This window comes from Mustela lutreola, chromosome 17 (assembly GCF_030435805.1).
Source record: "Mustela lutreola isolate mMusLut2 chromosome 17, mMusLut2.pri, whole genome shotgun sequence".
NCBI lineage: Eukaryota > Metazoa > Chordata > Mammalia > Carnivora > Mustelidae > Mustela > Mustela lutreola.
The window spans coordinates 43,787,712-43,909,901 of record NC_081306.1 but is presented as its reverse complement, the minus strand read 5'-3'; the positions used below and the strand labels follow the sequence as shown (position 1 = coordinate 43,909,901).

Here is a 122,190-nt window from a genome sequence, read left to right as displayed (position 1 = left end):
AGCACCAGGAGCCCCGCCCCGCCAACCTGCCAGCCACGCACAGCGTTCCCGCAGCCGGGGGCCGTTTCATGGCCCTGCGCGCCGGGCACACCGGATCTGGGGAGCACGGGGCAGGAGAGAGCCACCCGTGACACACGGAGGATGGCTGACAAGGGTGCTCCGCGAGGGGCACCCTGTCCGCCTCCCCGCCCGGCAAGAGCACTGGCGAGAAGTCCACAGGGCGAGGCCTGGAGGAGGGGCTGGCACGGGAGGCCTGCCCCGTTCTCCAGGAGACCAAGGAGCCCCGCGCACGACAAGGGGCCCCAGCGGGTCCTACTGCCGTGATGGCCCGGAGAACAGACCTTGCACAGGCTAGTGGCCCCACATGACCCCCAGAGCCGGGCAGAATCTGAGAAGAGGACAGAAGGAAACAACAGTATCTTAAGTACTTGTGAGAAGAGCCAACTGTAAGGAAGGCTTTAAAGCAACAGTCAGGGTGGGGGGCGGGGGGGGCGCTGGCTGGCCCAGTCGGTGGACCGTGCGACTCTGAATCCCAGAGTCTTTTTTTATGTTTTGTTTTAAAGATTTTATTTATTTATTTGACAGAGAGAGAGATCACAAGTAGGCAGAGAGGCAGGCAGAGAGAGAGGGAAGCAGGCTCCCTGCTGAGCAGAGAGCCCGATGTGGGGCTCGATCCCAGGACCCTGAGATCATGACCTGAGCCGAAGGCAGCGGCTTAACCCACTGAGCCACCCAGGCACCCTGAATCCCAGAGTCTTAAGTCCAAGCCCCATGTTGGGCGTAGAGTTTACTCAAAACAGAAAAATACAGAAACCGCCAGGTCCAAGAACGCGTAAGGGCCACAAGGGCACCGGCTCACTGCCCACAGGATCTGTTCCTCGGGAGTCTCAAGCAGGAGCTCCTTTAGAGGCTGCTGGAAACTGGCGCTTCTCCCCCAAGTAACGACCAAGTAACCTCCTTCAGCCAGGCTCTTCCTGAGATCCTGAACTGGGAGCAGAGGCCCAGCCACAATGCCGGCACCCTCCTGTCACCCGAACGCACGCCTCCTGACCCCTCTCCTTTCTGCCTCCTGCCAAGACCTCCCTGAACAAGACGTTTCGGTCAGGATGGGAAGCCCTGGCCTCTGCAAGTTGGCTATGCAAGCTTCTCCTCTCCTGGGACTTGGAGAAACCACCTGGCTCCTGACAAGACGGGCTCCGAGGTAAGAACATTCTCAGAAACCTGACACCTTATTAAAATGGCCCCGCTTGGCATCCCAGTCCATCTGGCTTCTCTGAGGGCAGTTTAAGAACAGCGACAGGGGTACCTGGGGGGCTCAGACGTTAAGCATCTGCCTTGGGCTCAGGTCATGATCCCAGGGTCCTGGCATCGAGCTCTGCATTGGGCTCCCTGCTCGCAGGAAGCCTGCTTCCCCCTCTCCCACCTCCTCCCTCTGCTTGTGTTCCCTCTCGCTGCGGGTGTCACATAAATAAAATCTTAAAAAATAAGAAAACCAAACAGCAGGGACGAAAAAAAAAAAAACCACCCCAATGCAGAGGGAAACCTATCTCCGGAACACTCATACTGTGCGCAAACTTTTGTGAAAATGAACCCATTTGTTTAGGTGCTGATTTGGGCAAAGATGCACCCTCCTCTCTCAATTCGGCTACTTCAGGACGGGAGGCGGGTATTAAGCTGCGTCTGTAACCCCGAGCACAGCACAAACGCCAGGGCCCAAGGGAAGGCGCGTGTCCAGACCACACCCACGGCGAAGTCACAGGGAGAGAGGGAGTCAGACAGCCGGGCGGGAGCTGCGCTTCAGTCCTGAGAAACCTCTGGAAACCCGGATGACCCAAGGGTCCGAACCCGCCACAGGCCCTTTAGAGGTGGGATCCAAGTTAACCTCTGAAAAGAAGCCACATCGAGCTGGGCTCCGAGCCTCCGGCCAGCGGCCCAACCACAGGAGGGGCAGAGGGTTTTTGGTCTCGGGGACCCTCTCCCTTAGAGAAAACACCAGCGAGCATCAGTCCTCCAGGCTGGGCAGACCACGCGGACAGCCGCGCGTGCTCTCACCACAACAGGGCCTGCCCTCCCCGCCCTCCCCCTGCAGGGTAAGCCGCCGTCAAGGCTCGTCAAGGCTCACCTCCCTTCACCGTGCCAAGTCCTCTGGCAGCACCCTCGCCACCAGCCGGGCCTCTCCCGGACACGGCAAAGCTCTGCACCTTGTCCCCTGGGCCACAGAACCGCCCGGAAGCGCCCCCGCCCCCGACAACCTATCACCCGCTGGCCACGAAGTCCCCAGAACTTCCGCTGAACACAAGCAGTTATTCAAAGGGACCCCTCGTGCAGACAGCGGACTTCTTCCATTCTGGGCAGAAACTGCCTTTAAAACCTAATCAAACACCACGGCCACACACCTGTGCACGCAAGGTCTCTGTTCAGGAAATCACGTTTTTTGGGAAATGAGGAGGAAAAAAGGGAGACCCCGGTGTGCTGCTTCTGATCATCACCGGCTCTGAAAAGAATCTCACGATTCCTCCAAGTTCCCAAAGCAAGAGGCGCTTGGCTCGCGCACCGCAGCCTGTGCTGCGAGACTCGGCTGTCGCTTCCCGACTTTAAGACGGTGCAAATTGCACGTGGAGGGCAGCTAGAAAGAACTCAAAAATAAGGACAAGCATTAAATATTACGTAAGGTTTTCTTTTATTTAAAAGATCATTCACAAAATACCATATCCATAGATTTCCTTTCTGTCATATAGCTGAATGTGTGAAGTGTTTGGAATTCTGTTCTTACGTTTAAAAGTCAACCGGGTGGCCCAGAAGTTTAGATGATTTTGTTTTGTTCTTAATCTTTTCCCCACGGAAGATGTAAGTAGGTCATCTGAAAGCATCGGGTTTGACTACGACCACATAATGCATGTCTTTCGTAAGTTAAGTATTGGCGTCACACAAATGGTTCTTATTTCAGAAGCAGAGAGGCAGGGAAGAAAGGACAGGAGAGAGAGTTCTGTAACTGCTGAGACCCCGGGACAGAGCCGCGGCAGGGACGCGCGGGGCTCTCCCCCCGGGGCTCCAGCCGCCGGCCGGCCCCGAGCCGCTCCCCGCGGCCCAGAGTGGGACTGGGCGCTGCAGAACCGAGCTGTTCACACGCAGGCTTTCCAGCTCCAAGGCCACGGCCACCCCCTGCCCCCACCAAGTGCCGAACTCACTGTGTGGGGACAAGCAGCTCTGCCCCCAGGAGGAGACCTGGTGGCTGAGAGCCACCTACCGGCTACCCGGACGTCCCTGTCGGCTCTGCATAGTAAAATCCTCAATTCATCAAGTAAAGTGCCAGACTGTAGGCCCATTTTCATTATAAAATCCAGGGAAGCTGTGAAGCACAGGAGCTCGCTGCTACACCAAGGAGCAGAGAGAAACACAAGGGAGAGATGCGGGCTCCACACACAGCGGGGACCAGAGGAGCGGCCGCGTCCACGCGGTCAGGGCAGCCCTGTGTGGCTCTGCCACCGCCGCCCTTCGGTCCCCCCAGAGCACCCTGGCCGGCAGAAAGGAGGGAACCGGCCCGCACAGTGTGCTGAAGGCACCCCAGTGGGTGTGACCACAGCAGTGCGCTCGGCGGGTCCTCTCCGGCTCGCCGCGCTGCTACCCCTTCTTCTGGGTTCCACGGTTGAGCGGAGAGCCTCTTCTGCTCGGGCCACCTGCGCAGGGAGGGAGCAGCGGAGGCAGGGCTGCTTATAAATAGGGACAGGAAGGAATTTTGAAGGATCAACGGGTATTTTATCCTTGTTTTGGAAACAAGGTGCCTCAAATTCTGTATATGTTGATCACAGCGGAATAAAAACGAGAAGCTATCCAGTCTGTGACTTCCTCCCTGGTTTTCTCCTCCCCCCCTGGAAGCCACAGCAATACAGAACTCAACATGCAGGTCAGGAGAGAAGCGCCGAGAAAACTCAAAGAAACAACCGGGTCTGGCCAATGCGTCTGAAGGAAAGAGAGAAAGCAAAGGAGAGAGACGGAGCAGCACCTCCAACCAGAGGACGCCCACGGCGGCTGCCTCCGTCGCCCGGGAGACACTCGGGTGCGGGAAGGAGAGAGCACAGAAGGGAGAGAGGCAAGGAGAGGCAGAAAAAAAAAGAAGGAAAGCACGAGACAGGCACTAGATAGGTGCAGCAAAGCCAAGAATGTACTAAAAACCACTTGTTAACTGCTGACATGCGCTCACAAGCTCTGAGTTTCCGTTGTACGAGAGGGGACGGGGGTCAGGCGCAGGACCGCCGGCCCGGGGGGCTGGCCAGGCTGTGGTCTCGCGCTAACTCCCCCACACCCCGCTCCCTCCCCGCCGCAAGCTCATTCTTGCTCCTTCTGAACGACTTCCTCTCTGGGCCTGGCTCCCCCGAAGATAGCAGAGTTGGGGTTGGCTACTTGATTGAGGGGCGTTGCGACCGTTCGAGGCTTCAGCTGGAGCCGTGGCCTCTGTGCTCTTTCCTCTGCGGGAGAAAAGCCAACATGGTTTATCGAGAACGGACCCCCTTCCCCGTGCGGGTGAAATGGCCCCACTGAGGCCCCACTGCCCCGACCTGGCCCGCTTTCTAACTAGCAAGCCAGCCGCGAAGACCTAGCGCACCCCGAACATTCTAGCAAAGGTCAGCTCGCTATTTAAGACAACGGGGTGGGCCACAGAAGCCACTGCCCAGGGCACGGGAAGACCTGTGTATGGGGGGCGTACAGCCAGCGCACCCCGGCTAGACACCCTCCGGGGAGGAAGCAGCGTCCTACCTTCTGTGGGTTCTCTGAAGTCCATGTTGGACCCTCGGAGGGGAGGGCCGTCTCTGAACCGACTCCCCATCGGGGGGCCCGTTCGCCGGTCACCGGGGCGACTCCCTCCCCTGCCTCCTAAGAAGTCATCCCTGAAGCCTGAAGGAGGAGGGGACACTGCGTTACTTTCTCAGCCACGGACTCAGAGCTGCCCACGCAGCCGGTCTGCTCTGCAATTCTTTAGTTCGTCCAACGTCGGCAGCTTTTGTGAAATAAAGCGCAAGTGAAGACCGAAAAGTCAGGCACCTGTGTTGTCAATCAAGCGCGAATGTGCTGGGCTCAGCCCCGGAAGAGGGGGGTGCACCGGGGCACAGGGCACCCCGCCCCCCAGCTGCACACCTGCTCCGCTGTGCAGGAGAGGACGGCCGGGCTCCGGGGGCCTACAGGGAGCCGCGTGGGGAGAGGATTTTCTCCACAGGCTTGGACAGCCTCAACTTTTCTTTAGGTTCACATTTCACTGCAAGACTTCCAGCTAGAGGGGAGTCGAGCTAAGCAGCCTTTTACTTATTTATTTTTGTTTTGTTTTATAAGGACTTTATTTATTTGACAGAGAGCACAAGTGGGCAGAGAGGCAGAGAGAGAGAGAGGGAGAAGCAGCCTCCCTGCCGAGCAGAGAGCCTGATTCAGGGCTCGATCCTGGGACTCTGGGATCATGACCAGAGCCGAAGGCAGACGCTTACCGACTGAGCCCCCAGGCGCCCCTGACATGCGTGTTTTGTAGCTAAGGCCGAGCGAAGGCAATGCCTGGCCGCCTTGTCAGCTCAGACTCTAAGTGTCCTTCCAATCCGGTCAGTGCTAGGTTTTCTGCTCTTTGGCACACTTCCCTGGCGACCGCACTGTTTTGAGCCGCGCCCGGCTGGAGCGTGGCAGGTCGCCCGGTCTTCGCAGTGCAAGGAGGCGGCCCTGCACCCCATCTGGACGACGTGCGTTAGGTCAGCTGCACTTGGGCAGCGTCCTGGTGCTGCTGCTGTGAGTTCAGGGTCGGATGAACCACGAATCAACAGCACACGTGAGTAAGGTGAAGTAAGGGGTCTTTCCAACACATCCACACCAGAAGGTCCGGGCTGATCGGCTGACCAAAGCGTCACGACCAGAGACTCTCAGGACGCTGACCCTGCTGCCTGCCCCGGGGGCAATGGTCTGTCTGGTGTCTGCTCACCTGGGCTTCTCAGAGCTTTAACCCTAACTCCCTTGAACGTGGAGAATACGATGTTTGCAAGGCTGGCCAAGGAACTGGGGAAGAGATCAAGTTACCCGAAACCCGGCTCAGAAACAGAGTCGGACAACATCAATTTTAACAAGAAATGAAAACGATTTCAAACAGATTCGGGCCAACGGGAGCACTGAGATGGGGAAACACACTGGGAGGCATACAGCTGGGGTAAGAGTCTCTCCAGAATCCTTCGAACCAGAGCTTACAGTGTTGGTTCAATGAGCACAATTGGTATTCAAACACTCAGCCTGACATTTTCCGCCAATAAACTAGGAAGCGCACCTTCCCGCGTGGGTACGGAAGTCACTTCCCCTGCACGAGTAACTCCTGCTACCAGCGTGCAACACCGGTCAGCTCCCACTCCCACCGACTAGAGACACACGACCGCTCTGTCCAGGAGCGCGAGGCAGGTTTGGCAGAGGCAGAAACCGGCGCCCGTGACAGAATCTCTTCTGATGAGGAGCAGGGGAAGAAGATGAAGTTTAAAGCAAGGTCCGGCACACTCAAGAATGCCTTTTCATTAAGTGTGGAGACAGATTTTTTAGGTGGCACAGCATTCATGAGACCCTTGTAAGGTGTTTTTTTTTTTTTTAAACAAAGTTTAGTTTAACGCACAGGCTACTTCTGGTGGTGGGACTTTGCTTTCTTCTTTTTATTTTGTATTGCTTGAGTTTTCTTTGTACCAAGCACGTATGATTTTAAAAACAGCAACGTTCGGGGCACTTGGGTGGCTCCCTAGGTAAGCCTCTGCCTTCGGCTCAGGTCATGATCCCAGGATCCTAGGATCGAGCCCCATGCATCGCGTTGGGGAGCCTGCTTCCTCCTCTCTCCCTGCCTGCTTCTCTGCCTACTTGTGATCTGTCTCTTTCTCTGTCAAATAAATAAATAAAATCTTTAAAAAATAAAAAAGCAAATAAAAATAGCAATGTTCTTTTAAAGAGCAAAAAAGAAAAGATGGATTTTCACAAATAACGCATATAGGCATTAACTCCTCTGTGTGGGCATATGTGGTTTTAAAGACCACTAAAGGGGAGCCTGGGTGGCTCAGTGGGTTAAGCCGCTGCCTTCGGCTCAGGTCATGATCTCAGAGTCCTGGGATCGAGTCCCGCATCGGGCTCCCTGCTCAGCGGAGAGCCTGCTTCCCTCTCTCTCTCTCTGGCTGCCTCTCCGTCTACTGGTGATTTCTCTCTGTCAAATTAATAAATAAAAAAAACTTTAAAAATAAATAAATAGATAAATAAAATCTTAAAAATAAATAAATAAATAAAAATAAAGACCACCAAAACCCTGCCGTGGGACACAGGCCCTGGCAGGTGTCGAGGTCCTGTCCGCTGTGTTCTCAGCTTCCGATAGGAAAAATCCAACTAAGGCAACCGTTCCTTAGGTAACCTCCACGCTTCCCCAGTCACAAGCTCGAGGGCTGTTCCACTAATACCAGAAATCCAAAACCGACAGGTCCAAGACCACTACTCCTCAGGCCAGTAACGGCTGCACCTAGACTGACTCTGCAAGCCCTCTGCTGCGTGTTTCAGAGACCAGCTTATACGTAAAATTACAGTTTTACTGGATGAGACTGTATTTTTATGAATAAGTTCTGATCGGCTATAAGAAACTGAGTTCTGCAACAGATATAAGCAGTCATCTGTTTAGTTATAGGGGGACTGGAAAGAATTTTAAAGAATTCTGGTCTACAACATAAAGAGTTTAAGAAACGTTTAGGAGTGAGCCAGGCCTCTCGGGTCAGTTAAGACAACGGTCAAGTGGATGCGGCCCACCCGGGAGGGAGCGGAGTTCCACGACTTCAGCCACGCAAGCGGGGGCCACCAAGAATCACAGTGACCCGAGGCCTCCCGTAAGCTTCCAAAACCTCCGGACTATTTCTGCAAGTAGTTCTGGAGGCAGGCGTGCTTCCGTGTGTCCGTGCACACCCGCACCGCCCAGGGGGCTCCCGAGATGAAGGCGCCACGAGAACTGCAGGCAGAGGCCCGGCGGAGGCCCGGCGGAGGCCCAGCGGAGCCGGGCCAGGGCTCCGTGCACCCCGCCTACAGCGGAGGCTTCTCCAGTCCTATCCCACACACTCCGCCGCCAACAGAGGCTTGGTGCACGCCTGGAGACCTTTCAGGAAAACATCACCTACACCGTGAGCTAACAGAGTGGTCCGGCCAGGCTGCTCCCAGCAAGGCCACTGCAAGGTAAGTGGCAATGCTGTGAATGCTGATCCCGGAAAGGAAGTCATCCCCGGGGATCCTGCTCACCCTAGATTCTCCAGGGTCACCCATTCCTGAGATACACACCAGAAAAGCTGAGGCTGCACCATTACCTTGCTGCACAAACACGGAAAAATTCACCGGAAGATGACAACTCATGTGACGAGAAATTCGCAGGAGTTAAGAGAAGAGTTCTGGCCTCCAACAGAAACAAAACCAAACCGAAATGCCCCAGGCTTACAGAAGTCTGGTCCATTCCCTCTCAGCATTTTTACTAGTGTTTAAAAGCTTGCGAAAACGTATCAGACCCGTGAGACAGTTCTATTGGTAACCTCCGGAAACCACCATCAGCGGGCGTACAGCAAGTTTCACATTCAAGTTACAGAAGAACCAATCACCTCTGTCATCTGGTCCTCCTTTCCTGAATCCGAAGCCACCTTTATCTTGTTTTCTGCCTTCTGCAATGTCCACACGAAGTGACCGATCACCCAAGAGCTAATGGTAATGGGAAAACAGTGTTAAGTACTGGCAAGAGAAAACACCGCGACTTCTAACACGCACAGAAAAGCAGAAGATACTTACCGCACCATCGTATGTCAAGGCTTCCTTAAGGGAATCCACCTCATCAAATTCTACATAGCAGAATCCTGCAAGAGAAACAAACCCCAATTTCCTCAAGGAACTCTGGGTGAAGGCAGGGGGGCTCCCTGTCTGGTCCATTTCCCCACTCTGGTGCAGCAGCTAGGGCACGGTGGACTAGGAGAGCCCAGAAGAGAGACTGTATTTTTTTGGTGAACAGAAAATACCTGGCATTCCTTCTTCATGTTTATATCCTCTGAAATATCTGGCAGCTGTTTTTTTTTTTTTTTAAGATTTTATTTATTTAGGCAGCTGTGTTTTTATAAAAAAACTTTCTTTTTATGAGTTTTAACCATCATCTTAAAACCTTTCCTGGGTCACTGTGAAGAGCTGTTCATTCTGACTTTTGATTAACTTTAACAGAACCCAACTGGGGCTTTAAGACACAGATCTCGAAGACAAGACCGAACGTGCTTTGAAGGAACAGGTGGAAGATGCCTACGACTTACTCCTCAGGTGGCTGGTACAGAAGCTGTTCTCTAAAGCTAAAAACACAGTGACAAGGGCATCCTCTGTGCGATGCTCACGGAGAAACAGATGGCCTGGGTCCGAGCACGTGAGCCCACAGTCTGTGCCCTGATGCCGGCTTCGGCCGTGAGACCGTAAACACAACATTGCAGGCAGAGGAAACCACACTTCCTCACGTCAACCCCTGCATTAGCTACCCCCCCCCACTCTTTCCAAGGCCCTTCCTTGCCACCGGGAGACTAACTCTGGGCTTAAGCACGCACCCCCGCCCCCATGCGCTCACACTGCACCCTGCACCAGGATTGCACTTCCCCTTCAAAGCCCACTGGACCGCAAGTGCTCCCAAGACTTGGTCCAAACTTGTCCTGTTCACCATCTGCTCACCAGTAACTTACAAAAGAACCCACTGCTTGGCTGGAGGGTCCCCACCATCCCCCCTAAGCGGATCCAATGTCTACAGTATTTGAGGAAACCGCCCGCACGTTCCAAGAGGCCAACAAAGCCAGCTCACCCATGCCACCCTTCAGAGCGGCTGAAAGGGAGGATCAACCTCTAGGAGACACACTGAAATGTGCTTCTGCAGACTCACCCCACAGGCTGCCCTCCCAACGCCCAACTCCCCTGAAGCCTGGAACTCCTGGTGCCTCTAGGAGGGACACTGGTGGGCTGATCGGACAGGTTTGTTTTCATTGTTTGGGCCATTCCTATCATAAGGCTTCAGGCTCTAAAGCCAAAAAACTTTCAACATGATCACAGTACTGCCTATACACAGAACTGCCCAGATGCACGAAACCCCTGCTTCTCACACCTCTCCCTCGCTGGACATCACTCCGTACCTTCCCCGATGCTCTTCTGGATCAATAATGTAAGCCAAATGCTCTCGCACCGTGCTCTCAGGGAGCACGTCTCCCCTCAGGGACTCTTGAAAGCTCAGAGATAATGCTCCTATGACTCTTCCTTCTTACTGCTTTCCCACTCGAGCGCCCCAGAGAGACTAATCTACAGACACTAACTTGATCTGAAATCTGAGCCAACCCTCTTCCACACACAAACTCCAAAGTCACCAATGTAGTGACAGTACGTATGAATTCTATACAAATACCTAGATTACAGGAAAACTTCAAAGCAAAATGCCAGGAGTCGGGCCAAGGTGAAATGCACCTGCCAAGTCCTCCATTTTATCTGTTCATTTCCCCCCGAGGGACCTCCCTGACAGCACAGACAGCACAGCTGGGTCAGGCAAACAGCTGGCTGACTCGGGCATACACATATGCCTATTTCTACAAATCAGAGCACGAGTAAAACATTTTCGCCCCAAGTAGAACAGAAAGCCTACAGGTTAAAGGACCGTGTTTATTTCAGCTACTCGGACAAATATTTCAAACACTTTCATAAGTGGAGCCCTCTGGTTCTCTAAGACTGTGGTTTCAACCCTCCCTCTACAAAAACGCACAGTAAGAATTCCCCCAACTCACCTTTAAATTTGTCTGTATCTTTGTCTCTGACTAGCCGTACACTTCTTATGCTGAGATCCTTAAAGATAGCATCTATGTCGCCCTGAACTGTATTAAAAGGTAGATTTCCTACATATGCTGTGTAGGGGGGCTCTGTGGGCAGCTCCTTCTGGCTGCGGGAACCATGGCCACCAGCACTGCCGCGGGACCTGGAGGGGAAACAGACAGGATTCAAGTCTCCTCGCCCCCGCGCAGGGAACAAGGGCAATGTCTCCGGCTCAGCCACACCACCCAGGGTTACTGCTCCACTGGAACGTGAAATTACCAAGAGTATCCCAAAATATCCTTCATGACCAAGGGCCTATTTTTTGGTGACAGAAATGTCCATGGAAGCACGGAACCTAGATAAACACACATTTCCCTGCAAATCCGAAGAGAATGTACCCCCGGCGTGGCTGGTTACCTATTTATGTGGACTCCGTGTCTACAAATGGTTTACATCCTAAAACCTTAGCAAACGCCCTCCCTCGTGCCTGGTTGTCCTCATCCAGGCTGAAGCGAACTGCCCAGAGTCAGTGCACTGTGTTCAGGAAGGATCTCTAGAGCCGCCGTGACCCACACAGAACACACGTGCTTCTCGCTACCGTCACGCTGCGGCCAATACAGCCTCATGAAAACCTGAGCTGCTGTACATCAAGTGCTACGTACATGCACGCTCCACCGCTGCCCGCGCGACCTCCCTGATCCTCAAGGGCGTACTACGAATCCATTTAAACCTCAATGCCATTCCTCCCCTGCAACAAGAAAGGGTGATGTGTCTACGGTTATGGGGCTCAAAAGTGGCAAAAAGGCAGGAGCCGGACTCGACCACAGCTCCTCACTCATCTGTAGAGGTTCTGGTTTGAATCCCAGCTCGGCCACAAACTTACTTCACCATCCGACCTTAAGGAGTTACTCCATTTCTCTAAGCTTTGTTTATTTGTAAAACTGGGTAAGTATTAGGTAATGCTAACGAACAAAGCTTAGTTACTGAGAGGTACAGATTATGGTGCCTCATACCCGGCACACGGCACACACGGCCAGAGCAACAGTCACCCCGTCATCCACACCTACAACCCGAGGCTCAAAATGTCCTACAGACACGGAAGCAGCAGCTGGGGCCACTGTACATTCATTCGTCAGGCCCACAGGACGTCCACTACCAAGAGTGACCCCAATGTAAACCACGACTGTGTGACAACACGGTCAGTGCAGGTGTCGACGGCAGGGCCGTCTGTGCTCCTGTGCATGTGCAAGGTGGACACAGGAACTGTGTTTTCTTCTCCCTCCGCCAAAGACTGATTTAAGAGACTGACTCCCTGCGGCGCTCAATCTCCTGACCCTGAGATGAGGACCTGAAGGGAAACCAAGGGGCAGCGACTCAAGCAACTGCGCCACCCAGACCCCCAGAACGGTCTTTTCTGATCAATTTCGCTGTGAACGTAAAACTGCTCTAAAACAGTCCATAAAATGAATGAAGGGGAAGGGGAGCTCTTCCTTACATCAGTAAGAATGTCAACGCATAAAAGTAGGAGTCGTCATGTAAAAAGAAAACCACCACTCTTGGGGTGCCTGGGCTCAGTTGACTAAGCATCGGACTTCGGCTCAGGTCACGATCTCTGGGTCCTGAGGCCCGCGTCGGGCTCTGCACTCAGTGCGGAGTCTGCCTGAACCTCGCCCTCTGCTCTCCCCTTCTTGTGCCCACTCTTAAATAACTCTAAAAAAGAAAGAGAGAAAGAAAGAAGGAAAAGGAAAGGAAAAGAAAAGAAAGAAAACCATTCCTCTGTACCCACTACCGCAGCGGGGCTGATTCAGACAAGGCTCATCAATGGCCTGAGCTGTCCGTGTGCCCTGTATTCTGGCACGGATCATGACAGACAAGAAAGGCAGGGGGACCAATGAAACATGACAACCAATGCTACATGTCATCTTTGATTCTGGAACAAACAGCTCTAAAAAAAAGCAGATGGAGAGATCTGGATACAGCACGTACAGACATCACGGCTTCCAGGCTTCCACGCTCGATCTGCAGGGAGCGGTGGCCGGCAGGGCCGTGAGAACCGCCCTGCTCTCCCAAGAGCCCCGGAGGCGCCTAAAGATAAAGCAAACTCAAACCCTGTCACTCTAAGTGTCCACTGTGGGTCTGAAAATGTTCTTATCGTTTGCAGAACACAGGAGGGAAAAAAATTCAAAAGAGGGAGGTGGCGTTTTCTTTTTATGGAGACATTGAAGTATTTTAAAGGAATCTCCTCACGACAAAGATCTGCTCAAAGTCGTCCTTTCTATAGGGCAAGCACCAGTACAAGTCATGGAAAGTAACTTAGCTTTTGATCCACAGTTTGCTAGAAATATCATGAAAGAAATTCCCCATCTTTCCTGATAAATATTATTCTTTAAGACCCGTTTTTAGCAGCACCAAATCATGACCTAATTCTTAGATGGCTAAAATTTTTTAAGTGTAGTGACTCAGAACCCTGCTCCTTCTGGTTAAGAAATCCGGTTTTGTTTTCCAGAGAACTGTATTCCACTGGCTCCAGCTCCCACCCCATGAAGTTTAGTAAATCGACTTATTTTTGCACCTCTGTACTCTTTGCAACACCACTGTTCTTTTCTCGATGATCTTAAACCCCAAAACACTTTTTAAAATTTATTTGAGAGCGAGCGAGGCAGAAGCAAGCTCCCTGCGGAGCAAGGAGACCGATGTGGGGCTCAGTTCTGGGTCTCGGAGATCATGACCTGAGCTGAAGGCAAGCGCTGAACTGGCGAGCCACCCAGGCGCCCCTAATAAGATGTACTAGAGAGCGAGCCAGAGCGTGCGCAGGTGTGCGGGCGCACACGTGCTGAGGGAGGTGCAGGGAATCCCAAGCAGCCCCCTCTGCTGAATGCGGGGCCCAGCATGGGGCTCGGTCCCATGACCCCGAGATCATGCTCTGAGCTGACATCAAGAGTTGGCTGCTTAACTTACTGAGTCACCCAGGTGCCCCTAAACGCTAAAATATTTTCAGTAAGACACTCACATCTGGCAGAAAGTCCCCTGCCCTCAAACAGCTCACAAGTGAGCAGGACATATAAACACAAGTAACTGAGCACACATGCCGGCGTGTTTGTGTATATATGCGAGCGCGTGCGTGTACACATGGCTGACAGCTACAATGATTTTTCTTTAAATTTTATTTATTTATTTGACAGACAGAGATCACAAGTAGGCAGAGAGGCAGGCAGAGAGAGAGAGAGAGAGAGAGAGAGGAGTTAGCAGGCTCCCCACAGAGCAGAGAGCCCCACGCGGGGCTTGATCCCAGGACCCTGGGATCATGACCTGAGCCGAAGGCAGAGGCTTTAACCCACTGAGCCACCCAGGCGCCCCTACAATGATTTTTTAAAAATTTAAGAGAAGAGGCAGGAAGGCGCGCTCAAGGGGCACGCGGGATGCCCTCACATGGGCCACTGGATGCAGGCCTGGGAGTGCAGGGTCCCCGCTCTGAGCTCCGGGCCCCTGCGGAGTCTAGATAAGCAGGGTGGCTGAGCTCCTCCAGTGACCGGGACACGGAGAAGAACGCGGTCGGGTAGGAACCCAGCCCTGGCTTTGGGAAGACGAAAGAATCCCATTTCAGGGAAGCAGTACTTGGTTTTATTTAAAAGATTTTATTTATTTGTTGGAGAGCAAGCGCCCATGCGCACCAACACAAGGAGAAGCAGGTTCCTCACTGAGCCACCCAGGTGTCCCAGGCAAGCAGTATTTTAAAGATTTTATGGGGCGCCTGGGTGGCTCAGTGGTTTAGGCCGCTGCCTTCGGCTCAGGTCATGATCTCGGGGTCCCGGGATCGAGTCCCACATCGGGCTCTCTGCTCAGCAGGGAGCCTGCTTCCTCCTCTCTCTCTCTCTCTGCCTGCCTCTCGGCCTACTTGTGATCTCTGTCAAATAAATAAATAAAATCTTTAAAAAAAAAAAAATAAAGATTTTATTTATTTACTTAACAGAGATCACAAGCAGGCCGAGAGGGCAGGTGGGGGTGGGTGGGGCAGGCTCCCTGCTGAGCAGAGAGCCTGATTCAGGGCTCGATCCCAGGACCCTGAGATCATGACCTGAGCCGAAGGCAGAGGCTCAACCCACTGAGCCACCCAGGCGCCGGGCAAGCAGTGTCTGGAAAGCTAGAAATGTGGGAACAGCTAACCCAGCCCATTAACTGCTCCCTTCACCTGAGCCTCACAAAACTGCCACTGGTTTACTATTCGAGGCTTTTCCAAGAATCACTGCAGAGGCCCTAAAACGCTACCCAATCTGACGTGGTCAGTTCTACGGGACTTAAGTGTGTTTTAGCTTTTCAGCGAGTAGTTTGCGGAAGACAGGATACGGCAGCCAGTGCAGCGGGACGGGAACAGCCCCCCCCCCAGCTAGCTTTGTTTACTGGCTCCGACGGTTACAAGTTAGAATAGTGGAATTTGGGGTGTGTGGGTGGCTCAGTGGGTTAAGCCTCTGCCTTCGGTTCAGGTCATGATCTCAGGGTCCTGCTTCCTCCTCTCTCTCTGCCTGCCTCTCTGCCTACTTGGGATCTTTGTCTGTCAAATAAATAAATAATATCTTAAAAAAAAAAGAAAAAAGAAAAGTGGAACTCTACAGTGTGCCAGCAACCTGAGCAACAAGAGTGACAGAGACAAAGCAGAGAGCACATGTGCAGGTCACGAAAGGGTCCAGCCTGGTAGCAGCCCACAGAATAAAAAACCCCCAACGCCAGGAAATCCTGAGCTAAAAGTCCTAAGATACCTAAGATCCTCTAACTGAACAAGCTAGGTTACACGAAAACACTTTCTAGAATAGGTTAAAAATAACAGGGAGAGAAGAGTCATGTGAGCTTTAAAGGTGGCGGAAGACCTCTTCCAAATTACCGCGCTGCCTCAGTTTGCTGGTCTGTAACTGACAAATACTTCCAATCTTTATTTTATAAAGTTTTAAAAACTGATCATAAAAACACCTCATAAATCCTGAATGCTTTATAAAAGTTTAATAACAACACTGAAACGTTACAGGGAAGTCTAAACACGCCCAAGGCCACGCTGCTCCGGTAGAAACAGATGAACTGTGGCAGCAGGCCACAGCAGCCCCCCACCTCCCCTCTGGTCTGCACTGCAAACCCTGGCCCGATCACACTGCGCCCTCCACTCCCCAACCATCCTCCCTGCTCACGGCTGCTTCCGACTACCCGTCAGGCAGGCCACTGCTTTTGAAAACAACATATGCAAGTTTTAAGGTAAATTACATCCTCAGTAACTCAGGGAATCTAACTTTCAACTCTGAGTCTGACCAAAAATCTTTAGAGACAAGTCCCTCTTCTTCACTCAAACTGGCTATAAAATCTGGACAATGTCTACGAAGTACAGAGCACAGTAGAGGGCTCACAGCTCAGAGTCCCTGCCCCGAAGGAGCTGATGCTTCCACTGAGGGGGTCCAGGCACCTGGAAAGGAGAAACCACATCCCGAACAAAGGACGGCAGGTCATTCGGAAGACACCCCGGGAGCAGTCGATTCGGCTGCTCCACGTTCCCGAGCACACGGGGAAATACTGAACTCTTCACGAGACACTAACTGAGGACAGACAGTCCAGGAGGAGGAGAGGAGGAACAGTCCGACCAGGAGAGCCTGGAGGGAGAGGGGACTGGAAGACAGGAGAGCCGAGAGTATCAGAGCTGGGATGAGATCCAGTCAGGAGATGCGAGAAGGAAAAGGAAGTGCCCCAGACTGACTGCCCCAGTAAGAAAGATCAGGAAGAAGGGAGGACTCACGCTAAGCTCTTCTCTGGGAGAGGAACCTATAAACATCTCTAGCGGCCTTTACGAGCTACACAGAACTTAAGCCCTGTTGCTGCCACTCTTGAAAACTCAAGACCAGTGCCAAGATACCCAGCACAGAGCATTAACACTCTGGTATTTGCAACATCAGGTGTCCTCCTGTTACCTCTAGGTTAGGGACACCGCGCTGGTGGAGCTGATCAACAGCCCCGCTCTTCCATGCGCCATCCAGAGAATGCTTACTGGGTAGATTACATTGTCCACACGTGGCACCACGCGGGATCTTATATAAAAAAGTCACAAGCCTGTGCGGCTCAGTCGGTTAAGCATCCCGACTCTTGATCTCAGCTTGGGTCTCGATCCCAGGGTCCTGAGTTCCAGCCCCTTGCTGGGCTTTTAAAAAAAAAAAAAAAAGAAAAAAGAAAAAAATCACAAACACTACAAGTTAAGAACAAAACCCACTCAACATGTGTAAAAAGAATAAAATAGTAATAGTCAAAATGTGCAACTTACTCGGTTTCTAGAAAATAACAAAAAAAGGTTGAACTCTGAAAAGCCAAGGCCTCATTTCACATACACTGATTTATCTTCCCTATCACTAACATCTTACATTAGGAGGATACACTGATTAAAATCACTGAACCCCGATCAAAACTCTACTAACTAGGGCGCCTGGGTGGCTCAGTGGGTTGGGCCGCTGCCTTCGGCTCAGGTCATGATCTCCGGGTGCTGGGATCGAGTCCCGCATCGGGCTCTCTGCTCGGCAGGGAGCCTGCTTCCCTCTCTCTCTCCGCCTGCCTCTCTGTCTACTTGTGATTTCTCTCTGTCAAATAAATAAATAAAATCTTTAAAAAAAAAAAAAAAAAAAAAAAAAAAAAAAAAAAAAAAAAAAAAAAACTCTACTAACTAAAGTTGTTTATTCAGATCCTTACTTCTCGAGCCCATCCAAAGCCACATGACATTTTAGCTGTAGCTTAGGTTTTCAAAAACTAGCCCGATGCAGCACAGATGTACAGTACTTTATTTTTATTTTATTAAAAGTACATCTCCCAGGGCACCTGGGTTAAAGCCTCTGCCTTCGGCTCCGGTCATAATCTCAGGGTCCTGGGATAGAGCCCCGAATTGGGCTCTCTGCTCAACAGGGAGCCTGCTTCCCTTCCTCTCTACTTGTGATCTCTCCCAAATAAATAAAATCTTAAAAAAACACAAACATCTCCCTCTGCTAAACGTATGCAATCTCCAAGGCCTCCATTCAGCATTCCCGATTAAACCCCTTTAAATTGATACCTGGCATTACTACAGGACAGGCATGAAAGCCTCTGAACGTTTTTGATCAACCCTGGGGGCAGGGGCAGGATCAGTGGTGAACCCTGTTTCAAGGAGCTCTTTTCTACTGTGAACAAGGTTTTCATAAATCAGTCTCATCTTAAAAAAAAAAAAAAAAAAAAAAAAAAGCAAGCCTTGCAGGGAAATCCAAAGTGGTTCTAAGGCAGGAATTTGGTTTTATCTTCAGAACTATTACAGTCTCTGGTACTTAGCACGGGTGGGAGGCATGAAGACACAGACCTAGCCGCTACTCTCAGGATCACAAATAACTTCTTCCACCAATATGGGTTATTGTATTTGGAAAAAGATCTAAAATGTAAGAGAGTTACATGTATTTAGATGACTTCTTCAATTAGGTACTTAAGTGAGTTTGTTTCTTTCTTCTTCTCCTTTCTTTTTTTTAAGACTTTATCCATTTATTTGAGAACACAGACAAGACAATCAACTCCCTGCTCGGCCAGGAGTTCTGCACGAGGCTCCACGCCACCACCCTGAGATCATCACCTGAGCCGAAGGCAGAGGCTCAAGCAAATGAGCCACCGTACTTCAGTGTTTGTCAGAAACATTTCTGGCTGTGACCAAGACGACTAAAGACACGTACACTTACGCGCCCGACGGTGAACTAACTGTACAAATAATGAGGAGTTTGCCCAACAGCACGGCTACACTCGTGGGGAACACTCACGGTTCTCTTCCGGTTCATCTGTAAGAAAAGCTTGTCACAGGAAACTAACCTCATCAACTACCACCAGGACAGGACGGGCAGTCTGAAAGCCTTGTAATAAGAGAACCACGAACACAAGGGGGACTTCTGCTTTACATGGTCTTTTAGGAAATTTTCCTACTAGGCAAAAAGGCACTTATCACAATGTAATAAAATCTTGGGCTCCCACACATCACTGAAAGCAAATAAATGGGTTATTAATTTAGTAACTTGACATGTGCAAAAGCTTATTCAATCCAAGGTTCCAGATTTTTCAGAGGAAATAAAAACTCAAACCTCAAGCTGTTTATTGGTCCTCAGAGAATACCGCCACAAAAAACATCTGTCTTGAAGCTATGATGTAAACTATTTCTATGGATTAGTTTGTACTTTATAAGCCAAGAATTCTTTTTTTTCTAAATTTGAATGCTTATCTGAGACCAGACATTCCACATACTACCAGCTCCAATTTGTTCTGAAGAAAACTTCACATTTTCATATGATGGTCAATTTTATATGATCTACAAGTTTCATTCATTCATTTATTTGGAAGATTTTATCTATCTGACAGAGAGAGACCACAAGAGAGTAAACAGAAGGAGGGGGAGTGGGAAAGGGAGAAGCAGGCTTCCCACCAAGTAGGGAGCCCGACACGGGGCTCGATCCCAAGACCCTCGGACCATGACCCGAGCTGAAGGCAGACGCTTAACGACAGAGCCACCGAGACGCCCCACGTTTCAATTATTTAGAGAAGTACAAAGTGCCACAGACAGACCACCAGTTAAAAGGTAGAATTCAAAGGCATACAAAACTACCAGTTCTTCTCTTCTCTACTTACTATCTGAAAAACCACGAATACAACACTGTATGTTATACTTCAAAAAAAAAAAAAAAAAAAAAAAAGAAATGTCATATTAAGTTACTTGCACTAAAACATATGTATTAAGATGAATACTTAGTATGTACTGTTTTCTGCTAATAACAAATTTAACTTCTAGCTTCCTTCCACATGGGAAGCTGCTAGAATCAAATGCTTTGGGGCACCTGGGTGGCTCAGGTCATCATCTCAGGGTCCTGGGATCAAGCCCCATATCCAGCTCTCTGCTTGGCGGGGAGCCTGCTTCTTCCTCTCTCTCTCTCTGCCTACCCATGATCTCTGTTCAATAAATAAAATAATAAATATTTTATTAAATATTAAATAAAAAAGAATCAAATGCTTTGAAAGGGTCCTGAAAAAAGGTACACACACACACCCCTAACTTCATAGGAACCTATCAGGAGATTTTAGTTGGCCCTGCAACCAAAAGCTATGTGCAAACTTTTGCTTCTGATTCAAACAAATCGGTTTGTACACCAAAATGTATCAGCTAATTAAGAGAAATCAAAACATTTACTGGGAAGTTTTTGGATGTGAAAATATTGTGGTCACATTTTAATAAAAAGATTATTATCTGAGAGAGAGAGAGAGAGATCACAAGTAGGCAGAGAGAGGGAGAAGCAGGCTCCCCGCTGAGCAGAGAGCCCTATGCGGGGCTCGATCCCAGAATGCTGAGATCATGACCTGAGCAGAAGGTAGAGAGGCTCAACCCACTGAGCCACCCAGGCGCCCCAGTGGTCACATTTTCTAGAGTCTGTACTTTGAAGCTCATCCTGTAGTACTTGCAGTTGAAATGAAATGTGATGTCTAAGATGTGCCTGAAAACAATCCAGAAGCGCGCAGCAGGCAGGAAGGAGGCGCGCGGAAGTACAGATGAGATACAAGTGGTCACTCTACAAAGCGGGTCCAGGCACACAAAGTGTGTCATCACACTGGACTCTACTTTTGTGCTTTAAATGCTCCGTAATCAGATTTCTGCAGATTCAAAAAGGCCAACTCTATGAAATAATTTTTTTTAAAGATTTTATTTATTTATTTGACAGAGAGAGAAAGAGCACAAGGAGGGGGAAAGGCTGAGGGAGAAGGAGAAGCAGGCTCCCCGCAGAGCAGAGGAAGCCCCATGTGGGACTCGATCCCAGGACTCTGGGACCATGACCTGAGCCAAAGGCAGTGGCTTAACCAGCTGAGCCACCCAGGTGCCCCAATTTTTTTTTTTTAAGATTTTATTGTTTATTTGACAGAGAGAGATCACAAGCAGGCAGGGAGGCAGGCAGAGAGAGGAGGAAGCAGGCTCTCCACAGAGCAGAGAGCCCGATGTAGGGCTCAATCCCAGGACCCTGACATCATGACCTGAGCCGAAGGCAGCGGCTTAACCCACTGAGCCACCCATGTGCCCTCTATGAAAAAGTTCTTGAGGCAACTATGCAAAACTGAGTATGAACTGGGCAACAGAAACGCTGGTGGTTAGAAAGAGACCCCTGGGCAGCTTGATGTGTGTGTGCAGGTTTAGAAGTACTCTAAGGCAGAATGACAGGATGCTGTGACTGGCTTGAAAGTACTCTGTCCCCTCCCCACAATGGGGGAAGACAGATGAAAAGAGAACAGCCAAAAAGGTTTATAAAGTTAAATGAATGGAAATGAATTAAGAGGTGCTTAATGGGTTTCTGTTCGGGGATGGTGAGAATAAAGGTCTGGGAACAGTGGTGGCAATGACACAGCATGGGGAGTGTCACTGTAGGCATTAGGGTTGGCAAACTGTACACTTGGAAATGGTCATGGGCGGCTGGGTGGCTCAGTCGGCTGGGTTTCCAACTCCTGATTTCCAATCGGGGCACGGTATCCGGTCATGAGACTCAGCCTCACACCGGGCTCCGCACCACCACCCCCTCCCTCCCTTTGCTTGTGCTCTCTCTAAAATGAATGAATAAAAAAAAAAAAAAAAAAAAAAAAGGAAGGAAGGAAGGAAGGAAGGAAAAGAAATGCAATGGTTATGTCCAGGAAAACACTCGCTCAAGTGAATTACAAGCTGAACTAGCTCTTCCTTTTGTGGACACCATTTTTACCTGAAGACCTAAACAATGGTTATTCAGACTTTGATATCAGGCTGACATTTTCTTTTCTCTAAAAGATTTATTTGACAGGGAGTGAGAGCGCACAAGCAGGGGGAGCAGCAGAGGGAGAGGGACAAGCAGACTCCCCACTGAGCTTGGAGGTCAATGTTAGGCTCAATCCCAGGACCTAGAGACCATGACCAGGTACCCAAGCCACCGAGACAGACACTGTCTTGAAAATGAAGTGAATCTGTCACTTCAAAGAAAATAGTATCTGTTACCAATGATAAAATGCAGACTGGGCTTTTAGGCAAAAAAATAAAGTTTTAGAAAACTTGTAGGGGCGCCTGGGTGGCTCAGTGGGTTAAAGCCTCTGTCTTCGGCTCAGGTCATGATCCCAGGGTCATGGGCCCCGCATTGGGCTCTCTGCGCATTGGGCTCTCTGCTCGGCGGGGAGCCTGCTTCCTCCTCTCTCTCTGCCTGCCTCTCGGCCTACTTGTGATCTGTCTGTCAAATAAATAAATAAATAAATAAATAAATCTTAAGAAAAGAAAAAAGAAAACTTGTATCCATCAGCATAAGCTTGACAACCTCACAATACCTGAAATTTCTGATAAAATCAATGGTGATATTAATAAACATGATTTTTGATGCTCTATAACGAAACGTGCCAACAGCTGGAAGATCGGCGTCACCCAGTAACAACCAACCCATCACGCTGCAAATCACGCACTTGTGAAGAATCCCCCTGAACTATGCCCTGTGGGCCCTATCCCGAAATACAAGGTTTAACCAGAGATGCCATGTCTTCAACGGGGTCCCAGCAAGAACGTTTCAGAGGGGCGTCTGGGTGGCTCAGGCGTTAAGTGTCTGCCTTCTGCTCAGGTCAGGGTCCCAGCTCCTGGGATCGAGCCCCATTCGGGAGCCTGCTTCTCTCTCTCCAGCTCCCCCATGGTTGTGTTCCCTCTCTCTCTCTCTCTGTCATAAATAGGTAAAATTAAAAAAAAAAAAATGTGGAAAACTTCAAAGAACCAAGGACATTCAATTAAAAAAGCCAACTTAGGTCTTACAGTTGTTAAGTTCTATCAAAAATCAAGCAATCACTTACGTGGTGGCCCGAGTATGCAGGTCGAACCAGCTGTACAAACGGACTGCAGAGGCACGACATGCTCTCCCACCCACCCCTCTCTTCTAGTTCTAGGAGAAGCTGGAGACTGGAAGGGGGGGTGGGTGTCTAAACTTGGGACTGCTACCCCTCCCCCACCAATGTTTTAACATGGTCCAAGTTTCTGGGAAGGCTACTTGCTTGAACTTGCATCATAGCCTCCCAGAACACTAAAGGTTAATTTCAAAACAGAAATATACTAAGAAAGTTTTTAGGAGGGCGCCTGGGTGGCTCAGTGGGTTGAGCCGCTGCCTTCGGCTCGGGTCATGATCTCAGGGTCCTGGGATCGAGTCCCGCGTCGGGCTCTCTGCTCAGCAGGGAGCCTGCTCCCTCCTCTCTCTCTCTCTCTCTGCCTGCCTCTCTGCCTGCTTGTGATCTCTGTCTGTCAAATAAATAAATAAAATCTTTAAAAAAAAAAAAAAAAAAAAAAAGAAAGTTTTTAGGAATCTCAGAAGCACTTACACTAAATATTCCAAGCATAAATTGTGTAAGAAACCAATTAACATACAAGAACGAATTACTCAGCTAGCATTCATTTATGATACAGTACGCTCCTCCTAAGATGCTTTATACCTATGTACTGAATAGATTTTGCTTACTTGGCTTTAGGAATGCAGCCAGGAAAGTAAAAATTCACTCATTAATTCAACAGAAATTTTCCCATTCTTACTGATGCAAGGGAAGTATTTTAAGAACTAAAAAAATTATAGATTTTTAGTAAAAATCATAATTTATAAAAAATTATAAATCAAGAGCTAAGATTTAATAAGCATACCGGACGCCATGCTGCATGCCTGAGACATCTCACTGAGTATTCCTGATACCCTCAGAGAGTTTCTATCTTACATGTGGGGAAATGAGGCTCAGAGAGGTAAAGGAACCGGTCCCCCGTCTCACAGCTAGTCTGTGGTTCAAGGCTCAGCTGACACCTGACCTTTGTCCTCTCTGCCTGATTCTAATCCAAATCTAGGCCTTTCCCCCAAACTGTGTCAGAGGCTCTTGGTAAAGCCAAGTACTTCATAGAAGATAATGATTTAGAATCAAGCACTGGGAGATTAGGGAGTGGGGAAGGGGGGGAGGAGGGCAGGAACCCCAAGCTACTTGTCATTCGGTAGGCAAACAGGATTTAAAAAATAAGCTTTTAAATACTTTCATGAATTCTACCATGATCGATGCAAATAGTTAGTTTTTATAGACTGCTTTCTTCCCCCTTTTAGTCTTAAGATATGCTTAGAAATTTAGATGGAGATGCCAAGCTTAAGTCTAAGAAGACTCAAAAGCTAGAATTCCAATCCCCCTCCCCCTAACCTGGAACTTGATGAAGAATACTTAAAACGTGTAGTTTTACCACTTTTCAGAAGGTACCATTTTCAGCAATTTCAATTCTTGCTACCTCCAAGTTCCACTGATTCTCAGAACTGATGGTTTTAGATGGGAGCACTCAAAAGCGTGTTGTAGTCAGCAATGTAAACACTAGTACTCTACCACCAATGGCAAATGAGGAATTAAAACCCAGGAAGAAAATTTAGCAAACTGCCGAACAAAATACACTCCAGATCTAGTACAGTTAACTACGTTAATTTGGAATTCTGATTGGACTTGTTTTTCGGCCGGCAATGCAGTCCCCAGGTCTCTCTCTGGCTGCCAGGGACATGCCTCTGTAAGTGGAGAAAATTAAGCAGTAGCTTAACCCTGCTTCCTGACAACAGCACTGATTACTACATACGACTACAAAACAAACTTACAGGGAATGTATAATTATTAAAACCAAGTTTTTTGTTATGACCATGTACTTCAAACCTGCGATTCCTTTAGTCTGTGACCCAAGTGGCTTAGAGTTGAGACCTCTTACTCAGCTAAGGTGTTTCAGACTAGAGGAAGGTGTCTTGGTATTGAAGTACCAAACACAGCGATGCAAAAGACTGGCTTTCCAGAAGCGACAACCTTCTAAAATGCCTAAGCATAAGCAGAGAGCACTGAGACATCTGTGGATGTGACACATAACACGCATAACGGTAGAAATGATCACTGAAGGTTATCAACTAGCCTACCATCTTGCTAAATTTCAGAGAAACCAGTAACTTAGTAACTCCAGATACAACGAAATTAAAATTAACATTGACACTGGAAAAGGAAGCTTCGGCCCAGGCCACACAGCGGCATGTTTGATTGTCTGCGAAGCTTCTGGACCTGCTCCAGACACTGTTTACATCAACACACAAATTCACCAATAGGTTTTTAGAACAACTTTTAGAAATCTGAGTGGTATTTCCCGTGTAGTTTTACATGGATTTGAAGTCAAGCGGAAAGCTCCAACAAGGTCAGATGTGAAGAGCTTTAACAGTAAAGTGACTTTTTATCAGAAAGTTTAGGACATACAGGGGTGCCTGGGTGGCTCAGTGGGTTAAGCCTCTGCCTTGGCTCAGGTCATGATCCCAGGATCCTGTGAGGCCTGCATCTGGCTCTCTGCTCAGCAGGGAGCCTGCTTCCCCTTCTCTCTCTGCCTGCCTCTCTGCCTACTTGTGATCTCTGTATGTCAAATAAATAAATAAAATCTTAAAAAAAAAAAAAAAAAAAAAGTAAGTTTAGGACATGCAGAGGGCCTAGCTATTTTCCCACTGGAGCACATCTGGACACAGGGCTAACATCTTTTACTTGTCTTCTGATGTTTCTAACAAAGAGCAAAGCAAGAGAATTTCGACCACTTGATATCGTTTCAAGGCAACCCAACTGTCAAAATGTGACATCCACTGAAAGTCTGCCTCAAACACCTGAAGTCATCGGAACAGCTGGCAAGTCTGTCAAAAGGCAGAGTAAGGGGAAAAAAGAAAAGAAAAGAAAAGAAAACAAAAAAAAAACCCCATCCAAACTCCAAAACCCAGATTCAAAATTAATATGACTAACTTATTATAGTCCCAAACCCAACTAAAACTCCTCGGATCTGCCTTCAATCAAACCAAACCCCTCTGTTTAAGAGTTTTCCTGGGCACTTCCAAATGTTTCTTGGAACTGGAAAACAAAACAAAACAAAAATCCCAGTTATTAAATTTCAAGATGACTTAGCTGCAAATTTCACGTCTAGAAACATACCCCAAAGGCAAGTACTTTTACAGGTCGTCCGACATCTATTTCTTTTTTTTTTTTTTTTTTATTAGCAAATAAAATATTCTTTGAAAAGAACAGGTGGCTCCACCTTCCCGGACTCCCATGTTCCAGTGTCATTAATACCGGGTACACTCCGGCACCCGAACAGCCTTTGTCTGAGCCAGTCCCAAACCAAGGTTTTAAAAGATCACTCTTCACCGAACAAAGATACTTCTCGGATTGAAAACCCAGGAGACCGGACACCTCAGTAGGCACTATTGTGGGGTTATCCTGGGAAAGGAATCCTTTCTGTCAAAGTACACAATGGCCGAGTGTGTCCTTCACCAACAGGAAGATGCCTAAGAGCCCATCTCCTGAATTCTGGAGAAGGGAACTTGCATTTAAAAAAAAAAAAAAAAGAAAGAAAGAAAAAATCGCGCAAAACCCAGCGTGGAAACGAGGTGTCTCCATTATATAGGGTCTGGATACGACCGAAGTCAGAACGAGGCTTAACTGCGATTCCTTCCCCAGGTCAGAGAAGGAGAAACCGGGGAGGAGCGGAAGATTTTCCGCCGGGAAGCACGGAGCACCTGTCACGAAGGCGCCCTGACCCAAGACACAGCACAAGAGGAAATCCGACTGTGCTTTCCTTTGCTCAGGGCCCCCCGTCTCCCGGCGCCCATCGGGCCAGTCCCGGCCTCGCGCGTCAGGGAAGGGAGGCGCCCCTCGCCCTCCCGACCGTACCCCGTCCGCTGGCCTCCCAGCGAAGCGGGCCGGGGAGCCGGCAGGGCAGCGACCGCCGGAGGCCGCGACTCCGACCGCGACCGGAGCGGGCCCGGCGCCGGCCCCCGCCCCGCGCTGCAGCAGAGCCCCGCGCGGGCCCGGCCGTCCTGGGGGATGGGGACGGCCGCGGGAGCCCGTCCTCCCGGGCGCTCGGGGCCACCGCGGCCTGGCCCTGCGGCCGAGGCAGGGCCGAGACGACGCGGCGGCCGCGGCGGGACACACGGGGACGACCTGCGCCGCGAGCAGGACGCGGGGGAGCCTAACCGCCGCCGCCCCCTCCCGGAGCGCGCCATTTCCAGGCCGCGGCCCCGCCGGCGCCTCTCCCAGGCCTCCGCGGGCCCCGCCGGGCCGCCCCCCCCCCCCGCCCGCCCGCCCGCCGCCCCCGGGGTCCCCGACTCCGCCCGCCCCCCGCGCCCGGCCGGGGCCCGCGCACGCCCGCCTCACCCTCTGCCGCCGCCGAAGCTGCTGTAGGCCCGATCGTCGTAGGTATCGAAGTCCGCCATTTGCCGTCTCCGCTCCGAGAGGAACCAGGGTGAGCGAGGAAGGACCCCGCAATATAACTCCCCCCGCCCCGCCGCCGGGGCTGTCCGCCGCGCCGCCTGATCGCAAATCGCACGCACGCACGCGCGCGCGCGCGCACGTACGCCGCGCCGCGCCCGGCCTGGGCCGACGGGCCGCTGCTGGCCCGGCGCGCTCTGCGGCCCACGTGGTGCGGCGGCGCGGCCGCGGGGCGCCTGGCCTCGCGCCCCCGCCCATTGTGTGCTGGCCCCGGGGCTTCACCCGCAGACGCCCGCCGCCCCCGCCCCGCCCCGCCCGTGCGCGCCGGCCGGGCTGTCCCGCGGGAAGCTCGGGTGGCCGGCTCGGCGCGCTCCCACGGCCCCTCGGGCGGCTGGCCCGGGACCCTGCGCCCGGCGCGCTGCGCTGCCGGCTGCCCCTCAGCGTTCCGTACTCGGGACCGGACAGGCCCCCCGGAGGCCTGCTCCGCTTGGCCCCGCTCCCGACGCCCTCTTTTGGGCAGAGGGTCGCCCGCCTACACCCGAGTAAGGGCCGCCTCCTCCAGGGACCCCCTCCCTCCCCGCGCCCCCGCCCCCAAGCTGGGCACTTGCTGAGAATGCACGGGGACGGACGGCCCCGGAGAGGCGAGGATCCGAGCGTGCCAGGCGGTGGGGGTGCAGCTCGGGATCCCGCGTCCCGGGGGGGTCCCCCGGCCGCCTCAGGGCGGGTGGCGGGCGGCGAAGAGCGGAGCGGAGGTCGAGCCGGCGCCTCGCGCATCCCGATCTTGCAGAGGTCATCGCGCCCGGAAAGAATTCAACACGGACTTGAATTTCATCTAGCCGTAGCGGAGAGCGGGGATGCCACGAGAATTAATGACACCGGCGCTTCCCCGGGCTTCTCGGTGATACATTGTATCTAGATTTAAAAGAACCTCGGGATTGTTGCACTATACGCTCGGTGCTTTTCTGCTTAGGCAGTTTTTGCTGCTTTCTCCCGGTGCTGGGATGGACAGAACGGCTATGAAGTCTTTTATTTTTTTCCTTTTTTTTTTTTTTTTTTTTTTTTTTTTTTTGCTTTCATCTCTTTTTATCTCCAAGTGATAAAACCACTTGACTGTGCGGTAGATCCAGAGGTCCTTGGGCTCTGTCTCTTGCTAGCTGCGTGACTTTGAACAAGTTACCTTAACCTCTTTACTGTCTCAATTTTATCATCTGTTCAAGGGGAGGGTATCGCCTACTTCCTAAGCGTTGTGTTGGGAAAATTCCTGGTGCACCATAATTTGTATGGAGCACACATCCATGTGCCTGGCCTCCTTAGGACTATAGGGCTGCTTCTGTCCCTGCAGAGTTTGAACTTGGACCCTCCTTCGACCTCTCTCCCCCATCACTCCATTACTCTTAAAACGTACGTAAATGCACTTCACTGAATGGAAACCTTATTATTTTTATTTCCTTTCTCCCAGTTTTATTGAGACCTTAATTTTTTAAAGATTTTATTTATTTATTTGACAGACACATCACAAGTAGGCAGAGAAGCAGGCAGAGAGAGAGGAGGAAGCAAGCTCCCCGATGAGCAGAGAGCCCGATTCGGGGCTTGATCCCAGGATCCTAGGATCATGACCTGAGCGGAAGGCAGAGGCTTTAACCCACTGAGCCACTCAGGTGTGCCCCTTAATATTTATTCTTAAATGGCCTTACACTTTTTTTTTTGGGGGGGGGGGGCTTACACTTTTTATCATAAAGTCTCCCACTGTGAAATCCTGGGGGACAGGAACCCATATTGGGTTCTCTGTCATCCCCCATAGGGCCCTACATGATAAGGGGGTAATTGATCATTAATGAAATAAAAAGACAGAAAACTTCTAGAAAGGCTGACGGCTGGCTCATCCCCTTAATTCCAACTTAATCCTCCCTGCTGTATCCAGCCAGCACCCAGGGCCAGCCTCAGGCCGCACTACAACTAGCTAAAACCCTTTCTCTTTTCGGGTCTCCAGCACACAGCCTGCCTCCTGCCAGGGATCCAAAGGATGGAAGCTAGCCCTAGAAAGTTCCAGAGCTTCTTCTGCAGAGTGCATATCCTAGCCTTTACAGTGCCTGGGAGCCCCCCGCCCAACCCCTTGAGGCCCAAGCAGAAGTCACTTTCTCTGGGAACCTTTTGTGTAGTGAGTGGTGAGGCCTGCCTGTTGCATTTCAAACTGCTTGTGTTTCATTCTGGCCAAGCCATTCACTACTAGCGATGTGACCTCAGGCAAATGTCAGTTCTTTGTGTATAAGACAGAATTAATAGTCATTGTGATCTCAGTTTTTAGTATTCGGCTGTTTTTTAAGTTCTGATTGGTGTGATCTTGTTACCATACCTAAAACAACCCCAATCTGAATCATTTTCATGTCACGATTACGGTCAGTGATTTGAATAGTCAGTTTCTGTGCAAAGACGTATGGATACTCGGCACGTGTGTACAGATCCTCTTCCTGTTCTCAGTAAGCATCTTTGTTGAGCTACAGTAGCATTTCTGTTACAAGCGTGTTACTCAGGGTCAGAGACTTTCCAAACAAGTGAATCGGAGTATGAGAAAAGTGGAAATTGACTTGAGGAGTTCTCCTTCTAGGCGCATGATGTTGTCTCTGTAACCAAAACGGTAGTCCTCTGGCACTAAAAGCGGGTGGACTTGGCAAAATAACTGGGGAAAAAAAAAACTGTTTAGAAAGATCTCAAATTTATCAGACAAAGGATGGGAATGTTTGAAGAAGAAGGATGCTTGGAGTCTGTCTTCTCGGTCTGGTCTGTTTGCCAGGGAGCAGCTACAGTGTTTCTTGGAAAACTGAAATCAAGGCGTACCACTGTCTCAGCTCCTGTCCTCCTGTCCTGAATAGGAGCCAGGCCCTCCCTGTCTCCCCTAGAGCTCTCTGCCCAGCCTCACTGGTTTCTTTGGTCTGTACGTGTAATGCCCCAAACTTCAAGCCTCTGCATCTGCTGTTCCCCTAATACCCACAAGGCACCCACCTTCCCTTCCTTTAGGCTTCTGCTCAGGGAAGCCCTCCCTAGCCCCTCCACTTGAAATAGCAGCATGCCTCATTTCCCATCTCACCGAAGATACCATCTGTTGTTTTCATATTTAAGGTCTGTCTGTCCTGAGAGCAGGGAGGGAGCTTGTGTTTTGCGCTTGCTGATAAAGTCTCACCACCTGCAGCAGGGCTCATCACATAGAGGATGCTCAATAAATACTGGTTGCTTCTACGGAGACAGGAATCCGATGAAAATCAGATTAAAAGCCTTTCTTCATCATCCTATTTCCTCCGGTCCGTCAACTTGGGTGGCGTCGCAAAGAGCTGCTGCAGCCGCTGTGCCTTCATGGACCCAAGGACCCTGGGATTCGATGGTAGCACCACTCATGGGCTCTGTTAGAGTTATTTTTGACAATTTTATTGAGATATAATTCATGTACCATACCATCCACCCATTAAGGTATACGATACAGTGGTTCTCAGTATCAGAGAATTGTACAACCATCAACACAATTTTGTTTTATTTTATTTTATTTTTTTAAAGATTATTTATTTATTTATTTGACAGACAGAGATCACAAGTAGGCAGAGAGGCAGGCAGAGAGAGAAGAGGAAGCAGGCTCCCTGCTGAGCAGAGAGCCCGATTCGGGGCTCGATCCCAGGACCCTGAGATCATGACCTGAGCTGAAGGCAGCGGCTTAACCCACTGAGCCACCCAGGTGCCCCAGAACATTTTCATTACCTGAAAGAATGGGCAGTGCTCCCCTTAGTCTTAATTTCCAAATCCCCACCTGCTCCCCAGAGCTGGGACCCAACCAGTCCACCTTTTATCTTTACAGGTTTGCGCCCTTTGGACATCCGTGTAAAAGGAGTCCTAGAATACGTGGTCCTGTGGGACTTGCCTTCTGTCACTCAGCATGATGTTTTCAGGGTTCCTCCAACCTGTGGCGTGTTATCAGTGTCTCCTTCTTTTCATTGCCGAATAAAAATCTCATTGTCTAAGTAGACCCCATTTAATTTCTCTGTTCCTCAGCTGATGCACATGGGAGTTGTTTCCATTTTTGGTCACTTAGAAACAATGTGTGAGCATTTGTGTACACATCTTTGTGTAGACACATTTTCCCTTCTCGTGGGTATGCACCTAGAAGTGGAAACGCTAGACACTTGGGGAATTCTGTGTTTAACTTTTTTTTTTTTTAAGATTTTATTTATTTATTTGACAGGCAGAGTTCACAAGTAGGCAGAGAGGCAGGCAGAGAGAGAGGAGGAAGCAGGCTCCCTGCTGAGCAGAGAGCCCAGATGCCAAAGACAGAGGCTTTAACCCACTAAGCCACCCAGGCGCCCGTGTTTAACTTTTTGAGGAATTTCCAGACTGTTTTCCTAAGGGGCTGTGCTATCTTACGTTCCCACCAGCAGCGTGTAAGGGGTCCTGTGTCTCCCCGGCCTCTCCGACACTGGTTGTTAACTGCGTTTTTGGTTATAACCATCTCGTGAATCCGAAGTGCTATCTTGTTGGGTTTCAATGTGCATTTCCCTGATGGCTGCGAACATATTTGCATGTGCTTATTAGCTGTTTATAGATCTTATTTAGAGAAATATGTTTTCAGGTCCTTTGCCCATTTTTAAATTGGGTTGTTTATCTTATTATTATTGAATTGTGAGAGTATATTATATAGTCTAGATACAAGACCTTTATCAGACATAGGGTTTGCGGAATTCTCCTATTCTATGGGTGGTTTTTTTTTTTAATTTATTTTTATTTTTTTTTAATTGTGTCAATCTGGTAAATTTTAATCCTGTCCAATTTATGTCTGTTTTATTATTTATTTATTTTTTTAAGAAGATTTTATTATTTATTTGACAGAGATCACAAGCAGGCAGAGAGGCAGGCAGAGAGAGAGGAAGGGAAGCAGGCTCCCGGCTGAGCAGAGAGCCCCAGGGCTCCATCCCTGGTCCCTGAGATCATGACCTGAGCTAAAGGCAGAGGCTTAACCCACTGAGCCACCCAGGCACCCGGTAAGTTACATTTTTAAGGCATATTGCCTAATCCATCTGAAACTAATGATGTACTATAAGTTGGCTTAATTTAAATGAAAAAAAAAAAAAAAGACATATTACCTATTCCATGTAAGATTTAAAATTTACCATCCTGAATTGGTTCATAGTACAACATCCTATTTCCTCCCCATAGTTTTTATTTCTGCACGGTCTCTTTTTATGTCTTTCTCCTGAGGATTTATTAGGGTTTTAAAAGAACCAGTTTTGCGTTGGAGACCGCTCTTTTCTTTGTTCTCGATTTTATTGTTTCTTTTATTCTTTTTTGGGATTTTTGTTTTGTCATTCCCCCCTGCCTCCCACTTCCTGAGTTGACTGCCCAGCTCACTGACTTTTGGTCTTTATTTCTAACATACGCATTTAAGGTTATAAATTTTGCCCTAAGTATTCCAGTAGCCATATCCGCCCAGTTTTGTTATGGGGTGTTTTCCCTTCTTCTTTGACTAGTAAATACTGAGAAGTGTATTTTCAAGTTTTGAATGCCTGGGGATTTGCTTATGTTTTGTCTCCCTGATTTTTCAGTATATTGTAATATAGCCAGAGAATATGCTATGCATGATGGTAATTTTGGGGTATTTATTTATTTATTTTTAAAGATTTTATTTATTTATTTGACAGACAGAGATCACAAGCAGGTAGAGAGGCAGGCAGAGAGAGAGAGAGAGGAAGCAGGCTCCCCGCTGAGCAGAGAGCCCGATGCGGAGCTCGATCCCAGGACCCTGAGATCATGACCCGAGCCGGAGGCAGCGGCCTAACCCACTGAGCCACCCAAGCGCCCAATTTTGGGGTATTTATTAAGACTTGTTTCTAACTTAGCATGTGGTCAGTTTTTGAAAAGAGTCCATATGTATTCTTTAATTATCACATTTGGAGCTCTATTTCCTTTTCTTTTCTTTTTTTTTTTTTTTAGATTTTTAAATATTTTATTTATTAGAGAAAGGGGGAGGGAAATTGAGAGCATAAGCATAGGGAGGGTGAAAGGGAGCAGCAGACCCCCTTCTGAATGCAGACCACACCGCCCTGCATGCCCAGTGGCCAGACTCTGTCCTAAAACCCAGAGATTATGACCTGAGCTGAAATCAGATGCTTAACTGAGCCACCCAGGTGCCTCAATATTTTTTATTTTATTTTGTTTTGTGAGTAATCTTTACACTCAATATCAGGCTCAAACCCAAGATCCTGAGATCAAGGATCACACGCTCTTCCTGCTGAGCAGGCCAGGCGCCCCTGTGAAGGTCCTTTAAATCTTCATCGACACTGATTTTTGTCTGCTTGACCTAGCTCTCAGCTGGTGAGGGGGGGATTTTAATGTCTTTCCCTGTGATTGTGGATTTGCCAAATTTATTTTCGTAAGTAAGTCTGTAAGTTTTTGCAGTGATTATTTGGAGACTGTTATTGTGGGCATCCAAGTTTAAATTCTTTTATCATCTTGGTCATCTGATCCTTTTAACATCAAATCGTGACCCTCCTTTTTCCTACTAGTGTTTTGTTTTGTTCTGTTTTTGCCTTACAGTCAGCTTGAATATGTCCATACTAATGTGTCAGACACACCTGCATACCAGCTTTCTTTTGCCCTGTTTTCCCCTCATCTCCTTACATTTAGCTTTTCTGAATCTTTGTATTTTTAGGTGAGACTCTTGCAAGTAGCCGATGGTTACATATTACTAATAGATATAATCACTATACCCGAGAATTGGCAAGTTAGTCCATTTCCATTTATTGTGATGACTGATGTATTTAAATTATTTATGTCCTTGTATTAAGTTGGTCAATATCTTTTATTCCTTCTTCCAACCTTTCTTATAATTCTATTTCAACTGTTTTAGAGGTTGTCATGCAGTACCCAGCACGCATTTTTTAAAAAGATTTTTATCTATTTGACAGACAGAGATCACAAGTAGGCAGAGGCAGGCAGAGAGGGGGAAGCAGGCTCCCCGCTGAGCAGAGAGCCAGATGCGGGGCTCGATCCCAGGACTCCGGGATCATGACCTGAGCCAAAGGCAGAGGCTTTAACCCACTGAGCCACCCAGGATGCAGTTTTGATTCCACAAAGCCTAATGTTAATCCCAAACAAGAGAAGGGCCCTAGAACTCTTTATGTTTTAAGTTAGCTCAAACTCAGACCCTGCGGATCAGGAGTCGCCCACTCCTCTGTCTGAGCCAGCCAGAAGGTGCCCCTCTGCTGTCGGTCTTCCTGATGTAGTTTTGGAATGTTGGTGAGGTTCCATGCCCATGGCCGAGAACAAAATCTAGAATTGTCTGTGATGCAAAAAGGTCATTTTATTTAAGGCACAGAGTCAAGACCCTTGGGCAGGAAAGAGCCGCACTGGGGTTATGAGGAATAGCTGATCATACACTTGGGAGTTTGGGGAGGGGAGGTAAGGAAAAAGGTCTTTCATCTGCTAAAGGAGACCCTCAGGCTACTGGAGGCCTTGCTATTGTCAAGCTAAGGTTGTTTTTCCCTCTGGCAAAGCATTAACATTAAGACAGCCTGGAGGGGCGGCTGGGTAGCTCAAGATGGTTCTGCCTCGGCTTAGGTCACGGTCACGATCTCCAGGTCCTGGGATCGAGCCCCACCTAAACAGAAAGTCAGCTTCTCCCTCTCCCCTGGTTTGTGTTCGCTCTCTCTCAAATGGCTTAGAGAAAGACAGTTGTGAGTTTCCTGGAGGAATGTCACATAGATCTCACATCCAGGAGTCTGGGGTGCAGGGAGTGGGGGGGCTGGAGGTGGTTTTGGGGTGTTAGCCGTCCTCCGCTTGCCTTCTGCTCCCTTATCATTATGGTCAGATAATCAACATTTTGACCCCCTCTAGTAGCTTTAAACTTCTTTTTTTCCATTTTTGCTTTTGTTCTGTGCATTCACTGTAATGGTTTCTAAATGAAGACTTACCATTTCTAAGCATGGGTAGGGTTTTCACTTCTTGAATCTTAAAAATCTTTAAAATACCTTTTGTTAGTTTTTTTTTTTTTAAAGATTTTATTTATTTATTTGACAGAGAGAGATTACAAGTAGGCAGAGAGGCAGACAGAGAGAGAGGAGGAAGCAGGCTCCCCGCTGAGCAGAGAGCCCGACGCGGGACTCGATCCCAGGACCCTGAGATCATGACCTGAGCCGAAGGCAGCGGTTTAACCCACTGAGCCACCCAGGCGCCCCACCTTTTGTTAGTTTTGAACATGTAGACTTTGTTAGTCTTTAAACCTTGCCCTTCCCCTGTTCTTTCTTTCTCCTTGGAGGATCCTCCTAGAGCTGTGTTCACTTCTGTTATTCTCTCTTTGATGCCTTCTAACTTCCCCTCATTTTAGCTCTCTGTGCATTCTGGGCATAGAAAATCTGTTCTGCAGACATGTCTCCCAGCTTGCTAGTTTTGAGTTTAGCTATTTTTCTTTAAAGATTTTATTTATTTATTTGACAGAGAGAGATCACAGATAGGCAGAGAGGCAGGCAGAGAGAGAGAGAGAGGGAATCAGGCTCCCTGCCGAGCAGAGAGCCCGATTCGGGCTCAATCCCAGGACTCTGGGATCATGACCTGAGCAGAAGGCAGAGGCTTAACCCACTGAGCCACGCAGGCGCCCCAGGGTAACAGGTTCTTAATGATCCTTGCCTCCAATAAAATGTGTTGTGGCCTGGATAGAATGGAGCATGGCTTCCTTCGCTTATGCCCCAGGAGTATCACCAGACTAGGCCCAGTATTTATGTCAGTGTTTGGCCTGGGACTTTCTGGACCGTCTGAGTCTGGTACATTGACATCTCCAACCACATGATGCTGGGCTGGGAGTTGTGAATTCTCGGGGTGAAACAGACAAAGCATGCTTGTCACCTCCCTGTAGATGGGCACATTTTCTCAAGGTCCCTGGTTCACTTCTCAGAGGTCTCAGGACCCCCTCTGGCCTTGGGTGTGTCCCAGGGCTGTCTCCTGTCCCCACCTGGGCTCTATGGCCCAGCCCCTGCCGCCCACCCTTTCCTCAGCACAGGGCAGAAGCAGGATGAGCTCATTAGCTGTCAGCTGCTGGGGACAGGGCCCTCTTGTTTCCGGCATCTGGGGATTTCTCTTTCTTTTATGCCATCGCAGCTGTGCATTTGAAATAGTTTCTGTCTCGTTGACCATTTCAAGGAGTGGGTGATGAGAAAAATTCCAGGTCGCTTTGATATGCAAAATCAGAAACACCTGAGGGGGTCTTCACGGAGCACTTGTGGCTGTGTCCGAATAATGTGGTTGTGGAACTGGTATTTAATTTTCATTAATGGACACTGAAGTCTAAGTAGTGACAGGTAGCTAGTGGCTCCCGTACCGGGCAGCATATTCTTGGGAAGGAAAGAGGTGCTCCCCGAGGGCCCAGGGGCTGGGCAGGCTCAGGCCAGATGAATCCCAGGGTGTGGACAGCCTGCATTCCAGCCTTGGTCCCCGGCTCTGACCATCTTGAAGGAGCTCAAGTGGGAATCCTGTGGGTTGGCCTAGATTCCATGCTGTGGATTTGATGAGCAAGTGCCTGAAGAATGGGTCAGTCTGCCTGGAGGACAGGCCTGAGGGGGTGCCCCAGGGACCTCTATTAGGCCCCACCTGTTTATCTGTTGAGGGCAGTTTCCTTAAGTGACAGTCAGGTCCCCAATGGGAACCCTTTTGTACCTTGAAGCCTTGGCTTGCTTTCTTCACCACCCCCCACCCCTTCTGTCCTAAGCCCTTTCTGACCCTCAGGATTTCCCTGGAGGGCTCCTCCCCTGCCAGGGCTGCCCACCCAAAGGGCTTGAGCTCCCCAGAGGGCCTCAGTGACAGCCTTACAGGGCTCAGGATCCCGTAGACACATCCCGCTTTCCCCAGCCTGTGTGTCTGTACCTGTGCCATTCCTCCTTCCTAGCTGTCCCTGTCACCACCACCCCCCTCCCCGACTTTCTCAATGGGCGCATTTTCATTCTTAAGATTTATTTTTTTGAGAGAGAGCACAAGAAGGGGGAGCAGCAGAGGGACAGGAAGAAGCAGGCTTGCTGCTGAGCAAGGAGCCCGATGTGGGCTCCATCCCAGGACTCTGGGATCATGACCTGAGCTGAAGGCAGACGCTCAACTGACTGAGCCACCCAGGTGTCCCTCTTGGGTCCCCCCAAATTGGGTACCCCAATAATGGGTCTATGATTAAAGGAGCGAGACTGATAAAAAGCGAAGGTCAAGCAAAGCTTTATTTCGTGCCAAGCATCAGGAATCAGACCGACCCGTCAAACATACCGGTTGGGGGCGCCCCTCCAGAGAGGACAACCCCTCCCTGCTTCCCAGACTAACTTTTTTTTTTTTTTTTAAAGATTTTATTTATTTATTTGACAGACGGAGATCACAAGTAGGCAGAGAGGCAGGCAGAGAGAGAGGAGGAAGCAGGCTCCCTGCTGAGCAGAGAGCCCGATGCCATGCGGGACTCGATTCCAGGACCCTGAGATCATGACCTGAGCTGAAGGCAGCGACTTAACCCACTGAGCCACCCAGGTGGAGCACCCCCCCCCAGACTAACTTTTATAGAGCAAAGGCCACGTGGTTGGGCCTGGCCACGCACAGGTGGCCAATGAGATTGTAGCACACACAGGAAACTCCACAGTGATGCTAGGCGACCAACTGAATTACAATTGACCCTAGTAGACATTTGAACCAGCCTATCACACCTTGGTTAGGATTGGTGCCAAAAGGCTCCCAAAGGGCGGGGCCCATACTCCTTGGTAGATAGGAGACAATATGCCCCCCCCCCCCCCCATTGAATACCTCCACCTGGCCTGACCCACCCTTGTACTTGGACTTTGTTACCTGGGACTGGTTTCCCGGACTTGCTTTTAAATAAGTTCCCCTGGGAGGAGGGGGCAAGGTCAATTTAAGCTTTACAGCAAGAACCGCAGTTCAACCGGGTGGGGCTGCTCTGGGTGAATAGGCCCTTCCAGTCCCCCATTCTCTTTCAAACCGATCTCAAATTTCTGTACTCCCCAAACTCTCTGGACTCTCATACTCTTCTGATAGGTAAGTGTGTGTGTAGATCTGTACATGCTCAAGTACATAAAACGTTCATGGAAGGACATTTTATGTGCACAGTGGACAAAATTCACACCTCATCCCTGAGTAGACAGCAAGGTTCGTCTCCCCCACACCGTGGGTTCCAGGCCGCCCTCTTCCCCAGGGCAACTGCTGTCCCTCAACGCCAGGAACACCCTTCCTTCAAGAAGGACCTGAGGATTTTTTTTTTTTTTTTTGCTTTTGTTTTTGTTTTTTTAAAGATTGTATTTATTTATTTGACAGACAGAGATCACAAGTAGGCAGAGAGGCAGGCAGAGAGAGAGGGGGAAGCAGGCTCCCTGCTGAGCAGAGAGCCAGATGTGCATGTGTGGCTCTATCCCAGGACCCTGGGATCATGACCTGAGCTGCAGGCAGAGGCTTTAACCCACTGAGCCACCCAGGGGCCCCTCAGCATTTCTTTTGACCTGTCAATGGACAGCAAGTGCCTGGAGCCCGGGGCTGATCTTGTCCATTCTCTGCAGGCTCTCTGGGCACAGGAAGGCACTTAAGCCTGGGCAAACCACGGCCACCTGCGGACAAGGCTGCGGGGCAGTAAAAGTGAGAATAATGGAGCCTTAATGGGGGTCTGTGAGCCCCTAACAGAAGAATGGACCACTGTAAAAACCCCCCGCCCCAAGCTTCGAAATCAAAGGCGCAGGGCCGGAGCTGGAGCCTGGTCCCCGGGCATCACGGGCATCACAGACAGTAGCCTCCGTTCCTACCACCTCCCTACACAGAAGTGACACGGCTCAGGGCAGGTGTTTTGGGCTGGGATGCTGCCACCTCCTCTGGCCTACCTTTGGAAATGTGACTCCCTTACTTAGCAAGGTGTCAGGGAGACCCAGCCCCCTGGGGAGGGCAAGGACCCCGGGGAGGCAGGTGGGATGGGGGGGACCCGCAGAAGCCCTCAGCTTGGAAATCAAGGCCAACTTCGCCTTTCCAAGAATATTCGGACTGACCGATCAAAGATTTCGATTCGAGGGCAGCACGTTTCTGGGCGCCAGGCTTGGGAAGGACACTGATGCTCTTGCCAGGTCCCTCCAACAGCCGTGCAGCGCTGACCCAATGGAGAACCGAGTGGAAAAGGCCCTACCGGGAACACCGTCCGCTCCTCAACAAGTAGGTGTTGGACGATTACTTGAAAGGCGGACCGTTTCCATATCCAGGGGCATGGGGGTGACTTTTGCTTTTGTTCCTCTTGGGACTGGCTCAGAGAAGAGCGAGCGGAGGGGTGGAACACGCAGAATTGGGCAGGCTCGTGCAGAAGCTGCCCCGCTCCGAGCACCGCCAAACGTGGTTTTTATCCTACATTTGTTTTTCTAGAGTGGAGGCCGAGGGAAGGGAGAGGTGGCAGGCTGTTGAGGGGCGGGGTCCTGAGAGGTACCGGACAGTGGGGAGGTTCCACGGAGAGAGCGACTGAAGCAGCAAGTCAGGGGAGGGGCGATGGGGCCGAGGTCGGGGTGGAGCCCCTCCCCCGAGCTCCCTGCCGTGACCTTGTCGCCGCCAGAGAGGTTTATCTGAAGTGCGATTTTTGCTAACTGGAAGCCCTCCTGGAGACCTCAGCGGCCCTTGGCCCTTGCGGGGAAGACACTGGGCTTCCTGAGTCCCCTGGCCCAGGTGCTGGATGGCCAGTTGTGTTGTAGAAGCCAGGGAGCTTGGCGATCCTGGGGCCACAGGTGTCACCGTGCTGGTTGGAAGTCGCCATAGGGTCCTGCCTTCCCGAGCAGCCCCATCCCCAGCCTGTGCCCCCCACTAAGTCCTCCTCTGGTGCTGGATACTCCCAAGTCCTTGCTCACCTCCGTGCCTTTGCCTGTGCTGTTCCCGCTTCCCAGAACGCTCCTCCCTCTCTGTCCCTGTTGCTCCCACGTGCCCACCAGACACCCACCTACCCCTTTTCTAGGCTCCCTGCACATGCCGCCTCCTCCAGGGAGCCCCTCACAGCCCTGATTTCCTCATCACGGTCTCTCGGCATGGCCGCCTCCCCGACTGTGCTGTGGGTCATCCAGACAAAGGGCCCCATGGGGTTCATTTCTATCCCACCCAGCCCCCCAGATCGCAGGCAATGGGCCTCTCCTGCGTGCTGAAGAAATGAATTTTCTAAAAACCTGGTAGCATTGCAGGACGCGTGGCTCTAGACCGGGCTGAGATGGAACTTGCGCGCACCTGGAGGGTGGTTCTGGGAGGCGGGAAGGCAGATGCCACCATTGTGGTTTCTCATGCCCGCACCCAGCCACCCCCCGTCAGCGAGGACATAGGATCCACGCCTGGGCTACCTGGGGACAGCGATCCGTCCGGATTGGCGTGCATGCGAGCCAGCAGGTCAATCGGTCGCATTCCTTGTGACAGATGCCCGTTTGCAGGGAGGCAAACCCTCCCTCCCTGGGGTTGCTCAGCGGGAACGCCTTGGTGAGCCACTGGATTTGATCTGTGCTTTGCTGCGTTTCTCTGAAGCCAGTCTGAGTTGGTTTCCATTGCTAGAAACCACAAAAGCTGGACTTAAATGAAGGCCAAGTCAAGGCAAGTGCGTGCTTCTGGGAAGAGAGCTATATCAGCCGGGAGCAGTGCAGCGTTAGAGGGAGAGAAATAAAATGCTGCTCATTCCAAGTGCGGTGAGAGGTCTGGAGACCTCGTCCTCTATGTAAAAGGAGCAAGACCTGGGGACTTTCAGCCAGGAGTCGGGAAGCTCCCCTGGCTGCAGAGAGGTAACCTGATAGGACCGGACTTACATAATAGCCATAAGAGACAAGAGGGTCTTAACGACTGGACAGTGACCACAGCTGTCTGACAGTGGAGGTGCTGCCATGTTAGGTAGTGAGATCCCCATCACTGGAGGTATTCCAACAGACATGGAATAGGAATCAAGAATACTGGCGGGGGTGGGAGGGCGCGCCTGGGTTGCTCAGTAGTTAAGCATCTGCCTTCGGTTCAGGTCACGATCCCAGGGTCCTGGGATGAAGCTCCGCATTGGGCTTCTTGCCCAGTTGGGAGCCTGCTTCTCCCCCTGCTTGTGCTCTCCCTCTCTCTCTGTCCGACAAATAAGTAAATAAAATCTTTAGAAAAAGGGAGAAAAAGATTGGTGGGGGCCGTGTTTCAGAGTAACAGAGAATGCTAAAGACCCAGCAGGCAAAGTAGCCCCTGAGCTTTGACTGGCTCCTTCCGTGACCTACAAGACAAAACAGCCAGAAACTACTTTTCTGAGACAACTGGGGAAACTTTAACTAGGGACTAGATACCAGAGAATACTGGGAGTTACCGTTAATTCTCTCGAGTCTGATAATGGGATTGTAGTTTTGTTTTTTTAAGATTTTATTTATTTTATTTTTTAAAGATTTTATTTATTTATTTAACAGATAGAGACAGCAAGTAGGCAGAGAGGCAGGCAGGGGTGGGGGAGCAGGCTCCCTGGCTGAGCAGAGAGCCCGATGCGGGGGCTCCATCTCAGGACCCGGAAACCATGACCTGAGCTGAAGGCAGAGGCTTTAACCCACGGAGCCACCCAGGCGCCCCAAGATTTTATTTTATTTTTTTTTAAGTAATCTCCACACCCAACATGGGGCTCAAACTTACAACCCCAAGATCAAGAGTCACATGCTCTACAGAATGAGCCAGCCAGGTGCCCCAGAGTTATGTTTTTTTTTTGTTTTTTTGTGTGTGTATTTTAAAGATTTTATTTATTTATTTGACGGAGAGTGCAGCAGGAGGAGTGGCGGGCTCCCCACTGAGCAGGGAGCCTGAGACAGCGTTCCAATTCCCTGAGTGTATTATTCCCTGTGGCCTAAGGTCGTTTGTAAACTAAGGAGAACCAAAAGCCCAGTTGATAATCAGAATGGCTCGGGGACACTGGGGAGGGCTTGGGATTTCTGGGATCTGGGAAGGTTTCAGAAGTACTGGGGTGAGGCCAGAGAGGGGGCCTGGGCCTTGAGTGCCAGGTTAAGGAGGCTGATTTTGTCTGCAGGGGCCTGGAAGCCATGGCACGGCCCGGCATGTCAGTGGGAGCAGTGAGGGTGCTGATGGGCCGGAGGATGGAGCCTTGGTCTCAAGTACCTTGAGGGGCCAGGCAGCCTGGGGGGGGGGGGGTCTGGGACCATCAGGGGAGATAGGAGTCCCCTTGGTAGGGAACAGCTGCCCCTGGGGGAGCTCCGATCGTCCCTCCAAGGGGGCAAAATGCACGTGGGTCCAGAGAACTTCTCAAGAGCATCTGGGATTCTTTCTTTGTATGAGAATCGTCTAGTTTGTAGCGGCTCATTTTTAAAAGGAGAAGCAAGGGGCACCTGGGTGGCTCAGTGGGTTAAGCCGCTGCCTTCAGCCCAGGTCATGATCTCAGAGTCCTGGGATTGAACCCCGCACGAACCCCGCATCGGGCTCTCTGCTTGGCAGGGAGCCTGCTTCTCCCCCACCCCACCGCCTCTCTGCCTACTTGTGATCTCTCTCTCTCTGAGTCAAATAAATGAATAAAATCTTAAAAAAAAAAAAAAAAAAAGAGCAAAACCCTATTGGAAGCAGACAAAGCCAGATTGAAGCCGTGGTCAGGTTCTGGGGCCACCATCCCTGGGGGAGTGAGGAGGTGTGACAGTCCGGGGGAGGGGGGTGCTGGGGCCGACCTTAGGTGGTGATGGGGAGGCCTGACGGCAGAGGCATCCCGAGGCAGAGGCATCCTGAGGTGGGCCTCCAGCCAGGAGACTGGGTGACTAAGCAGATTCGGGAAGGGGAGGGTGGAGTCCACGGGTCCTCGTGTCTGCGTGGGCCCTGGATGGGCGGGGAGGAGACTCCGGAGCTGGAATCACAGGAGGAGGTCAGGAAGGGGAAGAAGTGGTGTCCTGGCTGGAGACCTGGAGAGGGAGCCTGAGGCCGTGGGGAGAGTGGCCCTCCCAGAGGAGGAGCCCTCAGGGAGAGAGGATCCGAGGATCCGGAAAGAGCCTGAGCGGCTGGGGACCGGATGGGGGAGGCAGGAGGCGTGGGGAAGGACAGCCAGGCCTTTAAGGCGCAGAAGAGGCCCTGGCCTTCTGACAGTCCTTCTAGGTGTTCCTAATCGTTCTCAATCTGTGCCACACCCTCAACAGATAAACAGGTGGGGCCTAATAGAGGTCCCTGGGGCAGCGCCGGGGCCTCCTGTCCTCCAGGCAGACTGACCCATTCTTCAGGCACTTGCGGGTCCCAATCCACAGAATGGAATCTAGGCCAACCCACACGGTTCCCACTTGAGCTCCATCGAGATGGTCAGAGCCTGGGACTAAGGCTGGAATGCAGGCTGTCCACACCCTGGGATGCGTCTGGCCTGAGCCTGCTCAGCCCATGGGGCCATGGGGAGCCCCTTCTTCCTGTTTTAGGGGAAGGGAAAATGGCCTTTTACTGAGCAGTTACTATGTGCTGGGCGGTCAGGCACTACCTGGTTTGATGGCGTATCAGATCAGACCTGCACCATGGGCCTTATGCCGGCCGCAAGGTGTCGGCCCCAGTGTCGGGCCTTCGTTCATTCAACACACACTCATCCAGTATCTCCTGAGGGCCAGTAAACTGCACTGGGCGTTGGGGATACAAAGATCTGAGACGCTGGGAATTGAATCCAGAATCTTGTGTGTTGCTTTCAAGTTACACAGGAACGATGCCCCCCTCCACCCTATTTCTGGCTCCAGCTCCCCCCAGATTTTGGCGTATTCCCTAGCAGGCTGTATCAGAATTCTGGCAGGCCAAGAGGGGCTACGAAGCTTGTTCTCCCGAAAATCCTCCCCATATGTCTCTGATTTGGCAGGCTCAGATAAGCAGAAAACTCTGCTAGTGAAACTCTTTGAAAGGTTTCATGAAATTTTGAAAATTTTATTTTAAATGCACAGCTGAGCTCCCAGGACAGAGAAATCCCAGGAGTCTAGGAACAAAGAGGGGACGAAGCACGGTAGATGATGGCCCACGGGTTGATAATGTTGGTGATTGCCTTAGGGGTCCCTGAAGGTCAGTAACCAGGAGAGCCGGGAGCGGAGACCCTGCCTGTACTAGGGTTGCTAGGAAAAAAGTACAGGATGCTCATTTGTGTGTGTGTGTGTGTGTACAGATAAACGCATCACATACATAAACACACATGTATGTAAGTATGGGGGCTTTTTTTGGCTATGGCAACTTGGACCCATTTAAAATGGAAATTGTAGGGGCTCCTGGGTGGTTCAGTTGGTTGAGCGTTAAAATAATACAAAATCAGGAGTGTCTGGGTGGCTCAGGTCACGGATCTCAGCATCCTGGGATCGAGCCCCGCCTCAGGCTCTCTGCTCAGCAGGGGGCCTGCTTCTCCGCCCCCTGCCCCCCCCACCCCGCCTGCATCTCTGCCTACTTGCAATCTCTGTGTGTCAAATCAGTAAGTAAAATCTTTAAAAAAATTAAAAAAAAAAAGATAAAAAAACCCCCAAATCAGAGAGGGAGAAAATTGTGAGAGACTCTCAGCTCTAGGAAACAAACCGAGGGTTGCGGAAGGGGAGGTGGTTGGAGGGATGGGCCCTGAGGAGGTCACGTGATGTGATCAGCCCTGGGCGTTGTTTGCAACTGGCCAGTCACTGACCTCTACCTCCAAAACGAATAATACACTATATGTTAATTAACTGACTTTCAATAAAAAAAATTTTTTTTAAACTTTTTAAAAAAGATTTTATTATTTATTTGACAGAGAGAGATTACAAGTAGGCAGAAAAGCAGGCAGAGAGGGGGAAGCAGGCTCCCCCATGAGCAGAGAGCCCGATGCGGGACTCAATCCCAGGACCCTGAGATCATGACCTGAGCTGAAGGCAGCGGCTTAACCCACTGAGCCACCCAGGCGTCCTAAATAAAAAATTTTTAAAAAAAGAAATATCAGAGCCTTGAGGGGATAATTTTCCACATGTGAGACTCAGAGGCACAACAATTAGGACAATCAGAGCCCCTGCCCCAATCTTTTTTTTTTTTTTTTTAATTTTATTTATTCATTTTACAGAGATCACAAGTAGGCAGAGAGGCAGGCAGAGAGAGAGAGAGAGAGAGGAGGAAGCAGGCTCCCTGCCAAGCAGAGAGCTCGATGTGGGGCTCGATCCCAGGACTCTGGGATCATGACCTGAGCCGAAGGCAGAGGCTTTAACCCACTGAGCCACCCAGGCGCCCCCCACCCTGCCCCAATCTTGAGATTATACAACAGGAAAGGGAGCATAAAATTCAATATGTTGATGTTGATTATGGACATCAAATAGGAAACCCAAACCCTAAGAAAACAAACACCATAAACGCGGCGCCCCCCCCCCCCCCCGATTTGACAAAGAGCCAGAGTTTCTAACAATGAAAAGTGTAGACGTCGAAGCAGATCACAGATCACATCCCGCGGAAGAGAGGATGGGTGAGCTGTGATAAGATTCCAAGGACTGTAGAAAGCTGAAATGATGAAAGAAATATGAAAAAGACGTTAGGAGACGCAGACAGCGGGATCCGAATATTCAACGTCTAATAGAATTTCCAGAAAGAGTACGATCCGCAGAACGAGGCAGAGGTAACATCTGAAGACGGAATGACTAAAGACTTTTCTGCAGCGGTTGGGTCCTGATTTCTCGAGAAACGAGGAAACACTGTGAATCCTGAACACGGTGAAAGATGGTGCGTGTAGATTTCTGCAGTAGAAATATGCAGAAGAACAAAATGTATAAAAAAAGATTTTCTCTCCCACAGACCCTTTCTGAAAGAATTGTTAACTGCGAAGTTGAGGAAGAAGAAACTTCTGTTTGGAGTATTGTAAGAAAGGAATGAGGGACAAGGAGAGCAGGTGACCCAGGCAAGACCCTGGTGAAGGTCTTGGCTCAAAAAAGCAGTGGGAAAAACTGGCAAAATGATCAAAAGCAATCATTTCGGGATCCTGGAAGTTAACCAAGGCAGACAGCAATTTGGAAGGCATTTATTCGACAAAAACTCGAGAGTCTCCTTCATAACGGTGGCATCTGTGACTTTTTATCTCCAGGTGACTCCCGTTTCCCACCCACCCCCTGCCCCCAAAGGCCAGGACACGGTGGCCATGAAAACTGGCAGCCTCACTTCCGCTGGAGGGGCTGACCTGATTTGGAGCTCTGCAGAAACAACTCATGGTGAGAGGCAGTGTTGAAAATAATATCAATTAGCGGCAAGCAAATGGGCGAAGGCCAATGTCATGGCCACCTAAGGCTGCAGCGCCGTTTGGGGCAAGCAAATGACTCGACACAATTTTGAGAAGGGGATCTAGGGCACAAGATAGCCACAGGGGAATATGGAAGCCTCCAGCATATAATCCAGAGTCACACGCTCAGCGGACTGAGCCACCCAGGCGCCCCGAGACAGATCTCATTGAATCTGTCCCACAGAGGACATTCTAGCTCGCATTTGGGAAAAACGAGGCTCAGAGAGGTCAAATAACTTGCTCTAGGTCACACAGCTAACACACGGCGGGGCTGATACAAGGACCCCGGTGTGCGGGACACGCAGAGAAACAGGAGAGTAGCCCGAACCCAGCAGAAAGGCCAGGAACCGTCAGAGGGGGGTCCAGATGCTAGACTTAGTAGACAAAGATTTTAAGTCGGCTTTACAACTGTGTTCAAAGAACCAAAGGAACATGTGTTTAAAGAATGAAAGGAAGTAGGAATGTCACTCATCACGCAGAGAATATCAAAAAAGAGATACTGATTTTGGTTTTTCAGAACTGCAAGACAGACGCTTAATTGATGGAGCCACCCAGATGCCCTAAGAGTTTATTTTTTTATATATTTTTTAAAGATTTCATTTATTTATTTGACAGAAATCACAAGTAGGCAGAGGGGCGGGGGAGCAGGCTGTCTGAGCAGAGAGCCCGATGCAGGGCTCGATCCCAGGACGCTGGGATCATGACCTGAGCCGAAGGCAGAGGCTTTAACCCACTGAGCCACCCAGGCGCCCCGAAAATACACTTTAAAGGGAGGAACTGTTTCTAGTTCACTGCCTTCTTCTTGAACGGTATTTTAAGTCTTCCGAAAATGACAACACAACAGCTTTAGGGATGACTTCTGTTAAATGTTGGAGGTATTACACAGAAGCGTAATACAAATGCTTCCAGAAAATAGAAAGATAAAAGGAAAAGGAACCGTACACACGGATTCTATGAGGTCAGTATAAGCTCAGTGCAAAACAAAGCTAAGACCACAGGACAAAGGCAGAGGACCATCTTCTTCTGAATTATGGGCATAGTAAAAAAATCTCCACCAACAGAATCCAACTGCATGCATAAAAATGAGGACGTTAGAGCAAAACTAGGCTGTTCCAAGAATGCAAGTTTTTTTTTTTTTTTTTTTTTTTTTTTAAGAATGCAAGGCTTTTAACATTGAAAAAATACTAACCTAATTCATCACATCATCAGTTTAAAAAAAACACCAGGGGGCCCTGGCTGGCTCAGTGGGTGGAGCAAGTGACCTTGGTCTCGGGGTTGTGAGTTCGAGCCCCATGTTAGGGGCAGGGATTGCTTACACATAAAATTAAAAACTAAAATTTTTTAAAATATTGTATTTATTTATTTGATAGACAGAGATCTGAGCCCAAGGCAGAGGCTTTAACCCACTGAGCCACCCAGGCACCCAAGCCAATGATATCTGAATTGGAATAGATTATGTTGGTTCACAAAAAAAAAAAATTACATACGTGATCATCTGTATTTTGAGGGTTCCCCTATTTATGGAAGTCTTTTTTTCTTTCTTTCTTTTTTTTTTTTTTAAAGATTTTATTTATTTATTTGACAGACAGAGATCACAAGTAGGCAGAGAGAGAGAGAGGAGGAAGCAGGCTCCCTGCTGAGCAGAGAGCCTGATGCGGGACTTGATCCCAGGACCCTGAGATCATGACCTGAGCCGAAGGCAGAGGCTTAACCCTCTGAGCCACCCAGGCGCCCTATTTATGGAAGTCTTACCAAGATTTGAAAAAGGTAATTTGTTATTGGCAAGTTTGAGGTTCTTAAAGTAAAAGTTTAAAGACTTTCATGAGTGGTTTGGGCCAACCTGGGCAGGAATCAGCACATTTTATAGCTATGTAACTGCCGGGCTCTGTAAGCTCAGCAGTTAACACGGTGTAATGAAATCTGAAAGAAGGAAATTGCATAAATTTAAAAACTATAGTAATTTGTATAAAACAACCAGCTCTGCGATAAACTGCCGGAAAGACAGTGATTTGACTTTACGCTTAAACGGTTGTTTTTGTAGTCGAAATGGTCACTGAGGTGATACAGAAGTCCAACAATTGCAACCTAGTTTTACTGGATTACAAAGAACCAACAGGATCGTATGCATTTGGCAAAATTTTGTCATTTGGAGAAGGAATTACCCTCTTTAGATTTGTGCTTCCAAAAAGTCTCTCCGACGTAGAATGCTGTTATCACAGGCTGATTATGTCCCTTGAAAACCATTACTTACACCTCGCTGTGCTCTAAGCTTCCATAGAGGAACAGTTGTTCCCATCTTTTAGCATTTTAGATTTGCCTAACTTTTATAAAATTGCCGTGTGTCAAAAATCACACTTCCGGGCGCCTGGGTGGCTCAGTGGGTTAAGCCGCTGCCTTCGGCTCAGGTCATGATCTCGGGGTCCTGGGATCGAGTCCCGCATCGGGCTCTCTGCTCAACAGGGAGCCTGCTTCCTCCTCTCTCTCTCTGCCTGCCTCTCTGCCTACTTGTGAATAAATAAAATCTTAAAAAAAAAAAAAATCACACTTCCGTCATTGCTAAAGCATGATATGTCAGATTATCTGAATGCAGTGGCGTTTTGAAGTAATCGTGGCCACAAAGCCGCCTTCTTCTTCTTCTTCTTTTTTTATTTTATTTATTTTTTTTTTTTTTTAAAGATTTTATTTATTTATTTGACAGAGGGAGATCACAAGTAGGCAGAGAGGCAGGCAGAGAGAGAGAGGAGGAAGCAGGCTCCCCACTGAGCAGAGAGCCCGATGCGGGACTCGATCCCAGGACCCTGAGATCACGACCTGAGCCTAAGGCAGCGGCTTAACCCACTGAGCCACCCAGGCGCCCCATCTTCTTCTTTTTTTAAAGATTTTACTTATTTATTTGACAGACAGAGATCACAAGCAGGCAGAGAGGCAGGCAGAGAGAGAGGAGGAAGCAGGCCTCCGGCTGAGCAGAGAGCCCGATGTGGGGCTCGATCCCAGGACTCTGAGACCAGGGCCTGAGCTGAAGGCAGAGGCTTAACCCACTGAGCCACCCAGGCGCCCTAAGTTTTGTCCACTTAAAAGATTGTCTTTGGGGGCACCTGAGTGACTTAGTCTGGCTTTGGCTCAGGTCATGATATCAGGGTCCTGGAATCGAGCCCCATGTGGGGCTCCGCACTCAGTGAGGGATCTGCTTCTCCTTCTCCCTCTGTCCCTCCCCTGCTTGTGCTTTCTACCTCTGTCTCTCTCTCAAATAAATAAAATATTAAAATAAAAAGACTTCAGGGCTCCTGGGTGGTTCAGTGGGTTAAATGACTGGCTTCGGCTCAGGTCATGGTCCTGGAGTTCCAGGATCGAGCCCTGCATCGGGCTCCCTGCTCAGCGGGGAGCCTGCTCCCCACCCTGCTCATTCTCTCTCTTTCTTTCGAATCACATCTTCAAAATAAAAAATCCTGAAACAAAATCTTAGTATAGAATATGTGCTGTTGCCTTTCAGCTGCACAAATGCAGACACTGAGTATTATGAAGTGGTTTCTAATAGAGCGGTAACTTGAGAGCATTCACAGAAGTATCATTTCTGTGCTAATGCCATTTCTGTACTACTACGGAGAGTACGCGAATGTAGGATTTTGTATAATTTGTTCGAATGAGTCTTTTTTTAAAAATTTTATCTATTTATTTGAGTCTTTTTTTTTCTTTTTTCTTTTTTTTTTTTTTTAAAGATTTTATTTATTTATTTGACAGAGAGAAATCACAAGTACATTGAGAGGCAGGCAGAGAGAGAGAGAAGGAAGCAGGCTCCCCGCTGAGCAGAGAGCCCGATGCGGGACCCGATCCCAGGACCCCGAGATCATGACCCGAGCCGAAGGCAGCGGCCCAACCCACTGAGCCACCCAGGCGCCCCAGGAGTCTTTTTTTTTTTTAAGATTTTATTTATTTATTGGACAGAGTTACTGCAAGAGAGGGAACAGAATCGGGGGAGTGGGAGAGGGAGAAGTAGGGTTCCTGCAGGTTTGGGCGTCCGATGCAGGGCTCCATCCCAGGTCCCTGGGATCATGACCTGAGCCCAAGGCAGATGTTTAACGACGGAGCCACCCAGGCGCCCCTCAAAGGAGTCTTATAAGACAAGCAGACTTCAGGGTTTTTTGCTGTATTCTGTGAACTCTATTCAGTAACCCCCCAAAGCCGGCATTCTAGTTATTTAATAATTTGTTGCCCTTGTAATGATGGTTAATTTAATGCCTGTATACTTTTGGTATATTTAAGAAATATAAATAAGATTCTTTTTTTAATTCAGGAAAGGGTCCTTGGCGCTTTTTTCCTGGCCTTACCTCTGAATCTGTTGAAATAAACCTCTGAATCTGTTGAATTTCTGTTGAATCTAATAAACCTCTGAATCTGTTGAATTTCTTACTCACACAGAGGGCGGTGAAGTCTGAGCCTCAGTTCCATGTCCAGTCCTAAGAAGTGGAAGCAGAAGGGGGTTGACGGGTTGTTTGATGGGGTGGCCAGAGGTTAAGGATGGCGGAGACTGAAAGTTGAATGATGTAATTACTAAATGTAATTACTGAAGGAGTAATTCAGCTCTCCAGCCTGAAGGTAAGATGGCAGCTGAGGGTCCTCCAAATCTTGCAAGTTCAATTACACATTATTATTTATTTTTTTAAAAGGTTTTATTTACTTATTTGACACAGAGCGAGAGATCACAAGTAGGCAGGGGAGGGGCGGGGGAAGCAGGCTCCCTGTTGAGCAGAGAGCCTGACACGGGGCTCGATCCCAGGGTCCTGGGATCATGACCTGAGCCGAAGGCAGAGGCTTAACCCGCTGAGCCACCCAGATGCCCCTCAATCACACATTATTTTATTCATTAATGTATCCAGCACATACTCCAGCCCCCTCTCCTGGTACCCAGTACTATAGCCATCAGGGGCCAGTGACGATTAGGGAAACCAAAACTTGTAATTTACCAGGGCTAAGAGCTCTGAGTGGTGTTCAGAACCCTACGGAAAGGATGCCCTTGATGGGTGCCCAGACTACGGTGGAGGTGGTGGGTCCTGCAGCTGGCGCTGGACCCTGAAGAGAGAGCCCCGGGCAGCTTGGGCTGTGCATTCTGCACATGGATGGGGACAGAAGCCAAGTGGTTGCCTGCCGTTGTTGGAGAAATACAGACACCCCCGGAAGACCGGAAGGAAGGTCTTTCTCCTCTTGGTCCTTTTTCCAGGGTCCCTTTGGTGCTTCCCGTTGTCAGAAGTTAGAAGGAAGCCCGCAGGAAAGAGAAACGGACCTTCACAGGTGGGACTGTGAAATGCACTTGGTTAGATTTTCGACCTTGAACTCAGAGCATCTTGCTAATTTAAATGGGATTCTGGTATCTGCTGGCAGAGAGAGACCAGCAAGAGAAGAGATAATCTAATTACCCAATGAATTAGATAACCCAGTTAGATAACCCAACGTGCTGTGGAAACAAATGGGTAAGGAAAACCTGGAAGAAAAGGTTTAGCTTGGGGCTTTAAGTTCTCAGCTCAAGTCAAGGTCAAAGAACCAGACGGGTTTTGTGCTGGCTCTGTCAACTATCTGCAGCTGTGAAACAAATGACTCTAGAGTTTAGTGGCTCAAAATAATAATAAATACATCTCTCTCCCAGTTTCTCGGGGCCTGGAATTCAGGAGTGGCTGATCTAGAAGGTTCTGGCTCTGGGTCTCTCCCGAACTTGCAGTCAAGAGACTGGCCGGGGTCCCCAGTCAGCTGAGGCCTTGACTAGGCGGCAGGACCCATTCAAAGGTTCTGCTTCCCATGGCTGGAAAGTGGATGTGATGTCGATTTTTCCTAGTTTTCACTTCACGTATTTCAAAACGTTTTTAGGGGTGTACACATTTTTTTCCCCAAGATTTATTTATTTGAAGTGGGGCACAGGGGGAGAGGGAGAGAGAAGCCGTAAGCAGACTCTGTGCTCAGTGTGGAGCCTGATGTGGGGAAGCAGAGCCCAGTGCCCGTGTTGGGGCGCAGAGCTGGTTGTGGGGCTCGATCTCATGACCCTGAGGTAAACCGGGAGTCAGTCGCTTAACTGACTGTGCCTCCCAGGCGCCGGTAGGGGCGCACATGATTAGACTAGACAAACCTGGTGGTTAGTCAGCTGTTTTATTACTATGCAAATGCTCTTTATCCTTAATCATTTTCAGTTTTTTTTCTTTTGACAGTTTTTTTTTTTTTAAGATTTTATTTATTTATTTGACAGAGAGAGATCACAGGTAGGCAGAGAGAGAGGAAGGGAAGCAGGCTCCCCGCTGAGCAGAGAGCCCGATGTGGGGCTTGATCCCAGAACCCTGGGATCATGACCTGAGCCGAAGGCAGAGGCTTAACCCACTGAGGCACCCAGGCGCCCCAGCAGTGTTGTTTCAGATTCACATCAGCGTGGGTTCCAGTTTCTCCACATCCTCTTCTACACTCATTTTCTTTCTCTTTTAAAAGAGTATGGCCATCCTGGTGAGTGTGAAGTGACGTCTGGCTGCGTTTTTTGCAAGCCTTGACTACTGGACTGTGAGTATATTCCCAGCGTCAAGCTGGGAGCATAAAGTTGGAGTATATTGTTTTTAGACGTTCTCGATTCTACTTGCTGATACTTTGCCGAAGATTTTTGCTTATTTTATCCCTGAATGCTATTGGTGTGAAATTGTTCTCTTCCTATACTGTATCGGATTTTGTGTCAGGGCCATTCTGAGCTCCTAAGATGAATTCAAGAGTGCTCCCTGCTCTTCTGTTTTCTGGAAGAACTTGTGTAGGTTTGGTGCCTTTCCTCCTTTAAATTTGCCAATGACCCCTTCGGGGGCCTGAAGTTTTGTTTTTCTGAGTGTCCTGAACTATAAATTCAGTTCATTCAGTAAATAAATGAGCGGTCACATTTACTGTTTCTTCTTTGGTGAGTTTTGATTGTGTCTTTTAAGCCACACGTCTATCTCATCAATATTTAACACTTCTGTGCATCAAAGGACACTATCAAGACTGTGATGAAAATGTTCTAAAATCAAACTGTGGTGATGGTCGCACAGCTCTGTGAAGACATCAGAAACAACTTTATAAGTAGTTGACTTGCGTGTGAATTGTCTCTCCTTCTAAGTGTTAAAAAATCAATTATGACATCAGAACCGGTTTTGTTAGTGAGGACCACAGCAGCTCTGGATATTTCCTTCGTTGCTTGCGTGTCCATGAGCTAACTGCCCCTCCCTTCCGTTATCTGATGTGAACGTATTGGTGAAGATGGGGAACTTCGTGATTTAAGTTGCACGGCACTCCAGGGGAATCCAAGGGGTGGATATGGTGACTCCGGCATGCTGTTTGTCCCTCCCTTTTAGGAAGAGAACAGTGTGTGCACAAAGGATCCTCACTCCCTGATAGGGGGAAGCAAGAAGTTGTTAGACTCGTATGGAAATCCAGTACAGTAGAAAGGTGTGTACGGGTGACCACCAGCCAAAGGGTGGACTGTGCTGGTTACTGTTTCAGCCCCAGACCCACTCCACTTTCTGTGATGCTGTTGCTGGACCTCGGAAAACTACATTTCCCAGGCTTCCCTGGCAGCTGGCTTCCTGTTAAGGGCCACCTGCTAATAGGGGCCAGCTGGGGGAGACCTGGAACTGAAACAAAGGAAGGGTCTTTCTTGAGCTCTCCGGCGCTAGTCAGCCTCGGCCGATTTTGGCCCCCGGGATGACTGTTTTTACACCCACCTTCTTAGAAGTTCCAGCATCAACTGCTTTGAATTCAGCCTTTCCCCCCAGCACCCATCAAAGATCCAAGCACTGCAGGGGCACCTGGGTGGCTCAGTCGGTTAAGCATCTCACTTGATTTTGGCTGGGGTCATGATCTCAGGGTCGTGAGATCGAGTCCCGCCTTAAGCTCCATGCTGAGTGTGGAGCCTGCTTAAGATTCTCCCTCCCCCTACCCCTCCCCTGCTCGCTCTCTTTGAGAGAGAGAGAGAGGGAGCACATACACACAAGTAGGGGAGAGGGACAGAGGGAGAAGCAGAGTCCCTGCTGAGGAGGGAGCCTGCTGCGCCGGCTGGATCCCAGGATTCTGGGATTGTAACCTGAGCAGAAGGCAGACGCTTAAGCGACTGAGCCACCCTGGTGTCCCTCAAAATAAGAACTTTAAAAATCCGAGCACTGGTCTCCCAAGGTCTCTCCAAGGTCCTAGCCAGCTTCCAAGACCCCCACTGATCCCTTCTGGTGGCCTTGTGTCGTCCGCTCCTACAGGGAATCAGGGTGGCCCACGTGACCAGCGGAATATGGTGGAAGGAATGTTGTGACTTCTGAGATGGGGTCATGAAAGGCAGCACCGCTTCTGCTCGGCTCTCGGGATGCTCCAGGAGCCCGGTGGAGAGGCCCAGATGGGCACCGAGGCCTCGGGTCAGCAGCTGGCATCAGCTTGCCGCCATGTGTGGAAGCCCCAAGGGTCCTTGAGTGGGGACCCTCCAGCTCCCATCACGTCCTTAGAGGGCTGCAGCCAAGACAGTATGCGAGCACAACCTCAGGAAGAGACCCCAGGCCTAAACCACCGACCCAAGCTGCTCCCCAATTTTTTGGAGCTGCTGAGTTTAAGGGGTGATTTGATACAGCAACAGCAGATAGCTAAAGTAACCCCTTCTTTTCCTAAATGCCCCCGCCAGGGCCACGGCAGCCTTCTATCGAAAGCCTCTCCATGTGAAAGAGCCGGTGGCCTTTCCTGACTGAACCCCTTAATGTCGTAGGAAGAACATTTCTTAGTCCGTGAAAGCAATACATTCCCTGGTACCTCGTCCTCCCGGCTCCCAAACCCAGCTTTGGAGAACTTTCCGTTTTGGGGGGGCCGCCCCTGCCCCCCACTCCCGCCCTGCCAGCTGTCCCCACCCGCGTTCCTCTTTGGTCTTCCCTCGGGGCTTCTGTCACAAAGTGCTACTCGTTCCCGGTTCCTCGGGGCCCCAGACACACACGGCGACGGGGAATCCGCGTGGGGAGTATGGAATTTATTTTATTGTTCTGAGTCTGGATGCGTGTTCCTTAGACATCACGGTTCCCGGACGGAGGGGACGTGTCCCCTGTCCTGGCCTCGTAATGCCATGGGCCTGTTGGGATTGTTTTCCAGGTTCAAAGTGCACTGAGAAGGCTTCACAGTTTTAATACTTCCTAGATGCTCAACCGAGGCGAAGTGACAAAATGGCCCCCCAACCCCCGCCCGCCAGAAAAATAAAACCCCAAGCCCCCCCCGACAGCAGCTGCTACGGCCGTATGAAAAAATAATACAAATTCTTCTTAAAAAATAGATTACACAGAAAGAACCCAGAGGACAGAGGGCCACGGCGGGGGAGGGGGATGGGGGGAGGGAGATACCTGGGGAGAAGCCCCCCCCCGGGGGGGGGGGTACTGAGATGAACTGCGGGGGCGGGGATGCTGGTGGACACCTGCCTCGTCCGCTCTGCCCAGCGACTCCCCTGTCCCCCGCGGACCCTCCCTTCACCCTGAGGCCTGGTACCTGCTTCTCACTAAAGTGACTTCAAGAAAGACACAAAGAGACCCAAAGCCAAGAGAGGCCTGCGGCTGAGCGACTGGGGGTTTCCATCCTGCAGGGGCAGACCTCTCCGCCTTCGGGGGTTTGAGTAAATATCGATACCTCTGGCTACGAGACACCCCCGGGGGCGACGCACCCCAGCCGCGGGGCCTCTCCCTCACTCCGCGCCCTCCCCTGCCTATCCGGGCGGTGGGAGGCGTCTACCAGTCCAGCCTCAGAGGCGCTGCAGACGGGTGGGGGTGCACAGGACGGCTGGGGGGGGCGCGGAAGGGTGCAGGATGGGGCTGGACTCACGCGGGCCCTCCGGCTCATGCAAGGAGAAGCGAGAGGGGGCGGCCCCACCGCGGCGGAGGTAAGGCAGGGCGAGGTGACTGTGTGTGCGCGCGGCCAGGCCAGCTCTGGGGCCTCGGCCCGCAGGGGAGGAGAAGGCAAGGCAGGGCCCGGCGCCAGGGAGGAGTCTGGGGGCTCCGCACCCCGCCAGGACCCGCAGAGGAGCAGCGGTGCCGGCGGTGGGGATGGGGGCGGCTGGGTGGGCCGGGCTCAGTCGGGGACCTCGGGGTGCGCAGGCAGTCCGCTCTCGCCGCGCCGGTAGGTCTCCCAGAAGCCCTTGTCCAGCTGCTCCAGCTGCGGGCCCAGCGGCAGGTGGCCGGCCAGGTGCATGCGGAGGGTCTCCAGCCACTGCTCCAGCTTCCCAAAGGAAGGCCTGAGGGGGCACAGGCGGGGGCAGGGGGTGTTGGGTTCTGCCCCGGAGGGGACGGGGCCCACCCCTAGGGCTGCCCCTCCCTGGGGAGCCCAGGCTACACTGACCTCTTCTCAGGGTCCAGATCGCAGCAGCGCACGGTGATGGGGAAGAAGCTCGGCGGGCAGTTCGGGGGGCAGTAACGGTCCAGGAAGCCTCGCACATTGAGGCCGAAGTCCATGGTGCGGGGCAGGTAGTCGGGGTCTGCGTTCACCCGCCCAATGATCTGTCCAGCGCAAGGCCCAGCAGTTACCCAGGGTAGTGGAGGGCTTGGCCGGGGCAGGGTGGGGGTGGAGGGGGTGCCCCGGTGGCTGGGAGCAGGTGCCAGGCCACCACACTCCCCCAGGGGTGCAGCTGCTGTGGGCGGCTCCTGCAGACTTCCAGCCCGGGCCCTGGGAGTGTCGGGGGTGGACCGGAGCCACCAAGCCTGATGCCGACTGTCGCCCGCCCCCCGGACCTACCTCGCACAGGACGATTCCAAAGGAAAACACGTCCACCTTCTCGTCGTAGCTGCGGCCTGGGTGGAGAGACCGGCTGTCAGCAGGCGAGGCTGGCTCAGGGACCAGGCGGCCGGGGCCAGGAGGGGACGCTAGCGGTGTCCACAGGACCAGGGCTTAGGCTCTGCCCCCTTACCCCAACCCTACCAGGTCTGCGCAAACCTTTGGGGGATGAGAATGAGAGCCCTGGGCAGGGCTTGACCACTGACCAGCTGTGACTTTAGGCAAGTCACGGACCACATGGTGGCCTCGAAATATATCCATGTCACACCCCCGGGACGGGTGACCCCTGCTCTCTTAGAAATAAGGTCTTTGACCATATGATTGCTAAGGACCTGGAAACGAGAGAATCCTGGGTTATCTGGGTGGGCTCTAAGCACCGTTATGAGGGTCTTAGGAGGAAGAGGAGACAGGAGAGGCAGCGGGGGCCACAAGCCCGAGACAGCCCCCCGCAGCCGGGAGTGGGTTCTCCCCTCAGATCCCTGGAGGGCCCACGGCTCTCCTGAATTTCCGACTTTGGGTTTCCAGAACTATGAGAGAATTCATTTCTGTTGTTTAAGCCGGCCAGCTGGTGGAAGTCTGTTGACGGCAGCCCCGGGGACGGGCACAGGCTCTCTGAGGCTTGGGTTCTTCAGCTGTGACGTGCGGTGTGCGACTGTCTACCGCGCGACATTAACGACCCATACAGCCGCTCCCCCATGTCCGATTCTCACTAGTTTACAAGCCTCAGCTCCTCAGCGGATGCTCAGAGACCCCCTTAAAAGCAGGGAGCGAGCCCCGTCTTGCAGGCTGCCAGCGGGCCGGGACGTGGGTGGTGCTGCGCCGAGGGGGCCCCATCCCCTGGCCCTCCCGACCCCGTGTGTGCACCTGCCCGCGCGGGGACTTTATAGCACGCCGTGTGGCCACACGTGGGGCACTGGGTGATGGGCCTGACCAAAAAGAAATGGAGCAGGAGAGGGGCCCCACCACCTACTCCCTGGGCCCCGTGGAGATGTCGCCTTGCGTGGGACATGCTCATTTGATTAAGCTCAGGATCTGGGCGTGGACAGAGGACGGTACAACCACGTTTCTTATGAGGGACGCAGGCAAGGAAGGAGACCTGACAACGGACAGAGGTCAGAGAAGGGGCCAGGGTCCTAGCCTTCGTCGGCGAAGGGGCCTCTCGGGCCAAGGGACGGAGGCAGCCTGTACAGGCCAGAAGGGAAAGGGGTTCTCCCCTCGAGCCTCCAGAAGGAACCCGGCCCAGCTGACACCCGAGACCGACGTGGACTTCCCACTCCTGGGACTAGTGGTAACTTGGTCTCCAAGCCACGCGGGGGGCGATCTGTTACAGTGGGACAGGGAACGGGTCGCAGGAGGCGAGGAGGGAGCCGAGGGGAGGAAGCGGAGGCCGGGGACCGGGGGGCCGCCCACTCACCGTTGATCATCTCGGGCGCCATCCAGTATGGGTTACCCACCACCGTGTATCGCTTCTTGCGGTCTGGCTTCTTGAGGCTTCGCAGGTCCGCGGGCTGGGTCTTCTCTTCCACCATGAGCCGGGCCAGCCCGAAGTCGGCCACCACCACGTTCTTGTTCTAGGGTGATGAGGAAGCAGGGCCACGCTGGGACAGGCTCCCGGCACCACCAGCCCACCCCACGCCCGGTGGGGACCGGTCCGCAGCCGGCTCCGAGGACATGCCCCGGACTCCTGGGGGCCTGGGAGTACTCTGCCCGCCCCGTCAGGGTGCCAGGGCCACCGGGCTGCATGGGGACGGTGGTGGCTCCCCTTCCAGACCCAGGTGCTCTGCTCTGCCAGGGATAGCTTTGTCTCTTACTCCTCCCTCCAGCAATCTGGGGAGGTTATTTTCACACCGACTTCACACAGGCTATTACTCAGGCCCAGAGAGGTTAAGAAAGCTGCCCGAGGCCATCCAGCCGGTCAGCTCCACTGTTTGAGGTTTGCAGGAAGCCCCTGTACGCCCCGAACCCTGCGGAGTGGAGATGCTGACTGCTGTGTCTACCCCGCAGGATGGAAAATCAGGGGGCGCCTGGATGGCTCAGTTGATGGGCCTCTGCCTTCCGCTCGGGTCATGATCCCAGGGTCCTGGGACTGAGCCCGGCATCGGGCTCCCTGCTCAGTGGGGAGCCTGCTTCCCCCTGACCCCCACCGCCTGCCTCTCTACCTGCTTGTGATCTCTTTCTTTGTCAAATAAATAAAATCTTAAAAAAAAAAAAAAAGATGGAAAACCAGGGAAGGGCCCCCCTGAAGGGCTGGGGGGCACCCCAGGGCACCGGTGACAAGTCAGGGCGCTGGGGAGGTCCTCTAACGGACCCTCTGTGCCAGCACCAGGATTGGCCATGGTGCCCGGACGCTGAGGAGTGGGCCCAGAGTGGGAGGCCGCGGCCCCGGCCAGGGGGAGCTTAGAACCAGGGTAACTCTTTTTTTTTTTTTTTTAAAGATTCTATTTATTTATTTGACACAGAGAGATCACAAGTAGGCAGAGAGGCAGGCAGAGAGAGAGGGGGAAGCAGGCTCCCCGCTGAGCAGAGAGACGGATGCGGGGCTTGATCCCAGAACCCGGGGACGGTGACCTGAGCCGAAGGCAGAGGCTTTAACCTACTAAGCTACCCAGGCGCCCTAGGACCAGGCTAACTCTTAAGAGAAGGACTCTGTGTCGCCTCTAGGAGTGACACGAATGCGGACAGCTGCCTAGAGGACACTGTACAAGGACAGCAAGCAAGAGAGGGGCTGAGCACAGGCAGGGTCTGCCAGGATCGTTCAAGGGCTCCTTCCAGCCCCATCCCTCTGTGCAGGCCTCCACTTTTGAGGGGCCCCCCCAGGGACTAATGATACAGCAGCCGCCCAGACCCTGCAGTGGGAAACAGCGAAGGCTGACCAGCCAAGGGTGACCAGTGGATCCTCAGAGGCCCCAGATGGTGGGCAGAAGTTCTGCTTTGTGCAGAGATGGATTCTGGGGATGGCGGGCGGGGAGCTCACAACTCCTCATCCTCAAGGGATCCTCATCCTCAAGGGATGCCCCCTGCTGCGGGTGTCGGTCACCCTCTCCAGGCCCTGCAGGCCACAGGGGCTCAGCCCTGCAGTGACGCTCATCACCAGCAGGGGCAGTGTGAGTCCCGTGGATACAGCCCCGCCCACCTCGGTGCTCTGCTTTCTGCCACTTTCCAAGTGCAGGTGGCCCCAGAGCCTCCGGGAAATTCCCAGTGGGTTGAGACAACCGCCCCTGCCCCCCAACCGCACGGACTCTACAGCAACCAGCTCATCGCTTCCCCAATGTCATACTGCCGGTGCCTGAAACCCTTCTTGTGCTGAGTTCATTCAGCAAACACCTGCCTGGAGAAACTGCCTCCTCTACGCCTGGATCTCAACCTGCCTAGTGGGATGAAGAGTTTCCTTCTCCAAATTTATGTCCACTTAGAACCTCAGATCGACTGTGTTTGGACACGGGACTTTTGCAGATGCTACCAGTTCAGATGAGATTATACTAGATCGGTGGGGAGGGGGTCCCTAAATCCAGGGCCTGCTGTCTTTGTACGAAGAGGACACACCGTGAGAAGTCAGTCTCTGGCAGAGGCTGCAATGATGTGGCTGCCGGCCAAGGAGTGCCAGCAGCCTCCGGAGCCGGGAGAGAAGCACGGGACAGATCCTCCCCCAGAGTCTCCAGGAGGAGCCCACCTTGTCAGCACCTGGTTTTGGGACTTTTTGCTTCCTGAACCCTGCGAGTGCGTTTCAGCCACATCCAGGCTATGGTTCCCCCAGGAAACGAGGGAGCCCCGTCTCTAGCTGCGCATGGTCGGTCACCCCCCGCTATGGGGCCTATGGTCCCTTCCATCCCCACCTCTCAGACCCTGGGCTCGCAGCCCCTCCGCAACCCCCACTTCCTGACTTCAGTGCGTGCCCCCCACCCCCCAGCCTCTGGGAAGCCGGCCTTGACCACGCCCACCCACACACCCAGGCCTCCCTCCAGATCCGGGGTTGTTGGCGTTGCGTGCAGCAGGCCCAGTCGCTGTGCCGTGGGCTGTTTTGGCGACAGCCGTGCTCACGAGCCGTCACGGGTTACCCATCACTTTTTCCTTTATCCGTTTATCAGAGCCTCCCAACAACTGGGAGCCACGGTCCAAGCAGATGGCCGCGCTGGGTCTGGCGGCGGCCTGGCACTGCTTCCCCGTGAGCCAGAGGAGGCGTGGAGGAGGCAAGCCAGGATCGCAGTCCCTGCAAGGCCTCCCGAGGCCAGGAGTGTGCGGGGTGGCGGCGGGGGGGGGGGTGTCCTCCCTCCCCGGGGCCCAGGCTGCTCACCTCTCGGACCAGGCAGTTGTGGGAGTTGAGGTCCCGGTGGATGATATTCATGGAGTGAAGGTAGGCCTGGGGGCAGGGGGCACGGAGGTCAGGGGGCCGCTATGCCCAGGGAGCTCAGCCCAGCCCGGCCCTGGCTCCCCCCACTCAGACGAGGGAGGGGTGCTCCTCCCGTCCCCCCGCTGACGCCCTCTGCTTGCTCTCAGAGCTTTCTGACAGCTTCTGCCTCTGACTTTCCAGTAAAGAGTTAGGTTAGTGGGACAGAGTTTTGGTACAAGTGGGGTCAGCTCACCAGCCCCCCCCCCCCCCCCGAGCCTACTCACCATCCCTGAAGCGATGTCTTTGGCAAAGCTCACCCTCTGACTCCACGGGTACTGGCTGTCCTGTGGGGGAGGAGAAGGGCCAGGCTGGGCAACGGGGCCACGGCGGTGGACGGTCGGGTGAGAGAGATCAGCCAGGGCAGCGAGCGTCCCGGCGAGTCCGGTGACCGCCCCCCTCCCCACTCTCTGGCACCCACGTCTGTCCGCATCGAAGGGGTGTGTCTGGAAAACTCGAAAACATCATTCTCGGGGCGCCGGGTGGCTCAGTGGATGAAGCCTCTGCCTTCAGCTCAGGTCATGATCTCAGGGTCCTGGGATCGAGCCCCGCATCGGGCTCGCTGCTCAGCGGGGAGCCTGCTTCCCACCACCCTGCCTGCCTCTCTGCCTACTTGTGATGTCTCTCTGTCAAATACATAAATGAAATCTTAAAAAAAAAAAAAAAAAAAAAAAAAAAAAAAAAAACCAAAACAAACAACAACAAAAAAACCCACATCATTCTCCACTATGGGATTTCAAACACAAAGCGGGGAATATTCCTCTATGACTCCTGACCCCGCTCTTTGGAGGAAAAAAAAAAAAAACACCATCTTCTATCTTCAACACAATCCTGTTCTTTCAGGTTTTTCGAAAATCCGAACCTGCTTTCCTGTAAGGGCAGACAGATGTGCCCAATGAGAATGCCTACAGGGCACCAGCGAACAGGGCTCTGGGCTCAGATCCTCTGGGGAAATGCTTGGTTCTCCCCACTGCCGGGGACCTTGCTTTGCGGGGTGAGGACACTGAAGCATATCAAAGACGGGTGTGCAGTGAGGAAGGCCCAGAGGGTGTAGCTCGGCATTTCCAAACTGAACTTGACCAGAGCACCCTTTCCAGGAAGGTGCACCTGTTAGGGGCCTGGCCTGCAGGGACCCAGCCTGAGGAGGGGGAGGCATCCGGGGAGCAGGACCGCTCGATCTCGGTGGTGGTGGTGGGGGGACACCAAGGCGGGGCGCCATCCGCGAGCACCAGGGTGCTGCCGGCTCCTCCCCAAATCTGTTTTCAGTTTGGATTTGCAGTTTTTCTTCAAGCCCTTAAAGAAAGTTCCGAATTTCGCAGAACATAGTAAACAGTAAAAAAGCCCCCCCATGGGGACCGCACAAAGGTGCCTCTCCTGAGGGGTTCCACCCCCAGCCCGGACAGGTAAGGCTGGGTCCGGCTACCCAGGGCCCGGGTGGGGTCAAGCCGGGGGTCCACAGGATGGCCACCCCAAAACAGCCTGTGTGTCCGCTCGGAGGAGCTGCTGCCCACTCCGGACCTCTGCTTTAGGTGGGAGTGGGCGGTTCCCCGTCTCCCTGTCTGATTCAGAATCACTGAAGGGGCTGGGGGGCCCAGAGAGCAGCCGCCCGCCCAGGGCCCGGGGTGCTGGTGGCGGGGGTGGGGCGGGGAGCGGGCAGGATCTGGACGCTCACCATGCTCTTGATGATGCCCCGGAGAGTGCCGCCCTTGATGTACTCGGTGATGAAGTTGAGCCTCTTGTCCTTATAGAGCACCCCGATGAACTTGAGCACGTTGGGGTGCTCCAGGCATCTCATGACCTTCACCTGGTGGTGGGGGAGATAGGCTAGGCCTGGGGCTCTGCCCTGGTCCCTCTCCCCCGGCTGCCCCTCCAGAGGCCCCCACCGGTCCCGGAGGTGGAAGAGTCCCCACCCGTCTGGTCCCCGTGAGGTCTGCGATGGCCACACCCACCCCCCAGCGATGCCCCTGCCCGCCTCATTCTCCAGGAGAGACACTTTCTCTTCTTCCAGCCTGTGGCTTGAGTGTCTCATCCTCCCGGAACCCCGTGCCGCCCCCTCGACAGAGAAGTCTGGGGAAGGGCGGGGCGGGTCCACTTGCCGACCTCCTTGAGGAATGTCCTCTGGGTCTCTTCGTCGAACCTGATCAGCTCCTTCATCACCATCACCTCGCCCGTCTCCCGGTGCGTCACCTGTGTGGGGACACCGAGGCACAGAGACTCAGCACCGGCAGACAGAGGCTCTGCTCTCTGCCCACCGTGCAGGAGGCCCAGCTGCTCCCCAAAACTGCAGGGGAGACGGACACACCCGGCTTGAAGCTTTTCATGGGCATTTCAGGGGATGTCCCCAACCCCCGAGGGGCGGGACTTATCGACCGCCTGATGAGGCTTCCTGAGAGCCCGAGGTCACCCAGCAGGAGGGAAAGCGGGTGGCTGGGGTTCAGGTCCAGCACCGCCCGACCCAGAGCCCAGCCCTCTTTCCTCGGCTCTGCTGGGAGGTCAACTGGCGGCTCTACCAGGGACTCCCGTCCCCCGGGATGGGGACCAGGCACAGGGCACCTTCTGCAGGATCCTGAACCTTCCAGCCCTGTCATAGTCAGGGGACATCAGAGCCAAGGGTTTCTCCTGGGGGACTGTGGGAAGGGGTAAGCAGTTGAGGCTGGCCTCAGGCTCGGTGCAGGGCCCCGGAAGGACCCTTCTGGATCCCTCCCCCCATCTTCCAACCATGTCCTCCACATACAGTTCTGGGTCTCCCTGAAGTGGGTCCCCCCGTCCTGCTAACCAGCTCAGGGAAGCCCGGCCGGATGAGAGTATGGGCCAGGGAGTCTGGAAGCTGGGTGCCCCTTCCACTGTGCGTTCCTGGAGGCAGTGCAGGGAGGCAGGACAGACAGGTCTCACCGGGACCGCCCCCATCCCCGCACAGGTGCACCCCGTACCTTGATGGCCTGGCCAAAGCAGCCCTTGCCCAGCACCTCCCCGTGGATGAGGTCCGACGGCCGGAAGATGCGGTGTGGCCGGCAGACCACGCGCAGGGACTCGGAGCGCCCCAGGTCCTTGCGCTGGGAGGCCGGGGAGCTCAGGGAGCCGGCTCCGGGAGACCTGTCGATGCTGTAGCTCCTCCTGGGAAGGTGCACGCGGGGCTCAGTGTTCCCGGGGCACACAGGCACCAGGCCTCAGCCCTGACCCCTCCTGCCTGCCACGCTCCCATCCACGCCCGTGCACTGCACGCAGTCAGCACCCCCACCCCAGCGCGGGAGAGCGTGGCACGGGGCGGCCCCCCTGGGTGGTCGTACGGCCCTCACCCCATCCTGACCCGGTACCCAGGGCCCTGTCCTAGGCCTGCTATCCTGCAGGTGCCTCTGCAGTACCGTCTGCCCTCGGCCTTCTCTGCCGGGGGACCGGAGGTCAGGGGCTTCATCTCCCAGCATTCGGGCGCCAGGCCCTGGGGTGTGGAGCCAGATAGCCTGGCCGGGTGCTGTAGCCCTGCCATGTGAGTGGCTCCCTGGGCCAGCGAGGCCTCCAGGCAAACTCAGACAAGCAGGAACCACAGCCCTTCCCCACCACCACTCTCAGAGTACGTGCGATTTCCCCAGGAGGTGCCCCTTCCCCCAAAATCTTTGCCCGGAGTCCTGAGCAGGCCTCACGGTGTGTGCTGTGAGGACCCACGCTGCCTTTGGGTTTCTTCCTCGTGCTCCCCCTCCCTTCGAGAGTTTGGGGCTCCTGCACCGCCTGCCTGGGCCCCTGCCATGGCCCTGTGAGCCATCTCTGGGCTCGGGCACCTGGTGCGCAGGGAACCAGCGCGTCTCTAGAACACTCCCAAAGACATTCGATGCTCCCACTGTCCTGAGCTACCTGTCTATCCTCCCTGAAGCCAGGGTGCTGGTCCCCCCCGGAGCACTCCGTAACCCCCAGCCGGGGCAGCTGTGCCCCTCTCCCACCTCTCATGACCCTTCTCCTGTCTTAGCCTTCTGCACCCCCGACTGGCCTGCTTTTCTGCAGGGCACACTCGGCCACCAGACTAGGGGAGCCTCGAGAGCAGGGACCAGGCCCCATCCCCCGAGACCTGGTTTCCAGTTACATGGCACAGGGCTGACTTACAGGACAGGCTTCTGCCGTGTAGAGCTGCCCACCTCCCCACTGGGAGTGGGAGTTGGGGAGCTCAGGGGGCTGGGCTCAGGCCCTGGCCCATGGCCCAGAGTGTCGTGGGGGTCGTGCTCGAGGGTGAGCTGCAGCAGGCGGCTGGTTTCCTGGATCAGCAGGTCAATCTGGGGAGAGCGGGTGGGCAGATGGGTTGAGTCCGAGGCGGGGGAGGAGCCCCGACCCTGCTCCCGGGACCCGGGACCCGGGACCCGCACCTCATCCAGGGGCACATTCCGGATGGGCGTGCCATTGATTTCCAGGATCCGGTCTCCGACGTGGATGGAATTCTTTACGTCCGGGCTCATGCAGCCTGGGTCCACCCTGGGGGTAGAGAGAGGAGTGGTCAGACCCCTGCCTGCCTGTCCCCCGGAGCCCTGATGGGAAACCAAGGCGGAGGGGATCAGACCGGGGTGAGGAGGAAGCGACTTTCTCTGTGGCATGCCTGACCGATGGCAGCGGTCTAGATCGGCAGTTCTGGTTTGGGGGAAAGAATTCTGTCACCGACGCCGGTTGTCGGCTGTGGCTGTGAAAGCGGAGAGAGTGGGATTTGCTGCTCTAGTCCTGGAGGCTCAGACGGATCCTTCCAACTGTCTGGTGCGTTTCAGGCAGACAAGTGCCCCAGGAGGAGTCCCCTGCGGGTCTGGAACCATCGGCTTCCTGAGTCCCAAACCGGCCCCTCGAGATGAAGCAGAGGCTTCTCCTCCCGCAGACTCAGAGGGAGGGGCCGGGAGCCCACCCTGAGCCACAGCCGCGGGCTGGAGGCAGGACAGCACCCACGCTTGGACCTGGGGAACGGCCAGTTTGCCACATTTATCTGCTTCTCTGAACCCCTCGGCTACCTTGTCTCCACGCAAGCTTTTTTAAGGGACGTTCACGGTCTCTGCGCCGAGATGGGGAAGGGGCCGGCAGTGGGACGGAAAGGAGACCGGGGACTTGAGGGACAAAGGTTCCTAAGGGGGCGGCTGGGTGGAGCACTTGGTTAAGCGTCCGACTCGGTTTCCGCGCAGGTCACGGATCATCTCAGGGTCGTGAGATTGAGTCCTGCGTTGGCTCCGTGCTGAGCGTGGAGCCTGCTTGGGATTCTCTCCCTGCCTCGGCCCCCGCCCCCTCCTCGTGCACATGTATGTGCTCGCTCTCTCAAAAAGAAAAAGGTTCGTTCAAGTTCTCCATCATCAAGGGTATAGTCTCACACGGGGGAGAAGCTCTCCCTTACCCTGGAAAGCCAAGTCATTCGTGCGAGAGGAAGAAGAAACTTGGGGACCACCGCGGTGTAGCCATCGCAGGAGTAAGCGAGACAGCCAAGAATCCTGCACGGGTGCCCAGACCATCTGGGGAAAGGCTGCTGGGGGCAGGAGGTTTACAGACTCAAATCTCACAAATGACTTATTGATGATGTTTCAAAGGGAAAAAAAATATCCTGGATAGCAGAGGACTGTACTTCTGACCGAGGAATCAACGGCGGGCTTTACTGACTTCGTGGGTCAGGTCGGCGGCCGCAGGAAGGACACGGCATCACGACGCGGCATCAGGTCAAAACCCATAACCTGAGTCTGACGAAGTGGTCAGAGCACCAAGTCAGCCAGACCCGGATGGAGGGAGTTCTGCTTAACCGCTGGCCCGTCCTCTTTGTAAATGTCCAGCTCACGGAGGACGATGAAAAGCTGAGGACTGTCACAGATTCAGAGATGGAAAGGGACACGCGGGTTCAGCGCCATGTATGGTCTTGGGCTGGAGGCTGGGTGGAGGGAAGTGGCCCTAAGGGTGTTGAGAAAACCAGTAAAACATGAACGTGGGCTGGCCAGTGGATCCAAGTATCACGTCGATGCTCAATTTCTTTAGCGTCGTAACTGTGCGATGAGACACGATTGGTAATTAGGCAGGAGAGCGCCCTTGTTTGTAGAACAATGTCAGGTGTCTGGTGGGGGCAGAAGGGCCAGTAGAGCTTGGAACGGAATCTCGAGCCACTTAGTAAATTTTCTAACAGTAACGTGTACGTATGTGTATGTGTAAATATAAATCATTCCAATGTACACACATACGCATATGTAGAAAGAAACGCATACCCTAAATGTGCCCCCCTGCCAAAAAGTTCCATTAGTGAACATCCCGTAAATTTGAAAATTTCCAGATAAAAACTCGGAAGGGAGTCTATTTCGTCGATACAGTCTTCTCGTGGATGCGGTCTTCGAAGTGTATCCCCCAGCCTCCCTGCCTCCCCCTGATCTCCTGCTGGGGCACAGATGCAGAACTCTCCTTCCGGTGCTGCCGGACAAAAAGCGAAGTGGTCCACGGGGGCGGGCTTAAAACAAACACGTAAATCCGCTCAGCAGCCTCTGGGCAGGCAGGGCGGCTCCTCCGAGGGGCGTGGTGGTCTGGGCCGAAACTGCCGGGAAAGCAGCTGCCGGATGGGCTGGCGGAGGCTCCCCGGCGAGGGAGGCAGGAGGAGTGCTGTTCCTTGGCTTTCTGTTCCTAAAATCCTGCCTGGCTTCCAGAGACCAGCTGGTCTGGGGGTTCCCCCAGCTCTCTCACCAGTCTGTCTGTCTGCTGCTGTAGACGAGGCAGCTGCTGGCCTGGCTGGCGTTCATGGGGCGCGAGGCGGGGGGCAGGCAGAGGCAAGGTTAAGACCGGATGCATCCTGCACCCAGCACCTCCCCCCTCCTGACCCATGCCTCACGGTGGTGCCACAGAAGCTGGCACTTGGCTCCCAGGCCCACTGGTTACTTCTCAAGGACTCCATCAACGCCCAGGAGACATCTTAGAAGGCTCCAAGGTGTCCAACTGCCTCTCTGTACAAAGCCCAGAGAGGGCAGGGCGCTGCTTGGTGTCACACAGCGGGCTGGCCAACTCTGCTGGCTCCTTTATCTGCCTTCTTGCGTTTCACACCTTTTCCACATCCTTTAGAACCCTGGTTAGGGACCACCTGCCCATCGCTGATCTTGGTTCCCTGAATCCTGTCGGCCCGAATACGTTTTTTTCTCCCCCCTTCTTGAAGACTACTTTCACCAAGGACAGAATCTTGGGCTGATGGTTATTCTTGGCTCAGGGCACCAAACACATCCTTCTGCTTCTTTCCAGCTTCCCCACTCTCTGTGGAGAAATCAGTGGCCCCTCTTCGAAGATGTCTATTTTCTATGGCGACATTTTTTATGTTTTTTGAGAGAGAGAGTGCTTGTGAGCAGGGCGAGAGGGAGGGAGAGACTCAGGAAACCTCCGCATCCAACACGGAGCCCGCTGTGCGGCTCCGTCTCACGACCCTGAAATCATGACCTGAGTGGAAATCCAGACTCAGACGCTCAACCGACTGACCCACCCAGGCTCTGTGGCCACTTTTAAGGACTTCTCTTTCACCTCAGGCGCAGTAGTTCCACGGGATGGTGTGACCCACGGCTGGATTTCTTTTTGTTCTGCTTGGGATTTACTGGGCTGGAGGTTCGTGGATTGGTATAGTTCTAGGATGTTCTCAGCCACTGTATCTTCAAACACCACCTCCTTCCTACTGTCTCGTGCTTCTCCTGGAACCCCAAATGGCTTCCCTATGTCCTAACCTCTGTCCTCCACGGGTCCTAACCTCTCTTTCGCAGCTTTCATCCTGTTGGTCTCTGCCTCTCCCTTCAGTAGCTTAAAGCCCTACCCCACCGTTAAAAACCTTGCATTGAGGTTTCTGTTATTTCGTTCCTAGGGGTTCTGTTTGATTCTTTTCCATTTACTTGGAATTTATTCGCTCTTTGCTCATTTCTTCCAAATCTCTCTTACTGATTACAGCACACGGAACGTACTGATGTTGTATTGTGTCCAATCGTCCCGGTCCCTGGAGGTTCTGTAGGTCTGGTTCTCCTTCCTGTGTTTCGGCTGGCTCTTCCTCACAGGCCCCGCCTCCGTATGCGTTCAGTGATTCTTCGCGGAACTGCTCATCTTCCTTGGGACACTTAGCTCAGGAAACTCAGTGAAAGGACCTGCATCTGATTCTTTCAGGGACTGGAAACACTGCTAGCGGGGAAGCACTTGAAACTTGTACCATGGCGACTTGGGAGTTTCTGAGCCATCCAGGCCTACGAATTTGGTTTGCAAACCCAAGTTCATGAATTGTGGGAGGAGATTTCCCCCTCCCCTTCCATTCAGGCTCCAATCAGTTTATCTTTCGGTTCTGGGAGTGGGGGACTGATGGAAGGTGTGGTCTGTCTCTCATTCATCCATACCCGGAGAGCCCTCTGGGATCTCAGCTTAATGGAGGAGGAGTTGTCTAATGGGACTGGCTTTCTGGAGCCGGTCAGGGCTTCCAGAGGCCCAGCCATGAAAGGACTTAAAAACTGAAGCTTAAGTTGCCTCAATTTCAATTGGGCCTCAGGGCATGGCCATCTTCGGGGGTTCTGCTGTCTGTCCCGGACTCCCTGCATCCATTATCCTTGACTTGGTTATTCCCCTTTCTTGTTGGGTGACACATGGACTAAAGAAGTTTTAAAATATTTTATCTAACGCTGGTCGTGGTTTTTAAAGGAATGAGTGGACCAAGGATGTAGCATACCAGGTTGTCAGAGCTGGGTTCTGTGTGGCCCAAATGCTTCCCAGCCCTAGAGCCCGCCACCCCCCTCCACCCAGAGCACCCACGGGCAAAGCCGGACTCACCCCTGGACCCGGACGGTGTGGGAGTGCTCCGTGCTGCAGCCCGGCGGGCCGTGGGGGGGGTCGATGGAGACGGACAGGCCACGTCTGCCATGAGCCGAGGCCGGGATGGACACGAGGGTAACCGTGTGGGGCAGGCGGGAGCCGGGGGAGTCGGGCAGGATCTGCTCGATGACGGGGGTCACCACGGTCTGGTAGTAGCAGTGCCCACTGCGAGGGCCACGGATGGCAGGGACCCAAGGAGGGGGAAGAAAAGGGTGTGAGGCCGCTACCAGCATCACCGCTGCCTCCCCAGGCTCTACCCGCGTCCCAGGCTCTTCTCTCCTGCCCACCTCCGGCTCCCCAGGGCAGGAGGGGCCGGAGGGTCGTAACTGCCCCATAGGCCCGGAGCAGGAACTGAGCATGTCCAGCCCAGCCCCTGCCGCCTCGGTCATTCTGGGCTCGTCTACCACTGTCATGCTTGTGAGCCGGCCAGGAAAAGGCCAGGGGATGAATCCAGTTCAGGAGGAAGTCATTAAAAGCCCATTTGGGACTGAGCCATGCTGCCCGGGGAATCCAGCTTGATCAGCACCGTCGAATAAAGAATTGGTCTGGTCTCTGTCCTGGTTCCTGGGAAAGAGGCTCTGAATCTTTGGAATGTAAGCGTCCCTCAGCCCATACCTGAGCTTGTGTTAACAGATGACTCAGGGTGGGGGGCAGTCACCAGGAAAAAACCAACCACGTGACTAGATGGTGGGGGGAGAGGGGGGCCTGGGACCCAGCCCGACCTTGGAGGCGGCAGCAAGGGTGGGCAGTGGAAGAGTAAAGCTCGATCACGTGCCCAATGACTCAACCAATGGTGCCTCCATAATGAGACCCCAATAAAAACTCTGGTGATGTCAAGGCAGGTGGGGGCGTCACACGTCCTGATTCCGAGGTGCAGGGGACGCATGGAAACTCCACATTTGGGGACCCCTCCAACTCTGCTCTTTGCGTCGCTTCTGCTGGCTGGTCCTCATACAGGAGGATCTGCAGCCTTGATCAAAACCCTTGAACTCGGGGTCATTGTGGGCTGGGCCGAGCTTGTGGGGTGCGTACCAGAACTGCACCCCCGTGATGTGGAAGAGCGGGTATCTGGGGGGGGGCGCGACCTCCCTGTGACTCCCGCGTCCTCTCGGTGACTTCCGAACTTGTCCTCACACCTGCCCCACGCGGGGAGGAAAAGGATGCTGGCGCAGGAGGCTCAGAACGAGCACCCCGGGCTTGGAGGGGGCCTGGGCACTCACCAGTACAGCTTGGAGTGCTCCACGAGTGTGTAGGTGTCCCCGTCACCGATGAAGGTCCCGCACGTGAGGCAGATGAAGCACTCGGGGTGGTATTTCAGCTCCCCGGCCACCTGGCAGGGGAGTGGCGGAGACAACCCAGCTCAGCAGCCCCTTCCGCCCCTCCGGCTCCTCCCCTTGGAAGGACAGCCCCGAGCCAACTTTGGGGGCCCGACTGGCTGGCTCTAGGATGCTGGTTCCAGAGACACACAGACAGACCAAGGGGCTCAGAGGGCCGGGGGGGGGGGCAGAGTCCGAACCAGCGAAAAGGCGAACCAGAGAGGGCGCTTACCATGACCAGTCCCTTGGTGATGTGCTCTGAGCACCCATGGCAGGACTCTCCATAGCGGGCCCAGTAGTCTCTCTTGCAGAAGAGCTGCCCATCCTTCTCATAGTACTGGTGTGAAAGGGGGGCACTGCACTCACAACACCTGGGGGGAAGAGGCACAGGGACTCAGTCTGGCCCCTTTCCCCAACAGCAGGTGCCCCTGTAAGAATGAGAAAAAGGGCCACCTTCCTTGGGCAGAAGCAGCGTGTGCTGGGGCCCAGGGCTCAGCAGGTGGAGTCTGGGATGGCTTCAGCCAGAAGCCTCTGTGCAGTGCACAGCCTGCACAACCACCCATGGCCATTCTGCCTCCAGAGCACCAGATCACCTGGCCAACCTGCCAGCCCCAGGGTGAGAAGTGCTCTTCACTTCTGAGCTCCTGTCCCTCGTCATGCAAAGGAGATGGCCCAGGGAAGGCAAACGACTTGCTCTTGTGCTCACCAGTCCGGTGGAGGGGGAAATGGAACCTGGGCACCCGGGACTCGGGTAGGGCTGATGCGGATGGCCGTGACCTGGGGGGAGCTGTGGAGAACTACCAAAAGCCGGCACCTGCCCACTGTCTGGGCTCAATGTACTTAATCCACACTGGCCACCATGAGGCAGATGAATTCTGGAGGCTCAAGATGGCTGAAGGTCATGGGATGGGTGCCACAACCCCAAGCAAAGCTCCTCCCTGTTCCACTATGATATAAGGCAAGAATGTAGCTTGGCAGACCCCAGCCAGCATCACTGAAGACAGAGGAGCTCCCTGATTCCTAGATCTTATCCAGCACTTGGGTGCTGAGGTCCCAAGAAGGGGGCACAGCCTGGGCCGGCTCAACCCTGCTCAACCAGGACTCCAGCGCCGGCCCCCGCCCTCAGAGGAGCAGTCACACCGTAGGTATGACACCCAGATGTGCAGTCATCAAGGCTGGGACCTCCTGCTTTGCCAGGAGGGGATACAGGACAGGCCCAGCTGGGGCTCCTTAAAGGACCTGGGGAGAAATGAGAAAGCTTTCTGCTTCCTTCCCTGTGTTATCCCACAGGCCAGGAACTGGACCTACATGCCTGGCTTCCTTCCACCCAAGTGAACTGGATGGGGACCAGGGGCTCAGCTAAGTCAGGACAAGCAACTGCAGAAATACATGATGTCCCAAGAGCCAGGAGCCATGCTGGGTTTTGGAGAGCCTGACGGAGGGTCCTGGCTGCTCATGTACGTCTGGGCCAGAGTCTGCAGTGAATAGACAATCTGTCAGGCTCCTCCACTGCCCTCTAAGCATGCTGGGTCATGTGCCAAGGTCATGCAGGGACAGGGGACCAGGCTCAGAGCTCAGTCCCAGTAAGGGAACAATCCAGGAGAGAGGAGGGGAGGAAAGACGGGGACCTGAGTGAGACCGCCCTGTCCCCCGGCGGGGCAAGGAACCGTCAGTCTCTGCGGCCAGCCCCCTGATGGCGTGACCTCACTCACTGATGCTCTTTAGCAATGGCAGATGAAGAGGGGGGAGAGGGCGGCAACCCAGAGTAATGGTGGGACACTGTCCCTTTAAGAGGATCCAGCCAGTTCCCCATTGTCTGGGAGCCTGAGGGGAGGGGCTGGGGGACCACAGCCCGGGGGCTGAGGGTCGAGGAGGAGAAGGCACAAAGCGCCTGGGTGCAGAAGCACCCGGGTGGGGGTGCACCCAGGAAGGGGGGCGTCCAATGAGCTCCCCTAGGAAAGGTGGGAGTGGGGGAGGGAAGGCCTCCGGAGACCGCCCTGGGACGAGAGAGGAGGCAGCGGAAGCAACGCTGGCCGGGAGCCATGACGTCATCCCCAGCCCTTCCTGCCCCCGCACACCCGGCCCCGGGGCCCCGGCGCCCTTAGGGGGCGCATCTCACCGCGGGGTGGGCGAAGGGGCACGGAAGGCTCGGGGCCTGGAAGGAGGCCGTCCAGGAGGAGGGGGATCCCCAGTGCACGCCCTCAGGGGCCCCCAGCCTGGCGAGAAGGTGCGCAGCCGAGGAGCCGGCTCCGCGAAGAGGCGGGCGCGCGCCCCGCACCGTGACCTTGGCGAGGCTCCCCCACCGCCCGCGCGCCCTGTGCCATCCGCGAGTGATTCACTTTGCCCTTCCACCGGCTAGACACTCGGCGCGTCACAGCAATGTCACCACATTAGTCTCCCCCTCACTGCGGGCTGCCGGGCTGCAGGAAGCAGGGCCCCGCCTGCCTCTGGTGGGTGGCCTGGTGGGGGCTCCCGGCAGCTGCCTTCCTCTGGGGGAGGAGAATGTTCCTCTCCAGCCGGCCAGCTCCTACACGGCCAGCTCCTACACACCCGCACTAACATTCCTCACTGTAGTCGCCCCGGAAGATGGGGCGCTGACTCCCCCAAGGACTGGGAGCCCATTTGGCTCCCTGGTCACCACTTCCTTGAAGTCCACTCAGTCAGTCACCTGGCTGGAGTGCCCCCCATGCAGCCTCCATCGCCAGCCCTGGCCGGCACCCCCACTCTCTGCCATCACCCCAAGGGCTCTCTGAGGTCCCATGCCAGAAGTCCACAAATGCTGGACCCAGAGAGAACAGAAGTGGTTCCTGCAGAACACTGAACCTGGAGAGGGTCCGCCCCGAGCATCCCAGACTGCCCCTGCGGAGGGGGTCTCCACCTCAGACAGGGGAGCAGCTTGGGGCCGGCACTCAGGGCCTCAGTGGACCTCTGCATGTGGAAGGCACAGAGGAGCCCCTGGCCCTGTCCATCTCTTCACCTCTCAGACTAGTATCTGGCCACCAGCCAGAGCAGGGAATGGGGGGGCTCTTAAGGGCACCCCACCCCTGCTGCTGCCTCCAGCAGGGATGTCAGGGGGGAGCACCAGGCACTGCGGGCCGCAGAGAAGGCCCTGGGCCGGACAGAGGAACTGCTGGAGGGCAGGCAGGCACAGGTCCATTCCTCCCAGGGATGCCCTCCAGCCAGGGCCACATCCCCGGACACCAGGGGTGAAGAAAAAAACAGTCCGAGGACCAGCCTCACGGGGAGACCGGACCAAAGGGCCAGAGGAAGGCTCAACAGCTGCCAGCCTGCCTCCCCCAACAGGCGGCCAACAGTGACCAAGGAGTTTCAGTTCTCCTGCCCCCGGAGCTGCCCGCTCCCAGGTAGGTCTGCCCCACAAGGCGGCCTCTGGCCCCAGGGGGCCCTCAGACCAGGCACCCAGCCTGAGGTGTGGGCTGGGTTGGGCAGGGGGATTTGCACTTACTTGGCTCCTCTGAGGAAGCGGCTTCTTCTCAGGGCCAGCATCCCTTGCCACAGGGGTGCAGCGTGGGGGGGGTGGGCCCAGCCAGCTGCTTCCCCATCCTACTCCAGGCCCTCAGGATTGGAGGCCGCAGAGGGTCAGAGGGTGGGGCCAGAGCGGCCACATGGTGGGGGAGGAGGCTGCAGGGCTGCGGCTGAGGAGGCTGAGGAGGACTTGGTCCAGGCCCACAACAGGAAGCCGTTGGGGGGCCTTCTGCTGGTGCAGGCAGGGAGGCGGGGCCCCCCACTCCGCCCTCAGCCCTGTGCACCTCGGAGACTGCCCTTCAGGCCCCTTAGCCTCTGGCTGGACCAAGGGATGCTTGGGACTCCCTGGGGACAGGGACAAGCCCCAAAGCAGCTGCTTCTTCCGGTGTTGCTCCCAAGGGGACAGAGGTTGACTTCCACGAATGGTCTGTCCTCCCTGCCTGAAAGGTTCCCCGGAGAGGGGGAGACCGCACCCTGGCCTGGGCTCTGAACTGCGTGCCTGCTGCGTGCTCACCCCTACTCGCCGGGGGGCGCAGCCCACCCAGCCTCCGAGATGTCACCGGAGCTACGGCGGGGCCCCAGGGCCGGAGGGCTGCTGGCTTCTGGGACGGACTCTTTCCGGCCAGCAGCTGGACCTGAGCAACGCTTGGACCACTCCGTCTGGCCGTGACCTCCTGGGAGGTGGGGCCCACAGGAGGTGGGACAGCTAGAACGGAGAAAGGAGTGGGCCCTGTGGTGACAGTGACCCCCTGTGCTAATGCCAGAGGCAGGCGATGGGCCTGTGCAACTCTCCCACGGCAAGGAACTCGGGGCCCGGGAGCTGGTGGCAGCCCCGCGTCATGGTCCCGAGAGGCTCCTAGGGACAAAGCAAGAAGAGTCCAGAGCCCAGCTGCCGGGTGGCCTTGGGACTTGGGCACGCGGTGACTCCTCTCGGACAGAGCTTCCTAACTGTCACGGCCGTGGGGACACCACTGGCCTGGCTCAGGTCTGGGGGCCGTTGGGAGAAGCGCAGACCACTGGGCCAGGAGCACGTGTGGAGGCAAGAATGCTGATGCCGTGGTTCCCAGGGAGCTGAAGGAGCGCCACGCTCCCCAGCGCCCAGGGCAAAAGCCCAGGCGGCTTCAGATGCTCCCCTGCTATTCCCAGTCCCCATTCCTGAGCCCCTCCCCTCTTCACCTCTGCAGTGACTTGGGGCGAGGCCGACACAGGCTCTACCCTGTGGTCGTGTGTAAATGCACAAGTCATGGTACCTCACAGGGGGATGGTGAGGGCTTCAAGCCATCCAGCTGGCCCTCGAACGATGCCAGAGTTAGGGGCACCAATGCCCGCACAGCCACAAACCCATGAGTAACTTTCAACTCCCCCAAACTTCACTGCTCTCGGCCTGCTGGTGCCCGGAAGCCTGCCCCGTAACATCAACAGTCAATGAACACGGGTTTCCTGTGTTATACGGAGCACCTACCGTATTCTTACAGCAAAGCAAGCTGGAGAAAACGTTACTAAGAAAATCACGGAGAGAAGACACCTCTGGTATCAAACGGCAGAGAAATCTGCGTGGAAGCAGACCGGCGCAGTTCAAACCTGGGGTGTTCGGGGTCAAGGGTAAAGTCAAAAACACCCGATAAACAGTGGCTAATGTGGTCGCTCGCGGGAACTGTCCCCTCTCTTCATTTGTCGTCGCTGTCCTAGGGTCAGGCCTTATGAGCTGAGATCCCTGAAATACTGTGAAGTCCCTTCCCTGCCAAGTCACCGCCATCTGCCCACTGGGATGGCATTTTTCACTAGCACTTCCGCCCACGTCCCTCCCCTGCTTTCTGCAAACCCTCGGCTGACGCCCTCGTGCCCTTGGAAGGGCCTTATCTTGGCCTTGAGGTCCTGCCACAGGCTGATCCCAACCTTCCTCCCCCGCTCGCTCTTTTCCAAACCAGATGAGCTCTTCCCATTTCTGTCTCTGTGCGTGTGGCTTTCTCCAGCTATCCAGAGCCCTCTTTGTCCCCAAAGGCCCCTTTGTGAACCCCTGATCGGGAGCCCTGGGCCCTGTGCCTGCCTCCCCTCTGGCCTCATCAGCCAGAATCATCGCTGGCTGTGTGACTGGTCGAGAGAATTAACGTCTGTGTCCCCAGTAACGGAGACAACACAGTATCTGATTAGACAAAGTCCTTAGAAGGATGCCAGGCCCTTGCTAAGTTGCAGAAAATGTTGGACGTTGTTCTTAAAGAAAAAACAAATAGACCAAACTTGTCCGAGGTTCCTGCCCGCGGAAATAAACCCCTGAAGCGGGCGGTGGATGCCTTCCCACCCCAACCCTGCTCTTCACCGACTGGCCCTGTCCTGTCACCCTCCACCCTTGCCGGGAGCCGTAACGCCTGGAACTGCTTCCTGCCATACTTCCCCGCGCAGCATGTCTCACGTCTCGAGACCCCGGTTCCGGCCCTAGGGCTAACCCTAAGGCTATCCCCTGCACCTGCCTCTCAGGATGGTCCTGCTGGGGGGCTGGGCTACGTTTGGGTCCCCAGTGCTTGGCCACAGCCCTGACCTTGTTCTCTGACGCTTGGAGCTGCTTCCTGGAGGAAGGGGCTGGTCTTATTGGGCTGTGCCTGTTCACAACCAGCCTGGGTTGTATCCTCCCTCCTTCTCTGGAGTGTGAACACCCCATAGGCAGGGGCACACGGCCCTCCATGGCCTCCCCCTGCCTAGGTGCCAGAAGGCCTCAGTAATACGGGGGGATATGCAGGCCTCCCTTCTCCTCTCCTAAGAGATCTAGGATGACAAAACAGAAAGGCCCCTGGGGACCCCATGCCTCATTTTACAGGTGGGGAAACTGAGGCCACAGACTTGCTAAAAGTCACAGGTGGAAACGGTGCCAGAGGGACTAGCCAGGTCTCCCGGACCGCTGAGCCAGCCTCTGGTTGCTGGCAGGCCTTGCTCGGGGCACCCCCACCCCCATCAGCCTGGCTTACCTGAAGCAGTCTGCGTGCCAGTCAGCACTCAGGGCCTGGAGGTACTGGCCGTCATAGATCCTTTGGCCGCAGCTCGCACACACGGGCAGCTCACTTCCTGCAAGGACACAGGCAGTCAGCAGCCCCTCTTGGGAGGCGTGGTCTGGTGCAGGTCCGGCCTGCCCGGCCCACCCCACGGGGACCCGGCACCTTCTCCTGCACGTACCCAGAGCACCCAGATGCTGTGCCTAGCAGAAGGAGAAAGGACGTGGGTCTGAGAGTTTCACTGAGACCTTGGCTAACTTGCTAGGCCTCTGCGGGCCTCAGTTTCCCTATTTGTCAACTGAAGAGGAGGACAGGATGTCCACTCTCCAGCAACAGCGTTCTCCTGCCGCGACTCCTGTTTAGCAAGGTCAAAGCAGAGAAAGCAAGAGGCAGCATTTAGAGATAAGGCAGCAGGCGACACTCCTGTCATGGCCTCTTTCCTCCCCTGGCTGTCCAGAAAGAGGAAGCTTCAAAAGGGCAGGGACTGGACAGGGCTGGGACGGTGTATCCAGAGCTGAAGCCCCTATAAGAGGAGAAAGGCAGGAAGCCCAGAGGTGCTGGCCTCATCTGAGTTTCAGCTGTGCCTTGGCCTCTGAGGGCCTGGGGCTTTAGAGCTGGGCACTCGCAGACACCTGCTTTGGGGACGCCTGGTGCCTCTTCAAGCCGGCCATTAGGTGTGCTTAGTCATTCTAGGGCCTGGTATCCTTGGAGCTGGGTGGGTCCTGGAGGACACCCCCGCCAAACCTACTCGTCCCCATTGTACAGATGGGGAGACTGAGTCCTGGAGGGGGCAGGCCTGTCATACAGCCAGGCTCCCAGGCCACAGCCTGGCCCTCCGTGAGGATGCAGGGACCAAAAGGTAGGGAGGGGTGACAGTGAGAAGGGCTCTTGCTCCAAGCAGGCCTTCAAGGGCCTGGGGACGGCTGGCAGGAGCCCTAGGGAAGGGCAGGGCTGGAGGAGTTGGCATCAATGGGACCTGGATTGGACCAGTGAGCCTCTGTGATGGCTGCTGGGGAAACCCCTAGGGGACACCAGGGAGGGAGTCTTAGAGGTCTTCATTCCCTAACTGTCGGGCAAGCCAATCCTTGGGCCCCAGGAAGGGGAAAGGGGCTGAAGAGGAGACTAGGATGAGACTCATCTTCCCAGCCACGACGGATGGCAGGCACTGGGTTTGGTGCAGGGAGAGGGGGTGGAGGCCCCGGGATACCGCCGCCGACGGCTCCCTGGAGGAGGCTTCTCAACCCGGCCCCAACCACCAGTACCGGGGGCCAAGTACCCAGCCCCCAATCGTAAAGACGGGGAAACTGAGGCTTGGCACGTAGCCCCCACCCCCATCTCAAGGTCAAGGAGCTGGGCGGGCGGCACGGACCCAGGGCTGCGGCTTTCCCAGCCCCTTTCTTCCCCGCCGGCTTAGAGACAGGATAAGGGGGTGGCCCCAGTGCGAGTACCCGGGTGGGCAGAGCACGCGGAGGGAGGCCGGGGCCGGCCCGGCAGCGCCTGGGACTCCTCCCGGGTGGTCGTCGGTCGGGGGAGGGGGAGGCGGGTATGAAAGGGAGGAGGGGCCCAGCCCGGGCCGAGCGGGGGGAAACGGGGTGGGAGCGAGTCAGGGAGGGGCCGGAGGGCTCGGGAAGGGCGAACTCAGCCCAGAGAAGGCAGGGGCGCGGCCTCGCGGCAGACCCGGCCTCCGCGGCCGCAGGACCCGGCCCCCTCCCGGCCGCCCGCTCCCCCCACCCCCCGGGCCCCGGCTGCCCCGGCGCGACGCCCCCGCCCGCTCGGCCCCGATGGGCGCCCCTCCCGGCCCGCGCCCCGCGCCCCGCGCCCCGCGCACCTTCCTCTCCCATACGTTCTTCCCTCCAGGTGCAACAAAGTAGCGTCAACCTCATGCACTCGGCGGGGGGCGGGGCCCGGCGGGCTGGGGCTGGGGGCGGCCCGGGCCCCGCGAGCTCGCCCGCAGCCGCAGCCGCCGCCGCCGCCGCCGCCGCCGCCGGCCCAGGAGGCGGAGGCGGAGAGCGCGGGCCGGGCCGGGGTGGGCTCGGGGCTCCCGGCGCCGCCGCCGCCGCCGCCGCCTCTCGGACACCGGCTCGGGCACCGGCTCCGCGCCGCGGCGGCCTGGGGACCGAGCGGAGGGGCGGGCCGGGGCGGGGCCTGGAGCTGCGGCACGGGGGCGGGGCGGGGCGCGGGCGAGCGGCCGAACTGCCCTGCGCGGCCCCGCCCCGCGCCCCCGGCGGCGCCCCGCCCCGCCCTTTCATTCATCTCGGCCGGAGCGCCAAGTCCCCGCTGGGCGCCGCGAGGCGGGGCCTCGTAAGCGCAAAACTGCGGCCTCGGAGGGGAAGCGTGCTCGGGTGCGGGTGCGGCAGCCTAGGAGGATGCGGAGGCCCGGACGGGGGGGCCTCAGTTTCCCCGCGGGGGGCCCCTGTGACCTAAGTCAGCTGATGACCAAGAGCCCAGACCGGCGCTGGAGGAGGCGGTGTGGACCCTGAGGAAGGACCGTGGTGGCCGCCTTGAGGAGGGGCGCCTCTCACGCCCTCTCCCTCTCTGACCCCTGCGGTGAGGTCAGGCCCCGGCGGGGGGAAGGCCATGGCCCACGTCTCAGGCCCTCACCGGCTAGGCAGGGAGCTGAAGGAGGACGCTCTGGGGAGGAGTGGACCCCTGGGGGGCAGTGACAGATGTGCTCAGGGGTCTGCTCTCCCCAGTGTTGCAGACTTGGAGCTCCAGCCCTGCCCAGGGTGCAGGAGGAGGCACAGCTTTGAAATGGCCAGAGGAATTGCGCTGTCCCCAAAGCACGGGTCCCCGGTCTAGCACTGAAGAGATGAACCATTCTGCCTGGAAGTGAAGAATCCTAGAATGCTGGACCTGGGGAGGGGTGACCCTTTCTCCCTTTAGACTCCCCCCCCCCACTTCTTTCCCTTGCAGAGAAGTGGTGAGCAGAGAGGCTGAGCACCGTGCCCAGGGGCGCCCAGTGAACAAGAGTTATCTAGATCTGCCCCCACTTGGGTTCTACATAATCACAAGTGTGTAGGCTCCTCTAGCCAGGGCCAGCAGCCAGTGCTGGCTAGGCAGGGGCCCTCAGCCCTGGATGCAAAAAACAGTTACCTGGGAGAGGGAAGAGAATATTAGAATTTTAATTTCTGATAAGAAAGAAGCTGGGCTTTAAAAATACTTAATATTTATATTGGTGTCGGTGCCCTTGCTCTGTCTTGGTCAGATGGCTTCCCGAGCGGGCCATCGTGCGGGCTGGAGGGGGGCACAGAGTGGACCTGGAGGGACCCTGCGCCTGTGCCGACTTAGCTGGGCGATTTTGTCAAGTTTTAACAAAACTAACCTTCACAGAACGGACCTGTGGCTGCCAAAGATTCCTGAAAAGAAATCCGAAATGGAAGACAATGCTGGTCCTGTAAGACGAACAAAAAAGACGGGAGCATCTGTCCCTGGTAGGAACTGCTTGTCAGCCCCGGCTCCCAGCAGAACCAGGGACTGGATCCTCAGATCGGACATGTTCAGTCGCTGGTATAAGGTATTACGTCTTTTTTTTTTTTTAAGGACAAAAAAATGAGTTTTGTATTTTTAAATAATACTATCGTTCAAGTACTGTTTTTCATCTTTGGAGGACTCTTTGTGAACTCCGCTTTTGCGCGGTGATGGGATGACCGTGTTTTATTCGTGTGGTCGAGTACGTCTGTGACTTACAAGTGAGAAAGAGTACGTGTGTGGGGTGGGGAGCAAATTGAGAGCCCCGGCTTGGGTCCATTAAGTTTTAGGAGTCTGTTTGCCATATATATGACGTTTGCTCAAAAATATCTTACTGGGGCGCCTGGGTGGCTCAGTGGGTTAAGCCGCTGCCTTCGGCTCAGGTCATGATCTCAGTGTCCTGGGATCGAGTCCCGCATCGGGCTCTCTGCTCAGCAGGGAGCCTGCTTCCCTTCCTCTCTGCCTGCCTCTCTGCTTACTTGTGATCTCTTTCTGTCAAATGAATAAATAAAATCTTAAAAAAAAAAAATATCTTACTGATGGGAAGGGCACCTGGGTGGCTCAGTGGGTTAAAGCCTCTGCCTTTGGCTCAGGTCATGATCTCAGGGTCCTGGGATCGAGCCCCGCATCAGGCCCTCTGCTCAGCAGTGAGCCTGCTCCCCGCCACCGACCCCCCCGCCTCTGCCTACTTGTGATCTCTGTCTCTGTCAAATACATAAATAAAAATCTTTTAAAAACTAAAAAAAAAATATTTTACTGATGGGGTTCACGATAAAAATTTTCGTGATGGGTCAAGAGCCCTGGGGGAAAAGGCTCGTTTACTCCAGGTCACTGATTAGGATTTGTCCAAACTTGCTAAGTTGGTGTCTGGCGAGAAACACAAGCTTGTGACAAGCAAGAAGCTCCGTGGGGGATAAGGGCGCTGTCACAGGATGAGCCCAAGACTGTCACCCAGGCAGGGGCCTACGCCTGAGCTGTCCTAGCCTTGGGACAAAAAGAGTTGGCACCACAGGATCCCTGTGGTCAGACGCAGTCTGCCCCCTTCTCGCCCACTCTGGGTGACCTCACCCAGACACGTCGCTTGGTGACTCGCCTGCCCCGTCTTTGAACTGCGAGACCTGAGCACCCAAAGGTCTCCTCGGCGCCTCCACTTGGATGGCACATGGGCACCTCACGCTTAATGTGTCCAGGCCAGAGCTCTTCATGGGTGCCCGGGGCTGCCGTTCGCAGCGGTTCCTCATTTCTGTCGATGACATACCATCCTCTCGTGGTTCAGGCCCAAACTTGCCGGTGGCCTTGACTTCTCTCATTCTCTGCCTCTGCCCCTTGTGTCTGTTCCGTGGGCACATTCTGCTGCCTTTCTGCACAGCATATATCCAGAATTCCACCACTTCTCCCTCCTCCCTGGTCTAGCCGGGTGCACCGGGCAGTAATCCCGGGTCACGTCCTCCTAATGACCTTCGGAGCTTCTGAACACATGGGTCAAAGCGTGACATTTTCTTGCTTTTAAACCCAAAGCCCTACTTCGATCTTTACAGGACTTAGCCCCTGGCTAGTTCTTTGCTTTTATTTCTTCTCTCTTTGCTCACTTTTGTTAACCATCGTGGGCCTCCTCTGCTGTTCCAGCGTCCCAAGCCTGTGCTCATCACTGGCTCTTTGACTGGAGGTCGGGTGTCCTCACCCATCCCAATGACTTAACATTCTCCGTCACTCCCTATCTCCTTCCCCGGCTTTTATTTCTTTCTAAGTAAAAAAAAAATTTTTTTAGGTTTATTTATTTATTTTTAAAAGATTTTATTTATTTGAGAGAGAGAGAGAGACAGAGAGAGCAGGAGTGAAAGGGAGAGGGAGGAAGCAGACTCCCTGCTGAGCAGGGAGCCCGCTGTGGGCCTTGATCCCAGGACCCTGAGATCACAACCCGAGCTGAAGGCAAATGCTTAACTGAGTGAGCCACCCAGGCGTCCCCCAAAGTCTATTTATCTATTTTTTTTAGTAATCTCTACTCCCAGCGTTGAACGTGAACTCACAACTCTTCCCACTAAGCCAACCAGGTGCCCCTATCCTGGCTTTTAATCCTGGTGGAGCTGATTTCCCTGACATTGGAGGGAATCTTTTATCGACTGTTTTCTGGGGGCCGCTCTAGAAAATTACCACAAACTCGGTTTAAGTGAGTGTGTGTGTGGGGTGGGGGGGGGGCAAATCAAGAAACTACAGAAATTAATTCGCTCCCTGTTCTGGAGACCAGAAGTCTGAAATCAGTTTGAGCCCAAGTCAAAGGAAAGCGCCTTCTGGAAACTCTAGAGGAGAATCAGTGCCTTTCCTCTTCAAGCTTCTTCTTTTTTGTTTTTTCTTTTTCTTATTTCAAAGATTTTATTTATTTATTTGACACAGAGGGAGAGATGATCACAAGTAGAGAGGTAGGCAGAAAGAGAGAGGGGGAAGCAGGTTCCCCACTGAGCAGAGAGCCCGATGCGGGACTTAATCTCAGGACCCCGAGACCACGACCTAAGCCGAAGGCAGAGGCCCAATCCTCTGAGCCACCCAGGTACCCCTAAGCTTCTCCTTTTTAAAACTGCACTTAAAAGCACATAATATAAATTTACCATCTTAATCATTTTTTCTATTAAGTAGGCTCCACGCCTAGCACAGAGCTCCAGCACGGGACCCGAACTCATCACCCTGAGATCACGACCTGAGCCAAGATCAAGAACCCGACACCCAACCAAGAGAGCCACCCAGGAACCCCCAACCTTAAACCCCCTTTTTTTGTTTTTGAGACAGATCAAGAGAGTGTGCTAGCTCGCACGTGCATGTGACCAGGGGAGAGGGGAAGAGAGAGAGAGAAACTTAAACAGGCTCCACGCCCAGTGTGGAGGCCGATGTGGGGCTCGATCCCAGGACCCCAAGATGGTGACCTGAGCTGAAATCAAGAGTCAGGTGCTTCACTGACTGGGTCCCCTCTCCCCGGGGTGCCCCTGTTTGTTAAGCTTCGAATTTTGTTCTGTTCCTGATCTTGTTGAGTTGCATATCCGTGTCCTCTCATGGTTCCCTGGGCTTCTCGGAGACAATTACTTTGCATTCTCTGCCAGGAGGCTCATGGCTCTACATTTCTTCGGAGCTGGTCACCGGAGTTTCATTAGTTCCCTTTGGCACTGTTGTGTTTACGTGATTCTTGGTGATGTGTGGAGCCTTGCGTGGGTGTGCGGGCCCTGAAGGATGCACTTTCAGACTCAATTTTTTTTTTTTAAGATTTTATTTAGGGGCGTTTGGGTGGCTCAGTGTGTTAGAGCCTCTGCCTTCGGCTCAGGTCATGATCTCAGGGTCCCGGGATGGAGCCCCGCATCGGGCTCTCTGCTCAGCGGGGAGCCTGCTTCCCCCCTCCTCTCTCTCTGCCTGCCTCTCTGCCTACTTGTGATTTCTGTCTGTCAAATAAATAAATAAAATCTTAAAAAAAAATTTATTTACAGGCTTTGCAGACTCATTTTAATAGCTCAAGACCTTCCCCTGCCCGTTCCCTGGATTTATGGGCCTGTCTTGGGGATCGTGTTATAGTGGGGCTGGAGCTGGGCTCATCTGTTGGGCCCACAAAGGGGTCCAAGGTTGGCTGGCCGGGCACCAAGTGGTGGGCGTGGCTTCTGCTGGGTCCCTGAATGTGCTTCCGTTGTGATGCTGGCTGGTCCTTGGGTGGGCAGGCCTGCTTCCAGGCCATGGTACAGTGGGGCTGGAGCCAAGTCGGGGCCGTTTTAGGGACTGTAGTCAGGTCTGAGGCCAGCAGGGCTGTTTACTGGGGGCCGGATAGGACCTGCTCCTGGATCTCGTAGTGGTGGCCGGTGGCGGGGGCAGCGGGAGCCAGAATCATGGTCTGCCTTCAGCTTGGGTCATGATCCCAGGGTCCCGGGATCGAGCCCCTCATCAGGTTCCCTGCTCAGCAGGGAGTCTGCTTCTCCCTCTGCCTCTGCCACTCCCCCTGCTTGTGCTCTCATTGTCTCTCGCAAAAATAAGTAAATAAAATCTTTAAAAAAAAAGAAATTTACCAGAGAAGCCCTCTGGTCCGGGCTTTTCTTTGTTGGGAGATTTTTTTTTTTTTTTTTTTGGTTGGGAGAATTTTGGTTATTGATTCAATCTCTTTGTTAGTCATCTTTTCAGATTTTCTGTTTCTTCACGATTCAGTCTCGCTCTGTTGCGTGTTTCTAGGAGTGTATCCATTTCTTCTGGGTTGTCCCAATTTGTTGGCATACAGTCTGTCCCGATGGTTACGAGGATACTTGCTGGTGGCATTTAGGGCCCACCGGGAAAATCTCCCGCATCCCATGAGCCTTCGCTGAATCACACCTGCGAAGACTGCTTTCCCACATAAGGTAACTGTCAGGGCTGGCTTACAGCTCTGCAAACTTCGCATGTTGAAGTCCTCCCCCCCAGTACCTCCGATCGTGACTGCGTTTGGAGAGAGAGCCTTTAACGAGACAATTAGGTTAAAATGAGGTCATTGGAATGGGCTCTGGTCCAGCCTGACTTAAAAGAACCGAGGAGATTAGGAACAGATACGGATCGGAGGCCACTGTGGGGAGACACAGGGGGAACAGGCCGAGGAGGGGGGTCTCCGAAGAAACCAAGCCTGTCCATACCTTGATCTTGGAGTTCTGGTCTCCAGAACTGTGAGAAAATGGATTTCCGTTGTTGAAGGCCCTCGGTCTGGGGTGCTTGGCTGTGGCCCCCTGAGCAGATGAACACAGTAATATTCACAGGGTAGGGGAGCCTGTGTCTTTGAGGCTCTCATCAGCCCAACACAGTCATGGACCGTCTTTCTACCAGAGCGTATAACCGAGGAAAGCCGAGGCGTGTAAGGATTTTTTTTTTTTTTTTTTTTTTTAAAGATTTTTATTTATTTATTTGACAGAGAGAAATCACAAGTAGGCAGAGAGGCAGGTAGAGAGAGAGAGGAGGAAGCAGGCTCCCTGCTGAGCAGAGAGCCCGATGCGGGACTCGATCCCAGGACCCTGAGATCATGACCTGAGCCGAAGGCAGCGGCTTATCCACTGAGCCACCCAGGCGCCCAAGGATTTTTGTTCTTCAGACAGTGTTTAAGCCTCAGGGGAATTTATAGTCTGGGATGGAGCACGGATGGATGAGGGACAAAGAGGGGAGACTGTCCCGTGTCACGCGGTGGTGGGCGCTCTGGAGAGAAAGCAGGCGGGGACAGGTGAGGGAGGAGGGGACAGTTTGTCATCTGAGACAGGGAGGCTGAGAAGGTGACATTGGAGTCACTGGAGGCAGCCGGGGAGCCAAGCACGTTGCTAGGCAGAGGGAAGGGCGCTCCAGGCAGGGGGAGACGGCAGATGCTGACCCGTAGGGGGGAGGCCTCCTCCCTGCCAGGCAAAGCGAGAGGGCCTGGCCTGGCAGAGGGCTGGGGAGCGGGCAGCGTGCTCAGAACAGCTGGTGCGACTCAGGTGGGGGCTCCGAGGCTGCGGGAAGGCCTCTGGCTCTGGCCCTGATGCCTTGACTTGAGTTGACTTGGGTTTGGAAGGGTTTGTTTTGGCTGCTACGTGGAGAGATGGCTAAGGAGGAGCCCCGGGGAGAAATGGCTTTTTCCGCTCCGCTGTGCTTTGGGATTTGCTCCCAGAGCATCAGCCCGCCCGCTTCTCTTTCCATCCCAGCCCCTCCTGGCACCGCGTGGGTCTTTGCAGGCAAAGGCACAGATACCCACACTCCCAACCAACAGCTCCCTCTGCAGCCTGCTGCGTTAGGGGGGCTCCCACGGGGGCCATCGGGTTGGCTCTCCAGAGGTCGGTCGGATGCAGGCGTGACGCCACATGGGCCCTGGAAGTGGAATTGGTGGTTGGGGGAGGGGAGTCTAGAATCTGGCCCCCAGGGCGCCGTCTGAAGGGGGAGTCATGGGGGTGCCTGGGTGGCTCAGTGGGTTAAAGCCTCTGTCTTCAGCTCAGGTCCTGATCCCAGGGTCCTGGGATCGAGCCCCGCATCAGGCTCTCTGCTCAGCTGGGAGCCTGCTTTCCTGCTTCTCTCTCTCTGCCTCTCTGCCTACTTGTGATTTCTCTTTCTGTCAAATGAATAAATAAAATCTTTAAAAAATAAAAATAAAGGGGAGTCGTGGGCTCCAGGTGAGCCTGGGCTCAGGCCCCGTGGATTTCTGGCCCCGAGGGGAGGGGAAGGGGCTTGGGAATGAGGGCCTCCGAGGCTCCCAGAAGAACCGAAGCAGGGCCGGGTGGGTGAACAGCGCTTCCTTCCTGGGGATGTCTCACAGGGAGGTCTTCTGGTTCGCTCCAGTGGGGCCATTTCTCCTCTCTCCACATGGCTGTGCACCAAGGCCAAGGGTTTGGTCTGGTCCACCCCTTCAGCTCTGCGGTCAGCATCTGGAGACCACCTGCCAGGCTCTGTGCTCAAGGTCTAGGGCCCAAGGGCTAGGTCTGGGGAAGGCGTGGCTGGCTGGGAGACCCACTTGGATGGGTTTGGCCCTGCCAAAGGGCTTTCCTTGGTCAAGGGCAAGCAGAACTTGGGGGAGGGGTTGGTACACCCAGGGGCCGGAATCGGAGGGCAGGTGATTTTGATAAATAGCTCCGCCCCCCCTCCCCGCCCCTGCAAATACACCTTGACGAACAGAAGTTCCCATTCCCACCCCGGGGCAGATGAGAGAGGACAAAGTAGACCACAACAGTTTCCTTCTGAAGGTTTTCATTTATTAGTCTTTTCTCAAGCAGTTAATTCTCTTTTCGTATTTCAAAGAAAAAAAAATATGTATTTCATCCAGAGTTATACCAAAGTGATTAAAATTAATCTTCTACTGGGGAATATAGCTCCCCAGATCAGAAGAAAAAAAAAATTTTTTTTTTTCAATTAACCACGAAAATAAAACCAGGAGAACATCAACAATCAAAAATCATCCCCAAGTATCCAGGACAAAAAATAAAATATTTATTGATCTATCACAGCGAGACACAAAGAGATGGGCTCCCAAAACAAGGGTCCGAGGGAGGGACGGGGGATACAGTACTGCATGGGGGGGACCCAGGTCGGGGAGGAGATTCCTGCCGCCCCAACTGGCATGCTCCTCGAACCCTGGGTACTCAGGCCCCATCGTAGGGGTGTGTGGAGGGGGGTGGAGGAGGGGCACAGGCCGTCTGGACTGGTTAAACAGGCTGATGGTGGGGGCCCCCCAGCCAGGTAGCGGTGCTGGGCGGTCAGCTGGGGACCAGGACGGATGGACGGATGGACAGATGGCTGGATGAATTCCATAAGAGCAAGAGGGTTGTTCCCAATGTTGGGGGGGGAGTGTCTTTTCATCCGCAGGTGTCCCAGACTTGGGGAGTAAGTCAGGGACTGGGGGCTGAGAGGTGGTATGACCGAATCCAGCTTGAGCCTTTAGGTGCTTGGGTACCAACTGGACCACAGCCGGGGTGGGGGGTGGGGGTTCCTGATGGGCAGGGGGGAGGTGGGACTGCCCAGGGAGTGTCTGCACCATCTTCAGAGGAGCCCCAGGGAGGGGGTTCCCAAGGGGCTGCCCTTCCCTCCTCCCTCCCCCCAGGAAGATGAGAGCACCAGCGCATAGCACCAAGTTCCCCTGGAGATGGAGAGTGTATGGAGGGGGAGCTCCTGGGTGGGAAGGGGTGGGGGCAGGGGGCTAAGCCCACCCACCCCTGGCCTCTGAAGTCGGGGGAGGGGGGGCTCCTGGGTCCCGCTTGGCCACCACTCTTGTTTCCTCGCTTTGTGGATTTCCAAGGCCACCCAGCCTGGCCTGTCCCCCTCCTGGGGTGGGGACTGGGGAGGGGCGACGGGGGGGGGCAGGGGGAAGGGGTCATAAGGGGTTTACATTCTCCACCAAGCAGTAGCACCAACGTTGATGAGGTCGTGAGTCAGGGGTCCTGGGACGCTCACTTTCTCTTCCGGCCACAGGATTTCCCCAGGCAGGCCCCAGCTGGGCGAGAAGAGGCACCTATGACGGTCTGACCCCTCCCAGGGTCTGCTCAAGCCCCTGCCTAACTCAGACCAGCTCCAGACTCTTCTTGGACCCACATCAACGCGGTGGGGAACAAAGGCCCCGAAGCCATGAGAAGCCTGGCCATAACCTCTTGCCGAGCTCTGAGCCATCGCGCTGCCCTAATTCCTAATCAGGCAGGGGGGTGGGAGCAGGGCCCACGGGATGGTGGTAATCAAGGCTCAGGGAGGGGAAGGGGCCTGGCTTGGACAAGGTCTCTATATTCTGAGTCCACTGCGTTTGGGAAGCCTTCAGCAAGCACCCTGATTGGCAGGCCTTGTTCTAAGCCGTCAGGGCACCGCTGTAGGACCTGGAGTCCTTCGGCCCCTGATGGAGCCAATGCAGCTGCTTACCGCCACCTGGTGGCAGTGAGCCGCCGAGTGGGGCCGGGACAGGCTTCTCCCAGTGAAGGGGTTCCGGGTGGGGGGGGGAGAGGGGGCTGGAAACCGGTGGGATTGGACCACAGGCAACAAGCCATGCCCCGATGGAGAGGTGCGTATCCCGGAGAGGGTCAGGCTGCCCTTGCCTCTGCCTCTCCTGAGCAGACCAGGAGGGAGCTGGGCCTCTTTGGGTCTCCTGCGGGACTGTGGGGAGGTTCCTTGGGGGGTGGTGACCATTATCTGCCCCCCACCAATTCCCAGAGGCACGTCTGCATCTTGGAGCCAGGGTGGGGCTCTGTCTGGGCCTGGGGTGGCTTCTGCCCACACTGCCTGGCTGGGGGCACCTTGGGTCCCCATCCACCCCTGAAATTCCCTGACTGTAGGGGTCCGTGGTCCCCTGAACCCTCTCTCTCTTCTGTTCCTCCCTTCTCTTTCCCTTGGCTCCTCCTGGTGGGGGTGGGGTGAGCTGCCCGGGCGGAGAAACTGCCAGGGTTGGCATAGGGCGAGCCAGGAGGGTCCCAGGCCCACTAGTAGCTCTGGGTGTCTGTGTCAGAGGTAGACACAGGAATGGGAATGAGGCCTCCGGCTGCTCCCCGACCTCCCCACTCCCTCCCCGCTAGGCCTAGTCCAAATGTCGCTCCTCCCTCCCAGGCTGATGGACCCCCCCCAGCCCTCTGTCTCTGTCTGACCCCCTCCCTGCACTGCCCTCTCCCAGGGGCTGGGTCTCTACTCACCTTGGTATCCCAGGGCTCCCAGGGCCCCTCCATAGGGCTTGGGAGGTTTGCCTGTGGAGGTAAGGGTAGGGGTTGGGAAGGGGGCCGGGCTTTGCTGCGTCTCCCTGAACCCCCACCATGTACCGGGCCTCCAGCCGTCACAGAAGGTTCTGAACACCTTCCTGCCCGCAGCCTGGCCTTCGGTCTCACCCAGCTGGAACAATGCTGTGCTCCTTGTGGAGGGTATCCTGCCCGTGGAGGTCTGAGCAGCTAGGAGGGCTCCCCCCCGCCCCCCAGCCAGACCCTGGACCATACAAACTGCCCCACCTAATATGCCTGAGGCTTTGGCCTCCCTGGTCACCTTATGTATTTCCTTTCCTTTTCTGTGGGGCCATCAGGCTCTCCAGTTACACCAGAGACCTGGCCGGCCCAGGTCTCTGTCTCCTGGTGTCCCATCACATGCTGGGCTGGGAGCCCCAGGAATGGGCTCCTTGCCCCCAGCCCTATATCCCAAGGCTGCATTTCCTTGACATCAGAGAGCCAGCCCCGGGGGGCCGTGGCCACGGTCACAGCTGCCACAGTAGCCCCTAACCCCTCCCATCCCCCCATGAAAATAGCTCAGTGCCCTGACTCACCACCAATGCCCAGGCCCCCAGCTGCGCCACCTGCGGGACAAGGAGAGGGGCTGTGAGTGAGTCTGCTCTGGGGAGCCCGCCCAGCCTCCCCAGGGGGCCCCCCTCCCCACCCTGGGGGCAGCCGAGTTCTGGGCCTGGGTGTCAGGAGCCCTGGGCTCGGCCTCACTCCTTGCATGACCCTGGGCGAGCCCCTGGCACTGTCTGAGTCTCAGGCTGCCGCATCTGGAACGTGGAGCTTTGGAAAAGCTGATGCTCCCTGGCTTTGCAGGGGAGCGGGAGGGGAATGAGGGGAGACCCAGCTTCGTGTAAGGGAGGTCATGGGCCAACAATCCCCCCCCCCCCCCCCCCCCCGCTCCCCGGGGCCTGACTCTGATCTCAGATGAAGCAGGGGTTGGGGAGGACGGGGCTGCAGCCCGGGGGCGGGGGGGGGGCAGGGAGCCCGGGTGTACCTGGGAAAATAGGGGACAGTCCGAAGCCGGGTCTTGCTGCAACTCCTGTGGGAGGAGCTCGGGGTTGGCGTGGGGCAGGCCCTGCTTCCCTCCCCTGGCCTCCTGCCCAGGACCACCTCCTCCCTGCCACGTGCGCCTGGCTGGCAGATCAGCTTTCCTTGCAAGCCTTGTGTCTGCCTGGCATCCTGGTGGGGGGGGGCGCCCATATCCCCAGCTCATCAGCCAGGTGTCTGTCGCCCACGGTGTGCCCGCTGGCCTGAGGTCTGCTGCGCCTTTCCTGGGGCACAATGGTCCCTTTCCTGGACTGTCCCTTCCGCCCTCTCGCTCGTGTCCTTGTGCTGGCTATGGTTCCAGGAGCCCACCCCCCCTGCTAGCCAGACGGGCCTCCTCCAGACCCAGGCAGAGCAGAGGTTCTTGAAGAGAGGTGGCCCCTACCTCCAACTTGGAATGGCCTGGTGGCTCCCAGGACACCTCCAAGGCCAGCGGCACCTGAGAAGAGGGTGGACGGGGGCTCGGACGAGGCACAGCTGAAGGGGCCCTGAGCATCCCCCTCTGGTTCTGGGGACAGGGACGTCCTGCACAGGCCTTCAGGGCTCCTGTGAGCAGGACTGAGTGGGACCTGGGGCGCGGACGGGCAGAAGCAGCTGCCTGGGCAGAGGGAGGCCGCGGAGGAAACTCACCATATTTGGCTGCTTTAGCAGCTGCGGCTGGGGACACACCTGGGGAGACACGGGGCAGAGGGCTCAGGAACTGCTCCCCGCTCCCAGAGCCACGTCCCCTCCTGGCCTGCTCACCCACTTGTCACCTGCCACCGTCCCTCATCTACCCGTCACCCCCCCCACACACCCAGTGCGCACTTTAGTGAGTTCTTCCCCCGTGTCCAGTCTGGAGCACGGGGACGAGATTTGGGCCAATTTAGGCAGGGGGGACACCATGACAACCCACCAAAGAGTGACACGTCAACACGAGCCCCCCCCCGCCCCAGGCGGTGGCAGAGACTTCGAGGAAACACATTTCCCTGCTGGATTTGCTGTTCTCCTCCGGAAAATGGGCACAGCCACCATCATCCCAATGAACTCCCGCTTAAAGCAGGTGGGTGGGCTGAGGCAGGAGACAGACAGGAGGGGGCGCGCGGCTGCACCAGGTGGCCCCAGCGGCCGCTTGCGGAAAGTCCTTCAAAGGCTGGGGCTGGTGTGGCAGGTAGGAAGAAATCTCAGTCTCTCTCTCTCTCTCTCTCTTTCTCTCACACACACACACACACGTGCCCCCTGCACCCTCTGATTCCACAGCAGTTCCTCACCTCCAAAGCCCCCAACCCCTGGGATGGCTCCTCCGGCTCCGAGCCCCCCGGCTCCCAGGGCTCCGGCTCCCCCGAGGCCTGTGGAGAGAGCTGTGTGTTAAACTAGGGGTGGGAATGGCAGGTCTGCCTGTCAGACGGTTGGGGGCTCCTCCCGGGACCCAGGTAGAACCTGAGCTCCCAGGGCCTAGTGGGGCCAGGGTGTGGCCTGAGTTCTGGGGAGATGACACCCCTGAGGGCACCAGGCACGGTCAGAAGCCCCCCTCCCCAACGAAGCCCAAGGGGCTGGGCGGCCGCACCCCAACCAGTGCTCACCATACTGGGCGGCTTTGGCGGCAGCTTTGGCAGCAGCGGCTGAGGCCGCAGGTCCGACTCCTGGGGACACAGAAGGAGCTCAGGGTTGGGGGGGGGAGGGGACTCTCCACTGGTCTGTCTTCCTCCCTGCCCAGCCTGTCCTGGGCTTTCGACTCACCTGCCACACCGCCTGGGACACCTGCTCCTCCGAGAGCCCCGGCCCCTCCAGCTCCTGCGGAGAGAAAGTGGGAAGTTGGTACCCCAATTTCTTTAGGATGGGGGCTCCCTGGCCCAGGGACGCTAGGCAAGCAGACAGGTGGCCAAAGCCATGTGACCCAGTGGGAAGGGGCATAGGACAGACACTTGGGTCTGAGTCCCAGCTCTGTCCTGCCCAACTGGGCAAGGCCCGCCCCCCCGCCCCCGAGCCTTGGCCTGCCCATTTCTTCTCCTTCCCAGCCAGTTAGTGCTGGGACCCACTGGCGGCCACGAGCTGCTGAGGGGTGAAGCTAGTCTCAGGTTCTGACAGCCCTGTGTTCGAATTCTGCTTTCTCCTCTCCTAGCTGTCACCTCTCTGAGCCACAGAGCTGGAGGTCCTTGCTCTGCTCCTGCTGCGGGAATCTAGGGGAGCCAAGGGAGTCCCCCCACACCCAGTGCACACACTCTGAGTTCTGAACCACCTCCTAGGGCTGAGCTGCCGGGTGTGGTCACGGCTAACACCTGATGCAACGTTCACCGGTCTCTGTGCTTTGCACAGAGTCGCCTGCTTCTCATTCGCTACAGCAGGGAAGGGAGGGACCCTTAGCATCCCCATTTTGCAGATGAGAAAATTGAGGCACACCAGAGGTTAAGCAATGTCCTCGCGTTTCCACCGGCAACATGTGGCTTGGGAGCCAGTGCTCTCAACTGCTTTGTTTCCCTGGCAACGTGTGTTAGACTCAGACAAGCCAGCTGCTGGCCGGAAACAGAAGAAGGGCCTGTGGGTCACCAGGCCCGTGGGGGGTGGGGGCTGAGGAAGCCGGGATTTTCCGAGGTGGAAACTGGCCCCAAGCGGGCTTGCCAGGGCTGGTTGGCGGTTCCCTGGCAGGGGTCCTGGGCCGGCTTCTCGGAGGCCAGGAATGCTGGGGCCACAGACAGCGTGGGTCTGGCTGTCCAGGCGGGGCTTGCCACGTCCTCCGGGCTTGCTGCTGAAGGTCCCAGCTGCCGGAGGCTTGCTGCTGTGCTGACAGCAAGGCGGGCGGGAGGCCGAGGGCCTAGGCGAGGTGTCCCAGCTCTGCTGGGGAGGCAGGCCTGGGCCCTGGCCCCTGGTCTTGGGTCCCATGAAACTGTCAGGGGCCAGGAGGGCCTTAGGGACCACAGTCCTCCTCAAGGAGCTGCCACCATGGGTGTTGGAAATGTGAGGGGCATTTTGAGTTGTCCCAGAGCTGGGGGCATGATAGGTATTTAGCGGGCAGGAACCAGGTCTACTAAACCATCATTAATGTGTCCTAGAAACTGCCTTTCCCTACCCTGACCCTCCTAGCCCTGTGCTGTGGGCTCTGGGCACTGGGCCGCAGCCCCACGGAGGGGAGATGGGTTGGTCAGGGCCAGGGCGGGCAGCAAGCAGACTAACCACAGGGCCCGTTGGGGAGTGCACTCACCGTATTTGGCTGCTTTAGCTGCAGCCAGGGTTCCAGGGACTGGGGGAAAAGAGACAAAAGGAAAAGGGAGCCGGTCAGCAGCCGAGATCTGGGCCTGGGCATTCTGCCTCCTCTAGGGAGCCCTCCCTGACTTCCTCAGCCTTCCTCGCTCCTCTCAAGGCTCTGAAACCGTGGCGCCCCAGCCAGGAGCTCACCGTGCCAGGTAGAGAGCTCTGGTATCTAACAGCCTGGTCTGGGGCTGGTTGAAGGCTGAACCATGTCTCCTCCTTCTGTCCGCCCTTTCCTTCTCCTCCAGGCACAGTGCAATCTGCCTGAGGCTGGATGCGGAGCAGGCAGGAGGTGAAGACCCGGAGGTCCTAGTGGCCCCCTTACCATAGCATGCTCCTGGAGGGCAGCCAGACCGGCCCCCTCAGGCCCACTGACCCCACGGACCTCCACCCTCCTTTCTGGGGTAGTGGGTTACTTTTCTGTTTGGAACCCTTGTCACTCGTCTAACGGAGTGGGCAGAAACTCTGCAATCTAGCGGCCTGGGGCCCCCTTTGCCCAGCCTGCCACCCGTCTGTTACTCGGTCATCTCTGATGGCTCAGGAGAACCTAGTGGGGGATTCACTACAAGGCCCCGGGTGAGGCTGCTTGGGATGTGCGGGCAGGAACAGGGGTCCCCCTCCTCTGAGCTCAGGGGGCAGTTTCTGCCTAGGCTCAAAGGCTCCTCACCTGCACCAGCTCCAAACCCGGGAACACCAGCACCAACTCCGAATCCGGGAACGCCGGCTCCAACCCCAAAGCCAGGAACGCCGGCAGGAAGTCCGGCTGCAGCCCCTGGGGGACATGGGCAGTGGTGGAGGGGGCACAGCAGGCAGGGAGCATGCGCAGGGAGCATGGTGAGTCCTGCCTGGGGAGCTGAGTCAGCCCCCTGCGGGGCGACCCAGACACAAGTAGGGGCCTCCTGCCACTGAACCTGCCCTCTATAGCACCACCAAGGATGGTCTTCCTAAAACGCCCACTGACTGCCAGGTCCAGCCCCTCCCAGGCTGGCATTCTGGGCTACACAGTGGTTGTGGACACCCCATGTGTCACACTGGAAGACAGGGACGGAACTCGGAGGTCGCCTGGTTAGAGTGGAACCCAGGACTTGAACCCAGGTCTCCCTCGTGCTCCATCTGTGCTTCTGAGCCCTCTGGTGGCTGGTCTGGGACCCGATGAGGCTGCGTATCATGGAGGGTGGGGAGGGCGCCCCTCAAGCTCGGTACTCACGGTACTGGGCTTTGGCGGCTGCCTTAGCAGCGGCTTTGGCTGCAGCGGGGGTCCCTGCTCCTGCAGGGAGAGGGAGGGAGGGAGTTCAGGGTCAGGGACAGCACCCAGGGAGGATTCGGAGGCCCCTCAGGCCCGCTCACTCGGGCAGCTCACCTGCAACACCGCCGGGGCCAATACCAATGCCGGGACCGACGCCGGGACCGACGCCGGGACCTACGCCGGGACCCACGCCGGGACCCACGCCAGGACCCACGCCGACCCCGGGGCCTAGCCCTGCAAGAGTAAGAAGAGATCGTTCATAACCAGGTCATGACCAAGGACGGAAACCGACAGAAAGAGCCACGGGCTCTTGTCCCAGCCCGGACAAGTGATGTGTGACGGCCACATTACTTTCCCTCCGGGGGCCTCAGCGGCATCATCCCTGCAAGGAGGCACATACAGGACCAGGAGCTCTTAACCTCTGGGGGACAAGGACCCCTTGGGGGCTTCTGAGGGTGGTGGAGGCAGTTACACAGTAAAGGGAGCTCGGCGAGGCGGGTAGACCCGTGTTCAAAGCTCAGCTTAGCTGCCATTGAGCCGAGCAAATGTGGGGCATGACTCAAGCTCCCAGACTCTCAGTTTGCACATCTGGAAAATGGGACTGGGGGTACCAACTCCATAGCATGTGTGTAAGGGTTGCCTCTGCATAGAGTAGCTTGGCCAAAAAGGGGTCATTTGCCATACATGAGTTTGGGGGTCAGCAGACCAGCAGTCAAGGTGTTCTCTGGCCTAGACAGTGCTAGACTTTGTGATCAGAACCTTGATGTCTGCAGGTTCCTAAGGCTAAGGCACAGGGATCCCCCCACCTGCCACTTTCTGGCCCAGAGGCTGGCGTATGGTGGGAATCTGTAAAGTGGAGCTGCTGTGGCTTGCTATATTCAGGAAGGTGTGGGTGCCTGGGGTTGCCAGGGTGGGTTTTGGAGGTAGCAAGAGATGGAGAGAGCTTCAGCAGGGGGCAAGAGGTCCTCCAGGAGGCTGGGAGTCCGGGGAGCCCAGCCTGAGGTCCAGAGACAGGCAGGCCCCAGCCAGATCTGGGCTGGAGCTGGGGGCAAGGCTCCAGAATGGGGGCTGGGGGTAGAATCGGGGAGTTGGGGGGACACTTACCAAACTGGGCGGCTTTGGCGGCGGCTTTGGCAGCTGCCGCGGCTGGGGTCCCTGCTCCTAGAGAGATGAAGAGTAGGGGTCAGGGGGCAGTCCCCGACACCCCGCTCCACATCGCCTTTCCCGTCCCCTATTCTGGAAAGATCCCCTGTAGGGAAGTGTCCGCTCCCCTAGAAGACCCTCCCCACGCTGTCTCCTTCGACTGTAGACAGAGAGGGAAGCACAGCCAGCCAGCCTGGCGGCCAGAGCTGCCCTGAAGCTGGCCCCCCAGCCAACCTGGGCACTGTGACGTTCGGGCTCTGGCTGTGGCAGAGGGGAGCCCAGCGCTGATGGGGAGAAGCCCAGACCCTCTCCCTAAGCCTCTAGAAGTCTTGTGCAGCTTTCTGTGAAACGTTGTGTTCATTAAAAAAAATAAATAAATAAATAAAAAATCCTAAGACCGCTTGTATCCCAAACTGGAGGAAATGGTTCGTTTTGGTGGTGGTGGGGAACCTCAAAAGGAACATTTTTCTCCCAGGAAGAAGGCATGCCGAAGAGACATCGGGTGGGGACAAACAGGGGGTCTGTAACTTATCTCTGCGTGACTTTCTCTCTTCCCTTTGGCCTCTGACTGGTGGGGGAGAATGAACCCAGGAGAGCCAAAGGGTGGCCCAGGCAGGCCCTCCCACCTGGTCTGGGACCAGAAAGGCCACACTGGAGTAAAGGAGTTTCACCGCCGAGCTGGATGCCGGCTGGCTCCCGAGCCTCCCCAGCAAGCTAGGCTCCCTTGGACGGTCTTCGTTCCCAGCAGGGGAGTTTGCTCGCTCTCCTCCCCATTCTCTTGTCAAGTCTGCAGAAGGATGCACTTGACCTGGGCAACGCCAGGGATCCTTCCACGAGACGAGACAAACCCGTCTCGGGGTTGGTGACGCCGCTCACCTGGCACCCCTCCCGTGCCTGGGACACCTGCCACTCCGTCTCCGACCCCCGGCACCAGCCCTCCCAAGGCTCCAGCGCCTCCAGCACCTGGAGGAAAGAGGGACATCAGTTCTGTCCCTAGAATCGCGGGCTTCTCCGCGAAGGGCGGAGGCGGTGCGGGGAACAGAAGGGCGGCGAGGACTTGCTGGTTGGGGCTGGGGGTGATGAGCAGGACCCCAGTAATTGCAGTGCCGGGTGACTGAAGAGAGCAGAAGGGTTCAGAGTGGCTTTGGAAGATGGAGCCAGGGACCCCCGACCTTGACCCGGACAGAGAGGGAAGCAAAGGCCCGAGGGCAAGGTGGCTTTGTCCTCACGCTGGCGGAGGGCTCTGAGCTTGGGGCCTGGGCCCCCTGGGGGAGCAGGGCTGGGGAGGAGCAGAGGTCACTGGCCTTGGCGTGGGGACAGACAGGGCTGGGGCACTTACCATACTTGGCTGCCTTGGCCGCGGCTGCCTGGGCAGCTGCTGCTGCTTGAGCTGCAGATGTTGGGGGGAGCAGAAAGAGAGAGAGCCCTTCAGAAACCCCCCTGGATCTCTGGGGAGGGGAGGGCTGGGCTTACAGAGCTCTTACCCAAAGGTGCTGGAGCCCCTCCCTGCACCCCCCACCCCAGCTCCTCCCTGAGCGCTCTGAACCCCAGCCTGTGCTCCCCTGCACCCTTCCCCCCATAGCCCTACAAAAGAAAAGCCTTCTCCCAGTGTCTCCATGGGGAATTCAGGCTTACGGGTAAGCGGGGCTCCAGGAACCCCTCCGGCTCCAGCTCCTACACCATAACCAGGAAAGCCCCCAGCACCAACCCCGAAAGTGGGAATGCCTCCAACTCCCACTCCGGCTCTGGCCCCTGCAGGGGGGAGAGAATCAGGTGGAAAGGCATCTCAGTAAGAGGGGCTGGGGAGGGGTCGGGGTGGGGCGTGGGGGGATGCCGGTCAGCTGGAAAAGAGGAGGCAGGTCTCCCCCAAGTCTGGTTCGTGAAGGACCAGAAACCATAGAACACAGGCGCCCCTGAAGGGAGTCTTTATTGACACCCCCCCCACCCCAGCGCTCTCCAACCCCTCTCTTCTCTGAGCACTTGGGGAAGGGCCCCATCGTTGGCCTTGGAGAGACTGTGGGAAGGTCCCATATCCTTAAGCAGGCTTAGGCTCCTCTGAGAGGGCCCTGATTAGGGCAGGGAGGGTCAGGGACGCTGTCTCCACTGGGAATGCCGGACTGGGACTCTCCCATTACTCAGCCCTGTGGCCTCATGGTAGGAGACACCCGGAGGAGATATTGTATGGGGGCCCACCAGTTCCAGGTCCCAGCTCAGCCAGTGACTTGCTGTGTGACCCTGACCAAGTCACTCCCCTTCTCTGGCCAGAACAGGATGGGGCAGAGCTATCAGCACAGGACTCACCGTATTTGGCTGCTTTGGCGGCTGCTTTAGCGGCTGCAGCTGGTGACACAGCCCCTGGAGAGACCAAGGGGGACACAAATGACACAAGGGCCTACCTGTCCATTCACCAACGCATATCCCCCTCGACTCATCCGTCCATCTGCCTACTTAACCATCCATTCATCTACCCATTGATTTACCCATTTGGTCTGTCCCTTTGTTTGTCTATCCTTGGACTTCGATCCACCCACTCAACCAACGTAAGTGTCTGTCCATCCACGCACCCACTCACCCATCCAATTCGCCACTCCTCTGCCTACCTATCCATTCATCTAGATATCCAATGGTTCATTTTGCATTTGCCTTCTGCACACCCATCTGCTCATTTACTCATCTACCCCTGGGCTTTTCCTTCCATCATCCACCCCTCCACCCACACATTCATCTACCCATCCGTCATTCTCACCACTTATCTAGTGCCCTACCTGCCTTTCCATCTGTCTGTCCATCTCTGCATTCATCTCTCCACGTCTCTCCTTCTAGTTGTCTTTTCATTTACACATTCCCCCATCCAGCAGCTTGTCTACTCATCTACATGGCCATTCACAGACATACTCAGTTGTCCATCTCACCATCATCCATTCATCCATCCATCCAAACATCCATCCATCCGTCCATCCATCCATCCATCCATCCAAACATCCATCCATCCATCCAACCAACCATCCAACCATCCGTCCATCCAACCATCCATCCATCCACCCAACCATCCATCCATCCAACCATCATCCATCCATCCATCCATCCAACCTTCCGTCCATCCAACTGTCCATCCATCCACCCAACCATCCATCCATCCAACCATCCATCCATCCATCCACCCAACCATCCATCCATCCATCCATCCATCCATCCATCTCGCTATCATCCATCCATCCATCCGTCCACCCACCATTACTGAGCACCTATTCAGCTAAGAGCTGGGACTACACACTGATAGCCAAAAGATGAATTAGAAAACTCGACACTGGCAGGGACTAGTCAGGAGATCGTTATAGCCCAAGGAAGAGAAGACGAGGCATGGCTGAGGATGTGAAGAGAAGAGGATAGTTGGGTGAGGTATTAGGGGACAATCCAAAAGTCATATCAAGGGTTTCAATAGTTCTCTCTTACATGTGTGTGCCCACGCGTGCACACGCACAGCCCAGCTCACCTGGTACACCCACACCTGGGACTCCAACACCTGGGACTCCAACACCTGGAACTCCAACACCAGGGACCCCAACACCAGGGACCCCAACACCTGGGACTCCGACTCCTGGGACGCCTACTTGGCCAAAGCCTGGCCCACCGGGCACCACGCCTCCAGCAGCTCCTGTGGAAGGAGAGGGTTATTCTCCTGGTCTGGACCCTGGGAGAACCTCAGAGGGCCTCCAAGGGCACAGCTCTGGGAGCTGTGGGAGTGGCAGGTCCCAGGGAAGGATCCCACCCATCCGAGAGGTAGGGAGGTCTGCTGGAACCTGCCCGGAGCTCTGAGGGTTTGGATCTGAGCATGGGAAGACCAACATCTAGGTCTAAAGCAAAGTCCAGTCTCTCTGCTGGGCCCCCAGGCAGTGGGTGCAGCGGCGGTGAGGTTAGGGTAGGAGGGGAGAAGCCAGGTGCTCCATGGGACATCCCCACCCCCGAGCTGGGCCAATCCGTGGAGAACAACGGTCTTCCAGAAAGAATGGCCAGTATGGGCAAAGGCAGGGAGGTAGGAACATTGCATGTTTGGGGAGATGGGGATAGAGGCTGCCAGAGATGGACAGAGGCCCAGCCTTGTAGGACTGGGCTGTCCAAGGCCCCTGTGGTTGGCGGCTGAGGGCATGGGGTCTGGGCTGGCCATCCCACGGGGCACTCACCGTACTTAGCTGCTTTCGCGGCGGCCTTGGCTGCAGCAGCTGGAGTCCCCACCCCTGGAGAGACAGGCGCAGAGGGTGAGACCCTTTTCCTGGGGCCCTCTCCAGAACGCCCCCAGCCCCGGCTGGACAGATGCCCACCTGCGATGCCTCCGATCCCAGGAATTGCGCCGGGCCCACCGGGAATGCCGCCGCCTCCAACACCAGGGAGAACCCCGGCTCCTCCGGCACCTGGTAGGAAGGGGGCCGTGAACATGTGGCTCCCAGGGCCCTTCCGGAGGCCGTGCAGGAAGGCGGCTTGGATGCTGGGATTTTAACCAGCACAATCTCCTCTGGGAATGCGGCCCAGGCATCTCCGGCTGGGCCTGCTTGAGGAGGCCCCCACCCCACTGTTCCTTGACTCACCCCCAAAGTGTCCATTTCAACACGCTCATTAAGGGACTCGTATGTTTTCAGACAAATCCCATTCTAATCACTGCCACATACTGAGAAACCACAAGCGGCCGCTCCCCGGGCCAGAGGGGCCCCTGTAGGAATGTTCAAGGCTTCCCCTCCCTGTGTTCCGAACACTCGGCCAAGTTTGTAATCCGCCAGGCAGCGCCTGGCTGCCTGGCTCTGGCAGCCCCTTGTCACCCCACTCTCCTGGTCCCACATTCCAGCCATCCCCTCCAGCCTTGGGGGCCTAGAGGAAGGGCCTGCGGGGCCTGCATGGAGCGGGCCTCCAGCTTGCTGGTCTCCCTTCACTTTTGCCCCCTTGGGCTGGTGGGGAGACGTCCTTTGTCCCATCAGGGTACAGGAGGGGCTCTCCTGGGACTGGAGGGGAAGGCAAGGCTCTCAAACCCAGTAATGTGATTCTGAACTGGGGGGTGAACTGGGGGGGGGGCATGGATGCTCACTTTGCCCACCACACAGGCATGGGGAAGGCCATGCCACGTCTTCCAAGGGGTCGTGGGCTTGAGGAGCGGGATAGAAGTTTTGTAATACACGTGACATTGATACTGAACAATTACATGGTTTAAATACTCATAGGTACCACCTAGAATTATCCTTCTAACCACCACAGTACCCATTCCCCTCTGCCTGGACTTCTCCTTCCTAGTTTAACCACTTGGCAAACTCCAGAATCAAATGTCATCTTCTCTGAGAAACCGTCTTGATTTCCCCCATGTAGAAATAATGTCTCCCTTTTCTCGACTCCCACCACAGTGCCTGCCTTTTCTAGCAGAGCTCTTATTTGACCCTGGTCTCTGAAATGGATGGTTGGATAGATGGATGGAAGATAGAGTGAATAGATGGACAGATGGAGGAGTGGGTAGTATTGAAAGCATTAGATAAATGGGGGTGGCAAAGGGCTGCCTTGGTTAGTTCTCCACAGGGCAGGCTCTCAGTGATAACCGGGAAGGAGAGGCTGGGGGCTGGGGGCGGGGCTGGCAGGTGCACTCACTCACTCACTCACCGAACTTTGCTGCTTTAGCTGCTGCCGCTGCAGCCTGGGAGCCAACTCCTAGGGCAGGGGAAGGAGAGAGACGCTGAAAACTGTGTTCATGCACTTCCAGGGCCCACCTGCTCCAGCCCCACGAGAGCCGACCCTTTTGCAAAAGATGCTGGGTGAGGGGCTTCCTAGCAACAGAGCTGAGGGAGCTGCCCTCGCCCAAGATCGTCCTCCAGACTGGGGTCTGGATGCAAGGTGGGCTGGCCTGCATCCTAGAGAGACCCTGGCCAGCCCCCCGGGGCTCTGGAGCCTGGGAGATTGGTGCCCCTTGGGCTGAGAGTTGGCTGAGGGTGTCCTTACCTGTCCCCGTCGGGTACCCAGCCTTGCCTGCAGCACCAGCCACTCCTCCCGGCCCGTAGCCTGCGAAATAGAAGAGTCTCAGTGGGCCGCTGGGCCGATCTCACTGTGGCTGTCCACCCCCAGCCCCCCGGCCCCCTGGCCCTGCCCTTCAGGGGTCAGGCTGCCCAGAGTCTCTACCCTTTCACTCCCAGCCAGCGTGAAAACAAACACAAATGGGTGTGGGGTACTTGTTCCCAGTTTACAGATGAAGAAACTGGTTTGCCCAAGGCCTGGGACTAAATGTGAGGGCCAGGGTCGAGAACCAGGCTGTCTGAGTCCAAGTTCTATGGGATCCCCTTTCCAGCCTCCACCCCATCCCCGGCTGGGTGCTCCCGTTGCCAGGCCACTGCCGCTGGAAAGAGCTAGAAAAGCCCATCCCCTCGTGGGGTGCTCACTCACCAAAGGGCAGTTTCCCAGTGCTGTAGGGCAGTCCATAGCCACCTGAAGAGAGGGCAGGGCGGCCTCAGGGGCTGCTCTGCTCCTTGGCAAGAGACAGCCCTATTCTGGGTAGGCGGCCCTGCCTCCCAGGTACTGAGGCCTGAGAACCTTCCCGAGCCGCTCTCAGAGGCTCTCAGGAGGGCAGAGGCCCTGGGTGGAGGAGGGAGAGAGCACCCCTGCTCCAGGGGCTGAGGGCAAGCCCCTCTCCCTACAAATCCACGACCTGCCATGGCCCTAGAATCCGAGTCTCTTTCTTATCAGCCTCCCGACGGACGGGAACTGGTGGCAGGGGCAGGGGGCTGACATCAGAGGGGTCTTGCCATCAACATCTGTGGTTTCCCACTGGGGCTACGGATCTCTGCAATTGTGCGTGTGGAGGAGGCCGGCTCCTGCAGGATGGCCTCCCTTGCTGGCGACCGGATGTGGGCGTCCATACTCAGGTGTCTTACCCACCCCCCTTCCCCTCCGCCTCACAGAGACACGAGTGGGTGACCAAGGTGTCCCCCCACACGTTGGATTCTCAGCAGGGAAGCCCGGGGAGTGGTGCGTCCCGAGGCCTCCTTCTGACTCACCTGGCAGCTTGGGTGCCTTGATGGGGTACCCCAGTGGGACGCCAGGCTGCTGGCCCCCAAAGGGTCCGACTCCTGTGGGAACAAGGAAAGCGAGCTCAGGTCCTGGCCGAGGGGGCCAGCAGCCCCACGGGGCTCGCCGGCCTCATGCTCCACATCCCGCGCGGAGGGAGCTCCGGAACCTAGCCTGTCTTCCTGCCTCTTTGTCACCAGTCAGCCTGGCCCTCCTCAGTGCCCTAGGTCACTCTCTCCCCCCTCCCTGGGGCTCGGCCACCATCCGGGCCTGCAGCTCTCACGGCATCTGGCACAGACGGGTGGGATTTCTGGGCTCATTTGGCTGCGGCACAGACGGAGGGGTTGGGGTTGGGGAAGCGGCCTGTGATGGAGGCCACATCGTGCTGAAGCCAGTCCAAGGCCTGGGGCGGGTAGGCATGAGGGAAGCCGGGAGGCCTTGCTGGGATGTCGGGTGCCCAGCCCCTCCCAGGGCAAGGGCCCCTCCCTGCCTGGCTGGCTACTCTATTGGCCTGCCCACCCGCCAGAGGTGGGAGGGGATGTTGGGGGGGGACATCCCACTCTGCCTCACCTGGGATTCCAGCAAAAGCTCCGCCTCCACCTGCAGGGACAGGAGCCATCAGCTCAGCCCCACCCCCACGGGCCCCGGGCGCCAAGGGACCCATAAATGGCAGCTGTTGGGGGGCAGGCCGACGGGAGCATGGCCCCATCTGCCTGGACCTCCCGGCTTACACTGGGGGTTTCTGAGAGGGGTGCTGCCCATCTCGGCCGGCTACACCCGGGCTGGAGCCCCAGAGGCACACACCCGGAGGGCCCTGAGCCCCGAGTCCCCATCCCCACCCCCACCCAGGGCCACAGGGGGCCTGCAGGAGCGTGGAGATTCCCGCCCTGGGCTCCCAGCCCGCTGGCCGCATACCTGGGGCCTTGGCCTTGACTCCAGTTCCAGTGGGAACCCCAGGGAGCACCCCGACACCCGGGAACCGAGCTCCTGTGGAGCAAAGCAGGGAACTGGCAGTGACGTGTGGGAAGACAGGCCTTGCGGGCCCCCAACCTGCCCCGGGGTCACAGAGCTGAGCTTCTGTACTGACTATCAGCCAGGGGCACGGCTCATGGGGTGGGGGTGGGGGGCTGTGTGGCCGTGGGTCCCTGTCTGACCCAAGGTCAGAAGCCCTGAGTTTTAATCCCACGTCCTCGCCACTCGAGCCTGTGCCTCAGTTGGCCTTCTCGCTAAACTGGAGGTAATTTGTAACCACGCTGCTCACCGTCCCCGGAGAAGGCAGGACGGTCGCTACTTCCCCCCCATCCTGTCTCCACTGGGGCTGGGCTACCTCAGCCAGGGGGACAGTGGGGTGGGGGGTGGGGACAGACACTCTTGTCAGGAAATCCCTCAGAGCGGGCCGATTCTGGGCTTTTGGGGGAATTCAGGAGGTCACATGCCGGGTGGGGTGGCCAGGCCCTGGCAGGGGAAGGAGGACTAGAGGGCAGCTCAGAGGGGGTCTCCTGCAGGGCGGATGTGCTGGGCGGGCCCCCTGGTGACTCAGAGCTTTTAGGAAAGAGCTGGCTACCCTGGGACTTGCTGTGTCCCCGGGCAGGGCGGGGGGAGGGGGCCCTTCCTGGGCTGTGACGACGGTCTGGGTTTGGGCCTAGGATCAGGGCTGGGGACAGGGGTGAAGCTGGCTAGCCTCTGCGGGGAAAGATGACTCTGGTCATCTTCTGTCCGTTGGTCTGAGCTTTGATGCTTAGGGGGACAGAGCCGGTCAGGGCCCGGCTGGGGAGGTCACGGGCCACCCGGGAGGTTGCCGGGGGCTTCTTTCCTTGCCCTAGGGTCCGCTCCTTCTTCAGGCCCTCACCTGTGCCTGGGAGCACTCCGCCTGGGTAGACGCCGGGCAGCCCCACACCTGTGGCCGAGAGAAGAGGTCTGAGCTGCGAGCAGAGGTTTCCCGGGCCGGTCTCTCCAGAGCGGCTCCGGGGCTCCCAGACCCCAGCTGCCCTGGGGCCCAGGGAATGTCGCCAGAGACCCAAGCGCAGTGGCCGCAGGTCTCTGACGCGTTTCGGAAGTCATCTGCAAGCCCTGCTCTCTTGTGTGGATTTATCTTGTCTCCTGGAGCCTGTTTACAGGGCTGGCTCGGCCCACCTCGGGGCTAACAGCTTCCAGATGTTCCTCCCTGCTGTGTGGACTCAGGCAGCCTTTTGTTCAACCTGAAGTCACTTCCTCAAGGGCTTGGGTGCAGGGGAGCAAGCACCAGATGGGGGGGTCAGTGTGGCCTGGGCTCAGCCCAGCTCTGCCGGGACGGCCACGGGCCTTTCCGCCCTGCCTGTCCCCCACCCTGCGCCCATCTGGCGCTTGAGTGCCTGCCACAAAGCGAGCCTCTGAGGTCCCTTTCTGGTCTAAGATCTGGAAGAAGGGCCCGGAGGGTAGGCCGGGGCCCCTCTCCGGCATTTCTGCCAGGTTACCATGCATGGGACCTGGCTGGCTTCCCTGCCCGCTGCTGCCTGACCTCTCCCTTCCCGTTGGTCTGTTGCAGAGGGGGCACCTCTCCCCTCCCCGCCCCGCCCGGCCCCCTCCAGTCCCCCCGGGGACTACGCACTGACCAGGCACTTTCCCGGGCTTCGCTCCGGCTCCGACTCCGACCCCGGCTCCAGCCCCGGGCACCACCGCGCCTGGCACGGGATGGGGGCACATCAGAGTGGGGTCCGCCCGGGCTTACGGCCTTCCACTGGGCAAGCCTGCTCTACCCACCATACCTGTAGACACTCCTAAGCCGCCGACGCCACCCACGCCACCGACACCACCGACACCACCAACACCACCGAGGCCGCCGACACCGCCCAGCCCAGCCCCTGCAGAGTGGGGAGTGGGAGAGGCCAGGGGTCACGCAAGGAACGGCGGGAGGCAGGAGGGCCCTGGGCCGCCAGCTGAAGGCCCCATACTAAGGTCTGGCCCCGGCTGGTGGCCTCCCCGAGGCTGGATGGATCGGGGCTGAGGATTCTGCCCGCCCGCCTGCCTCCCGGGAAAGGGTCTCGGCAAAGCTGGGAGCTCACAGAGGCCATCGGGCTTACGGCCTGTCCCCGGGGGTGACACTCACCAGCCTTGGCTGCCTTATAGGCCGCAGCAGCTCCCGCCGCTCCGCCGGGCACCAGAGCCCCTGGGAAGGTGCCTGCGGGAAAGGCCCCGAGTCCTGCCGAGCAGAGGACCAGGTGAAGCTCTGAGCCCCAGCCCCGCTGGGCCCTGTCCCTCCCTGGAGGCGCCTTTCAGGTGGCTTCCATGCCCAGCAGCGACCCCCGCTTCCCCGGGCCAGGTTTGGGGATGGAGAGCAATGAGATGGCCCCTGGGGCTTCTCTGCAGCTCTCGGCCCCGGACCCAGCTGTGACCTGCTCAGACCCTGGACAGCTGCTCCAACATCACGCCCACGCTAGCGCCCAGGACAGGCCCGGCACCCCCCATCTCTGAACCCCAGTTGCCCTCCCCACCAAACAGATGCCCTGGGCTTGGCCTCTGGCCCCTCGACGGGCATGCTGCCCGGATGTCCGCACTAACCTGCCCCCAGGCCAGCGCCTGCGAGCCCACCAGCACCTGCGGGAAGAAGGAGACCAAGCCGGTGAGGAGAGGAGAGGCTGGCGTCGCTCTTGGGCCTGGGAAGGGTCTTGGTGGGGGAAGGGGATTAGGAACCAAGCAGGACCGTGTGCGGTGCCCACAGCCAAGCTGGACTCCAGCAGGTGGTACTGAGGGTTCGATCCTGATAAAATAGGGACCTGCCACTAGTTGCCATGTAGAGCATTGACCCATGCCCCTTCACACCCCCCAAGCCAAACCTTGCTTCCCCTAGGCCTGTCAGCAAAAGGGGGTGCCCAGCAGGGGTCTTACTATCAACACCCCTCCCCCCAGGCCTGGGCTACTTCCTCATAGGGGTCCCCAGGCTCAGCTCGCACCTCCTCCCCTCTATCTGGAACCCCCTTCCCTCTCCCACCATCTGTATGTCTGTCCAGCCTGTCCTGCTGTCCAGGAGCCTCCTCGCTTGCAGACGGACGCTAAAATGTTTATAAGAAGCCGGACGGGTCCCTCTGGCTCTCTCCTTCCCACATCTGGGCCCAATTGCTCCTTCTCCCCCTCCAGAAGACATTCCTTCCACGGCTTTGGCCGGGACCGAGGGGGCAATCAGGTTGGAGTTCACCCCCGAGCCAGGTTTGTTTCCAATTCTGTGAGAATCCCTTCCTGCGAGCTCCAGTCCGCAGCCCAGGGGCAGGCTTCTCTGGGGACAGGCCCCAGGCATGGGGGGGAAGGCTGAGCCCCAGAGGGTCTACCTGGCTTTCCCTGGGTGTGGTTCCCCTTCCCATCCTGTCTCTCCCTTGTCTGAGCGGGTCTGGAACTCAGCCGGCCCCTCTGAAAGGTGGGTCTCTAAGCGCCGCCCCTCGCCCTATCAGGCAGGTGCAGTATGTGCCCAGCTGGGTCTGTGTTTCCTTAACACCGAAGGCCCTGCCCTTCCTCGGTGCTGCCAGAGGCTCTCAGGCCAAGCCCATTTCCTGAGCTCCAAGAGGGCAGGCAACAGGCTCAGGCCTTTCCTGCCCACAGAAGGGCTGGGAAGAGAAGCTAGGGGCCCAACAGGAAGTGGGAAGAAGCTGGGGCTGGTGGGGTGGGCAGGCCACCCTTCTGCTCTGCCCTTTTCCCATGCTCCCCCGCCAGCTGTCTGCTCCCGGGGTCACCTCCCGCATGACCAGTCCCGCCCCTGCTCGCCCTCCTCCCCGGGGACTCACCTGGCCCGAACGCCCCCAGGAGTCCAGCCCCTGGAAAGGAGAAGAGAGGTGAGGAGCTCACTCTAGCCGGGGGGAGCCCAGGGGCCCGGCCCCCGGAACCCTCTCTCTTCCCGGAGTCACAGAGCCCAGGGAAGAGTCACTTCACAGTATCCCCACCTGCAGAATGGCCAGCAGGTCCCCGACTTCCCCGGGACCCGTGGGCTGGGGAGCAGAAACCACATAGTGCGTGCCACCTGCCAGGGCACCCAGTGGGTGTCCCCCAGCTCCCCCTGGTCCTGCCCGGCCGGCAGCTGGCCCCCAGCTGGTGCCGGCGGGTGTGGGTGGTGCCGCTCCCAGCTGCCTGGGCCCCCCCAACCGAGAGTCCAGGCAGGCCCGGCCCACGGACGCCCGCGTGGAGCGGCTGCCAGCCCACCCACCCTCGACTTGTCAAGGGATGAATTGTTCCCAAGCACGACACGCGCCGTCTGTGCCCCATTTCATCCTGCCTGGGAAGGCCCGGACGTCCCTGAGGCCAGGCCCTGTGCAGCTGCTCGGGGAGAGGCAGGGAGGTGGGCGCTGTGACCAGAGCTGGGCCTTTATGGCCCAGGGTGTTGAGGCTGAGAGGGAACGATCTCGGGCCCTCGCCGTCAGAAGGTCATGTTCTGACTTCCCTTGTGGTCTACTCCCTCACCCCGAGCCTGCAGTATTTTTGGATGTCTACACTAAGTCTTTTACCCGTGAACACCTCCATTTAGCTCTCATCCCTGATTGTCCTCTGTGGGCCTGTGTCCTGGTCCCGGTCTCCCCTCTGGTGCTTTATCGCCACCTGCCACGGGTTCTCCTGCTGCCGGCGGGGTCCACTCACCGCACCCCCCTGCTTTGCAGTCTCGACCCCCACGAAGTAAAGTCCTTAGCGGGCTCTCCCGGCTAAGCAGAGTCCTACTTCTGCACCTCTGTCGCCTCCCTGCCCTCGGGGACCCTGTGAGGACGGCTCGCCCCTCCAGGAAGATGGGGTGCAGGTGTTGGCAGACCCAGCAGTGAGGCCCCAAGGCTCCTGGCCTCGCAGACCCCTACAGACCCCAGAAGAGCCCTGGCCCAGGACTCCTGCTGTCTTCTCTCTCGCGCTCGCCTGGCCCAGCCCTGGAGTTTCACAACCCAGATGGGCTTGTGGAGAAGTGGGATTTGGGTCTTGTGGACTCATCTGGACTTGGACCATCGAACGCTGAGATTTCGTAAGAGCCGTCGCATTTCCAAAGTGTCCTGGAGCCTCTGGCTTCAGAGCCGGGAAGACGCGGAGCAGGGGGTGGGGTGGAGGGGCTGGCCAAGCCTACATGTGCAGCATCTCACGCCGATGGGGCCATCAATCTGGACCATTTCCTCCACCTGCTCCTTATCTGCCAGTGTTTCCCAGAGGGACCTACCCTCCCCCTTTCCTGGGGGGTGTGTTTTTTGGAGCTGATGGGGGACCTCAGTGGCAGATCCGGGCCCCATGGGCAGAAGCCTGGACAGATGGAGCCAGATCTTCTTACTGGAAACCTCCAAGGTCTAGACACAGCTGGAAGAGGCCTGCCTGGTCGGCAGGGGAGCTCATCTGGGCCCAGCATCTGGGTTTGGGCTGGGGTTAAGTCCAGGCCTCGGTTTTGGGTCAGGGTTCAGCCCGGGGCTGGGATAAGGGCTCCGATGGTCATTGAGGTCAGAGATGTCTAGAAGTTGGAGAAAGCTTGGTCTGGGATCAGGGGACCATCCAGGCGGGGTCTGGAGCCCACCATTGGGGTCAGCACCAGAGTGACATTCATGGGCTTGGTGGTCACTGGAAGGTCTGGCCCTGCTTCCCCCGCCCTCCAACCCCCACCCCCGGCACTGGGGGCTGTTTCTGCAACCCTGTGCCAAGGGGGCTCTCCAGGAAGCTGGGCTCATGGGTATTTGCAGGGTAGACCCCAGACCCTCCCCACCCTGGATGGAAGACATCCAGCCTCCTACTCCTAGAGGTCCTGGGGCCCAGCCCCAGCCAGAGTATAGCTGCTGCTCAACACCCCCTCCCTCCTCTGGCCTGTTGCTTCCCTCCCTGGATTCACAACTTTGGAGGCCCTGCCCTGCCCTGCCCTCCCCTTCCCCGGGGGCCTCAGGTCTTACCAGTCTTGGGTGGTTTGCCTCCAGCCCCCAGAGCTGCAAAGCGGAGAGATGGGAGTGAATGAGGAGACCCAGGCCGAGATTTTTCTACTATTTCTCTCTCTGGGGCAATGCAGGGGCGGGGGAGGGGGTGGGTATCTCACTCCCCAGGTCCTAGAAGAGCTCATGGGGACGGTGCTCCCGTTCAGCCAGGGAGCTGCCGGGAGCCCGGGGTCTGGATGTGTGGGCGGGAAGTCTCAGCCCTGACTTACGGTTTCTACTGTCTCAGACTCCGTTTCCCAGCCCCGGAAGACCTTGCAGGGGTGTTGTGGAGGGTCCAAACCCGGGGCAAAGGAGGCTACCAGGGAAAGAGGCTGGGGGAGCGATTCGGGAGGCCAGTGGGTTCTGGCAAGTCTCTCCCATCTGGACACTGTCCATAGACTGAGGGATGTCTAGGCTTTCTGGGGTTCTGAGCCCGGGGGACCCGAGTGACAGCTGGACCCCATGGGCGAGAAACCAAGTTCGGATTCTGAGCTTACCTCCTCCTCCCAGACCTCCGAGACCAGCACCTGTGTTGAGAGAGAGAGAGAGAGGGGGAGAGAGATAGAACCATCAGTGTCTCTGCCAGAAAGCTGCCCACGGATCCATGGTCAAGTTCCTCACTGCTTAGCTGCGTGACTTTGGGCCACCCTTAACCTCCGTGAGCCTCAGTTTCCCCATTGGGCCAACAGCCCGGTGCCTCTTTGTGTCTGAGACTGACCCGGCAGCTGCCCTCAGTCCTGAACCCTCAGATGCTTTTTTCTTTCTTTTTCCTCCCTAGATCATCTGTTTATTATGAAAGGATGTAACCCAGGAAAAGGCCAGATGGAAGAGGGGCGGGGTGGGGCACGGGGGGGGGCGGGGGCAAGGTTTGGAGGATGGGGCGGGGCTTCCACGCCCTCTATGGGCACCTCCTCCTGCTCGTCCCGGGGTCCCCCTCTCTGGAAGTGCCCCTCCAATACTTTCTAAGTATTGAAAATATTACTTTTGATTTATCAGTCTACTTCAAAGCATGATGCTTTTTTTTCTTTCTTAAATTAAAAGAAAACGTGCCGCTCCCCCACCCCATGCCAGAGCCACACCATTCTCCCCCTTATCTTTCCGGGGTGTTCCCAGTCTCCAGTTGCACGTGGTCCCTGCCTTTATATTGTTAGCAGCCGGAAAAGCACTGTGCTGTCCGGTTGAGCAGGTAGGGCACTGCTATATTTTTCAGTAGCCGTATATTAATTAGAACAGATTTGACTCAATCACACCTTCCAGTCAGGGGGGGATTTTTGGTTTATGCCTTTGCAAATAACCCTCTGATAAACCTTGTACGGGATCTCTCTTTTTCTCTACCTCTGAATTATTTTCTTTGAACAGATTCTCAAGAGTGGGGTTCATGATTTGAGGGGGGCAGGATAAAGATGTCCACTTCCGTACAGCCTTGCAAGCAAATGCTGTCTTCCATCTCAGAGAATTTATGCTCGAGTCCTTGTAGAAGTGTCACGCAGACGACTTTTAGAGTGGCTCACGGGTCTGCGGCGGGAGGCGCGCCCGTGTCCTTCCTGTCTGCGTTGCCACGGGGCGCAGCTCTTATGATCTGGTCACAATCTACCTTACCTGGGTGCATGGAAGTTTTGTGTACCTTACCTGGGTAAAACACGCCTCCAGGAACTCCACCAGGAACAGCCCCTGGAACCCCTGGAAGTAAGTAAGTAGAGTCCTCCATCAGCCAGAACTTAGGGGAACCCTAATGAAGCCGAGGGCAGAGGACTGTAGACTGCTGTGTCTCTGCAAAGAATGTCGGCCAAGCAACTGATGATCATAAAGCCTTTTCTCATTCACGCTCCTCAAGATGGCCCCATGAGGTTGGAAGGGCAGAGATTACTACTACCTTTGTTTCAATGGATGTAAAATCCGGCTCAGAGAGGTGAAGAAGGGTGCCCGGGGACACACAGGTGGGAAGAGACGGAGTCTGGATTCAAACCCAGACCACCGCTCTGAGCGGGATGGTGGGCACTGTGTTACCTGCTTCTCTCCCCGTTCCCCGGAGAGGGCCGGGCAGGGGACTGGGGCCGGGAACCTTCTGCTGGGTGGCCCGTTCTCTGCAGCCCCGAGCGGCGTGAGCCCGGCCCGGCCCGTCGCTGTGGGAGGGCCGGCCGGGCTGTGACAGCGAGCAGTAAGGAAGTGTGGCTTCAGGGAACACAAACACAGCCATTCCCACACTGATAGGATAGCGTGAGGTCAGCGTCCTCGGCCACTGGGCAGCGACGGCTGGGTGGGGTTCTGGCTGTCGGACGCAGCGCTGTCTTAGGACGTGCCGGGGCCCAGAGGGGGACACCATGAATGACCAAAGTGAATAGTTTCCTAAGGAAAATCTAATTCACTGGCCAGTCCAGGGGCGGTCTGCCCGGCCGAGATCACGAGTTCATTCCCCATGGACCCGCATGGCTCTCGCGGGGGAACGCCGTGCTGCTGGGCGGCCCCAGCCTTAACCAGCAGCCCTGCCAGTACTCTGGCCAGGGCCCCGGGACCACCCTGCCGACAGGGGCGTGGGTGGGGTTGGGGGACAGGGTCGGGCAGCCCTGCGGTGTGTCTGGAGACCTTATGACAGATGTCTGGTCTCCGTGGCCTGCCACAGCTGGGCCTGCTGGCCCCATGGCCCTGTTAACCGCAGAAACAGCCCAGCAGGGCTGGGAGTGCCAAGCGGTCATGGTTACCCCGTGCCAAAGCCCAGTGCTTTGTCACTCCGGCGCCACAGGCCCCCCGGGGCCTGTCACCCAGACCTGGACTGTGCAAGCAATCAGGTCTGAGCCTTGGGGGACGCAGAGTGGCAGGGCAGCAGCCTCCGGGGGCTGGGCCCGCTGGGGAGGAGCGCTTGGACACTGTCCTCTGCTGCCGACCTCGCACACAGCCTGCCTTGGGCCTTTGATGCCTCCCTTGGTCCGGGGCCTCCAGCTCTGAGTGTGTCTCGTGCCTTGCCCCATTGTAGTCCGGGTCTCTCTCTGCTTCGGCTCTCAGCCTCCTCCCCTCTCCCTCCCGAGGACAACAGCACTCTCTCCCCACCTCTCTCTGCTCTCTGGCTCCTGGCAGGCTGCTGTGTGGGGGGGCTCGGAGCCAGGGGCTCGGGACACGCCCGTCTGGCCTCTAATCCTGGCCGTGCCACTTCTTAGCATCTGCGGGACCTTGCACAAGTCACTTAACCCCTCAGAGCCCCAGTTTCCTTGTAAGCAATGGGGGACTGATAACCTCGGCTTTGCAAGGCTGTCGCAAGGTGTCAAAGGGTTCAAGGGAGGGACCTCCTGCCCTTGCTCTAGCATACAGTGATCACCGCCCCCCCCCTAAAAAGGAGGTGAGTCTCTGTCCATGCTTTGCTAAGCAGTGCACGGCCTGGGGGAGGTGTCCAGCAGATAGTCAATAAACCAGCCAGTGAATGAGTTGGAGAGGGGTCAAGGATATTGCCTATGGGTCGGGGTCCAACCTGTTCTGTCCCCAACCAGCCTGGGGGCCCCCCACCTTGGGCTTGGCTGAACCCCGACTTCCTCTGTCGAGGTTCTGCTCCCCACGCCCATTGGCGGCTGCTGGTCCACCTGCTCTCTCCCCAGACCTGCCTCTCTCTCTGCAGCCGTCCTGGCCTGCCCCGGGCCCCCCCAGCCCCCCCATGATTCAGATCCCAACAGCGATTGCTAAACTCTGAGCCTGAACCATGCCGGCCTGGGGGAGCTAGGGATATTTTGCTCCCTGTTCCACACGGAGCTAAGGGAGAAGGGGGGGCAGGGCCGAAGGATCCCAGCCCCCCCTCCTCTCGCCAAGTGCAGGAGAGCTGAGAACAGATTAAGGCTGTCGTCCGTCTGTCAAGGGCCTCCAGAAGGGCAGACTCCACACCCCAGCCGGTCATCTCCCTCCTCCACTCCTTGGCCAGAGCCGTGCCTCCCGCCAGGAGCGCCTCTCTGCGACCCAAGTCCTGCCCTTCCTCCGAGACTGATCTCAAATTCTTCCCCTCCTGCCTTCTCTGAGCCTGTGGTTCTCACCGCTCGGCGGGCCCAAAGCCGTTGGCTTGGAGCACGCTTGTCTTGTTTTATGTGGGTTTGGCTTGTTTTGCAGGCTAGCCCATGGTGGAACTCGTCTCTCTTGCCTCCTAGACTCTCAGAGATCACAACAGTCTTCTGGCCCGGGCAGAAACTCCTTCCGCAAACATCGCCCTGGGCTCCTGCTTGCATGCCTCCGGTGACGGGGAAGTCACCCCCAACCGTCTCCACCTGCGGAGACGTCTTCTTTCTGCTGAGATAGAAGCAGCCCCTCCGTCTCTCCAGAGCCGCAGAGACCCAGCCTCATCTCTCATCCACAGACGGCCTCTCATGGCCCTTTCTTTCAAGGTCTGACTCGAATGCCGCTTCTGCTATGAAGCCTTCCTGGATTTCCCAGAACCCTTCCGGACACCCCCGGGGACCTGCAGTCCTATCTGCTTCCTCCATCACCCATGCGCGCTCCACCCAGGAGACAAAACATGGTGTGAGTAGCGAGAGGGAAAGTTAAACCATAAAAATATGCACTAATTGTAAGAGTCAGTCGGTCCAAGTAAACACATTCTGAATCAGAAGATGAATCGTCTCAGAAATTCACATTTCCACAGTCCCCTTATTTGATGTGACTTTGGCAGGAGTCTCCCCCTGGGCCTAGGAGATAAGTAGGGCAGGGATGTCTCTCCTCATTTTACGGCCGGTGAGATGAGGCGCCTGGCCCGGGACTCACAGTGGACCCCGGTCCCACGCAGGGACGCAGGGCCTTCCGTCTGGGCCCTGGGCTTCAGGTTCAAAGACGTGGAGAAGGCCGTTTGGGAATGAGCATAGGACCAGGAGGCCTTGGCAAGGGACTCTGCCAAGCCTCAGTCCAGGGGACTGGCGGGGGGAGCAGATAAGACCTCACGAAGCTGTTTATTGTTTGCCTGGAGAAAGGCTGCCAAGGGCTTTTCGAAAACAATCTGTCCTCTAGTGGGTGACTTTGTCCTCTCCCTCCCCCTGGGCACGTCTGCCTTTCAGCCTCCGGCCCCAGCCAACTTGGAGAGCGGGATTAGCCCCCCCCCCCCCCCCAAACAGCAGGCCATCTGCCCCGGAGGCTCATCTGAGTTACCTGGGCAGTGTTTACAAAACCTCTACAATCCAGTGCCCTCCTCGGACCAAATAAAGCAGGAATTCTTGGGTGGGACCCTGGTATCAGCGCTGTTTAAAGCCCCCCCGGTTAACTCCAGCCGGCAGCCAGGGTCCGCAATCTCAGTTCCAAATCATCCTTAGTTCCGGAATCAGGAAAAGAAAAGGCTGGTAACATTTCTGGGGCACGGGGGAAAGAGTTCTCCCCGATGTCATTGTTTTCTGTCTCTTTTTAGATGGCATGGGGGTTAGGGGGCGGCTGGTCCTCCAAGCTGCTTTGGACCCACCCTGAATGGGTGTAGACAACCCTTTCCATCACAGTTTTCCTAGGGAGCCCCCTAGGATATAGAATATTTTGGAGGTGGGGAACCCATGGGAGCCTCTTGGTGGGTGGGGGCAGGCGTGGGGGAGCTGGCTCCCCAGGAGAGCTGGGCAGGAGGCTGTGTGTGTGTGTGTGTGTGTGTGTGTGTGTGTGTGTAGGTAGACGGCCCCTCCCACTCCGCCCCCTGATCTAAACCTAACTTCTCTCGGAGGCTCTGGGCAAAAACCCCAACAGATGTCATGGATTCCCACACCCCATACTGGGACCCAGTTGCTCTACCACCAGGGACCGAGCTGAGACTTAACGCTTGCAAAAAAAAAAAACCAAACAAGGACAGGGGAAGGTTAGCAGTGTCACCGAGGACACAAGCAAGGGGTGCGTTCTGCTCAAGGGCGTGCCCACTCTGGAAGACTCATCCCTGGGCGTGCTCCTCCCCGGAGGCAGCCTGGTACCCGGCCCCCGCCCCTCATTTTTTGGCAGAGAACTGGCTGGGGCTCGCCCCCCACCCCCCGGCTGCCTTAGCCCGTTTCAGCCTCTATTTCCCTATTTGCAAAAGAGGATAATATTCTCGACTCCCGGGATTTTTGAAGGGGTTGAATTGTCATGCTCTGGGGAGGCAGGTGCTCAGGGGTCACACCTCGGGGAGCGGAGAGGAGGTTCAGGAAGGCCTAGAGCTGCTGCTTTTACGGGGGGCCCTGGGGTGGCTTGTCCTCTGGGGCTTGTCTCCATCCCCCTGCTGGACCCACCTGATGGTGTGCGAGTCCCCCTGCCCCTCCTCCAGGTCCGGGAGCTGAACCCCCCGTGCTGGAACCCTCTGCTCCCAGCTGTCCTGCCCAGCTAGGCTGTCCCACGGAAACCTTGCAGCTGCCCAGCCCCTAATTCCAGCACCCCCCGGCATGGCCCTGCCCCCACTGGGCCCCCCATGCTGTCCCCCGCACCGAAGGTCTGGTTCTTACGGCAAGGGGGATGCCCCCAGAAAGCTGACCCCACCCAGGCTACCCTACCAAATGGCTCAGGTATCTGCACCCCTCTCTTTCCATGGCCACGAACACCTTCGGGGACCCCGGGGGGGCCACTCCTGGGGGCCCTTGAGGTGCGTAGCAGCCCCATGGCGGGGTACCCTTGTCCCCTGCGGCAGAGAGCATGCCAGACGGTCCGGGACTGCCCCGAGCCTCTGCCAGTGGCCACCCTCTCTCTCTGCCAGAGGATGAACACCTTCCCCGGTTTCCCCAATCCTCATTCGTGCTCTGGACCGTGCACACGCACACACACGCACACGTGTGCACAGTGACCATCCACACCCGGAGAGCGCGTTTCCCAGGTGCACATGCCTGTCGGGTGGCAGACTTGTGCACACGCTAACAACACTATAGCATACCTTACAACTCCCGCCCCAACACACGCACGCACACACGCACACTTACACCTGCTCAGGGATGAACCTGTGAACAGACATTCCCCCTCTCCTGTCTGATGACACACCTGGGCATACACATACATGCTCACCTGTGCGATCGCGTGCCACACACTCGTTCCTGTGCACGTGCACACACTCACACACATGCTGGGATGCCCCCCGCCTCCTCCCCAGGGACAGACCACGGCAGCGGCTTTGCAACCCACAGCCCCATAATCCACTGAACTCTGACCTTCCTCAGACAGGTGTCCTGACTTCCCCGGGGGTCAAGGAACCTGTTGAGGTCACACAGCTCACAGCGGCAGAGCTGGCCTCCAGCCCAGGTCCCCCGCCTCCCCGGGGCACATGTGCGCACCTACTGGATCCACAGGTGTGCAAACTGCCGGTGCCCAACGACCCAACGGGACCCCCACCGGCCCCTCCCCGGCGTGCTCAGGAGTCCCCCCTCCCCCCACTGGGACAGCACCCCGGACAGAGCAGGGGTCCTCAGCCCCGTTGGGGCGGCAGAACCAGGACTCGGTTGGGACCATCCCGAGTCTTGTGACAGGTTCCTCCTCAGCACGGGCTGGCTCTCGGGAGGGGCGGTTCCAAGGATCCAGTGGCCGAGGGGGCTCCCGCCTGGGAACCCCTGGAGGACGGCGGGGTGAAGGGCGCCCTCTGGTCTGTCAGCACGACCACCTGGCTGGGCGGTCCCCCCCAGGGCTGCCGGCATCCCCGGGAGCAGGGTGAGGCCTACCTCCAGGCTTCGAGGGGTGGGCGATGGCCAGCAGGAGCAGGAGGACTCCGGGCCGCAGGGTTGCAGCTCTCAGACCCGCCATCTCGGGGAGGAATGCCCCAGCCCGCTCTCTGCGCCTCGTTTTATCCCCAAAGCGTAATTGCTGCCTCGGAGAGGGAAGGAGGGCGGGCGGGAGAAGGGGGCGGCCTGGGGGAGGGGCCGCGGGGAGGGGGCCTGGGGGAGGGGGCCGCGGGGAGGGGGCAATTACGAAAGGCCCGGCTCACAAGCCTCCCAGGCTGGGTCTGACGGGACTGGACTGTGGGCTTTTTTCCTTAAAACACACTCACACGCGCACGCACGCGCGCACACACACACACACACACAGTCCCCCCCATCTCTCTCCTGCTGTTCTCTCACTGTTGGCCCTGTTCCCGCCAGAAAGTGCGAGGGGGGCCTCTGCCAGGACAGCCCTCGGGAGAGGAAGCAGGAGGCAGGGCCCTGCAGCCCGGCCAAAAATCCGGCCCCAGCCAAGGCCCGAGTGGCCAGGCCCCCGCCCCTCCGGCTGGGCCCCGGGCCCAGCGTGGGGACACGAGCCAGCTGTCCCGAGCCTCTGCCCCCACCCGGCCCTCCAGACTCCCCCAACACCCCCGGGTCTGGCCAGAGACGGTCCCTGCCCGAAGCTGGGGAGGTGGGGTGTCGGGCAGGTCTGGGGTCCAGGGCCTGGGGCCAATGTCTGCTGAGACTGAGGGCCTGTGAGCAGAATGGCCTGGAAGGGGAGGTCATGTTGGCGCTGCCCCGTGGGGTATCTGGGGAAAGGAAGGGAGACCCTGATACACTATTGGGCTCCATTCTTTATAGACTTAGGTCACAGTCTCCTGCCTGATGTTGGGGAGGGAGTGCGGGGCAGGTCCGGGATCCTTAAGTGCAAAGGCAGAGGGGCTGCACCAGGGGAATGCCTGGGAATTAAGGCCATGTTGGCGTTGTCCCCTGGAGCATCTGGGGGACATGTGGGATCCCCTGACACACCACAGAGATTCCATCTGTCATGGATCAAGGTCACAGTCCCACACGCAGGCCCGTGCAGACCACAGTGTCTGGTGAAGTTCAGGCCGGATCCCCAGGTACTCTACGGGGGACCCAGGGGTTGGGGACCTCACCTGGACTGAGAAGTGGCTCAGCCACCTTTATCACCCAGCCCCCATCTGTCTCACCAGGACCAGACTCCGGCCCAGGAGAACGCCCCGGGGGCCTGACATTCCGCTGGTGGCCAGGAGGGGGCGGCCCTGCGCTGAAACAGCGGGGACCCGCATCTCCAGAAGGACTCCGGAGGTCCCAGCCTGCCTGAGACACCATGAGGACCCTGGGGATTTTTCTGGGGTCGGATAGGATAGGAGAGGGTCATGCCCCCCAGACCCCGAAAGTGGGAGAAGAAATTCGGGAGCCAGAGGACTGGGGCGGGAGATGGATACTTGCCTTCGTCAGAGCCTCCAACAGGGAAAAAGTCTCTGTGAGCTTTTCCCTGCCTCCAGATGGAGAGAGCCCCGGGGGAGACACAACCGCAGGTCTGAGCAAGGGGGCTAAAGCACCCCTCCTGCAGCCGGGAGCCCCGCGGCCACCTGGAGGTCTAGCGGCAAGGCCATGCACTGGGCTCTGGCGAACCTAGCATTAAATTCTAGCTCTAGTGCTTTCTACTGGGGTAAGCTCCTCACAGAGCTTCCGTTTCATCCCACGTCAGGGGCCGATAAATATCCCTGCCTAGGAGGGTGACTGCGAGATAAATAAAATATGGTCCTATATTCCTGCACCGCACCTGCCGGACCCAAAGTGCTCCCTCCTTGTTGGGTCTCAGTACCAGCAGTCACGCTGTGGCTTCCGCTCGTCCTGCAAGGACTGCTCCCGTGTTTGGTGTAACTGTAAGGCCAGCTCTCTGCGGGACCCCCTTGGGACCCCGGGGCCAAACCTGCCTCTTCCTCTGGCCTCAGGCAGCAGCGGCAGTTTGGAAGGGGGGTGGGCACGTGACGAGAACAGGCTTGAAACAGGCGTCCAGGACATGCACGGCTCTTGTTTCCAGCGTGTGTTCTTTGGGGGGACTTTGGGGCAGCGGATAGAGGTTATGAGCCCGAGATGGTCTTTGTTGGTAGGGGCTTGGAGCTGCTCAGGGACGGGGTCCGGCGGCTCAGCGCCTAGGGCGAGCCTGCGTGTGGGGAGGGGAGGCCGGCGGGGTAGGGGTGCATCTGTGCGCCTGCCCCCTCCTGGGAAGGGGGAGCGGAGGGGGTGCTGGGGAGGAGCTGGGCCCCACTTCTCTCGGGGCAGTGACGTGGGCAGGAACCGGCTTTCAGAAATGCAAACCGCAGTCTGCTCAGAGTCTTTATTAATTCCAGGACCGGGAGAGAGGCCGGAGCCAGAAGGAGAGCTTTCTTGCTACCCGGGGACCTGGGAGAGGTGTGGAGGGGGCGCTGGCAGGGAGAGACTCGGGGCTGCTGGGCCAGACCTCTCCCCGCACGGCTGGGGCCCTATGTCCCACCCCCACCCAGGACTCCCTTCCTCTTAGCGCCCCGAGCTCACGGCAGCAGCTCCAGGGACACTCAGCCTAGAGTCTGCACACGGCGGGAGGGGCTTTAGTTCAGAACTCACCCACTGAGCTGATTCTTCAGTACAATTTAGCCCAGCGCCCTCAGTACAGAGTTAAGGACCAGGCATTACAGTTATTAGCCAACACTCGATCATTCATTCCCTCGTACATTCCAGAAACCCGGCCGTCCTCAGTTGCTCTACGCCCACCTCCCTGCATAGCTGCGTAGGTTAAACGAGGCCGGGAAGGTGGAACCGCCCACAGATGGCCGCGGGTCGCATCTCGGGCTGGGCGAGCCTGGCTTCTCTGTTATCACCCACGAGACTCCCTGCCTCCTCGCTGCTGGGCATCCAGGTGCGTCACTGACAGGCCGTCTCCGTCCCCCCAAGTCCTCCAGGAGCACCTGTTTAGAAAGGACAGCACTGCCTCCTTGCACGGCTCTGAGTGCCTTATTGCTTTGCCTGGAAGCCCTCTCTTGCCTTCCAGATAGAGTCCAGGCTTCTGAGTATGGCCTTCAAGGCCCTGTATGACCCAGCGCAGGGGCTCTGACGCTCTCCTTCCTTTTGGCTGGTCTCCCTTCTAGCTGGTGGAGCTCCTCCCCGGCTCCCAGACTTGTCCCGGAGGGCCGGACGTTGGCAAGGGTCCCTAGTCTCAGCTTCTGTCTCTGCATTCCTGTGCTCTTGGCATCCCTGTCCCCAGACCCTCTCTGAGGGGCGTTGGTGGGAACCTTTGTGGCTGGGCTTGGCATTTTATCTTAGACCCTCTGCCCTGGCCATCGCTGTAGGTAGTT

At 55.9% G+C, this 122,190-nt stretch overlaps 3 protein-coding genes and 2 long non-coding RNA genes across 9 annotated transcripts; 2 read left to right on the top strand and 3 right to left on the bottom strand.

The window, feature by feature from the left end:
• Positions 1-2,656: 2,656 nt before the first annotated feature.
• On the bottom strand, positions 2,657-27,186 carry EIF4H (eukaryotic translation initiation factor 4H). Its single transcript, XM_059154970.1, has 6 exons — positions 27,031-27,186; positions 10,797-10,984; positions 8,797-8,861; positions 8,613-8,709; positions 4,756-4,893; positions 2,657-4,466 (listed from the first exon to the last, which is right to left on the bottom strand). The coding sequence occupies exons 1-6, from the start codon at positions 27,087-27,089 to the stop codon at positions 4,327-4,329; spliced, it is 687 nt and encodes a 228-aa protein (XP_059010953.1). The 5' UTR covers positions 27,090-27,186; the 3' UTR covers positions 2,657-4,326.
• A 4,769-nt stretch (positions 27,187-31,955) lies between these two features.
• LOC131819698 (uncharacterized) lies at positions 31,956-53,840 on the top strand. The gene is made up of 3 exons (XR_009349299.1): positions 31,956-32,102; positions 50,726-50,902; positions 51,525-53,840. It is a non-coding gene; the product is annotated as an uncharacterized LOC131819698 (long non-coding RNA).
• A 1,440-nt stretch (positions 53,841-55,280) lies between these two features.
• LIMK1 (LIM domain kinase 1) lies at positions 55,281-80,130 on the bottom strand. 3 transcript variants are annotated; one of them, XM_059154960.1, is made up of 16 exons: positions 79,871-80,130; positions 78,019-78,115; positions 71,808-71,946; positions 71,480-71,589; positions 70,218-70,424; positions 65,810-65,915; positions 65,553-65,719; positions 64,391-64,574; positions 63,561-63,647; positions 63,133-63,264; positions 61,688-61,747; positions 61,368-61,433; positions 58,491-58,647; positions 57,038-57,165; positions 56,645-56,802; positions 55,281-56,540 (listed from the first exon to the last, which is right to left on the bottom strand). In XM_059154960.1, the coding sequence occupies exons 1-16, from the start codon at positions 79,923-79,925 to the stop codon at positions 56,378-56,380; spliced, it is 2,016 nt and encodes a 671-aa protein (XP_059010943.1). In that variant the 5' UTR covers positions 79,926-80,130; the 3' UTR covers positions 55,281-56,377. The 3 variants fall into 3 exon arrangements, with proteins under 3 accessions (XP_059010943.1, XP_059010944.1, XP_059010945.1); XM_059154961.1 differs by having other exon boundaries at positions 57,038-57,093; positions 79,871-80,122; XM_059154962.1 differs by lacking the exons at positions 78,019-78,115; positions 79,871-80,130 and adding an exon at positions 75,039-75,133.
• A 135-nt stretch (positions 80,131-80,265) lies between these two features.
• On the top strand, positions 80,266-84,925 carry LOC131819548 (uncharacterized). 2 transcript variants are annotated; one of them, XR_009349231.1, is made up of 3 exons: positions 80,266-80,589; positions 81,373-81,556; positions 84,142-84,925. It is a non-coding gene; the product is annotated as an uncharacterized LOC131819548 (long non-coding RNA). The 2 variants fall into 2 exon arrangements; XR_009349230.1 differs by having other exon boundaries at positions 84,139-84,925.
• Positions 84,926-88,415: 3,490 nt separating this feature from the next.
• On the bottom strand, positions 88,416-119,130 carry ELN (elastin). Of its 2 annotated transcripts, XM_059154469.1 has the most exons (37): positions 118,850-119,130; positions 112,878-112,928; positions 111,746-111,775; positions 111,231-111,263; positions 109,119-109,148; positions 107,905-107,940; positions 107,453-107,545; positions 107,112-107,207; positions 106,959-107,027; positions 106,217-106,264; positions 105,283-105,354; positions 104,938-104,967; positions 104,358-104,429; positions 103,747-103,788; positions 103,309-103,368; positions 102,973-103,020; positions 101,658-101,747; positions 101,520-101,573; positions 100,832-100,993; positions 99,640-99,693; positions 98,974-99,090; positions 98,678-98,728; positions 98,215-98,301; positions 97,300-97,356; positions 96,310-96,429; positions 96,157-96,216; positions 95,617-95,721; positions 94,903-94,941; positions 93,444-93,497; positions 93,287-93,346; positions 92,975-93,052; positions 92,355-92,393; positions 92,110-92,163; positions 91,675-91,719; positions 91,226-91,255; positions 90,612-90,662; positions 88,416-89,437 (listed from the first exon to the last, which is right to left on the bottom strand). In XM_059154469.1, the coding sequence occupies exons 1-37, from the start codon at positions 118,929-118,931 to the stop codon at positions 89,394-89,396; spliced, it is 2,343 nt and encodes a 780-aa protein (XP_059010452.1). In that variant the 5' UTR covers positions 118,932-119,130; the 3' UTR covers positions 88,416-89,393. The 2 variants fall into 2 exon arrangements, with proteins under 2 accessions (XP_059010452.1, XP_059010453.1); XM_059154470.1 differs by lacking the exon at positions 92,110-92,163 and having other exon boundaries at positions 118,850-119,128.
• Between the last annotated feature and the right edge of the window lie 3,060 nt (positions 119,131-122,190).

Coding starts and splice junctions, on each gene's coding strand:
- ELN (XM_059154469.1), bottom strand. CDS start 118,931: ATGGCGGGTCTGAGAGCTGCAACCCTGCGGCCCGGAGTCCTCCTGCTC. Junction 109,149..111,230: donor AGGCAAACCACCCAAGACTG/GTAAGACCTGAG, acceptor TCTCCTTTCCAG/GGGCTGGACTCCTGGGGGCG. Junction 92,164..92,354: donor TGCTAAAGCAGCCAAATATG/GTGAGTTTCCTC, acceptor CCCTCTTCTCAG/GTGCCGCTGGCCTTGGAGGT.
- LIMK1 (XM_059154960.1), bottom strand. CDS start 79,925: ATGAGGTTGACGCTACTTTGTTGCACCTGGAGGGAAGAACGTATGGGA. Junction 64,575..65,552: donor ACACGGCAGAAGCCTGTCCT/GTAAGTCAGCCC, acceptor GCACCTTCCCAG/GAGGAGCTACAGCATCGACA. Junction 56,803..57,037: donor TTGGAATCGTCCTGTGCGAG/GTAGGTCCGGGG, acceptor TGCGCTGGACAG/ATCATTGGGCGGGTGAACGC.
- EIF4H (XM_059154970.1), bottom strand. CDS start 27,089: ATGGCGGACTTCGATACCTACGACGATCGGGCCTACAGCAGCTTCGGC. Junction 8,862..10,796: donor AGATACAGACAAATTTAAAG/GTGAGTTGGGGG, acceptor TTTCTCTTGCAG/GATTCTGCTATGTAGAATTT. Junction 4,894..8,612: donor AGGAGGACCAGATGACAGAG/GTGATTGGTTCT, acceptor CTCCTCCTTCAG/GCTTCAGGGATGACTTCTTA.